This window comes from Salmo salar, chromosome 06 (assembly GCF_965601325.2).
Source record: "Salmo salar chromosome 06, fSalSal1, whole genome shotgun sequence".
Lineage (NCBI taxonomy): Eukaryota > Metazoa > Chordata > Actinopteri > Salmoniformes > Salmonidae > Salmo > Salmo salar.
In genome coordinates, this window is record NC_138296.1 from 9,099,878 (window position 1) to 9,242,500 (window position 142,623).

General features: G+C 44.2%; 5 protein-coding genes across 6 annotated transcripts in view; 2 read left to right on the plus strand and 3 right to left on the minus strand.

The window, feature by feature from the left end:
* LOC106606271 (enoyl-CoA delta isomerase 1, mitochondrial) overlaps positions 1 to 1,445 on the minus strand; it is a 19,847-nt gene extending 18,402 nt beyond the window's left edge. For both annotated transcript variants that reach the window (XM_045719683.2, XM_045719685.2), the window contains exon 1: positions 1,281 to 1,445. In XM_045719683.2, coding sequence (XP_045575639.1) covers positions 1,281 to 1,323 — 43 coding nt within the window. In that variant the 5' untranslated portion in view covers positions 1,324 to 1,445. The remainder of the gene's footprint in view (positions 1 to 1,280) is intronic.
* A 14,222-nt stretch (positions 1,446 to 15,667) lies between these two features.
* Positions 15,668 to 26,341, minus strand: LOC106606270 (HUWE1-associated protein modifying stress responses). Its single transcript, XM_014202415.3, has 4 exons — positions 25,978 to 26,341; positions 24,617 to 24,700; positions 22,883 to 23,173; positions 15,668 to 18,104 (listed from the first exon to the last, which is right to left on the minus strand). Exons 1-4 carry the CDS (start codon positions 26,171 to 26,173, stop codon positions 17,842 to 17,844), a joined length of 834 nt encoding a protein of 277 aa, XP_014057890.1. The 5' UTR covers positions 26,174 to 26,341; the 3' UTR covers positions 15,668 to 17,841.
* A 3,443-nt stretch (positions 26,342 to 29,784) lies between these two features.
* Positions 29,785 to 104,848, plus strand: LOC106606244 (ubiquitin carboxyl-terminal hydrolase 7). The gene is made up of 31 exons (XM_082976293.1): positions 29,785 to 30,939; positions 42,096 to 42,197; positions 42,436 to 42,634; positions 44,686 to 44,824; positions 44,912 to 45,000; positions 47,945 to 48,053; positions 48,980 to 49,110; positions 49,577 to 49,631; positions 55,964 to 56,044; positions 57,302 to 57,392; positions 65,344 to 65,426; positions 66,707 to 66,816; positions 69,429 to 69,606; positions 69,884 to 70,028; positions 71,689 to 71,819; positions 72,030 to 72,164; positions 72,331 to 72,432; positions 72,538 to 72,643; positions 74,022 to 74,114; positions 74,491 to 74,558; positions 82,941 to 83,041; positions 83,237 to 83,390; positions 84,018 to 84,097; positions 86,952 to 87,054; positions 89,176 to 89,253; positions 90,318 to 90,418; positions 91,626 to 91,725; positions 93,399 to 93,518; positions 96,373 to 96,444; positions 101,008 to 101,098; positions 102,908 to 104,848. Exons 1-31 carry the CDS (start codon positions 30,858 to 30,860, stop codon positions 103,012 to 103,014), a joined length of 3,336 nt encoding a protein of 1,111 aa, XP_082832419.1. The 5' UTR covers positions 29,785 to 30,857; the 3' UTR covers positions 103,015 to 104,848.
* A 2,300-nt stretch (positions 104,849 to 107,148) lies between these two features.
* On the minus strand, positions 107,149 to 121,046 carry litafd (LITAF domain containing). The gene is made up of 5 exons (XM_045719688.2): positions 120,945 to 121,046; positions 113,052 to 113,113; positions 110,867 to 110,995; positions 110,087 to 110,282; positions 107,149 to 109,629 (listed from the first exon to the last, which is right to left on the minus strand). Exons 2-5 carry the CDS (start codon positions 113,092 to 113,094, stop codon positions 109,515 to 109,517), a joined length of 483 nt encoding a protein of 160 aa, XP_045575644.1. The 5' UTR covers positions 113,095 to 113,113; positions 120,945 to 121,046; the 3' UTR covers positions 107,149 to 109,514.
* Positions 121,047 to 132,043: 10,997 nt separating this feature from the next.
* The window catches only part of LOC106591174 (uncharacterized), a 68,924-nt gene continuing 58,344 nt past the window's right edge, over positions 132,044 to 142,623 (plus strand). Inside the window, exons 1-5 of the mRNA XM_082976116.1 lie at positions 132,044 to 132,181; positions 133,803 to 133,958; positions 134,181 to 134,294; positions 135,741 to 136,457; positions 136,602 to 136,824. Coding sequence (XP_082832242.1) covers positions 132,044 to 132,181; positions 133,803 to 133,958; positions 134,181 to 134,294; positions 135,741 to 136,457; positions 136,602 to 136,824 — 1,348 coding nt within the window. The remainder of the gene's footprint in view (positions 132,182 to 133,802; positions 133,959 to 134,180; positions 134,295 to 135,740; positions 136,458 to 136,601; positions 136,825 to 142,623) is intronic.

The following is a 142,623-nucleotide window of genomic DNA, read 5'->3' on the forward strand; positions in this document are numbered from 1 at the left end:
ACTTTGGATTTGAAATGATATAATGACTATGAGGTTAAAGTGCAGACCGTTGGCTTTAATTTTGAGGGTATTGTCATCCATATCGGGTCAACTGTTAAGAAATTACTGCACTTCGTGTACATAGTCCTCCCATTTTAGGGGACCAAAAGTATTGTGACAAATTCACTTATGTCAATTAAAGAAGTAAAAAGTGTAGTATTTGGTCCCATAGTCATAGCATGCAATGACTACATCAAGCTTGCGACTACAAATTGGTTGGATACATTTGCTGTTTTTTTAGGTTGTGTTTCAGATTATTTGGTGCCCAATAGAAATGAAATGGTAAATAATGTATTGAGCCATTTTGGAGTCACTTTTATTGTAAATAAAAATAGATTGTTTCTGAACTCTTCAACATTAATGTGGATGCTACCATGATAATGATGAATGAATCATGAATAAATGATTAGTAAAGTTAGACACACAAATAGCATAACCCCGAAGCCCACCCCACGGAGGTGCTCTCCCCGCAGCCCACTACAATAACAGGATAGGTTAGCATTTTATATCATAACCCCAAGACATGCTCTCACCACTACAATAACAGGATAGGTTAGCATTTTATATCATAACCCCGAAGCCCACCCCACGGAGGTGCTCTCCCGACAGCCCACTTACAATAACAGGATAGGTTAGCATTTTATATCATAACCCCAAGAAATGCTCTCACCACTACAATAACAGGATAGGTTAGCATTTTATATCATAACCCCAAGACATGCTCTCACCATTACAATAACAGGATAGGTTAGCATTTTACATCATAACCCCAAGACATGCTCTCACCATTACAATAACAGGATAGGTTAGCATTTTATATCATAACCCCAAGACATGCTAACCTCTCACCATTACAAAACAGGGTAGGTTAGCATTTATGGGGGGGGGTATGATATGTGTGATTCTGTAATCATGTTAGATATGTTCTTATATGACAACAACTCGCTACGATATATTAGCTAGTTGATATAGTTAACTACTTGATAGTTCCTAGATAGCCCACGCAAACTGACATAATGTGACATTACGCGGCATAAGGACACAAGCGTTCTGTGAACTTTGCTCTAGTTTCTGAAAGTATTGACCAGCGAAGGGGAGGCTAGCTAGCTAGGTAACTACTTAGCCATGCAATCTAACCACTGATATTCTTGTTTGCTCTCGAAATGGCCCTCGAAACTCATGAGAAATAGCTATTAAACTCTTCCTGCTGTTCTTACTCAATGTCAGGTAAGTTCACATACCTGAAAACCCGAATTTAGCGGAATTTCTCAACACATTAGCCATCTCGACTCGTCAAGTTGACACAAGCAGGGATCACACACTGCGGCTGGGCTGCTCTGCCTTGGAGGAGGAAACTACAGCGGCGCCGCCAACATATCACTACTGGCATCTGATTGGATCTGAACGCCGTGACTGTAGGTGCATTGTGGGTGTTGACGTGATTCACCCTATCAGACTGCCGGACTATCAACCACACTGGGAAAGCGCGTTTAACAAGGCCCGGTGCCCAGGGTGCAGAGTTTCATTTTTTAAACCATTGCATTGTTCTTTAAAAATCTTCACCAAACCGGGGCATCGGGCCATGCAAAACGAACTCGCCCACTGACAACGTGTGGGTTGCTTGACAGGGATTGGTTACAGGTTACTTCGAGGGTCAAGGACTGATGACTTGAAGTTGTATGTTTTAAGGTCAGTCGTCGTACATAGTTAGATACTAATGTATGTTTTACTATTGGTTAAACTCTCGTACCTCATCAGAACCCCAAATATAAGCTTGTTATACTCAAATGTTTGTAAACAGAGTAAATGTAAACAAACACGGTATATATCCTAAAATCATAGTTAAAACTAGAATTTTGATATCATGGATGGTCAGTCCTTGCATACATATCTCTTGCTTTGAATTTATTAAGAGTGGTTACATTTCTCCAGGCCCATCCCTCAGCTTTTTACCAAAACACAGGTGGGGTGCCCGCTTAGTTATTGTTTCAATTAAGGATTCCAGCTTTTCAAGGGGAAATACAATTAAACCAACCATGGAAGATTCCAGCTTTAAAGAGAAAATACATTGAAACCAACCATGGAAGATTCCAGATTTAAAGAGGAGATACAATGAAACCAACCATGGAAGATTCCAGATTTAAAGAGGAGATACAATTAAACCAACCATGGAAGATTCCAGATTTAAAGGGGAGATACAATGAAACCAACCATGGAAGTATATTGTAGTGAATTCGGTGGGTAGCCCCAACCAAGATTAGAACCCGGGTTTAGCAACTATCAAGCCAACACCTTAACTGTTCCGCCAAGTTCAGTATTTACGCTATTGGTTATGGTGAGCAGTGGAGAGAATCTTCCTCTTAACGGACCATAAACCTAATCAATCGATCAGATGACTCTATCCCTGTTCCTCTGCAGCAGAGGTCCTCCCAGTCTATTGATCGATCAATCAATCAACCGATGGATCAGATGCCTCAATCTCCGTTTCTCTGTAAAAGAGGTCCTCCCAGTCCAGAGCTGCTGCTCTGCCGCCATCTGGTGGCGTGAAGTGGTGTTGCAACAAGATAAGTACAGTAATGCAGACCAGACAGAACCTATTGGTCCCAAATGACACCCTATTCCTTACATAGTGGAACTACATGCCCTGGTCAAAGTAGTGTACTATGTAGGGAATTCATTAGGGTTGGAACTAGGGTACTATGTAGGGAATTCATTTGGGTTGGAACTAGGGTACTATGTAGGGAATTCATTAGGGTTGGAACTAGGGCACTATGTAGGGAATTCATTAGGGTTGGAACTAGGGTACTATGTAAGGAATTAATTTGGGTTGGAACTAGGGTACTATGTAGGGAATTCATTTGGGTTGGAACTAGGGTACTATGTAGGGAATTCATTTGGGTTGGAACTAGGGTACTATGTAGGGAATTAATTTGGGTTGGAACTAGGGTACTATGTAGGGAATTCATTTGGGTTGGAACTAGTGCACTATGTAGGGAATTAATTTGGGTTGGAACTAGGGTACTATGTAGGGAATTCATTAGGGTTGGAACTAGGGCACTATGTAGGGAATTAATTTGGGTTGGAACTAGGGCACTAGGTAGGGAATTAATTTGGGTTGGAACTAGTGCACTATGTAGGGAATTAATTTGGGTTGGAACTAGGGCACTATATAGGGAATTCATTAGGGTTGGAACTAGTGCACTATGTAGGGAATTCATTAGGGTTGGAACTAGGGTACTATGTAGGGAATTCATTAGGGTTGGAACTAGGGCACTATGTAGAGAATTCATTAGGGTTGGAACTAGGGCACTATGTAGGGAATTCATTAGGGTTGGAACTAGTGCACTATGTAGGGAATTAATTTGGGTTGGAACTAGGGCACTATATAGGGAATTCATTAGGGTTGGAACTAGGGCACTATGTAGGGAATTAATTTGGGTTGGAACTAGGGTACTATGTAGGGAATTTATTAGGGTGGTATTTGGGTTGGAACTAGGGCACTATGTAGGGAATTCATTAGGGTTGGAACTAGTGCACTATGTAGGGAATTCATTAGGGTTGGAACTAGGGTACTATGTAGGGAATTCATTTGGGTTGGAACGAGGGCACTATTTAGGGAATTCACTAGGGTTGGAACGAGGGCACTATTTAGGGAATTCACTAGGGTTGGAACTAGTGCACTATGTAGGGAATTCATTTGGGTTGGAACTAGGGCACTATGTAGGGAATTAATTTGGGTTGGAACTAGGGCACTATGTAGGGAATTCATTAGGGTGGTATTTGGGTTGGAACTAGGGCACTATGTAGGGAATTCATTATGGTGGTATTTGCCTTGATGACAGCTTTGCACACTCAAGTGCAGTCGTGAAAACCATCAAGCACTATGATGAAACTGGCTCTCATGAGGACCACCACAGGAAAAGAGCCAGAGTTACCTCTGCTGCACAGGATACGTTTATTAGAGTTAACTGCACCTCAGACTGCAGTGCAAATAAATGCTTCACAGAGTTCAAGTAACAGACACATCTCAACATCAACTGTTCAGAGGAGACTGTGTGAATCAGGCCTTCATGGTCGAATTGCTGCAAAGAAACCACTACTAAAGGACACCAATAAGAAGAAGAGACTTGCTTGGGCCAAGAAACATGACCAATGGACATTAGATCGGTGGAAATCTGTCCTTAAGTCTGATGAGTTCAAGTTTGAGATTTTTGGTTCCAACCGCTGTGTCTTTGTGAGTTGCAGAATAGGTGAACGGATGATCTCTGTATGTGTGGTTCCCACCATGAAGCATGGAGGAGGAGGTGTGATGGTGTGGGGGTGGTTTGCTGGTGACACTGTCAGTGATTTATTTAGAATTCAAGGCACACTTAAACAGCATGGCTAATAAAATGTACATATCTTGCATTACTCATCTCATATGTATATACTGTATTCTATACTATTCTACTGTATCTTAGTCCGTTCCGCTCTTACATTGCTCATCCATATGTATATATTCATAATTAAATCCTACTTAGATGTGTGTGTATTGGGTATATGTTGTGTAATTTGTTATATATTACTTGTTAGATATTACTGCACTGTTGGAGTGAGAAGCACAAGCATTTCGCTACACCTGCAATAACATCTGCTAATCACATGTATGTGACCAATACAATTTGATTTGATTTACCACAGCATTCTGCAGCGATACGCCATCACATCTGGTTTGCGCTTAGTGGGACGATCATTTGTTTTTCAACAGGACAATGACCCAACACACCTCCAGGCTGTGTAAGGGCTATTTGACCAAGAAGGAGAGTGATAGAGTGCTGCATCAGATGACCTGCCTTCCACAATCCCCCGACCTCAACCAAATTGAGATGGTTTGGGGTGACTTGGACCGCGGAGTGAAGGAAAAGTAGCCAACAAGTGCTCAGCAAATGTGGGAACTCCTTCAAAACTGTTGGAAAAGCATTCCAGGGGAAGCTGCTTGAGATAAACCCAAGAGTGTGCAAAAGAATCAAGAAGAATCAAAAATATATTTTGATTTGTTTAACACTTTTTTGGTTACTACATGATTCCATTTGTGTTATTTCATAGTTTGTAGGTGTTTTAGAAAATAGTAAAAATAAAGAAAAACCCCTGAATGAGTAGGTGTGTCCAAACTTTTGACTGGTACTGTATATGTAACCTTTTCACAATTGAGCTAATCTAAAGACAAATGGGAAATACATTAAACTTGAACTTGAAAACCAGAAGGACAAAAAAAAGAGAGAATACCCCAAATGTAAAAGCATGGATTTTTATTTATTTTTATGAAACATAGGACATCAACATAATGTCACCTAACCCCAACATAATGTCACCTTATTCCCTACATAATGTCATCCTAACCCCTACATGATGTCAGCCCAACCCCTACATGATGTCACCCTAACCACTACATAATGTCACCCTATTCCCTAAATAATGTCACCCTATTCCCTACATAATGTCACCCTATTCCCTACATAATGTCCCCCTAACCCGTACATAATGTCTCCCTATTCCCAACATAATGTCACCCTATTCCCTACATAATGTCACCCTATTCCCTACATAATGTCCCCCTATTCCCTACATAATGTCACCCTATTCCCTAAATAATGTCACCCTATCCCCTACATAATGTCCCCCTAACCCGTACATAATGTCTCCCTATTCCCAACATAATGTCACCCTATTCCCTACATAATGTCCCCCTAACCCCTACATAATGTCTCCCTATTCCCAACATAATGTCACCCTATTCCCTACATAATGTCCCCCTAACCCCTACAAAATGTCACCCTCTTCCCTACATAATGTCACCCTATTCCCTACATAATGTCCCCCTATCCCCTAAATAATGTCTCCCTATTCCCTACATAATGTCACCCTATTCCCTACATAATGTCCCCCTAACCCCTACATAATGTCACCCTAACCCCTACATAATGTCACCCTAACACCTACATAATGTCACCTTAACCCCTACATAATGTCACCCTAACCCCTACATAATGTCACCCTATTCCCTACATAATGTCACCCTAACCCCTAAATAATGTCACCCTAACCCCAAACATAATGTCACCCTAACCCCTACATAATGTCACCCTATTCACTACATAATGTCACCCTATTCCCTTACATGTCACCCTATTCCCTACATAATGTCACCCTAACCCCTAAATAATGTCACCCTAACCCTGACATAATGTCACCCTAACCCCGACATAATGTCACCCTAACCCCGACATAATGTCACCCTAACCCCAACATAATGTCAACCTAACCCCGACATAATGTCACCCTAACCCCGACATAATGTTAGCCTAACCCCGACATAATGTCACCCAAACCCCTACATAATGTCACCTTCTTCCCTACATAATGTCACCCTAACCCCTACATAATGTCACCCTAACCCCTACATAATGTCACCTTAACCCGTTCATAATGTCACCCTAACCCCTACATAATGTCACCCTATTCCCTACATAATGTCACCCTAACCCCTACATAATGTCACCTTCTTCCCTACATAATGTCACCCTAACCCCTACATAATGTCCCCCTAACCCCTACATAATGTCACCCTAACCCCTACATAATGTCACCCTAACCCCGACATAATGTCACCCTAACCCCGACATAATGTCACCCTAACCCCAACATAATGTCAACCTAACCCCGACATAATGTAACCCTAACCCCGACATAATGTTAGCCTAACCCCGACATAATGTCACCCTAACACCTACATAATGTCACCTTAACCCCTACATAATGTCACCCTAACCCCTACATAATGTCACCCTATTCACTACATAATGTCACCCTATTCCCTTACATAATGTCACCCTAACCCCTAAATAATGTCACCCTAACCCCTACATAATGTCACCCTATTCACTACATAATGTCACCCTATTCCCTTACATAATGTCACCCTATTCCCTACATAATGTCACCCTAACCCCAACATAATGTCACCCTAACCCCTACATAATGTAACCCTATTCACTACATAATGTCACCCTATTCCCTTACATAATGTCACCCTATTCACTACATAATGTCACCCTAACCCCTAAATAATGTTACCCTAACCCCGACATAATGTCACCCTAACCCCGACATAATGTCACCGTAACCCTGACATGTCACCCTAACCACAACATAATGTCAACCTAACCCCAACATAATGTCACCCTAACCCCGACATAATGTTAGCCTAACCCCAACATAATGTCACCTTAACCCGTACATAATGTCACCCTAACCCCTACATAATGTCACCCTATTCCCTACATAATGTCACCCTAACCCCTACATAATGTCACCCTAACCCCTACATAATGTCACCCTATTCCCTACATAATGTCACGCTAACCCCTAGATAATGTCACCCTATTCCCTACATACTGTCACCCTAACCCCTACATAATGTCAGCCTATTCCCTACATAATGTCACGCTAACCCCTAATGTCACCCTATTTCCTAAATAATGTCACCCTAACCCCTTCATAATGTCACCCTAACCCCGACATAATGTCACCCTAACCCCAACATAATGTCACCCTATTCCCTAAATAATGTCACCCTAACCCCTACATAATGTCACCCTAACCCCAACATAATGTCACCTTATTCCCTACATGTCACCCTAACCCCTACATAATGTCAGCCCAACCCCTACATAATGTCACCCTAACCACGACATAATGTCACCCTATTCCCTACATGATGTCACCCTATTCCCTACATAATGTCACCCTATTCCCTACATAATGTCACCCTAACCCCTACATGTCACCCTAACCCCTACATAATGTCACCCTAACCCCTAAATAATGTCACCCTAACCCCGACATAATGTCACCCTAACCCCGACATAATGTCACCCTAACCCCGACATAATTTCAACCTAACCCCAACATAATGTCACCCTAACCCCGACATAATGTCACCCTCTTCCCTACATAATGTCACTCTAACCCCAACATAATGTCATCTTATTCCCTACATAATGTCACCCTAACCTCTACATAATGTCACCCAAACCCCTACATAATGTCACCCTAAACCCTACATAATGTCACCCTAACCCCTACATAATGTCACCCTAACCCCTAAATAATGTCACCCTAACCCCTACATAATGTCAGCCCAACCCCTACATAATGTTACCCTAACCACTACATAATGTCACTCTCTTCCCTACATAATGTCACCCTAACCCTTACATAATGTCACCCTTTTCCCTACATAATGTCACCCTAACCCCTAAATAATGTCACCCTAACCCCTACGTAATGTCACCCTAACCCCTACGTAATGTCACCCTAACCCCTACATAATGTCACCCTAACCCCTACATAATGTCACCCTAACCCCTACATAATGTCACCCTAACCCCTACATAATGTCAGCCTATTCCCTACATAATGTCACGCTAACCCTTAATGTCACCCTATTCCCTACATAATGTCACCCTAACCCCTTCAGAATGTCACCCTAACCCCTACATAATGTCACCCTAACCCCGACATAATGTCACCCTAACCCCGAGATAATGTCACCCTATTCCCTACATAATGTCAGCCTATCCCCTAGATAATGTCACCCTCTTCCCTACATAATGTCACTCTAACCCCAACATAATGTCATCTTTTTCCTACATAATGTCACCCTAACCCCTACATAATGTCACCCTATCCCCTACGTAATGTCACCCTAACCCCTACATAATGTCAGCCCAACCCCTACGTAATGTCACCCTAACCCCTACATAATGTCAGCCTAACCCCAACATAATGTCACGCTAACCCCTAATGTCACCCTATTCCCTACATAATGTCACCCTAACCCCTTCATAATGTCACCCTAACCCCTACATAATGTCACTCTATTTCCAACATAATGTCACCCTAACCCCTACATAATGTAACCCTATTCACTACATAATGTCACCCTATTCCCTTACATAATGTCACCCTATTCCCTACATAATGTCACCCTAACCCCTAAATAATGTCACCCTAACCCCGACATAATGTCACCCTAACCCCGACATAATGTCACCGTAACCCCGACATGTCACCCTAACCACAACATAATGTCAACCTAACCCCAACATAATGTCACCCTAACCCCAACATAATGTTAGCCTAACCCCGACATAATGTCACCTTAACCCGTACATAATGTCACCCTAACCCCTACATAATGTCACCCTATTCCCTACATAATGTCACCCTAACCCCTACATAATGTCACCCTAACCCCTACATAATGTCACCCTATTCCCTACATAATGTCACGCTAACCCCTAGATAATGTCACCCTATTCCCTACATACTGTCACCCTAACCCCTACATAATGTCAGCCTATTCCCTACATAATGTCACGCTAACCCCTAATGTCACCCTATTCCCTAAATAATGTCACCCTAACCCCTTCATAATGTCACCCTAACCCCGACATAATGTCACCCTAACCCCAACATAATGTCACCCTATTCCCTAAATAATGTCACCCTAACCCCTACATAATGTCACCCTAACCCCAACATAATGTCACCTTATTCCCTACATGTCACCCTAACCCCTACATAATGTCAGCCCAACCCCTACATAATGTCACCCTAACCACGACATAATGTCACCCTATTCCCTACATGATGTCACCCTATTCCCTACATAATGTCACCCTAACCCCTACATGTCACCCTAACCCCTACATAATGTCAACCTAAACCCAACATAATGTCACCCTAACCCCGACATAATGTTTGCCTAACCCCGACATAATGTCACCTTAACCCGTACATAATGTCACCCTAACCCCTACATAATGTCACCCTATTCCCTACATAATGTCACCCTAACCCCTACATAATGTCACCCTAACCCCTACATAATGTCACCCTATTCCCTACATAATGTCACGCTAACCCCTAGATAATGTCACCCTATTCCCTACATAATGTCACCCTAACCCCTACATGTCACCCTAACCCCTACATAATGTCACCCTAACCCCTAAATAATGTCACCCTAACCCCGACATAATGTCACCCTAACCCCGACATAATTTCAACCTAACCCCAACATAATGTCACCCTAACCCCGACATAATGTCACCCTCTTCCCTACATAATGTCACTCTAACCCCAACATAATGTTATCTTATTCCCTACATAATGTCACCCTAACCTCTACATAATGTCACCCAAACCCCTACATGTCACCCTAACCTCTACATAATGTCACCCAAACACCTACATAATGTCACCCTAACCCCTACATAATGTCACCCTAACCCCTACATAATGTCACCCTAACCCCTAAATAATGTCACCCTAACCCCTACATAATGTCAGCCCAACCCCTACATAATGTTACCCTAACCACTACATAATGTCACTCTCTTCCCTACATAATGTCACCCTAACCCTTACATAATGTCACCCTTTTCCCTACATAACGTCACCCTAACCCCTAAATAATGTCACCCTAACCCCGACATAATGTCACCCTAACCCCTACGTAATGTCACCCTAACCCCTACATAATGTCACCCTAACCCCTACATAATGTCACCCTAACCCCTACATAATGTCACCCTAACCCCTACATAATGTCACCCTAACCCCTAAATAATGTCACCCTAACCCCGACATAATGTCACCCTAACCCCGACATAATTTCAACCTAACCCCAACATAATGTCACCCTAACCCCGACATAATGTTACCCTCTTCCCTACATAATGTCACTCTAACCCCAACATAATGTTATCTTATTCCCTACATAATGTCACCCTAACCTCTACATAATGTCACCCAAACCCCTACATGTCACCCTAACCTCTACATAATGTCACCCAAACCCCTACATAATGTCACCCTAACCCCTACATAATGTCACCCTAACCCCTACATAATGTCACCCTAACCCCTACATAATGTCAGCCCAACCCCTACATAATGTTACCCTAACCACTACATAATGTCACTCTCTTCCCTACATAATGTCACCCTAACCCTTACATAATGTCACCCTTTTCCCTACATAACGTCACCCTAACCCCTAAATAATGTCACCCTAACCCCGACATAATGTCACCCTAACCCCTACGTAATGTCACCCTAACCCCTACATAATGTCACCCTAACCCCTACATAATGTCACCCTAACCCCTACATAATGTCACCCTAACCCCTACATAATGTCACCCTAACCCCTACATAATGTCAGCCTATTCCCTACATAATGTCACGCTAACCCCTAATGTCACCCTATTCCCTACATAATGTCACCCTAACCCCTTCAGAATGTCACCCTAACCCCTACATAATGTCACCCTAACCCCGACATGTCACCCTAACCCCGACATAATGTCACCCTAACCCCAACATAATGTCACCCTAACCCCAACATAATGTCACCCTATTCCCTACATAATGTCAGCCTATCCCCTAGATAATGTCACCCTCTTCCCTACATAATGTCACTCTAACCCCAACATAATGTCATCTTTTTCCTACATAATGTCACCCTAACCCCTACATAATGTCACCCTATCCCCTACGTAATGTCACCCTAACCCCTACATAATGTCAGCCCAACCCCTACGTAATGTCACCCTAACCCCTACATAATGTCAGCCTAACCCCAACATAATGTCACGCTAACCCCTAATGTCACCCTATTCCCTACATAATGTCACCCTAACCCCTTCATAATGTCACCCTAACCCCTACATAATGTCACCCTATTTCCTACATAATGTCACCCTATTCCCTACATAATGTCACCCTATTCCCTACATAATGTCACCCTCTTCCCTACATAATGTCACTCTAACCCTTACATAATGTCAACCTAACCCCTACATGTCACCCTAACCCCTACATAATGTCATCTTATTCCCTACATAATGTCACCCTAACCCCTACATAATGTCACCCTATTTCCTACATGATGTCACCCTATTCCCTACATAATGTCACCCTCTTCCCTACATAATGTCAACCTAACCCCTACATAATGTCACCCTAACCCCTACATAATGTCACCCTAACCCCTACATAATGTCACCCTAACCCCAACATAATGTCACCTTATTCCCTACAGAATGTCAGCCCAACCCCTACATAATGTCACCCTAACCAGTACATAATGTCACCCTATTCCCTACATGATGTCACCCTATTCTCTTCATAATGTCACCCTATTCCCTACATAATGTCACCCTAACCCCGACATAATGTCAGCCTAACCCCTACATAATGTCACCCTCTTCCCTACATAATGTCACTCTAACCCTTACATGTCACCCTATTCCCTACATAATGTCACCCTATTCCCTACATAATGTCCCCCTAACCCCTACATTATGTCTCCCTATTCCCAACATAATGTCACCCTATTCCCTACATAATGTCCCCCTAACCCCTACATAATGTCACCCTATTCCTCTACATAATGTCATCCTTTTCCCCACATAATGTCACCCTAACCCATACATGTCACCCTATTCCCTACATAATGTCACCCTAACCCCTACATGTCACCCTATTCCTTACATGTCACTTTAACCCATACATAATGTCACCCTGACCCCTACATAATGTCACCCTAACCCCTACATAATGCAATACACAGTGAACAGGGTTCCATTTGGGATGGAAAAATAGGGTTATCTAGTCATGTGATATGGGTGCAAGGATGGAGGCCGTTCACTGGTTGATTGACAGACAGACAGAACCTCAGCCCCGCCCAGACACCAGTTCAGGAGGATGATGATTCTGTCAGATAGAATAGGGAATCGTGTCAGTTCAGATAGAAATGATTCTGTCAGATAGAATAGGGAATCGTGTCAGTTCAAATAGAAATTATTCTGTCAGGGGAATAGGGAATCGTGTCATTTCAGATAAAAATGCTTCTGTCAAGTAGAATAGGGAATTGTGTCAGTTCAGATAGAAATGATTCTGTCAGGTAGAAATAGGGAATCGTGTCAGTTCAGATAGAAATGATTCTGTCAGATGGAGTCGGGAATCGTGTCAGTTCAGATAGAAATGATTCTGTCAGATGGAGTAGGGAATCATGTCAGTTCAGATAGAAATGATTCTGTCAGATGGAGTCGGGAATCGTGTCAGTTCAGATAGAAATGATTCTGTCAGATGGAGTCGGGAATCGTGTCAGTTCAGATAGAAATGATTCTGTCAGATGGAGTAGGGAATCATGTCAGTTCAGATAGAAATGATTCTGTCAGATGGAGTAGGGAATCGTGTCAGTTCAGATAGAAATGATTCTGTCAGATAGAATAGGGAATCGTGTCAGTTCAGATGGAAATGATTATGTCAGATGGAATCGTGTCATTTCTATTCATTCTATTTCTATCTAAACCATTTTAGAATACGTCAAAAAAAGTACAATAATAACTATAGCAGGTATTAAACCCCGGGCAAATAATCCCTAGTCAGATGCTCTAACCCAGGGTGGTGGGCAATTCCAGTCCTCGAGGGCCTGATTGGTGTCACAGTTTTGCCCCAGCTAACACACCTGACTCCAATAATCACCTAATCATCATTGTAGAATTCAATGTGATTAATCAGCTGTGTTTGCTAGGGATGGAGATAAAGTGTGACACCAATCAGGTCCTCAAGGGCCTGGAGTTGCCCACCCCTGGTTTAGAGCAGGGCTGTCCAACCCTCTTCCTGGAGTTGCCCACCCCTGGTTTAGAGCAGGGCTGTCCAACCCTCTTCCTGGAGTTACCCACCCCTGGTTTAGAGCAGGGCTGTCCAACCCTCTTCCTGGAGTTGCCCACCCCTGGTTTAGAGCAGGGCTGTCCAACCCTCTTCCCGGAGTTACCCACCCCTGGTTTAGAGTATTTCCCGTCACCAAACACTCATGTAGAGCTGAAGGGATTGGAAAGCTGTAAGCAATAGGCTGAAAATGTTTACCTATCACATTCTTTCAGCTCTACAAGAAGTGCCTCTGGGAATAAGATCTGTTCTGGACTCTGACCTGTCTATATTCTGAAAGTCAGAGGTCTACTCAGTGGGCTGAACACGGCAGAAAGGCATGGACCTCCTATTCTGCATGGCAGGAGAACATGGGGACAATCTCAATTGCATTTCCTTGATTTCTCATCCAATAGGGGTTCAGAAGGCGACAAGGAGAGAGAATACGAAGAATGGCTATGTCCCATTCCTCCCAGTGTGCACTTGTTCACTTCCTGTCACTGATTTAAAAGGAAATGACTGGAAACAGAAACATGGTGGGAAACTCCGCCTATGCTTTTAGATTTGTACGAAGTAGTGAACGAGTGTACACTTCAAGAGAAAGGAGCTATTATTGGGGCGCGGCCACCCCGTACCTACATCCTAAATGTTCTACAAACATATCTTCATCCCCATGTGCCCTGGTCAGAAATACTGCACCATGTAGAGAATAGGGTACCCGTTTGGCCCTAAGAACTGATCTCTGATCAGGTAACTGTGCTCCCTCTTGGTTTGAATAAGCAACCAGAATAGGACGAAGTGGCCCTAAGAACTGATCTCTGATCAGGTAACTGTGCTCCCTCTTGGTTTGAATAAGCAACCAGAATAGGATGAAGTGGCCCTAAGAACTGATCTCTGATCAGGTCCCATATTCATAACGTGTCTCAGAGTATGACCCCTCCCCCCTGTCTATATGACGGTACTCATTATGATCTGAAAGGTCAAACTGATCCTAGATCAGCACTCCTACTGGGATCAGCTTTGTGAATATGGGTCCTGCTTTCTGACCTATTGGTTAAGCCAGGGCTCTATGCTGATTTTAAATGTACTTATTTTTAATTTACAAGTTGAAAAATATAGGCCAACACAAAGAAATGTAGGAGCACAATCTACATTATTGTAGGTAATGAAGCTAGAATACTTAATTTTTCTAGGCTCACTGGTGCTCCTAAATAAACAATTCCAGGTGGCACAGCAAAATATTTCAGTGTATGAAAGTAAATTGGTGACACTGTAGAGCTCTGTATCAGGGTTAAAACGGGTTCATGTTAGCTGATCCTAGATCAGAGTTTAGGAACAACCTCAATCTGTCACATAAGGGATAGTTCACACAAATAACAAAATTTGTCTGACATGAAATGTGACAAAAAATGCTAATATCAGGGATAATGACTTGGTTGCATTGGGGTTGGACAATAATGCTACAAAGTTGGCATTTGGAGACCACGGCCAGGGGTGCGTTCAGTTCGCTTCAACGTTTTCTGAGAATGTGGAACGGTTTGTACTGTACGACGCGTTTTTCCAAAACGTTCTTTAACAGGCTGAGATGTGTTTACTGCGTTCGGCGAGTGTGCCGGGGTGTGGCTTAAGGCAGCGAGAGACCTATTTAAAGGGAAGCAGATTTTTTTTTACCCCCACAACCCAAATCCTCCCTGTTTACTTACCCCCACAACCCAAACCCTCCCTGTTTATCAACTGGAAACGGGTACAGCACCGGTTCCTTTCAATTATGTTTTTTTTGGTACTAAACGCAGCACATGTAAACAAAAATCAAAGCATGGATTGCTGTATTCCTCATCTATACAGGGCAAGGAAACCAACGGCATTTTCTAATAATTCAGGTAAACTATCCCTTTCAGCTTTAATAGTCAGGCAACTGCATCTTTTCACATCAACACAAGTCAATAATGAACACCCATTAGAAGACAGACTACGTCACAATATCACTTAGTATGGAGCGATGCACTGGATTGGCCATTCATACGGCATACTAAACAGTAGTGTGGACATTGGGATGTAGACCCCTCACTAAAAGAACAATTCTGTCAGTTTGTTTCTGGGGCCTCCACTTTAGCTCCAACCACATCTCTTAATCTGGGTGGTGTTCAGTATGGCACAGCATAGCAAAACGTTTTGCAACAGAAAAAACAAACAGGAGTTTCTCTTCTGGTTTGGGGCATGTTCATTACGGCACAGAGTAGAAAAACATTTCAGTTTGTTTCTCTTCCGTTTGGTGGCAGGTGAACCCCCACCAGTTCCAGAGGGTGGGGAGGTGAAGGTGGTGGTCTCTGATTGAATACCTTAGGTGGAGGATGGACTGCCTGGTTGGTTCTGATGGAAGATCAACTTGCATGAGTTTAGATGTGAAAGAAGCTTAAGTGCAAAATCATTATTCCAACTCTGGTAATATGGTGAACACAACCACACTGAACAGAATACTCAGAAAACATCTTCAACACACTCAGAAGGGGGCAGAGGTGTAGTGGAGTAGAAACACAGGTTATTTTGCGGGAGCGTTTACCTGTCCCATCTTTTACATTAAAAAAATGCATTGAAAGTTTAGGGAGCATTACATTTACTCACTGTGAACGGTGATCATAGTTTACCTTCCTATCTGTTTCCACACTACATCACTGACTGGAGGGTTAGTCTGGCAACAGTCAGATATTATCCAAGCATTAAGTAACACAGATAATTCCTGAACTTTGAAATACCCCTCAACAGAAAAAGCAAGGCGGTGTATAAATGAACCAACTGCAGCAGAGGGATACAAACCTGAACATGAACTCTGGGGTTAGTGTAGCAAATAGCATCCCTATTCCCTACATAGTGTACTACTTTGACCAGAGTGACCTATAGGCAAAAGTAGTTCACTTTATATAGGGAATAGGGTGCGATTTTGGGACGCTGACCCTGTGGGTCAGTTGCACTTGCAACTCAAAACTAACATGACTGCTGAAGCACAGTTGTCAGACAGAAAGGAAGCCTATACAATCAAATATCAACAGCCTGCTATTGGGAGAATCATCCCCAAGACCCCACAGCCATGAAACTAGACACAGGAGAGAGCAGGGCTGCTCCCAAACAACACCCTGTATAGTGCAACACATTTCAAAAGGGCCCTATGCTGTAATATAGTAGGGTACCATGTAGGGACTAGGGTGGTGTGTAGAGACTAGGGTGTAGGGGCTATGGTGTAGGGACTAGGGTGCTGTGTAGGGACAAGGGTGCCATTTGGGACACAGCCAGGAAATCTCAAGTGAGGGATGTCCTCCTCTTCATCATCACAGAGAGCATCAATGTCCACTGAGCAGGATGACTAACACAAAGCAATAAGTCCTAGCAAAGAAGGCATCTCTCCAACAGAACCACTTCTGGCATCAATCATTATCTAGTTCACTGAGTAACATGTTCTCCACGGCCCTCGTTTCCTTAGGAAGGGAGGAGGGGTGAGGATGGGGTGGGAGAGGGGGCAACAAGTGTAGAGGATCAAGTGGCTTCTTTTTATTTCAAATCAGCACAGTGCATTTCTCCTCTGAAAGGGGGCTGCATCCCAACCTCCTTGATGCCTTTCTGTCCTCGCTTCCGTTCCTCACAGTCACAAGCACTGATCACTAAGGCTGCATTTACAAAGACAGCCCAATTCTGGTCTGTTTCCCGATTATTGGGAAAAGAACTGATCTGATTGGTCAAAAGGCCCAATTAGTGGGAAAAGATCTGAATTAGGTTACCTGTGTAGACGCAGCCTAACGGGGTTAGGAAGGCTTGATGACAGGTTTCCAACAAGCATGCTTTCAGTTTAGACCAGTGCTCTCAACTAGGAAAGGAGACAAGGACAGGAGGACACCACCCACTCAACTAAATGGAAGGCCTCCTTAGTCCTCAACCCCAGTTCACTCCACAGCCATACATCCTTCAGTCTGTTTCAAGAACTCACCCCCCCCCCCCCCCTCCCACAAAGGTCACTTAACCCTCCCTGGGGCTGGGCTGCCAGCCCAATCAGATCATCCGGTTGCGTTTATGGGTGGGGGAGTCTGTTATGACATCATTGCACTGGGCGGAGCTGCGTTTCCTGGGGTTAGCGTCCAGGTGCAGGGCCATCTCCTCGGAGATGAAAGTGTTCAGGTCCACATCATGGAGACCGTTACGCCGACGCCCCACCGGAGTCGACCCACCCCCACCACCAGCAGCACCCCCCACGTGGGTGGGAGAGCCTGGGGTACCGGAACGAACACTGATGCTGGCCATAGCCCCACTTAGACCTGGAGAGAAGAGGAGAGGACAGATTGGAGAGGGGGAGGAGGGGAAGGATAAGGTAGGGAGGGGAGAAGGAAAGAAAAACACCACCACAAGGTCAAACTCAGTCATCGAAGCCTGACTCAGAGATGACATGAAATAACAAGGAAGTCTGTCTAGGATGCATTCAGGCCATGGGGCACAAAGGTACATCCCCAAATGGCATCATAGTCCCTATATAAGCACTACTTTGGAGCAGGGTCCATAGGGCTCTGGTCAACAAGGTAGTGAACTATGAAGGGCTGGGATGGGGAACTGGCGGCCCGCGGGCCACATGAGGTCCTCGGATCAAAAGTGTTAATTATTTAAAAAAATACTTTTGGAACTCAGTCGTGGTCACAACTTATAATAGTAGAATACACAACGTGCAATTTCAAAATGTGATTGCGCCTCAGCTGTTTCTCTCATTATGTAAGTCACTGATAGTAATGGCCCATGTCAGCAACACATTTTTTGTGATTGCAAAGCTAGTAATGCAGCCAGCTACCTAAAGTTATCATGGTCAAATTACTCATATTATGAAAGCCACATGGCAAAATGTGTAGAATTACAGTAAACTTGATCTAAAAACAGCAACATTTTCTCTACACCCCATGGCAAAGTCTAGAATTGCACAAAATTAACTCTAAAATGTAAACATTGTCTGCTGTCAAGAGCGGGGCCACAAGTGTTTTGCTCGCAATGTGTGTTAAGGGGTATTGATGTGGGTACGCAGACTCGCAAGAAACTGCAGCCCCTCGTGACTAGTTCAGATTCGTTTTGGCCCCCACCCCAATCGAAGTTGCCCCTCCCTGATGTAGGGAATAGGGTGCAGTTTAGGACTCTGCCTCTGAATGACCAACACTAATCCTCCAGAGATGTTCGATCGGGTTCAAGTCCGGGCTCTGGCTGGGCCACTCAAGGACAGTGACATTTTTCCCAAAGCCACTCCTACATTGGCTGTGTGCTTACAGTTGTTTTCCTGCTGGAAGGTGAACCGTCGCCCCAGTCTGAGGTCCTGAGCGCTCTGGAGCAGGTTTTCATTAAAGATCTCTGAACTTTGCTTCGTTCAGCTTTCCCCTCGATCCCGACTAGTCTCCCAGTCCCTGCTGCTGAAAGACATCTCCACAGCATGATGCTGCCACCACGCTTCACCGTGGGGATGGTGCCAGGTTTTCCCCAGACGGGACACTTGTCATTCAGGCCAAAGATTTCAATCTGGGTTTTAGCAGACCAGAGAATCTTGTTTCTCATGGTCAGAGTCTTTAGGTACATTTTGGCAAACTCCAAGCAGTTTTACTGAGGAGTGACTTCTGTCTGGTCATAAAGGCCTAATTGGTGGAGTGCTGCAGAGATGGTTGTCCTTCTCGAAGGTTCTCCCATCTCCACAGAGGAACTCTGTCAGAGTGACCATCAGGTTCTTGGTTACCTCCCTGACCAAAGCCCTTCTCCCCCGAATGCTCAGTTTGGCCGGGTGGCCAGCTCTAGGAAGAGAGTCTTGGTGGTTCCAAACTTAATCCATTTAAGAGGCCACTGTTCTTGGGGACCTTCAATGCTGCAGACATTTTTTTTGGTACCCTTAACCAGATCTGTGCCTTGACACAATCCTGTCTTGTAGCTCTAAGGACAATTCCTTCGACCTCATGGCTTGGTTTTTGCTCTGCTATGTTTCAAGCAGACCACCATAGTCCTTTTGCCCAAGAATGCCAAGGTAACCTGTCTAAATGACTATTGCGCTGCCTCATCACTACGCTATGGACCCTGGGACTAAATACCTCCCTCTGCAACTGGATCCTGCACTTCCTGATGGGTCATCCCCAGGTGGTGAGTGTAGCCAACACCATCTGCCACACTGACCCTCAACATGGGGCCCCTCAGGGGTGTGTGCTTTGTCCTCTCCTGTACTCCCTGTTAACCCACAACTGCGTGGCCTGGCACAACTCCAAAGCCATCATTAAGTTTGCCGACAACAGGACAGTGGTCCCTCAGGAGGCTGAAAAGATTTGGCATGAGCCCTCAGATTCTCAAACGCTTCTACAGCTGCACCGTTGAGAGCATCTTGACTGGCTGCGTCAACACTTGGTATGGCAACTGCTTGGCGTCCGACTGCAAGGCGCTACAGAGGGTAGCGCGTAGAGCCCAGTACGTCACTGGACCCGAGCTCCCTGCCATCCAGGACCTCTACACCAGGCGGTGTCAGAAGAAGGCCCTAAAAATTGTTAAAGGCTCCAGCCACCCAAGTCACTGTTCTCTCTGCTACTGCACGGCAAACGGTACCGATGCACCAAGTCTAGAACGAACAGGACCCTGAACAAGTTCTATCCCCAGGCCATAAGGCTGCTAAATAGTTAGTCCAGGTAGCTATTGGTTATCTGCATTGACCCATCACATACGTTGCCAATACTCTTTATAATCGGTCACTTTATTCCTAATTATATGTACATCTCTACCTCAATTACCTCGTACCCCTGCATATCCACTCTGTACTGGTGCCCAGTATACATAGCCAATTTATCGTTACTCATTGACAGGGATGTGGGTTAGATTCCCACAGGGACCAGTAACAAATAGTTTCAAATGTATGCACTCACTACTGTAAGTAGCTGTGGATAAGAACATCTACTAAATGACTAAAACGTGAAATGTGTATTTATTATTACGCATTTTATTTTTCTATTATTTCTCTATTTTCTTTCTCTGCATTGTTGGGAAGGGCTCGTAAGTCAACATCTCACTGTTAGTCTACACCGGTTGTTGACGAATAAAATTGTATTTGACTTGGAGCCAAGTTCCAGAATAAGCACACGTCAAAACCCACAAAGAAATCGTTGATTGGCCACAGCATCAACATTTAGTAATGGCCATCTCAGTCACCAGACATGAAACCCATTTAAACCTGTGGTTTAAATTGAAGAGGGCAGTCCATAATCGCAGACGAAGGATCTGGAAAGATTCTGTATGGCAGAATGGTCTAAGATCCCTCCCAACGGTTTCTCCAACTCAAAACATATCAGAAAAAGGCTTAGTGTCGTTACCCTTGCAAGGCATTGAAAGGTTCTGAAAACAGGGGCGTCAACAATTTTGATCCCTGAGAGAAAACAGTTGAACCAAATCTCTCTGCTCAATTGTATTAGAATAAAATGATACACTACCGGTCAAAAGTTACTATTTTTTACTATTTTCTACATTGTAGAATAGTGAAGACATCAAAACTATGAAATTACACATGGAATCATGTAGTAACCAAAAGTTTTATACAAATCAAAATATATTTTATATTTGAGATTCTTCAAATAGCCACCCTTTGCCTTGATGACAGCTTTTGCACGCGCTTGACAATATCTCAACCTGGAATGCTTTTCCAACAGTCTTGAAGGAGTTCCCACATATGCTGACCATTTGTTGGCTGCTTTTCCTTCACTCTGCGCTCCGACTCCTCCCAAACCATCTCAATTTGGTTGAGGTCGGGGGATTATGGAGGGCAGGTCATCTGACGCAGCACTCCGTCCCTCTCCTTATTGGTCAAATAGCCCTTACACAGCCTGGAGGTGTGTTGGGTGATTGTCCTGTTGAAAAACAAATGATAGTCCCACTAACCGCAAACCAGATGAGATGGCGTATCACTGCAGAATGCTGTGGAACCATGCTGGTTAAGTGTGCCTTGAAATCTAAATAAATCACAGACAATGTCACCAGCAAAGCACCCCCACACCATAACACCTCCTCCTCCATGCTTTACAGTGGGAAATACACATACGGAGATCATTCGTTCACCCACACAGCAAACAAAGACACGGCAGTTAGAACCAAGAATCTCCAATTTGGACTCCAGGCCAAAGGACACATTTCCACTAGTTTGATGTCCATTGCTCATGTTTCTTCGCCCAAGCAAGTCTCTTCTTATTGGTGTCCTTTAGTAGTGGTTTCTTTGCAGCAATTCGACCATGAAGGCTGATTTACAGTCTCCTCAGAACAGTTGATGTTGAGATGCGTCTGTTACTTGAACTCTGAAGCATTTATTTGGGCTGCAATGTCAAAGGCTGGTAACTAATGAACTTACCCTCTGCAGCAGAGGTAACTGGGTCTTCCATTCCTGTGGCGGTCCTCATGAGAGCCAGTTCCATCATAGAGCTTGATGGTTTTTGCAACTGCACTTGTGGAAACTTTCAAAGTTCTTGACATTTTCCATATTGACTGACCTTCTTGTCTTAAAGTAATGATGGACTGTCGTTTCTCTTTGCTTATTTGAGCTGTTCTTGACATAATATGGACTTGGTCTTTTACCAAATAGGGCTGCTATCTTCTGTATAACCCTACCTTGTCACAACACAAATGATTGGCTCAAATGCATTACGGGAAGAATTCCACAAAGTTAATTGAAATGCATTCCAGGTGACTACCTCATGAAGCTGGATGAGAGAATGCCAAGTGTGTGTAAAGCTGTCATCAAGGCAAAGGGTGGCTATTTCAAGAACCTCAAATATAAAATATATTTTGATTTGTTTAACACTTAATTACTTAATGTGTTATTTCATAGTTTTGATGTCTTCACTATTATTCTACAATGTAGAGAATAGTAAAAATAAAAGAAAAAAAACCTTGAAAGAGCAGGTATTCTAAAACTTTTGACCGGTAGTGTAACTTCCCCATTTTATTAACCATAAAATATAGCTCAGTACTCAAATTGTTGATTTTATACAGTCATTTTTGCTCACCTTTATCAAGGCTGTCAATTTTAGACCCCACTGTATATCTGTGTATTTACCATGCAGTGCGATGGCCTCTCTGAAGGGCTGAAGGTCAGCCTCCACAGAGGAGTCAGTCTCAGGGGCCGGGGGAGGCCGGTTAGGGGAGACCATGGTCAGTCTGTGTCCTGGGGTGAGGGTGGCTCTGGAACTCCGGGGGGGTGGGGCCCGGCCACACAGGAAGCTGATGAGGTCCTCTCGCCGAATGGTTCTCCTCCTTTTCTTCACCCAGGCCAGCACATCCTTGTTGCGACGCTGGTGGCCGATCTGTATACCTAGGTCATAGCTACGCTGGTGGGCCTCCACGGACTCTGTGGGGGGGGGGGGGGGGCAGAAAGAGAGAAAGGAGAGTGTGTGAGAGAAAGTGTGTGTGTGAGAAAGAGAGAACATGTGATGAGACTTGGCTGAAGGTTCCTTTATGTAGCCTGAGTGAAACGTGTGACTAACAGTTGACAGTTCACTATAGAGCAACATTTACATTTTTTTTTTTTTTGTCATTTAGCAAACGCTCTTATCCAGAGCGACTTACAGTAGTGAATGCATACATTTCATAATTTTTTTTCCCGTACTGGTCCCCCGCAGGCAGCCCCCCCTTCCAGAGGTTGCCAGTCAGACAGCAGATGCTGGAATCATGATCCTGGAGAGCCACAGGGTATGGAGGCTTTTGTCCTAGTCCAGCACTAACACACCTGATTCAACTATCTACAGGGACTCTTGATGATCAGCTGAATCAGATGTGTTAGTGCTGGACTGGAACTAGCCGTTAAACATGACTCTGTTCCAATACACATTAGTTATTGGACTAAGGGGTCTTCTGTAGGGGGAGGGTTGATAAGAGCCTCGGCACTCAGTCTGAACATTAACATGCATCACTTGAGGTAAGGTCTGTATGCTTCCAAAACTATATATCTTTCATATCAGCAAGAAATCATTTCCAATAAACAAAAAGGTATAATTGATACACACCTTTTTAGGGTTCCCACACGGCCATATCTCCATGTTACAGAGGCCATCACCTGTGCTAATTAGCTATGTGCTCCGAACACCTGTGTACACAACTCGGGAAGTGCAGCACAAGTGTAGTTTCATTTGATGAGGCACCCATAGCTGTGTGGATCTGTAACCGCTACAGTAAGTGTATAATTTTTCTCTCTCACTGATGAAAGATAAGGGCGTTTCGACAGCTGTATCCAAGCGATGATTATTGACTTTTCTAAACCTTAAAAATACAGCGTCGGGATTGTAGTTCACATGAGCCAGTCGTTGGCGAAGGTGGTGGCTAAAAACTGTAGGGAGAAGGCAGAATGCCGACTAGAGTCTGAGAGTTAGGCTGAACACCCTGCGGTGCTCTCCAGGACCAGAACTTGAGAGGACGGCTGTAAACTGTGAGATGGTCAATATTCAGGTGACTAGAACAGGCCCTTGATTGCTTACAAGTTTCTATCAATCTACTAATCAATACATGTGCTGTTTACAGCAGAATGACAAAGGAAAGCCTATGGACTTTTATTATGAGCCCTTGGCCCTCAACCTTTTTTTGGCTACTGTACATTCTGCTCTGTCCCGATTACCCTTTTTTGAGTCTTCTGAAGTACCCTACCCCCTGTGGTAGGCCAAGTACCTTGACAACTACTGTACAAATCAATACATGCTTAGAATACAGCAGAAAGATAATGAAAAGCCTATAGACTTATGATGATCCTATACTGTCGTGAAAGCAAATTAGAAGACAAGAAAGTGTCCCTGACACCTACCTTTGTACAGGTTGGTCACGGCGGTGGCAGCGTTCTGAAACGGCACCCACAAAGAAAGCCCCCCCTGTTGGTGACATACTCGGTCTGTCGAGACAACACACCACCAAATACATTACAGGTTTGTTGGAATTTCCTACTAACATAGATAGCCTGGTTGACAACAGTTTACATAAATAGCCTGGTTGACAACAATTTACATAAATAGCCTGGTTGACAACAATTGACATAAATAGCAAGTTAGGCCCCAATTATTGTACAGTATTCCCACTTTAGTAGTACATGATACAAGGCAACACATGAGACTGAAAGCGTCTTGATTACAGGACTGTTTTTATTCGCCATTTTGTCTTGCATGTAGAGTTGCAGGCGGGCTTTGGAATAAAAATAACTGTCAGCCAGCACTAGATGGCCAACTCGACAGGTTATGAGCACGAGTGCATAACGCACCAACTAAAGTTGCCCTTTCAGCAGGAAAGTTGCAGTCGTAAATTATAAATACCTTAGTAACTAAAGAATTTATGGTTACGATACTTCAGTATATCTATGAGAAGTATTACAGTAGCAGGTAAGAATTCTCAATAACCCCAAAGCCAATAGTAAATCTTCGCCATTTTGTTTAATTTTCAGTATGCATTGATAAAACAACTCGGGTTATTCGTTGATTGTAGACAAACCAAAACGGATAATATAACTTTCATGTATATCTATGGTAAGTAATATTAGCCCCACACACCTAACAAAAAGGCAACACTGAAAGACGCAATCTGTCACAAGGGAATGTCGCGTAGCGATGATTGTTGTTTCCATCGCCATTTTGTTTCTCTAATACATGCACTCAACAGCGTTTAACGTTAGTTACTTGTTCACTGACATTGTCGGACTCGCAGTTTCTCTAACCAGATGGTTAACTCAGTAACAGTACAAACTATATTAGTTCTACCGAAAGTGTGTTGGCTGGTTATGTTGTTTGGCAGTTATCGTTAACTAGCTAGACGATAACGTTAGTTAGATAGACGTTGGCGAACAACAGCCAGCTCAAACTACTGTAACGTTTAAGAAATAGTTTAGTTTCATAAAGATACATTTTATGTGTTCTGTTTTACTAACACAAAAAAACGAGCAAACTATAATTACGGGATGTCTTGACTTAAGACGGCAAACAGTTGCTACAGTACAGTAGCTAGCTAACCAGCTGATCAGCTGAGCTGGTAAACTAGCTAGTTGGCTACTAGCTAGGTAGCTAACATTAGCTAGTTCCCACCGCCACTAACAGTGACTGAGTAGCATAGCAAGCTCAGTAACAAGGCACAGGGGTGGCAGCCGACTAACGTTAGTTAGCTAGTTCTGGTCTTGTCTCGGACCTTTGTAGAGCTGAGCCACAGCAGTGGCGGAATTCTGGAAGAGATGCCATAATTTATCCTGGTCGTTATCGGCCTCCTCCTCGTTTGACTCCCTTTGCTCCGCTTCGGCCAAACACTGCCGCTCCCATTTTGAGAACCAATGTTCGGGTCCGTGTTCCTGAATCTCCGGGTCTCCGTCTTTCTTCTTCTCCTCCATTTACCACGCTAAAACCTCAGGTAGATTACAACTTAGTATGTCGATTAATAAATTACTTGGCGATGCGAATAAATGTCCGTTAGTGAATTCATTAATTTTGTTATTACTTAATAGCTGTTTCTCAAACCGACTACTCGGTCTGAAAAGACTCTTCAACTAGTTTGGACGTTGCCGACGTCCGCCTATATAAAAGTCATACTACCGTGTTGTCGTTTCTACTCCGCCTCTATTTCAAGCAGTGATTGGCTAGTATGGCTCTAGGTCGTGGCTTCAGATTTTTGCTGAAGATTTCAGTGGACCACAGAAACATCTGTCATAGAAATGACATAAAGGAACGCCACGAAAATTCTTAGCTACTTAAGCTTGTGTGAGAAGTAAAAAGCTGTGCTTTTAGGTTTCCACTCAAATTTATAGCATTCAAAATTTATGGAAGCCCATTCCCGCCACCAAAAACATTTTGAAATGTTAATACTATCGAAACATTTAGAGCTACTAGCTAAATTTTTTTAGGTACTATCTACATTTTTTTTATGCTATCTCAAAATGTAAAGACACTAAGTCAACATTTCGAAATAGTAAGTCAACATTTGGAGATGCTAACTAAAAATGTTGAAATACGTAAGTCAACATTTCAAGATGCTAACTCAAAATTTCAAGATACTAACTCGACATTTAGAGAAAGTAGAACATGCATATAGGATATGTTTCTTAATTTGTAGCATTATGTTTTGGTTTCCATCTACCCACATTGCAAAGATCAGCGCAGGGGGGCAATGCAAATAGTCTGTAGCCATTTGATTAAAAGTTACTCAAACTTTGTCTTGTAAACATAGCTGAGCTGCTAAATGTTTTAATTAATTAACTTAACACTCAGTCCATGTTGTTACACAAACTGGGGTTCCCTTTACTTGAGGACAGGTCCCCTAGATTCACACCTGTCTGCCTCCAGCCTTGAAGGTGTTCGATCAGCAATGGGCTCAGCCCTGGGTCGGGTTCATTACACACCACACAAAAGAAAACGCATTGAAACAGGGAGTACCGAGAAAAAGCTGGGGGGGTTGGTTTCCTGGGGTCCAGAGTTTTTCCAGTTCTGGTAGACTAACCTAACCAGGTAAAACTTGGGACCCTAGTTGTAGGGTATGACATAGTAATAAATCAGGTGTAAAATAGTTTTATATGGGCTATGATAGGACCAGAGTTGTTCGCATCATGGTTAAAAGAAAACTAGAGAACAACTGCGATTGGACAATAGAACTAACAGGGCTTTATGCAGGGTTGCATCATGTAGGTCTTTGCATCTGTAATTAAAAAGTTACTCACATTGTATGTCATCACTGTGTTGATTGATTAATTGATAAGGGACCACCCAAAGTTTGAATATAAACTTTTTTCTCTTAACACAAATAAATAGGCCTATTTTAGGCTATAAATACATGAAGTTACCGCTTCCTTTCCCCTGGCCAGAGGGGATCAGAGCTCATAGGCTTCTCTAGGCTACATGCAGCTGTGGTTGTTATCAGTAGGCTACAGTTGATCAGACAGAAGCACAGATTTATTGTGCACGAGTTGACAAATCATGAGGCAAATCAGTCTAAACAATAGTACTTTGTCCCTATTTTCAACACTTTTTTGTTAAATTTTTATCCCAAATTTTGGGGCAAATGCCAGCTCACTACACATTTGCCAGCGGCCCTCCCTCTCTTCCACGCTGTTGCTACTCTCTGTTATTATCTATGCATAGTCACTTTAATAACTCTACCTACATGTACATATTACCTCAATTATCTTGACTACCTGGTTCCCCCGCACATTGACTCTGTACCTGAACCCACTGTATATAGCCTCGCTATTGTTATTAAACTGCTCCTCTTTAATTATTTGTTACTTTTATTTGTTACTTTTTGGGGGAATTTTCTTAACTGCATTGTTGGTTAAGGGCTTGTAAGTAAGCATTTCACGGTAAGGCCTACACCTGTTGTATTCGGCGCATGTGACAAATACAATTTGATTTGATTTTGATTTGATTCTTCACAACGTAGCTATATAATTATTTAATAGGCCACTTTCCTTAAACAGCAGGACATTACAAGTGATGTGTCTGGTATGATATCTATGGTAATCATGGCAGCTTGTTGGTCAAGACTGGGTTAGGCCAGTGTGTGTGTGTTCCTGTGTGTGGGTGGAGGTAGATGAACAAGACATTCCAATAGCTTTGGATGAGTCAGCTGAAAAGCTGTTGTACCTCACTACAGCAACTTTCAGCACCCTTCCCCTATCTCTCCACTAGAGGGCGCTGTTCTCCTACAAACAGAACATCTCTCATCACTCAGTTCATATTGCTTCATCTATGATAGGAGGGAAGGATACTCTTCATATTATAGCTAATAGCTACAACAATAACAAACATACTAGCTATGTATTAAAAACGTACTAAACAAATTCAGTATGAGTGTGTGGGTCCACTATGAGGCTTGAGATATCATTTAATTCCTGTGAACCTTTCAAGTTTACTGCATTTTACAACAGTCCCATAACAATGTATGAGTGTGTGGGTCCACTACGAGGCTTGAGATATCATTTCATTCCTGTGAACCTTTCAAGTTTACTGCATTTTACAACAGTCCCATAACAATGCAGTAAATAGTGCAGCTAACACCAGTTTTATAGGATTTTAACATATTGTGCCATGTACAGTATCTAGCCTATGCATGGTCCATATTATCAGGTATGCTATTAGAAATAAACAATCAACTTTAGCCCAATTGATGCAGCAAAGTGAAAATAAATAGGCTGAAGCATGGGGTTGGCTGTCTGCATTCACCCCCTTTATTTAACTAGGCAAGTCAGTTATGAACAAATTCTTATTTACAATGACGGCCTACGCCGGACGATGCTGGGCCAATTGTGCGCAGCCCTATGGGACTCCCAATCACGGCCGGTTGTGATACAGCCTTATATCAGTGTATTGTGTCAAAATGTTGCAATGTTCAGTTGTCCAGAGAATTTATTTGGATTGGAAAATTGAAGCTTAGAGACAAAAAATTATGTTGGGCCCTTTCACTCAGTTTTTACACTGTGATATTGACTCATCATATATCCTTAAAACAGAATATACTTCAAAGCGGGAAAAATAATACAATTTATACAACTCATATCCATAGCATTGGAGAATAAAACTTATGTTATGTGTTTGCAGTGGCTTGTTGCAATTCTTTTAAAGAAAATGGGCCCTTTAAGTGCATCCAGTACACTCCTATTTCGGGTAAACGCTATAACCCAGGGGTGTCAAAATCCGGCCCAAGTGTGTTTTTTTTGGGGGGGGGGGGGGGAGACGAAGGAACATACTTAATATAGGCTTACGTTAAAATGACTACAACCAAATTGAAACTTTGTCAATTATAATTGACTTACATTCATACAGTGTCTTGACTGTGTCCAGCTTGCTAATAATCACCAACATTTAGGCTAGACAGTCAGGGAGCATCGAAAATTAAAAAAACGAGGGATAGAGAACAATTTTTGGCACATTTTGACGGCGTGGAAATATAACCAATTTTCAGTGCGGTCCTCCGGACCTCGTTGAAGACCGAATGCGGCCCCCGGAGCAAAATTATTTTGACACCTCTGCTATAACCCCTTATACCAACTAACCAAAATATTACCTAGGATTATATATTTTTTTAATGCCATGAGTTGTAACCTATGATTGCTGACCAGTATATTGGTTAATGAAAAATACACAGTCAGTCAGCGAGCGACCCAGCGATTGTGCTGTGTGCGGGAGTGTTTAGATCTCCATGCGGATGTGACATTTCAGAGAAGAGCGCGACCGCCATTTTGAGTTTTACCTCAAACTCAACATCACAAACCAAGGAAGCGGGTGAGAGGCTCTGGCTGTGACCGGGCACATTTCTTAATTGAACAGACGTTTGAAATGCGACAAGGTGCTGAATTTTGTTGCTAATAGTAATACGGTGGTTTAATGTGTGGGAAAGTCGATATCGGGCTGTGGCATCGCTATCACCCTAAACTTCTAAATTACTGCGATTCCAAATTAGAAGCAGGTTTGAATGGATAGCTTTTTTCTCTGCTCTCCCCCAGACGAGGGACAATCGGAGGAGCACACGGACTGGGAATATCGAAGGGAAAGTTGTATTTCAATGTGCATCGATCGTTTATGAACATTTGTTTTCCCTGTTTGACTCCTTTCGTTAGTTGGCTGCATTGTGCCAGTTGGCTTTAAAGCAGGGCAACAGTATTTGTTTCTCAGGCTGCAGGTCGTGAGTTGTCTTTCTCACTTCGCCAATTGCCCCATATTACCTGGGGTAAAGTCGGATTTATTTAATTCAACGGGTCTCCCTTTTTGGAGCCGTAGTCATCACTACCGTCGGCGACTTGCACCCATCAAGGCGCCGAGATTGGGCGAATAGCAAGCAAATACGTCCGCGTTTCTCTGCCTGCTCCCCCACCGACCTCCTCCCCTCAATCCCCGGCGCTGACGGGAGAAGAGGCCGAGGTTGTTTTAGAACAGGCCCAGCCGCCAAGGTTCGACCTGTCTATTCCACCTCCGCAACCTCCAACACCTCACCAACAACCCAGAAACCGGCTCCCCGCGGAACCAGCAACACACAAGTTCGAGGGGAACAAAGACAACAGGCATCATCCCTTCACAACAGTTGCCAACATGAACCACCACCACACTCAACAACAGCAGCAGAAAGCCGGCGAGCAACAACTTAGCGAGCCCGAGGATATGGAGATGGAAGGTAAAATGCCACGGGAAGGGACAAAACTAAAACAATTACATGAAAATGTAATGTAAAAAAGTGCATAGCTAGCGTGAACTGATGTATCGTTCCTGTAAACATCAAGGCCTGCCACAATGGTCATAACTCATTTTGCTGATGATGCGCCCATTGCAGCAGCATCTGACCTCGTTCGCTCGTTTAGTCAGTAGCCAACGTTAGCTAGCTAAGTTAGTGTTGTTGACATGTCAAATACCAGCGTCATGGATGTAACTAGTTAGTTAACGTTGGACAACCCGGTAACTAGCCGAGACTCGCTAACTACATCACACATGCAACTGGCAGGTTAGCACATTCACGGACTGATTTCTTGCACTCTCACTGTCTGACGTTACCTAGCTAGCCAAGTTGGCGTGATAAACGTGGCGCAGTCAACTTGGTAGCTAACGTTAGGTAGCTACCGATGGTCAAAACATCCGTTTGGGTTTAACGTAAGCCAACTTGAGTGAAACATTACATAAACCACATGTTTTACAGTATATTTACAACCGCCATATGTCACCTAACAAGCTAACTTAGATTGATTATATTTTGATCAGTTGGCTAGTTAGCAATAGCATGTAAAATTCATTCATCGCGGTTAGCTAGCCAACCTGCTAGTTGCCAAATAAACCGACTCAATAGCTCACTCACACTACCAAATAAATCGTTTGTGCGCGGTCACAGGGGTTATGTTAACACAATTTTAGTCTGAATGTAACACCCCCGTTCATGTTTGTAAACAGTAGCCCACTTAGCTAAAGTTAGCTCGTTTCACTTGACTCTTTGAGCCTACGCATGCAGTTTTAACAATGGCTATTAATGACCCAGCAGTATTAGGCAAATGTTGCTATTTACTTACACCTTTGACTGACCAATTGGTAGTTAGGTTTTTTACAGTGATCTCATGGCTACTGTGCGTTTACTATTTGTTTGTTAACTAGCCTGTGTAATGTATTTGTAATTAGCTAACTAACGCCAGCTCTGCTTAGCCGCGAATCCGCGAACGTTAGCCATGCTACAGTAACCAGGTAACAAGGTGCGATCACTCAGTGGTCCAAATTCATTGCGTCACTCAGTTTTGTTGTAAACAGTATATGTATAATTTAATAACGTGTATTTGTAATATAATTGTTTTGCTGTATTATGATTTGTTAACTGAAAATGGTTAGCCTTAGCTAGCGCTTAGTGACGTTATAGCAGGCCTCTCGGTGGACGGGGGTGTGTGGCGATTCCAAGATGGTGGTTACTTAGCTAGCATTTTAAAGCGATCAATTTGAAGCAAGGCCTTACCTGTTTGTTTACGTTTTTTATAAAGGAATGGTTTGCATCATCGTCATTGAGACTCGCATTTTCAAATGAGCTAGCTATACAGGAAATAATCATGTAGCTAGCTAGATGGCTAACTAATTTAGCAGTGGTGATATCTAGCTGAAAGACCTACTTCATTAGCTAGCAAAGAGGTACTAGCTAGCTTACAATTCAGTTAATCAACACAGATGCGTCAATTTGGTTTGCCATACATCAACGATAGTCTAAGCTAGCTGGCGAACTAACGTTACTGAAATATGCACTAGTGCCCAAAAGATGCCCAGAAATATTTAATGGAGCACAGCTAGATAGATGGCGTTTAGCCAAGTTTGGGATTCAGCCAACATAAGAACTCGAGGTGGGTGGCAGTGCGGGGTTTATGTTTCTGCGGCAAGGCCTGCATGTGGAGGTTGCATCGACACAGCCAGCGCGCGGGGATTTGCTGCTTCATTGTATGAAGACAACGCGTGTGGCTCGCCATTTTTAATGATCCCCATTTGTTGGGACAGTCAACAACATTTCTGACAGTTAAGAAATATTTTCGTCAATAGCATGCTCTTTAGCACTTTGATCAATTGTGATGCACATGATGAAGATTACATATCATTCATCATTACCACAGGGGCATTAGTCCAACTGATATAATCTCTGTTTGATTTATTTACACAACTGATGTTTGGATGAGCAGATTCAGGTCTAGCTGAGGTGGATGGACAAGAGGCCTTCCACTGTAATAGTCATACACATCAACCAGTTGGTTTACATTGGCACCTTGTCATTCTTATAACCATTTTAATTTAACGTCTTACTAAATGTACCTAACTTAACACCAGTAGTTATTTCTGGCCTGGCCCCTTTCCCATCCCAGCTGCTGAATACTAGCCTAATAGCCATGCACTACTCTTACTAAATGTACCTCATTTAGCACCAGTGGTAAGCACTCCTACTGATTCTAGAGCAGCACTCCTACTCTGAGATGCAGGACAAACTGATCCTAGAGCAGCACTCCTACTGAGATGCAGGACAAACTGATTCTAGAGCAGCACTCCTACTGAGATGCAGGACAAACTGATCCCAGAGCAGCACTCCTACTGAGATGCAGGAGAAACTGATCCCAGAGCAGCACTCCTACTGAGATGCAGGACAAACACTTCTGGGGACAAATAAAAACGTTTTTAAAGCGTTTTCTTTTGTTACATATACAGTACCAGTCAAAAGTTCGGAAACACCTACCAGTTCAAGGGTTTTTCTTTATTTTTTACTATTTTCTAAATTGTAGAATAATAGTGAAGACATCAACTATGAAATAACATATGGAATCATGTAATTACCAAAAAAGTGTTAAACAAATCAAAATATATTTTATGTTTGAGATACTTCAAAGTAGCCACCCTTTGGGTTGATGAGTCCATATTTTGATGTACTTATATTATACATTGTATTTTCAATCATAACTGTTATAGAAGGTGAGCTTTTAAACCCCGCCCCCAGCTACTCTCAGTCCGTCCCACCCAGGGCCTAAAATTAACACCTGCCAAATGTGGGTAGATTTTGGCATTGGTGGGTAAGATGTCTATTTCACCAGCCATATTGGCGGGTGGTCAAAGCTCCAGTGTGAGCATTTCACCTGCATTTGTGAGTAAAAAATTGTGAAGTTTTATCACATTTATTGCTAAATAAATGCTGCAGTAGGTTTTTTCAAAGTATTTCTGCTGTTTTTAAAAAAAAATGTATAGCAATTAAATGAATCGCAGATTTTTTTAATTATCTACCTGCTGCAGTGGCTGGTGGTCCAAAAAGAACATTTTATGCCCGATCCCACCTATCTCTGTAAACCGCCCTCTTGTGATTTCCAGGTGCCATATATTTTTCAACTGCTGTGATGTTTCATATAAATTCTGAACCTGAGGTTAATGATCATATAATACTTTTAGCAAAAATATTGCTTGATTTATGGTTTTCTGACTCTCCCAACAGCGCTATTTGTAGGGTTAATTTTAGATGAATGTTCAGATTTTTCAGCCATTATTCAACCTGTGGCCACAAACAAGCTACATGGAGGCAATACCAAAAGAAGTGATCTAATGCTTAACTTTTCATTGCAAAATCTTTTGGGCCATTCCCATAGGGTAGACCTAAAGGCAGTGCACTCACTATGTGACCTGGTCAAAGGTATTGCTCCAATGTTTCCGCTTCGCTCGTTTTGCTGTGGTGCTGTGCCACGGAAAAATCATTGCCACCACACAACAACAAAAAAATATGGAACATGAACAAATATTTCTGCGGAGGCGCATTTTGTAGATGCGATATCATTCCACATGTACTTTTCCTCTGCAAACAAAACAAGTAAATAATAAGAAAATCTAACAACCCCGTAGTAGAATAGTTTATCTATTTACCTTGTCAGCTTGTTTTTCTATGCTAGATAAATATTCCTTTCGTGGCTCATTCCTGTTCTCAGTGCCATAGGGAGGGAAACGTGCATTGACTTCTTGTCAGAATGCATAACAATTCTTGCAATCTCAAAAACAGCAGTTTTAATGGCTTTTGTTCAAAAGAGAGAAATCCTAGCTTTCCAGTCCTACTTTATTCATTTCTCAACTCCTAAATATGCGCGAACTGCGCCATTTTAAACCCAGGATTTTTAGCAGAAGCATGTTAACACTGGCATGTGCCTCGGGGAGAGTGGGGCTAAATGTAACGTCTGTCAATTGTAGGGTGACTTGGGGTACAACGTCTCTCTACCTCCAATTTAATTTCTTTGGAATGACTTACAATTTTTTGAGACAGATAATATTTTTTGTTGAGCAAGAGTAGTGGAAACCAGGGAAAGTTTTGGGGGGATAGTGACAAAGTGGTTCTGTGAGAAGTACACGCAGGGGGCTTATTACCCCGGGTGGCGATTTACCCCAAGTTACCCTACATGATATTCTGTGTTTATGCAAGTTTTTTTGGGACATAAAATGTGTCAATATGATAATAACTAGTTAAAAGATTACATATGAGATCTGGTAATGATAAGCTCCCGAGTGGCGCAGCCGTCTAAGGCACTGCATCTCAGTGCCTGGTTCGAATCCAGGTTGCATCACAACCGTCCGTGATTGGGAGTTCCATAGGGCGGCGCACAATTAGCCCAGCGTCGTCTGGGGTAGGCCGTCATTGTAAATAAGAATTTGTTCATAACTGACTTGCCTAGTTAAATAAAGGGGGGTGAATGCAGGTAGCCAACCCAATGCTTCAGCCTATTTATTTGCACTTTGCTGCATCAGTTGGGCTAAAGTTGTTTATTTCTAATAGCATACCTGATAATATGGACCATGCATAGGCTAGATTTTTTTAATATATTTTTTATTTAACCTTTATTTAACTAGGCAAGTCAGATAAGAACGTTCTTATTTTCAATGACGGCCTAGGAACAGTGGGTTAACTGCCTTGTTCAGGGGCAGAAGGACAGGTTTTTACCTTGTCAGCTCGGGGATTCGATCTTGCAACCCTCTGGTTACTAGTCCAATGCTATAAACACTAGACCTGCCCCCCATTTCATATACTGAACATGGTACAATCTGTTAATAATTTTAACAAATCATTTTACCAATGTGTTATTGGGCAAGTTTTTGGAGGTGGGCATTCCATTTTTAGATGGTGTCGGCATACTCATTTTCATTCATTTGAGTAGAATGTCCTTTTTTAAAAAGCCACTAGAACTGAGGGAATAGGGTGCCATTGGAGCTCTTCATCCTTCAACATAAGAATTATAGGAGGGACCCCCCCCCCCCTTTAATTTATTTTATTTGTTGGACTTAAAATACTGTAAAAACACCAGGAAATCAGCTCCGAGTAAATAACTATTTAAGAAATCTGTTCCCAGGTATTCCCACGCATAATAGAGACGTGATCGTTTACAAATCTAAGCAAGGTTTGAAATGGTTAAGTTTTAGTAAAACATCTGTTTGTGCTTCTTGCATTCAATTTGCAATCTAAAAATTATTTGTAAGTATATTTTTATTTTATTTAAAACCTCTTGGGGCTAGGTGGGACGCTAGCGTGCCACCCGTGGTGCACTCCATCAACAGCAGGTGCATTTCAAGAGCGGCAAATTTGAATCCAAATAAATGTCAAAATTCAAATTTTTTAAAAATACAACTATGTTACACCATTTGAAAGATAAACATCTCCTTAATCTAACCACGTTTTACGATTTCAAAAAGGTTTTACGGCGAAAGCATAAATTTAGAGTATGTTAGGACAGTACATTTACAAGAGTTGTGTGTAATGTTTTGTCAAGTCAAAGACAGGGTCACCAAAACCATAAAACCAGATAAAATGATACACTAACCTTTTACAATCTCCATCAGATGACACTCCTAGGACATTATGTTAGACAATGCATGCATTTTTAGTTCTATCAAGTTGATATTTATATCCAAAAACAGCGTTTTACTATGGCATTGATGTTGAGGAAATCGTTTCCCTCCAATAACCGGCAGTCAAGTCAGCGTCACAAATTAAATAATTAAAATTAGAAAACATTGGTAAAATATTATATTGTCATTTAAAGAATTATAGATTTACATCTTTTGAACGCAATCAACTTGCCAGATTTAAAAATAACCTTACTGGGAAATCACACTTTGCAATAATCTGAGCACTGTGCCCAGAAAAATACGCGTTGCGATACAGACTAGACGTCATGTTGGGGAGATCTAAAATCGAAAATACTATGTAAATAATCCATTACCTTTGATTCTCTTCATCAGATGTCACTTCCAGGTATCACAGGTCCATAACGAATGTAGTTTTGTTCAAAAAAGCTCATCATTTATGTCCAAAAATCTCCGTCTCGTTAGCACATGATGTAAGCCAGCCGGACTTCTCGTCATGAACGAGGGGAAAAAATATATTTCCGTTCGTTCAAACATGTCAAACGTTGTATAGCATAAATCATTAGGGCCTTTTTTAACCAGAACATGAATAATATTCAAGGTGGACGAATGCATAGTCTTTTATAACGTATTGGAACGAGGGTACCCAACATGAAGTAGCGCGCCAGGTGTCTAATGGGACATCACCGTTCCATGGCTCTTGTTCGGTCAGATCTCCCTCCAGAAGACTCAAAACACTTTGTAAAGGCTGGTGACATCTAGTGGAAGCAATAGGAAGTGCCAAAATATTCCTAAACCCCTGTGTTTTTCAATGGGATAGGTTTAAAGTCAATACAACACATCAGGTATCCACTTCCTGTCAGAAAATGTCTCAGGGTTTTGCCTGCCAAATGAGTTCTGTTATACTCACAGACACCATTCAAACAGTTTTGGAAACTTTAGTGTTTTCTATCCATATATAATAAGTATATGCATATTCTAGTTACTGGGTAGGATTAGTAACCAGATTAAATCGGGTACATTTTTTTTATCCAGACGTGCAAATGCTGCCCCCTAGACCCAACAGGTTAACTAGGCAAGTCAGTTAAGAACAAATTCTAAATTTATAGTGACGGCCAAACCCGGACGACGCTGGGCAAATTGTGCACCACCCTATGGGACTCCCAATCACGGCCGGTTGTGATCCAGCCCAGGATTGAACCAGGGTCTGTAGTGACGCCTCTAGCACTGAGATGAAGTGCCTTAGACCGCTACGCCACCTGGGAGCACACTCGGCAGCCTGGCCCCCTGAAAAGCCACGCAAGAAAAAAAATGGGCCCGCGGCTGAATCTAGTTGAGGATCCCTGGAATAGGGAGTCATCAGGGACGCAGGCTGAGGGGACGCAGGCTGAGGGACACATGTCGTTAGCTGCCTGTAATCCACTTGGAAAAATGAGGCCAGTCTCGTGAGCGTGGCTCACTGGGGCTCCGTATATATACATACACACAGACTCAGTACATGCAACCAGGCTCTCACACAGACACAGAAGGGCATGCATTGGGAAGAGATGACACGCATACTGCTAGGGTAGGTAAGGACACACTGTATATATATATATATATGTATGTATGAGATACTTTTCTGTCATTCAAACTGACTGTAGAATTGCTAACAGAGACAAGGTATACTTCACTGACTCTCACACTATTAGTCTGACTCTCAAATGACACCCTATTCTCTACACCTTCCCTAGGGGCCCTGGCTAAAAGTAGTCCACTATGTAGGGAATAGTGTGCCATTGGGCTCTGGTTAAAAGTAGTGCACTATATCGGGAATAGGGTGCCGTTTGAGATACAGACTTCCTGTGTTCTTCTTCAGTAGGCATCTTAGTTGTGATTGATGAGACTAGTCCCAGGCTCTTTGTCTGGGTAATTACCTGCCTGAGTTTCTCCTGTCCCCTTCCTAAAGCAGCTACACAGGCTTGTGTGTGTCAGAGGAGCTCACAGCTTAATCCTTCATTGTTACTAATTACCAGACTGCTGTAGTCGACTGCCACACACACTGCTGCTGCTGCTGCGACACTGCCTCAGCACTACAGTGTTCTTCCTGATGGTTAAAGATGACGAGACAGTGTCCGCATCCTAAATAGGGCCCTGGTCAGAAGTAGGGCACTATATAGGGAATTGGGCCCATAGTGCACTACTTTAGACCAGAGCCCTATGTAGGGAATAGGATGCTATTTTGGATGCGGAAAGCATGTTTAGATCGCAGGGAAATTAACTTCTGTTCTAAATATTAAACACAGACGTCACAAGGAAACCACAATACAGATCAGTGTTTTAAACTGACCCAGTCATCATAACTATAATACAGATCAGTGTTTTAAACTGACCCAGTCATCATAACTATAATACAGATCAGTGTTTTAAACTGACCCAGTCATCATAACTTCAATACAGATCTGTGTTTTAAACTGACCCAGTCATCATAACTATAATACAGATCAGTGTTTTAAACTGACCCAGTCATCATAACTATAATACAGATCTGTGTTTTAAACGGACCCAGTCATCATAACTATAATACAGATCAGTGTTTTAAACTGACCCAGTCATCATAACTATAATACAGATCAGTGTTTTAAACTGACCCAGTCATCATAACTTCAATACAGATCTGTGTTTTAAACTGACCCAGTCATCATAACTATAATACAGATCAGTGTTTTAAACTGACCCAGTCATCATAACTATAATACAGATCTGTGTTTTAAACGGACCCAGTCATCATAACTATAATACAGATCAGTGTTTTAAACGGACCCAGTCATCATAACTATAATACAGATCAGTGATTTTAACTGACCCAGTCATCAGAACTATAATACAGATCAGTGTTTTAAACTGACCCAGTCATCAGAACTATAATACAGATCAGTGTTTTAAACGGACCCAGTCATCAGAACTATAATACAGATCAGTGTTTTAACTGACCCAGTCATCATAACTATAATACAGATCAGTGTTTTAAACTGACCCAGTCATCAGAACTATAATACAGATCAGTGTTTTAAACTGACCCAGTCATCAGAACTATAATACAGATCAGTGTTTTAAACTGACCCAGTCATCAGAACTATAATACAGATCAGTGTTTTAAACTGACCCAGTCATCATAACTATAATACAGATCAGTGATTTTAACTGACCCAGTCATCATAACTAATACAGATCAGTGATTTTAACTGACCCAGTCATCAGAACTTTAAACAGATCAGTGATTTTAACTGACCCAGTCATCATAACTAATACAGATCAGTGATTTTAACTGACCCAGTCATCATAACTAATACAGATCAGTGATTTTAACTGACCCAGTCATCAGAACTAATACAGATCAGTGATTTTAACTGACCCAGTCATCAGAACTAATACAGATCAGTGATTTTAACTGACCCAGTCATCAGAACTAATACAGATCAGTGATTTTAACTGACCCAGTCATCAGAACTTTAAACAGATCAGTGATTTTAACTGACCCAGTCATCAGAACTTTAAACAGATCAGTGATTTTAACTGACCCAGTCATCATAACTATAATACAGATCAGTGATTTTAACTGACCCAGTCATCAGAACTATAATACAGATCAGTGATTTTAACTGACCCAGTCATCAGAACTTTAAACAGATCAGTGATTTTAACTGACCCAGTCATCAGAACTTTAAACAGATCAGTGATTTTAACTGACCCAGTCATCAGAACTTTAAACAGATCAGTGATTTTAACTGACCCAGTCATCAGAACTTTAAACAGATCAGTGATTTTAACTGACCCAGTCATCAGAACTTTAAACAGATCAGTGATTTTAACTGACCCAGTCATCAGAACTTTAAACAGATCAGTGATTTTAACGGACCCAGTCATCAGAACTTTAAACAGATCAGTGATTTTAACTGACCCAGTCATCATAACTAATACAGATCAGTGATTTTAACTGACCCAGTCATCATAACTAATACAGATCAGTGATTTTAACTGACCCAGTCATCAGAACTTTAAACAGATCAGTGATTTTAACTGACCCAGTCATCAGAACTTTAAACAGATCAGTGATTTTAACTGACCCAGTCATCAGAACTTTAAACAGATCAGTGATTTTAACGGACCCAGTCATCAGAACTTTAAACAGATCAGTGATTTTAACGGACCCAGTCATCAGAACTTTAAACAGATCAGTGATTTTAACTGACCCAGTCATCAGAACTTTAAACAGATCAGTGATTTTAACTGACCCAGTCATCAGAACTTTAAACAGATCAGTGATTTTAACTGACCCAGTCATCAGAACTTTAAACAGATCAGTGATTTTAACTGACCCAGTCATCAGAACTTTAAACAGATCAGTGATTTTAACGGACCCAGTCATCAGAACTTTAAACAGATCAGTGATTTTAACGGACCCAGTCATCAGAACTTTAAACAGATCAGTGATTTTAACTGACCCAGTCATCAGAACTTTAAACAGATCAGTGATTTTAACTGACCCAGTCATCAGAACTTTAAACAGATCAGTGATTTTAACTGACCCAGTCATCAGAACTTTAAACAGATCAGTGATTTTAACTGACCCAGTCATCAGAACTTTAAACAGATCAGTGATTTTAACGGACCCAGTCATCAGAACTTTAAACAGATCAGTGATTTAAACTGACCCAGTCATCAGAACTAATACAGATCAGTGATTTTAACTGACCCAGTCATCAGAACTAATACAGATCAGTGATTTTAACTGACCCAGTCATCAGAACTAATACAGATCAGTGATTTTAACTGACCCAGTCATCAGAACTAATACAGATCAGTGATTTTAACTGACCCAGTCATCAGAACTAATACAGATCAGTGATTTTAACTGACCCAGTCATCAGAACTTTAAACAGATCTGTGTTTTAAATGGACCCAGTCATCAGAACTATAAACAGAAGACACTGATGTTTCAGGAACCAAAATGTTTCTCTGCACCTTTTCTAGTTTTGGATGTTTGTATTGTGTCTGTTGGGCATCATGCTGAAATAACATGCTGGTAGATGTTGAGCCTCTATTTGAACAGGATCGTTCCTCGCTAGTGGACTGTGTGCATCTTCCCCTTCATCATAACAGTGAGAAACAACATATTTCTGTTAGGCCCGGGACGATGCCTGTATATGAAACCACGAACCAGACTACAGCAGGTTTTTAAAATGACAATGTGATGTAGCTTGGAAAATACATGACTCTGGATGACAACATAATGATGATTGTTTCTAACATCAGGGCTGTTTTCCTAAACAAGTTAAATCCACCTCGCGTTTTGTTTCCTTGACCTTGATACTAACGAGTATCTCCATGCTGGTGTCTTCCAGCCCTGATATCTCTGTCTGTTTATCTGACGATCGTCTTCCTCTCTGTGTGGTGTATGTGCAGCTGGGGACACAGACGATCCCCCGAGAATCCCAGCCAACCCGGTGATTAACGGCAACGTTGCCATGGCAGACGGACACAACACAGAGGAGGACATGGAGGATGGTGAGGAGGACTCACCTGCACACACACACACACACACACACACACACACACACACACACACACTGATACACACACACACTGATACACACACACACTGATACACACACACACACTGACACACACACACTGATACACACACACACACACACACTGATGGCCACACACACACACACACACACACACACACTGATGGCCACACACACACACACACACTGACCCTCCTCTCCTGTGTATCTAGATACCAGCTGGCGGTCGGAGGCGACATGTCGTTTTGTGGTGGAGAGGTTCAGCCGGCTGAGTGAGTCTGTTCTCAGCCCGTCCTGCTTCGTCAGGAACCTGCCCTGGAAGATCATGGTGATGCCTCGCTTCTACCCAGACCGGCCGCACCAGAAGAGTGTTGGCTTCTTCCTGCAGTGCAACGCAGACTCCGACTCCACGTAAGTCACATGATACACCCACACACACTCGGGGACCAACGCCTTAATCATTAGGCCCTTAGTGCACAGAGACTCTGATCGACACACACACAGCACGCAGGCAGAGACTCTGATCGACACACACACAGCACGCAGGCAGAGACTCTGATCGACACACACACAGCACGCAGGCAGAGACCCTGATCGACACACACACAGCACGCAGGCAGAGACCCTGATCGACACACACACACAGCACGCAGGCAGAGACCCTGATCGACACAGCACGCAGGCAGAGACCCTGATCGACACACACACACAGCACGCAGGCAGAGACCCTGATCGACACACACACACAGCACGCAGGCAGAGACCCTGATCGACACACACACACAGCACGCAGGCAGAGACCCTGATCGACACAGCACGCAGGCAGAGACCCTGATCGACACAGCACGCAGGCAGAGACCCTGATCGACACACACACACACACAGCACGCAGGCAGAGACCCTGATCGACACACACACACACAGCACGCAGGCAGAGACCCTGATCGACACACACACACACAGCACGCAGGCAGAGACCCTGATCGACACACACACACACAGCACGCAGGCAGAGACCCTGATCGACACACACACGCACACAGCATGCAGGCAGAGACCCTGATCGACACACACACACACAGCACGCAGGCAGAGACCCTGATCGACACACACGCACACAGCACGCAGGCAGAGACCCTGATCGACACACACACGCACACAGCACGCAGGCAGAGACCCTGATCGACACACACGCACACAGCACGCAGGCAGAGACCCTGATCGACACACACACGCACACAGCACGCAGGCAGAGACCCTGATCGACACACACACGCACACAGCACGCAGGCAGAGACCCTGATCGACACACACACGCACACAGCACGCAGGCAGAGACCCTGATCGACACACACACGCACACAGCACGCAGGCAGAGACCCTGATCGACACACACACGCACACAGCACGCAGGCAGAGACCCTGATCGACACACACACGCACACAGCACGCAGGCAGAGACCCTGATCGACACACACACGCACACAGCACGCAGGCAGAGACCCTGATCGACACACACACGCACACAGCACGCAGGCAGAGACCCTGATCGACACACACACGCACACAGCACGCAGGCAGAGACCCTGATCGACACACACACGCACACAGCACGCAGGCAGAGACCCTGATCGACACGCACACAGCACGCAGGCAGAGACCCTGATCGACACACACACACACACAGCACGCAGGCAGAGACCCTGATCGACACACACACGCACACAGCACGCAGGCAGAGACCCTGATCGACACACACACACACACAGCACGCAGGCAGAGACCCTGATCGACACACACACACACAGGCAGAGACCCTGATCCACACACACACAGAGAAACACAGCATTGCTTCATTTCTCTTAGGCCCTGTTTCTAGCGACTACCTCATGTAGCCTGGTGACTCCATGGACATGATACAGACAGACGTCATGGGTGGGATCTGAACCCCGGCCTCCTGCTGGGGAAACCAACTTAACCGTTCATTAGGACAAGACATTTCATCTTGGGTCCAGGGTGGCGCTGTTTTTGAAGTTGTAGGCTGGGTGACGTGAACTCATCACGAGAGCATGAGTCCGACTCACCCCCGCTACGCACACACACACACGCACGCACGCACGCACGCGCGCACGATTACTTTATTTAGACTTTTTAAGTGGAAACACCGCCTTAGCTCGTGTGGTGTAACATTTAAATGCGTCCCCCTGCTAGGTCCTGGTCATGCCATGCTGAAGTAGTTCCTGGTGTAACGTGTAAATATGTCCCCCTGCTAGGTCCTGGTCATGCCATGCTGAAGTAGTTTCCTGGTGTAACGTGTAAATGTGTCCCCCTGCTAGGTCCTGGTCATGCCATGCTGAAGTAGTTTCCTGGTGTAACGTGTAAATATGTCCCCCTGCTAGGTCCTGGTCATGCCATGCTGAAGTAGTTTCCTGGTGTAACGTGTAAATATGTCCCCCTGCTAGGTCCTGGTCGTGCCATGCTCAGGCCATGCTGAAGATCATTAACTATAAGGACGATGAGAAGTCGTTCAGCCGCAGAATCAGCCACCTCTTCTTCCACAAGGAAAACGACTGGGGCTTCTCTAACTTTATGTCCTGGAGCGTGAGTACCACACACACCGGGATACACTGGTGTATATACACACACGACAGACACAGCCAACATAATTTTCCTCCGGTGTGTTTTCAGGATGTGACTGATCCAGAGAGAGGCTTTGTGGAGGATGATAAAGTCTCCTTTGAAGTCTACGTGCAGGCGGACGCTCCTCACGGAGTGGCGTGAGTCTTGATTCCTCACTTCTCTCCTTCCCTCTTCTCTCTGCTCTTTTTCTCTCTCCTTCTCTTTTCTGTCTCACCTGCTCTTTTTTTCTCTCTCCTTCTCTCTCCTGTCTCACCTGCTCTCTTTCTCTCCTGTCTCACCTGCTCTCTTTCTCTTCTGTCTCACCTGCTCTTTTTTTCTCTCTCTTTCTCTCTCCTGTCTCACCTGCTCTCTTTCTCTTCTGTCTCACCTGCTCTTTTTTTCTCTCTTTCTCTCTCCTGTCTCACCTGCTCTCTTTCTCTTCTGTCTCACCTGCTCTTTTTTTCTCCTGTCTCACCTGCTCTCTTTCTCTCCTGTCTCACCTGCTCTCTTTCTCTCCTGTCTCACCTGCTCTCTTTCTCTCCTGTCTCACCTGCTCTCTTTCTCTCCTGTCTCACCTGCTCTCTTTCTCTCCTGTCTCACCTGCTCTCTTTCTCTCCTGTCTCACCTGCTCTCTTTCTCTCCTGTCTCACCTGCTCTCTTTCTCTCCTGTCTCACCTGCTCTCTTTCTCTCCTGTCTCACCTGCTCTCTTTCTCTCCTGTCTCACCTGCTCTCTTTCTCTCCTGTCTCACCTGCTCTCTTTCTCTCCTGTCTCACCTGCTCTCTTTCTCTCCTGTCTCACCTGCTCTCTTTCTCTCCTGTCTCACCTGCTCTCTTTCTCTCCTGTCTCACCTGCTCTCTTTCTCTCCTGTCTCACCTGCTCTCTTTCTCTCCTGTCTCACCTGCTCTCTTTCTCTCCTGTCTCACCTGCTCTCTTTCTCTCCTGTCTCACCTGCTCTCTTTCTCTCCTGTCTCACCTGCTCTCTTTCTCTCTCCTGTCTCACCTGCTCTCTTTCTCTCTCCTGTCTCACCTGCTCTCTTTCTCTCTCCTGTCTCACCTGCTCTCTTTCTCTCTCCTGTCTCACCAGCTCTCTTTCTCTCTCCTGTCTCACCTGCTCTCTTTCTCTCTCCTGTCTCACCTGCTCTCTTTCTCTCTCCTGTCTCACCAGCTCTCTTTCTCTCTCCTGTCTCACCAGCTCTCTTTCTCTCTCCTGTCTCACCTGCTCTCTTTCTCTCTCCTGTCTCACCTGCTCTCTTTCTCTCTCCTGTCTCACCTGCTCTCTTTCTCTCTCCTGTCTCACCTGCTCTCTTTCTCTCTCCTGTCTCACCTGCTCTCTTTCTCTCTCCTGTCTCACCTGCTCTCTTTCTCTCTCCTGTCTCACCTGCTCTCTTTCTCTCTCCTGTCTCACCTGCTCTCTTTCTCTCTCCTGTCTCACCTGCTCTCTTTCTCTCTCCTGTCTCACCTGCTCTCTTTCTCTCTCCTGTCTCACCTGCTCTCTTTCTCTCTCCTGTCTCACCTGCTCTCTTTCTCTCTCCTGTCTCACCTGCTCTCTTTCTCTCTCCTGTCTCACCTGCTCTCTTTCTCTCTCCTGTCTCACCTGCTCTCTTTCTCTCTCCTGTCTCACCTGCTCTTTTTTTCTCTCTCCTTCTCATTCACTCTTTGCTGTCCTCTCTCCTTCTCATTCACTCTTTGCTGTCCTCTCTCACCTCTGTGTTTTGGGACCATTGGCCAGTTCACCAGATGTTTGAAATAACGACAACACAATACCTTGAACCAGTTCTATTTAGCAGTGTCTTGAATTAAAACTATCTTATTAAAAGCTTGATTTTAAGAATATTTAATTTCTAGTGACCTGACCATAGATCCTGTGATCCTGACATCAATGTGTGGTTGTAAACTTAACCCAACTACACTGGGACACAGGGTTAACCCAGGGTGGTGGGCAATTCCAGTCCTCGAGGGCCTGATTGGTGTCACAGTTTTGCCCCAGCTAACACACCTGACTCCAATAATCACCTAATCATCATTGTAGAATTCAATGTGATTAATCAGCTGTGTTTGCTAGGGATGGAGATAAAGTGTGACACCAATCAGGTCCTCAAGGGCCTGGAGTTGCCCACCCCTGGTTTAGAGCAGGGCTGTCCAACCCTCTTCCTGGAGTTGCCCACCCCTGGTTTAGAGCAGGGCTGTCCAACCCTCTTCCTGGAGTTACCCACCCCTGGTTTAGAGCAGGGCTGTCCAACCCTCTTCCTGGAGTTGCCCACCCCTGGTTTAGAGCAGGGCTGTCCAACCCTCTTCCTGGAGTTACCCACCCCTGGTTTAGAGCAGGGCTGTCCAACCCTCTTCCTGGAGTTACCCACCCCTGGTTTAGAGCAGGGCTGTCCAACCCTCTTCCTGGAGTTACCCACCCCTGGTTTAGAGCAGGGCTGTCCAACCCTCTTCCTGGAGTTACCCACCCCTGGTTTAGAGCAGGGCTGTCCAACCCTCTTCCTGGAGTTACCCACCCCTGGTTTAGAGCAGGGCTGTCCAACCCTCTTCCTGGAGTTACCCACCCCTGGTTTAGAGCAGGGCTGTCCAACCCTCTTCCTGGAGTTACCCACCCCTGGTTTAGAGCAGGGCTGTCCAACCCTCTTCCTGGAGTTACCCACCCCTGGTTTAGAGCAGGGCTGTCCAACCCTCTTCCTGGAGTTACCCACCCCTGGTTTAGAGCAGGGCTGTCCAACCCTCTTCCTGGAGTTACCACCCCTGGTTTAGAGCAGGGCTGTCCAACCCTCTTCCTGGAGTTACCCACCCCTGGTTTAGAGCAGGGCTGTCCAACCCTCTTCCTGGAGTTACCCACCCCTGGTTTAGAGCAGGGCTGTCCAACCCTCTTCCTGGAGTTACCACCCCTGGTTTAGAGCAGGGCTGTCCAACCCTCTTCCTGGAGTTACCCACCCCTGGTTTAGAGCAGGGCTGTCCAACCCTCTTCCTGGAGTTACCCACCCCTGGTTTAGAGCAGGGCTGTGTGTGTGTGTGTGTGTGTGTGTGTGTGTGTGTGTGTGTGTGTGTGTGTGTGTGTGTGTGTGTAGTTGAGTTAACCCATTGCTGTCCTGTCTGTGTGCAGGTGGGACTCAAAGAAACACACCGGCTACGTGGGTCTGAAGAACCAGGGAGCGACATGTTATATGAACAGCCTCCTACAGACCCTGTTCTTCACCAACCAGCTACGGAGGGTCAGTAAGACAACTAACTACCACTCTGTTATTCTACGCTCAAGTGTGTGTAACACCCCTCTCCTCTGTGCCTACCAGGTGGTGTATATGATATCTGTACAGGGAGGCGACTCTTTTGAGAGAGTGTGTGAATGTTTGTTTGTCTAACCCCACCTCTCTCCTCTACCAGGCGGTGTACATGATGCCTACAGAGGGAGAGGACTCTTCTGAGAGAGAGTGTTTCTGTGTCTAACCCCACCTCTCCTCTACCAGGCGGTGTACATGATGCCTACAGAGGGAGAGGACTCTTCTGAGAGAGAGTGTTTGTGTGTCTAACCCCACCTCTCTCCTCTACCAGGCGGTGTACATGATGCCTACAGAGGGAGAGGACTCTTCTGAGAGAGAGTGTTTCTGTGTCTAACCCCACCTCTCTCCTCTACCAGGCGGTGTACATGATGCCTACAGAGGGAGAGGACTCTTCTGAGAGAGAGTGTTTCTGTGTCTAACCCCACCTCTCCTCTACCAGGCGGTGTACATGATGCCTACAGAGGGAGAGGACTCTTCTGAGAGAGAGTGTTTCTGTGTCTAACCCCACCTCTCCTCTACCAGGCGGTGTACATGATGCCTACAGAGGGAGAGGACTCTTCTGAGAGAGAGTGTTTGTGTGTCTAACCCCACCTCTCTCCTCTACCAGGCGGTGTACATGATGCCTACAGAGGGAGAGGACTCTTCTGAGAGAGAGTGTTTCTGTGTCTAACCCCACCTCTCTCCTCTACCAGGCGGTGTACATGATGCCTACAGAGGGAGAGGACTCTTCTGAGAGAGAGTGTTTCTGTGTCTAACCCCACCTCTCCTCTACCAGGCGGTGTACATGATGCCTACAGAGGGAGAGGACTCTTCTGAGAGAGAGTGTTTGTGTGTCTAACCCCACCTCTCTCCTCTACCAGGCGGTGTACATGATGCCTACAGAGGGAGATGACTCGTCTAAGAGTGTTCCGCTGGCTCTACAGAGGGTTTTCTATGAGCTGCAGCACAGCGACAAGCCCGTCGGCACCAAGAAACTCACCAAGTCCTTTGGGTAGGTGCCAGGACCCCTCAGCTAGCAACGCTGCAGGAGGAAAGAGATGATTGATTGATTAATCAATGAGACTGGAAGGGACTACCTGATTTTGTCTGAGAAACGATTGTTTTCATTTTCCATTGCTAAATGTTTTGCATCGGTGTGCACTAATGAATAGTGACTACAGTGATGGACCCTGGTAATAAGTCACATTGTCCTGATCAAGTGACGCTTTGCATCATGTTCCACTATGGGTCAGTGATTAAACATGGTGGTATTGTGACCGTAGTTGACAGATTGTGAATGTGTTTAAAACATGGTGGTTTTGTGACCGTAGTTGACAGATTGTGAATGTGTTGTTTAAAACATGGTGGTTTTGTGACCGTAGTTGACAGATTGTGAATGTGTTGTTTAAAACATGGTGGTTTTGTGACCGTAGTTGACAGATTGTGAATGTGTTGTTTAAAACGTGTTTTCTGTGTAGGTGGGAGACATTAGACAGCTTCATGCAACACGACGTTCAGGAGCTCTGCAGAGTGGTGAGTAGTTGTTCTGTGTTCGTTCAGTAGTGTGTGTATTCAGGGCTCTAAATTAAAACATGTTGGTTGCACCACATGAAATTTAGGAGCACCAGACCAGATCTTAAGTTTTGTTTGTGTGTATTTTTCTTTAGGTTTTGTATACCGGCTGAAAATACAATATTTTTGGTTATTGAAGAGAGATTTCACAGCGGTTTAGATGGTACAATGATTCTCTACACTATACATTGCTTGTTTGGTCACAAACTGAAATTAGGCGAGCTATTTGAATTTTAGCCACCGGGAAATGATGGAGCGATTTCTGCATATTGGACCTTCAAATTGATTGAGATACAGCCTATGTTGGGCCTATATGAATTCTAGCTAGTTTTGAAGCACATGTTGAGACCTAGAAACTAATATTTAACACTGTAAATACATTAGTTTATTATAAAAACAAAAAATGTGATGAAAAATACATGCCATTGCAATTACAAAATCATTTGTGGAAAATGAGGTTTCTACGTTGTGTAAAAGCACAATTTTCCTATTGAGAAGCGTTACATTGTAAATGGTACACTGTCTCTTTAAAAATAAGTCTGGTTTGATGATGACATGCAAAATGTCTGTCCTTACTATGATCCTTGATGTCCTGACAAAGCTTTACCTGTCTATCTGTGTCCCCAGATGTCTGGATATACTAAAGTTACCAGGTTATTAACTAGCTAGCCAATGACCTAACATGACTGAACATCGTGTAAACAGATGGTTAACGATGTCGATGCGCAAGTCGTTTTAGAATGGTCTGTGACGTGGTTTATTCCCGGCAATCCGCTATAGGAAGATTCAAATGCTTTTAGTCAGATATTTTGACCTGGTTGGGTTAGAATCAAGCCATTTTCTCTGTAGTAATGGGTCAGATCTTTTGACCTGGTTGGGTTAGAACCAAGATGTTTTCTCTGTAGTAATGGGTCAGATCTTTTGACCTGGTTGGGTTAGAACCAAGATGTTTTCTCTGTAGTAATGGGTCAGATCTTTTGACCTGGTTGGGTTAGAACCAAGATGTTTTCTCTGTAGTAATGGGTCAGATCTTTTGACCTGGTTGGGTTAGAACCAAGATGTTTTCTCTGTAGTAATGGGTCAGATCTTTTGACCTGGTTGGGTTAGAACCAATATGTTTTCTCTAGTAATGGGTCAGATCTTTTGACCTGGTTGGGTTAGAACCAAGATGTTTTCTCTAGTAATGGGTCAGATCTTTTGACCTGGTTGGGTTAGAACCAAGATGTTTTCTCTGTAGTAATGGGTCAGATCTTTTGACCTGGTTGGGTTAGAACCAAGATGTTTTCTCTGTAGTAATGGGTCAGATCTTTTGACCTGGTTGGGTTAGAACCAAGATGTTTTCTCTGTAGTAATGGTGCCACCATGACGCTGATGAATCTGAATTGTTTCTGTAAGGCATCAGAAACACTGGTACAGCCAAGCCTTATTACTACTACAACTATTATCAGGAAGATCATTTTCATAGTCACACAGTGCTCCCAAAATAAAACTGCTGCTCACACAGCAAAATATTGTCACATATGTGACCGAGTTGGTCGCACTTTAGAGCCCTGTGTGTTTGTGTTCTTTCCAGAGTGTGTGTCTGTGTGTGTTCAAATCTAATTTTATTTGTCACGTACCGAGTACCACAGGTGTCGAGGTTAGGGTAAAATGGTTACTTCCAAAGCCTTAACCAACAAGGCAGAGTTGTAAAAAAGGTATGAAATTATCTAAAGGAAAGATGGTAACAAGACTATATACAAGGACTACCAGTACTGAGTCAATGTGCAGGGGTACCAGGTAGTTGAGGTAATATGTAGGTATTGGTAAAGGTGACAAGGCCATCAGGATGGATAAGAGTAGCAGCAGTGTATGTGAAGGAATGCGTTTGTTTGTGTGTGTGGCGTCAATGTGTGTGTTGGAGTGTCAGTGTAGTATGTGGTTAGAGTCCAGTGAGTGTACATCGAGCCTGTGTAAGAGAGGCAAGGTAGCCATTTGATTAGATGGTCAGGAGTCTTATGGCTTGGGGGTAGAAGCTGTTTAGGAGCCTTTTGGTCACAGACTCCTAGATAGATTTTAGGGCCTTCTGACATCGCCTGGTATAGAGGTCCTGGATGGCAGGGAGTACGCACTACCCTACCCTCTGTAGCACTTTGCGGTCAGATGTCGAGCAATTGCCGTACCAAGCGGTGATGAAACCAGTCTGGATGCTCTCGATGGTGCAGCTGTCGAACTTTTGAGGATCTGTGGTCCCATGCCATGTTCGTTAAATAACGTGTCTGTGTTCCTTCCAGTGTGTGTGTGTGTGTGTGTGTGTGTGTGTGTGTGTGTGTGTGTGTGTGTGTGTGTGTGTGTGTGTGTGTGTGTGTGTGTGTGTGTGTGTGTGTGTGTGTGTGTGTGTGTGTGTGTGTGTGTGTGTGTGTGTGTGTGTGTGTGTGTGTGTGTGTGTGTGTGTGTGTGTGTGTTCCCAGAGTATGTGAGGGGAGTTGAATGGTGGTCCACGGTCCTTTCCTCACAGGAAAAAAAAACTGTCGCTCCAAATTCGCTCCATTCATTAAAATCACAATTTAACCAGCAGCCATCTATTTTTGTGTATACCTGAACCTACCATTTTGGTTTTGAAGTATTGAAACCAAACCATATGGATTTGAATGATAAGAATTATAATAAACATGAAAAGGTGATTGTAATAAGCGCTCATCATTTCAAATAGGATACGTCATATTAAACACCATATAAACACTCTGAATAGGATACATGTCATATTAAACACCATATAAACACTCTGAATAGGATACATGTCATATTAAACACCATATAAACACTCTGAATAGGATACATGTCATATTAAACACCATATAAACACTCTGAATAGGCTACATGTCATATTAAACACCATATAAACACTCTGAATAGGCTACTTGTCATATTAAACATATAAACACTCTGAATAGACTACATGTCATATTAAACAGTATATAAACACTCTGAATAGGCTACATGTCATATTAAACACCATATAAACACTCTGAATAGGATACATGTCATATTAAACACCATATAAACACTCTGAATAGGATACATGTCATATTAAACAGCATATAAACACTCTGAATAGGATACATGTCATATTAAACAGCATATAAACACTCTGAATAGGCTACATGTCATATTAAACACCATATAAACACTCTGAATAGGCTACATGTCATATTAAACACCATATAAACACTCTGAATAGGATACATGTCATATTAAACACCATATAAACACTCTGAATAGACTACATGTCATATTAAACACCATATAAACACTGAATAGGATACATGTCATATTAAACAGCATATAAACACTCTGAATAGACTACATGTCATATTAAACACCATATAAACACTCTGAATAGGATACATGTCATATTAAACACCATATAAACACTCTGAATAGGATACATGTCATATTAAACACCATATAAACACTCTGAATAGGATACATGTCATATTAAACACCATATAAACACTCTGAATAGGATACATGTCATATTAAACACCATATAAACACTCTGAATAGGATACATGTCATATTAAACACCATATAAACACTCTGAATAGGATACATGTCATATTAAACACCATATAAACACTCTGAATAGGATACATGTCATATTAAACACCATATAAACACTCTGAATAGGATACATGTCATATTAAACACCATATAAACACTCTGAATAGGATACATGTCATATTAAACACCATATAAACACTCTGAATAGGATACATGTCATATTAAACACCATATAAACACTCTGAATAGGATACATGTCATATTAAACACCATATAAACACTCTGAATAGGATACATGTCATATTAAACACCATATAAACACTCTGAATAGGATACATGTCATATTAAACACCATATAAACACTCTGAATAGGATACATGTCATATTAAACACCATATAAACACTCTGAATAGGCTACATGTCATATTAAACACCATATAAACACTCTGAATAGGCTACATGTCATATTAAACACCATATAAACACTCTGAATAGACTACATGTCATATTAAACACCATATAAACACTCTGAATAGGACTACATGTCATATTAAACAGCATATAAACACTCTGAATAGACTACATGTCATATTAAACAACATATAAACACTCTGAATAGGATACATGTCATATTAAACAACATATAAACACTGAATAGGATACATGTCATATTAAACACCATATAAACACTCTGAATAGGCTACATGTCATATTAAACATCATATAAACACTCTGAATAGACTACATGTCATATTAAACAGCATGTAAACACTCTGAATAGACTACATGTCATATTAAACAGCATGTAAACACTCTGAATAGGATACATGTCATATTAAACACCATATAAACACTCTGAATAGGCTACATGTCATATTAAACACCATATAAACACTCTGAATAGACTACTTGTCATATTAAACAGCATATAAACACTCTGAATAGACTACACGTCATATTAAACACCATATAAACACTCTGAATAGACTACACGTCATATTAAACAGCATATAAACACTGAATAGGATACATGTCATATTAAACACCATATAAACACTCTGAATAGACTACACGTCATATTAAACAGCATATAAACACTGAATAGGATACATGTCATATTAAACACCATATAAACACTCTGAATAGGCTACATGTCATATTAAACACCATATAAACACTCGGAATCGGTTAAGAGCCAGACAGGAAGACTAAGAAGGAACGAAAATGAATTATTTAGGCTATATTATTTCAAGGCTATAGTGTACAAAGAAAGACATTGTGAAGCATTTGGGAGTGCGACGCAATAGGCTGGTAGGGACATAAAGCATTTGAACAACATTTAGTTGTATTAAATCATTATGGTCTATAAATTACACATATAGTCTTTGACTTACTTAGAATTAAATACAAGTAACATGAAAATGTATTTTCAGAATTCATTCTTAGAACCAGGATTTTGGCCAGTCTGTCTGCAGGCTCATGTGATGGTGACTGGAGAGCAGGACAGCAGTGGAGAAGGTCCTCTCCTCACTTTCAGAGCCACTGGGGATGATAAACACCCTTTTGGCCACTCTATCCAGGCTGGGCAGAGATGCAGAGTTATTTTATCTATAGGCAGGCCTAAAGGCTTTTAGGCAAAATAACCCAATCAAAACAGAAAGCTCCTTGAACATGGGAATATGCCAGGTCTATTGGGCTAAAATCAATTATGCCCTATCGTATAGATAATAGAATGTAAATGAACAAAACTTTTAAGCGATCAGATTTTTTGTTAACTAACTGTGTTATTGTAGAAAATTATTTTTATCTACCCACCTCGTTCCTTTCTGTTGGCATGTACACAGTAAGTACACCATCATACTTTCAGGATAGGTGTCTTTTCAGATTCCACAATGGTTCTTTAGTTGTGGACACTACATCACCACACTCCCCTCTTCTTTAGTGTGGCACACTCACCACACTCCCTCCTTCTTTAGTTGTGGACACTACATCACCACACTCCCTCTCTTCTTTAGTTGTGGACACTACATCACCACACTCCCTCTCTTCTTTAGTTGTGGACACTACATCACCACACTCCCTCTCTTCTTTAGTTGTGGACACTACATCACCACACTCCCTCTCTTCTTTAGTTGTGGACACTACATCACCACACTCCCTCTCTTCTTTAGTTGTGGACACTACATCACCACACTCCCTCTCTTCTTTAGTTGTGGACACTACATCACCACACTCCCTCTCTTCTTTAGTTGTGGACACTACATCACCACACTGCCTCTCCCCCTCCTCTCTTCAGTTGTGGACACTACATCACCACACTCCCTCTCTTCTTTAGTTGTGGACACTACATCACCACACTCCCTCTCTTCTTTAGTTGTGGACACTACATCACCACACTGCCTCTCTTCTTTAGTTGTGGACACTACATCACCACACTCCCTCTCTTGCTCTTGGTCCTCATCTTTGTAAGTCACCTTGATTTAGCACCTGTGTGTTTTATCAGTTTCTTGATGAAAATATTTAGTGAACTCCATGACAGTAGATAAAGCAAGGGGCTATAGCAGTACACTAGTAGACTACAGATGCATGCTGGGCTAGTGAAGTGAGAGCTACTAGAGCCAAATTGTAGCGGGCGAGAAGGCCGATGCTCCAGCCTTTTGGGGAATCTCACTCTGCGCTCCAGTCAAATCGGGCACGCTCCATCTCTGCTCCACTCACACACTGTTCCTTCCATAATGTGTGTATTCCAGCTCCTGGACAATGTTGAGAACAAAATGAAAGGCACCTGCGTGGAGGGAACCATCCCCAAACTGTTCAGAGGAAAGATGGTGGTACGTTCACGTCCTCTATTCTCTCTCCCCCTCTCTCCCCGTTGAGGTCTGTCGCGCTCTCCAGTCCTATATCCAGTGTAACTATGTGTTGTATCTCTCTCTCTCCAGTCCTATATCCAGTGTAACTATGTGTTGTATCTCTCTCTCTCTCTCCAGTCCTATATCCAGTGTAACTATGTGTTGTGTCTCTCTCTCTCTCTCCAGTCCTATATCCAGTGTAACTGTGTTGTATCTCTCTCTCTCTCTCTCTCTCCAGTCCTATATCCAGTATAACTATGTGTTGTATCTCTCTCTCTCTCTCTCTTTAGGCCTATATCCAGTGTAACTGTGTGTTGTATCTCTCTCTCTTCCCCCCCCCCCAGGCCTATATCCAGTGTCACTGTGTGTTGTATCTCTCTCTCCAGGCCTATATCCAGTGTCACTGTGTGTTGTATCTCTCTCTCTCTCTCTCTCTCTCTCTCTCTCTCTCTCTCTCTCTCTCTCTCTCGCCTATATCCAGTGTCACTGTGTGTTGTACTCTCTCTCTCTCTCTCGCCTATATCCACGTGTCACTGTGTGTTGTATCTCTCTCTCTCTCTCGCCTATATCCAGTGTCACTGTGTGTTGTATCTCTCTCTCTCTCTCTCGCCTATATCCAGTGTCACTGTGTGTTGTATCTCTCTCTCTCTCTCTCTCGCCTATATCCAGTGTCACTGTGTGTTGTATCTCTCTCTCTCTCTCTCTCGCCTATATCCAGTGTCACTGTGTGTTGTATCTCTCTCTCTCTCTCTCTCTCGCCTATATCCAGTGTCACTGTGTGTTGTATCTCTCTCTCTCTCTCTCTCTCGCCTATATCCAGTGTCACTGTGTGTTGTATCTCTCTCTCTCTCTCGCCTATATCCAGTGTCACTGTGTGTTGTATCTCTCTCTCTCTCTCGCCTATATCCAGTGTCACTGTGTGTTGTATCTCTCTCTCTCTCTCTCTCTCTCTCTCTCGCCTATATCCAGTGTCACTGTGTGTTGTATCTCTCTCTCTCTCTCTCGCCTATATCCAGTGTCACTGTGTGTTGTATCTCTCTCTCTCTCTCTCTCTCGCCTATATCCAGTGTCACTGTGTGTTGTATCTCTCTCTCTCTCTCTCTCGCCTATATCCAGTGTCACTGTGTGTTGTATCTCTCTCCCCCCCTCCCTCCCCCAGGCCTATATCCAGTGTCACTGTGTGTTGTATCTCTCTCCAGTCCTATATCCAGTGTAACTATGTGTTGTATCTCTCTCCAGTCCTATATCCAGTGTAAGCACGTTGACTACCGGTCAGAGCGGATAGAGGATTACTACGACATCCAGCTCAGTATCAAAGGAAAGAAAAACAGTGAGTATCAATCCCTTTTCTTCTCTGGGTTATTGGATGTGTGTCATATCGCTCCAGTCTCCGTCCTTATACAAGGGGTTTTCTGCTTTGAAAAGGGGCTTATGTGGTGGGCGCAGTCGTCCTGTCAGTGCGGCTGGATTTTAGAGACATTTAGAGGCCCCCATCTTGATGGTGTAGACAAATGTTCAAATTTTTTTTTTTAACCAATTACATGCAATTCTACTTTTTTTTTTAAATATTTTTTTATTCCGAAGCTTGTTTCCTGTGTTTCCAGATATTCTGCTGTGGAGCTGAGAGAAAATGTTGCAAATTTTTGCACATTTTGTGCATTTTTATAACAAAATTATTACTGCTAAATTCATTGTTTTTGGAACTTTCAATTCTCCCTGACTATCTAGCTTTTATTTTGGGGATTTAGTTCAAAAAATATTATTTCCAAAATATGGATTTAGTCTTAATTTTACACTGAAAGTATTTCTCCATCCTGAAATGTTTGGACTTACTGTAACAACGCATTAGTTGGCCCATATAGTATGACTACGTTTTGGATGTCAAAACATCTGAGTTGGATGTCAAATTACTAAGATCTCCTCGCCAAAACGTCAACGTTTATGACAGATTTGTTGAGTCATCTTATTTTGAGGAAGTGTATACTGGCAACAGCATCTTTAAGTGGACAAACGGTACTATTGCATCTTTTTCAAGCGAAGGTCTTTTAACACTAGAACAGGCCAATGGCCACTGAAGTTTGATTTTTATAAATAAACAATAATCAGCCAAAAGAAAAGCTATGTCCTGCTTCTTCCCTGACTTTTCCTAAATGTTTGTGTTTTACGCTGCTCATTTGTCACAATTTTGAAATCACAAACAGAGAAGTATTCATAGCCTTTTTACCAGTTTTCACACCGACTCCTAACTTAACCCGCGAAGACGTTGTGCTGTAGGACGTTGTGCTGTAGGACGATGTGCTGTAGGACGATGTGCTGTAGGACGATGTGCTGTAGGACGATGTGCTGTAGGACGATGTGCTGTAGGACGATGTGCTGTAGGACGATGTGCTGTAGGACGATGTGCTGTAGGACGATGTGCTGTAGGACGATGTGCTGTAGGACCATGTGCTGTAGGACCATGTGCTGTAGGACCATGTGCTGTAGGACGTTGTTACCCAGCCAGGCGCTAACGCGTCTCTCTCTCCTCACTGAATGAATGACAAATGGATGAATGGGTGGTAATTGTGTGCCTTCACAATTTCATTTTAAATCCTAACTGAATAATAAGAAGGGTGAAGAAGTTGATTTTAATTTAGTAAGACAATAGTGTAATGAGTTTTATGTCTATTTATAAGCGGCAAATAATCTGACCGCACTCGTTGCTGGTTGATACCTTTTCTTTTTTAAGTTTTACTTTGTACAAATAAGCTGTTATGGGACTTTTATTGACTATATTACTAATGAAATGTATTGTAAGGGAAACGACAACATGCTATGAATCATGCAAAACATATCCTGTACCCTATCCAAGTTGATGAGCGGGAAACAAACTGATGCCAGTCAACCTTTACAGCCGGCCCATCGACTCTACTCCATAACACATTATAAGAGTTAGCCTATAGACCAGATTAAATTGACAATCTGAGTGACACAATTTTTTTCATTTTTTCCCTTCATGTTACCTTTATTTAATTAGGCAAGTCAGTTAAGAACAAATTCTTATTTTCAATGACGGCCTAGGAACAGTGGGTTAACTGCCTTGTTCAGAAAGAATGACAGATTTTTACCTTGTCAGCTCGAGGATTTGATTTTGCAACCTTTGGGTTACTAGTCCAACGCTCTAACCACTAGGCTACCTGCCGCCCCATATTATGCCTATTAGTTGTAAATGCTGTGAAAGGAGCATCTCTTTATCATCCTCCTTCAGAGTCACGTGCAGGTAAAACAGTGTGGTTTCTATATAGTATCAGGTAGAGAACAGTGTGGTTTCTATATAGTATCAGAGGAGATTCTACAGGTAGAGAACAGTGTGGTTTCTATATAGTATCAGGAAGAGCAGATTCTGCAGGTAGAGAACAGTGGTTTCTATATGGTATCAGAGCAGATTCTGCAGGTAGAGAACAGTGTGGTTTCTATATGATATCAGGAAGAGCAGGTTCTGCAGGTAGAGAACAGTGTGGTTTCTATATAGTATCAGGAAGAGCAGATTCTGCAGGTAGAGAACACTGTGGTTTCTATATAGTATCAGGAAGAGCAGGTTCTGCAGGTAGAGAACAGTGTGGTTTCTATATAGTATCAGGAAGAGCAGATTCTGCAGGTAGAGAACAGTGTGGTTTCTATATAGTATCAGGTAGAGAACAGTGTGGTTTCTATATGATATCAGGAAGAGCAGAATCTGCAGGTAGAGAACAGTGTGGTTTCTATATGATATCAGGTAAAACAGTGTGGTTTCTATATAGTATCAGGTAGAGAACAGTGTGGTTTCTATATAGTATCAGGAAGAGCAGATTCTGCAGGTAGAGAACAGTGTGGTTTCTATATGAGTATCAGGTAGAGAACAGTGTGGTTTCTATATAGTATCAGGTAGAGAACAGTGTGGTTTCTATATAGTATCAGGTAGAGAGCAGAGTGTTTTCTATATAGTATCAGGTAGAGAACAGTGTGGTTTCTATATAGTATCAGGTAGAGAACAGTGTGGTTTCTATATAGTATCAGGTAGAGAACAGTGTGGTTTCTATATAGTATCAGGTAGAGAACAGTGTGGTTTCTATATAGTATCAGGAAGAGCAGATTCTACAGGTAGAGAACAGTGTGGTTTCTATATAGTATCAGAGGAGATTCTACAGGTAGAGAACAGTGTGGTTTCTATATAGTATCAGGAAGAGCAGGTTCTGCAGGTAGAGAACAGTGTGGTTTCTATATAGTATCAGGTAGAGAACAGTGTGGTTTCTATATAGTATCAGGTAGAGAACAGTGTGGTTTCTATATAGTATCAGGAAGAGCGGGCGCGGGAGCAGGGGTTCGTCGGGGCCAGGTAGAGAACAGTGTGGTTTCTATATAGTATCAGGAGAGCAGCCGGGAGCAGGGGTTCGTACAGGTAGAGAACAGTGTGGTTTCTATATAGTCAGGTGGCAGGGGCGTCAGGAGAGACAGTGTGGTTTCTATATGATATCAGGTAGAGAACAGTGTGGTTTCTATATAGTATCAGGTAGAGAACAGTGTGGTTTCTATATAGTATCAGAGCAGATTCTGCAGGTAGAGAACAGTGTGGTTTCTATATAGTATCAGGAAGAGCAGGTTCTGCAGGTAGAGAACAGTGTGGTTTCTATATAGTATCAGGTAGAGAACAGTGTGGTTTCTATATAGTATCAGGTAGAGAACAGTGTGGTTTCTATATAGTATCAGGTAGAGAACAGTGTGGTTTCTATATAGTATCAGGAAGAGCAGGTTCTGTAGGTAGAGAACAGTGGTTTCTATATGATATCAGGAAGAGCAGGTTCTGTAGTAGAGAACAGTGTGGTTTCTATATGATATCAGGAAGAGCAGGTTCTGTAGGTAGAGAACAGTGTGGTTTCTATATAGTATCAGGTAGAGAACAGTGTGGTTCTATATAGTATCAGGAAGAGCAGGTTCTGCAGGTAGAGAACAGTGTGGTTTCTATATAGTATCAGGAAGAGCAGATTCTGCAGGTAGAGAACAGTGTGGTTTCTATATAGTATCAGAGGAGATTCTACAGGTAGAGAACAGTGTGGTTTCTATATAGTATCAGGAAGAGCAGGTTCTGCAGGTAGAGAACAGTGGTTTCTATATAGTATCAGGTAGAGAACAGTGTGGTTTCTATATAGTATCAGGAAGAGCAGGTTCTGCAGGTAGAGAACAGTGTGGTTTCTATATAGGATCAGGAGAGCAGTCTGCAGGTAGAGAACAGTGTGGTTTCTATATAGTATCAGGGAGCAGGTCTGCAGGTAGAGACAGGTTCTGCAGGTAGAGAACAGTGGTTTCTATATAGTATCAGGTAGAGAACAGTGTGGTTTCTATATAGTATCAGGGAGCACGGTAGGCAGAGACAGGGGTTCTACAGGGAGACACAGGTAGAGAACAGTGTGGTTTCTATATAGTATCAGGAAGAGCAGGTTCTGTAGGAGAGAACAGTGGTTTCTATATGTATCAGGAAGAGCGGTTCTGAGTAGAGAACAGTGTGGTTTCTATATAGTATCAGAGGAGATTCTACAGGTAGAGAACAGTGTGGTTTCTATATAGTATCAGGAAGAGCAGATTCTGCAGGTAGAGAACAGTGTGGTTTCTATATAGTATCAGGTAGAGAACAGTGTGGTTTCTATATGATATCAGGAAGAGCAGGTTCTGCAGGTAGAGAACAGTGTGGTTTCTATATGATATCAGGAAGAGCAGGTTCTGCAGGTAGAGAACAGTGTGGTTTCTATATAGTATCAGAGGAGATTCTACAGGTAGAGAACAGTGTGGTTTCTATATAGTATCAGGAAGAGCAGGTTCTGCAGGTAGAGAACAGTGGTTTCTATATAGTATCAGGTAGAGAACAGTGTGGTTTCTATATAGTATCAGGAAGAGCAGATTCTGTAGGTAGAGAACAGTGTGGTTTCTATATAGTATCAGAGGAGATTCTACAGGTAGAGAACAGTGTGGTTTCTATATAGTATCAGAGGAGATTCTACAGGTAGAGAACAGTGTGGTTTCTATATAGTATCAGGAAGAGCAGATTCTACAGGTAGAGAACAGTGTGGTTTCTATATAGTATCAGGAAGAGCAGATTCTACAGGTAGAGAACAGTGTGGTTTCTATATAGTATCAGAGGAGAGAACAGTGTGGTTTCTATATAGTATCAGGTAGAGAACAGTGTGGTTTCTATATAGTATCAGGAAGAGCAGGTTCTGCAGGTAGAGAACAGTGTGGTTTCTATATAGTATCAGGTAGAGAACAGTGTGGTTTCTATATAGTATCAGGTAGAGAACAGTGTGGTTTCTATATAGTATCAGGAAGAGCGGGTTCTGCAGGTAGAGAACAGTGTGGTTTCTATATAGTATCAGAGGAGATTCTACAGGTAGAGAACAGTGTGGTTTCTATATGGTATCAGGAAGAGCAGATTCTACAGGTAGAGAACAGTGTGGTTTCTATATAGTATCAGGTAGAGAACAGTGTGGTTTCTATATAGTATCAGGTAGAGAACAGTGTGGTTTCTATATAGTATCAGGTAGAGAACAGTGTGGTTTCTATATGATATCAGGTAGAGAACAGTGTGGTTTCTATATAGTATCAGAGCAGATTCTGCAGGTAGAGAACAGTGTGGTTTCTATATAGTATCAGGAAGAGCAGGTTCTGCAGGTAGAGAACAGTGTGGTTTTCTATATAGTATCAGGTAGAGAACAGTGTGGTTTCTATATAGTATCAGGTAGAGAACAGTGTGGTTTCTATATGTATCAGGTAGAGATATCAGGTAGAGAACAGTGTGGTTTCTATATAGTATCAGGTAGAGAACAGTGTGGTTTCTATATAGTATCAGGAAGAGCAGGTTCTGCCGTTTCTGTGATTTATCTTTGTCAAATATCTCCCATAACTCGAGGTGCAACTTGATTTCCAAATGTCACTTTTTCCAACAATATCCTTGCTGTCCATGCATTCAGCTCATGATCACTCATTTTAAAAATGTTTTTATTTAACCTTTATTTAACTAGGCAAGTCATGACGCAGCGTTGCTCTGGCTACTATAAGCAAAAAACTAGTAACATAATAAACGTAACATTCAAATATCGTCAGTGGCTGAATGGCCAATAGAAACGAGATGGAAGCTGATAATGGAACATGTGACTTCAGTTTTGGTTAGCCGCTGATGTCCCAACCAGGTACTGGCTCAATGACTTTCCCCATCTGGGGAAAGATGAAACCAGGCCAGCGGGTGGGAAACCAGGCCAGCGGGTGGGAAACCAGGCCAGCGGGTGGGAAACCAGGCCAGCGGGTGGGAAACCAGGCCAGCGGGTGGGAAACCAGGCCAGCAGGTGAGCGACTGTTTGACGGTGTCGTTTAGAGACTCTTGGAGCCTTACATGGGCAAAGGAGACCATGGACAACTTCTTCATCAATTTCCCTGGCAGACAAGTTGATTGCAAAGAAGACTAGCCTGCTAGAAACAGTGGACAAACAAATGCAGAAGCTGCCCCCCTCTGAGCAGAACAACATATCAGCGGAGCTGTACTCTTTATCAGTGATGGCGAGTGGTAAAGCAACACTCACGGTGTACAGATGTAAAAGAAATACAAGTGTTTACATCCTCAGCACCATGCATCCCACTGGATCTGGCATGTGAGCTTCATGAGAACCACATGAACGCCAAGAAAGAAGCTACATCTCCAAGCAGGCAGCGGTTCCTGCTCTTCCCCAAGCACCACATCTCCAAGCAGGCAGGGGGTCCTGCTCTCCCTCTTCCCCAAGCACCACATCTCCAAGCAGGCAGGGGGTCCTGCTCTCCCTCTTCCCCAAGCACCACATCTCCAAGCAGGCAGCGGGTCCTGCTCTCCCTCTTCCCCAAGCACCACATCTCCAAGCAGGCAGGGGGTCCTGCTCTCCCTCTTCCCCAAGCACCACATCTCCAAGCAGGCAGCGGGTCCTGCTCTCCCTCTTCCCCAAGCACCACATCTCCAAGCAGGCAGGGGGTCCTGCTCTCCCTCTTCCCCAAGCACCACATCTCCAAGCAGGCAGGGGGTCCTGCTCTCCCTCTTCCCCAAGCACCACATCTCCAAGCAGGCAGCGGGTCCTGCTCTCCCTCTTCCCCAAGCACCACATCTCCAAGCAGGCAGGGGGTCCTGCTCTCCCTCTTCCCCAAGCACCACATCTCCAAGCAGGCAGGGGGTCCTGCTCTCCCTCTTCCCCAAGCACCACATCTCCAAGCAGGCAGGGGGTCCTGCTCTCCCTCTTCCCCAAGCACCACATCTCCAAGCAGGCAGCGGGTCCTGCTCTCCCTCTTCCCCAAGCACCACATCTCCAAGCAGGCAGCGGGTCCTGCTCTCCCTCTTCCCCAAGCACCACATCTCCAAGCAGGCAGCGGGTCCTGCTCTCCCTCTTCTCCAAGCACCACAGCTCCCACTGGGGAAAAATAACACACAATGTCAAGTGTGCAGGTGCACAGGAAACAAGGCCCATGAAAACTGTGTACAGTGCAACTGATTTGCAACTGACATACAGTATCTGATACAATCAACAAATGACTGTTTTTATGTCTTGTCATGAATGTTTTCCCACTAATATTTCTTTACTTCATCCTTTACAATTGTTTGCTGGTGCTTCTGTTCAGGAATAAGTCAAATCATTTAACCTGTCACCTGGCTGGTTTTATTATTATTATTTTAGTTTCTACTTTGTCAAAAGAAGCTGGACTTTATGAATTACTGTGACAGTATTAATGATCAACTCTACAATAAACTGTTTTTATTGTATGAGAATCTAAAATAGACTGTAGGTCTGTTTTCTAGGACTGTAGAATTATACGAAACAGATCCTTGACTCTAAACATTACTATTGTTTATTTTTATTGATATATTCCCCTGAATATTATTTAATGCAATTAATAATTTACACGCATTTACTCACTATTTATCAGGCATGTTTGTGCACTTTGCAGGTTGATATGCATCTGATGCTAAAGGGGATGCCAGGCAACATTCTCTAGCGTGTACTGATGGGCTGAAAGGCCAGGCTGTTCTAGTGTTAAGGGTTTATCGGAGTTTGACATGCAGAAGGCCTTTACTTCCAGTGTCCTTAATGCTGAGTGCCAAGCAGAGATGCTTCAAATCGCATTTGTACAGTCTTTGGTATGACTAGGACGGGGATAGAACTCCTAACCTTTCAATCTCAGGGCAGACACTCTAACCACAAGGCTAGTGTGTGCGTGCGTGCGCGTGTGTGCGTGGCTAACTGTTTCTGTTCTCTCTCTAGTCTTTGAGTCCTTTAAGGACTATGTCGCTGTGGAGCAGCTTGACGGAGACAACAAATACGACGCAGGAGAACATGGCCTACAGGTGAGGCCTTATTCAGGCTTTATAAAGGCCTTATGTATGGTTAAAAGATGCTTTATATCACTACGGGTGGCCTTATTCAGGCTTTATAAAGGGTGTGTACAGGATTTATAGATGCTTTATAAACACTCAGGCTACATAACATCTTGATAATGGGTTTATATAGTTAATGATGAGTGTAAATGTGCTTTATGGACATGGCCTATAGGTGAGGCTGTAGAACAGGTTAATGATGAGTGTAAATGTGCTTTATGGACATGGCCTATAGGTGAGGCTGTAGAACAGGTTAATGATGAGTGTAAATGTGCTTTATGAACATGGCCTATAGGTGAGGCTGTAGAACAGGTTAATGATGAGTGTAAATGTGCTTTATGGACATGGCCTATAGGTGAGGCTGTAGAACAGGTTAATGATGAGTGTAAATGTGCTTTATGAACATGGCCTATAGGTGAGGCTGTAGAACAGGTTAATGATGAGTGTAAATGTGCTTTATGAACATGGCCTATAGGTGAGGCTGTAGAACAGGTTAATGATGAGTGTAAATGTGCTTTATGAACATGGCCTATAGGTGAGGCTGTAGAACAGGTTAATGATGAGTGTAAATGTGCTTTATGGACATGGCCTATAGGTGCGGCTGTAGAACAGGTTAATGATGAGTGTAAATGTGCTTTATGAACATGGCCTATAGGTGAGGCTGTAGAACAGGTTAATGATGAGTGTAAATGTGCTTTATGAACATGGCCTATAGGTGAGGCTGTAGAACAGGTTAATGATGAGTGTAAATGTGCTTTATGAACATGGCCTATAGGTGAGGCTGTAGAACAGGTTAATGATGAGTGTAAATGTGCTTTATGAACATGGCCTATAGGTGAGGCTGTCCACCTGTTCTACAATCATTTTTGGTTTGAGGGCCACAACGGGATTTCAAAATTCTTAGGATGGATTTGTTGGTCAAAATCAATTCTTTGGACCAGAGAAGGGTCAGTTAGTTGAACATCTCTGGTCCTGTATAATCTACACATACTTTCTGTCTAGATTCAGACCTGGAGGGTTTCTGGTCCTGTATAATCTAGATTTAGACCTGGAGGGTTTCTGGTCCTGTATAATCTAGATTCAGACCTGGAGGGTTTCTGGTCCTGTATAATCTAGATTTAGACCTGGAGGGTTTCTGGTCCTGTATAATCTAGATTCAGACCTGGAGGGTTTCTGGTCCTGTATAATCTACTGGAGGTAGGACACATGGATGATGAGTCAGTAAACTTACCGGCCGTGTGTGTTTCCAGGAAGCGGAGAAGGGGGTGAAGTTCTTGACTTTCCCTCCCATACTGCACCTGCAGCTGATGAGGTTCATGTACGACCCTCAGACCGACCAAAACATCAAGATCAACGACAGGTAACACACACATACCTGTCTAAACATGTTAATTCCACAGGTTCACTGACTATACCAAACATTAAGAACACCTTCCTAATATTGAGTTGCCCCCCGTTTTGCCCTCAGAACAGTCTATTCATCAGGGCATCAACTCTACAAGGTGTTGAAAGCGTTCCACAGGGATGCTGGCCCATATTGACCCCAATGCTTCCCGCAGTTGTCAAGTTGGCTGGATGTCCTTTGGGTGGTGGACCAATATTGATACACACAGGAAACTGTTGAGCATGAAAAACCCAGCAGGGTTACAGTTCTTGACACAATCCGGTGCGCCTGGCATCCACTGCCATATACCGTTCAAAGGCACTAAATATTTTGTCTTGCCCTCTGAATGGCACACAGACAATCCATGTCTCAATTGTCTGAAGGCTTAGAAACACTTCTTTAACCCTCCCCTTCATCTACACTGATTGAAGTGGATTTAACAAGTGACATCAATAAGGGATCATAGCTTTCACCTGGATTCACCTGTCATGGAAAGAGCAGGTGTTCCTAATGTTTTGTACACTCGGTGTAGGTCATGGTAACTTACCCCCCAGTAAACAGTGGGGGAAAAAAGTATTTAGTCAGCCACCAATTGTGCAAGTTCTCCCACTTAAAAAGATGAGAGGCCTGTAATTTTCATCATAGGTACACTTCAACGATGACAGACAAAATGAGAAAAAAAATCCAGAAAATCACATTGTAGGATTTTTAATGAATTTATTTGCAAATTATGGTGGAAAATAAGTATTTGGTCAATAACAAAAGTCGATCTCAATACTTTGTTATATACCCTTTGTTGGCAATGACACAGATCAAACGTTTTCTGTAAGTCTTCACACACTGTTGCTGGTATTTTGGCCCATTCCGCCATGCAGATCTCCTCTAGAGCAGTGATGTTTTGGGGCTGTCGCTGGGCAACACTGACTTTCAACTCCCTCCAAAGATTTTCTATGGGGTTGAGATCTGGAGACTGGCTAGGCCACTCCAGGACCTTGAAATGCTTCTTACGAAGCCACTCCTTTGTTTCCCGGGCGGTGTGTTTGGGATCATTGTCATGCTGAAAGACCCAGCCATGTTTCATCTTCAATGCCCTTGCTGATGGAAGGAGGTTTTCACTCAAAATCTCACGATACATGGCCCCATTCATTCTTTCCTTTACACGGATCAGTCGTCCTGGTCCCTTTGCAGAAAAACAGCCACAAAGCATGATGTTTCCACCCCCATGCTTCACAGTAGATATGGTGTTCTTTGGATGCAACTCAGCATTCTTTGTCCTCCAAACACGACGAGTTGAGTTTTTACCAAAAAGTTATATTTTGGTTTCATCTGACCATATGACATTCTCCCAATCCTCTTCTGGATCATCCAAATGCTCTCTAGCAAACTTCAGACGGGCCTGGATATGTACTGGCTTAAGCAGGGGGACACGTCTGGCCCTGCAGGATTTGAGTCCCTGGCGGCGTAGTGTGTTACTGATGGTAGGCTTTGTTACTTTGGACCCAGCTCTCTGCAGGTCATTCACTAGGTCCCCCCGTGTGGTTCTGGGATTTTTGCTCACCATTCTTGTGATAATTTTGACCCCACGGGGTGAGATCTTGCGTGGAGCCCCAGATCGAGGGAGATTATCAGTGGTCTTGTATGTCTTCCATTTCCTAATAATTGCTCCCACAGTTGATTTCTTCTAACCCAGCTGCTTGCCTATTGCAGATACAGTCTTCCCAGCCTGGTGCAGGTCTACAATTTTGTTTCTGGTGTCCTTTGACAGCTCTTTGGTCTTGGCCATAGTGGAGTTTGGAGTGTGACTGTTTGAGGTTGTGGACAGGTGTCTTTTATACTGATAACAAGTTCAAACAGGTGCCATTAATACAGGTAATGAGTGGAGGACAGAGGAGCCTCTTAAAGAAGAAGTTACAGGTCTGTGAGAGCCAGAAATGTTGCTTGTTTGTAGGTGACCAAATACTTATTTTCCACCATAATTTGCAAATAAATTCATTAAAAATCCTTCAATGTGATTTTCTTTTTTCTCATTTTGTCTGTCATAGTTGACGTGTACCTATGATGAAAATTACAGGCCTCTCTCATCTTTTTAAGTGGGAGAACTTGCACAATTGGTGGCTGACTAAATACTTTTTTCCCCCACTGTAGGTCATGGTAACTTACCCCCCAGTATAGGTCATGGTAACTTACCCCCCAGTATAGGTCATGGTAACTTACCCCCCAGTATAGGTCATGGTAACTTACACCCCCCAGTATAGGTCATGGTAACTTACACCCCCCCAGTATAGGTCATGGTAACTAACACACCCCCAGTATAGGTCATGGTAACTTTATAGGCCATGGTAACCTACACCCCCCCCCCCCCCAGTATAGGTCATGGTGTCTTGGCCCCCAGTGTAGGTCAAAGCCCCACTGGGGTAACACAGCACATACCTGTCTGCTTCACCAGGGAGTCTGATGTCCTGAATGGAGCTCACATTGAAGATATAACACAGGAAGAACATGGACACGATAATACTCATCACAGAAACACCTTTTCTTCCTCTCGCCCCCTCTCCGTCTCGCCCCCTCTCCGTCTCGCCCCCTCCCAGGTTTGAGTTTCCGGAGCAGCTTCCCCTGGATGAGTTCCTCCAGAAGACTGACTCCAAGGACCCGGCCAACTACATCCTGCATGCCGTGCTGGTGCACAGCGGAGACAACCACGGAGGACACTACGTTGTCTACCTTAACCCCAAAGGAGACGGAAAAGTCAGCGTCAAGGAGCCCATCGTGAGTCCCCCAACCCACCAATCAGTTAAATGCACTAGTATATCTGATCATTAATGTGGCGTAAGAACTAGTTTTGTATTGTCAACCTGAAAGGTGTTTTATCATGTTATTAACCTAGTAAGAGGAAATGATGTCATAATATGCAGCCAACATTCTGCTCATGTGTGTCCTGAGAAATTATACAATGATGGAACATCAACTGTTTTCTTTATAACGTACATCTGTTCCTCTCTCCCTCTCCGTTCCTGTCTCCTCTCTGTCTCTCCTCCTCCTCCAGTGGTGTAAGTTTGATGATGACGTGGTGTCACGGTGCACCAAGGAGGAAGCCATTGAACACAACTACGGTGGCCATGACGACGACCTATCAGTACGTCACTGCACCAACGCTTACATGCTGGTGTACATCCGCGAGTCCAAACTCAGTAAGTCACCTTATGGCGCTTTACAACTCAGTAGCTTAACTTCTTGGGGCTATGTGGGACGCTAGCGTGCCACCCGTGGTGCACCCTATCAACAGCAGGTGCATTTCAAGAGCGGCAAATTTGAAACCAAATAAATGTCAAAATTCAAATTTTTCAAACATACAACTATCTTACACCCTTTGAAAGATAAACATCTCCTTAATCTAACCACGTTGTCCGATTTCAAAAAGGTTTTACGGCGAAAGCATAAAGTTAGATTATGTTAGGAGAGTACATTGACAATAGCTGTGTGTAATGTTTTGTCAATTCAAAGACAGGGTCACCAAAACCATAAAACCAGCTAAAATGATGCACTAACCTTTTACAATCGCCATCAGATGACACTCCTAGGACATTATGTTAGACAATGCATGCATTTTTAGTTCTATCAAGTTCATATTTATATCCAAAAACAGCATTTTACTATGGCATTGATGTTGAGGAAATCGTTTCCCTCCAATAACCGGCAGTCAAGTCAGCACCACAAATTAAATAATTAAAATTAGAAAACATTGGTAAAATATTATATTGTCATTTAAAGAATTATAGATTTACATCTCTTGAACGCAATCAACTTGCCAGATTTAAAAATAACCTTACTGGGAAATCACACTTTGCAATAATCTGAGCATTGCGCCCAGAAAAATATGCTTTGCTATACAGACAAACGGCCATGTTGGAGAGATCTAAAATCGAAAATACTATGTAAATAATCCATTACCTTTGATTCTCTTCATCAGATGTCACTTCCCGGAATCCCAGGTCCATAACGAATGTAGTTTTGTTCAAAAAAGCTCATCATTTATATCCAAAAAGATCCGTGTTGTTAGCACATGATCTAAGCCAGCCGGACTTCTCGTCATGAACGAGGGGAAAAAATATATTTACGTTCTTTCAAACGTTGTATAGCATAAATCATTAGTGCCTTTTTTAACCAGAACATTAATAATATTCAAGGTGGACGAATGCATTCTCTTTTATAACGTATTGGAACGAGGGTACCCAACATGAACTCGCGCGCCAGAGTCTAATCGGCCATCACCGTTCCATGGCTCTTGTTCGGTCAGATCTCACAGTAAAAGACTCAAAACACTTTGTAAAGGCTGGTGACATCTAGTGGAAGCAATAGGAAGTGCCAAAACATTAATCAACCCCTGTGTGTTTCAATGGCATAGGCTTAAAGGTAATTCAACACATCAGGTATCCACTTCCTGTCAGAAAATGTCTCAGGGTTTTGCCTGCCAAATGAGTTCTGTTATACTCACAGACACCATTCAAACAGTTTTAGAAACTTTAGGGTGTTTTCTATCCATATATAATAAGTATATGCATATTCTAGTTACTGGGTAGGATTAGTAACCAGATTAAATCGGGTACGTTTTTTTATCCAGCCGTGAAAATACTGCCCCCTAGCCCCAACAGGTTAAGTCAGGATATTACTTTTATAACTCTATGAAGCCTTATAACTCACTAAGTCAATGCTATGAAGCCTTATACTACCTTTTGTAGCACATGGTAGTCAACACTTCAGGTGAGGTATTGTTAGGTAACCCTGTGTTTACCCGTCTCCCCCCAGGTGAGGTATTGTTAGGTAACCCTGTGTTTACCCGTCTCCCCCCAGGTGAGGTGCTGCTGGCGGTAAACGACGTGGACATCCCCCAGCAGCTGGTGGAGAGGCTTCAGGAGGAGAAGAGGGTTGAGGCTCAGAAGAGGAAGGAGCGGCAGGAGGCCCATCTCTACATGCAGGTCCAGGTAAGGCTTGGAGCTCTCTCCTCCTCCCCCCAGTCACAGGTCCAGCTAATAACAGAATGGCTTTAGGAGAATGTTGGTGTTATGAATCACTTGTCTCTATTTCTCCATGTCTCTTCCCCTCCCTCTGTCTCCCCCCTCGCCCTCTCTCTCCTCTCTCCTTCTCCTTCTCCTCTCCTCCTCTCTTCTCCACCTCGCTCTCTCTCCTCCCAGATTGTGACAGAGGACCAGTTCTGTGGTCACCAGGGTAATGACATGTATGATGAGGAGAAGGTGAAGTACACTGTGTTCAAGGTCCTGAAGAGCTCCACGCTGCAGGAGTTTGTCCAGAATCTCTCCCAGACCATGGTGAGACTCTCTTCTCTCTCTGTGTGTTGCTGTCCTCTCCGTTAACCTTTAACCTGCCGTTCGACCACTGTTCTTCTTCTCCCAGAGGACGCCAAAGTAAGAAACCTTGAGAGGAACCATGCTTGTGTGTAGCCCCAGTCTGACAGTGTGTATTGATGTGCTGCAGGGTTTCCCACAGGACCAGATGAGGCTGTGGCCCATGCAGGCCCGGAGCAACGGCACCAAGAGACCTGCCATGCTGGACTATGAGGCAGACTGCAGCAAGTCTGTGAGTAACACAACCATCAGGCTGACCTGGAAACGGTCCTGTAGTCTCTTGGAAGACAGTATAGGGACTGGTGTGTGTGTAACCCTGTGTGTATTTCCTCCCCAGATGATAGACTTGAGCGACAATGAGAATCCCTGGACTATATTTTTGGAGACGGTGGATCCTGAGATGGCTGCCAGTGGAGCAACGTTACCCAAGTTCGACAAAGACCGTGAGTTTAGACATTTATTTTACAGATTATTACCGATTATCAAAGACTGTTATTCTGATATTCCTTTATTCTCAGGTTGTTTAGGGCACTGGGCGTTACGCCCTCTGACTGGGGGGGGGGGGGTTACGCCCTCTGACTGGGGGGGCGTTACGCCCTCTGACTGGGGGGGGGGGTTGCCGCCCTCTGACTGGGGGGGGGGGGGGTTGCCGCCCTCTGACTGGGGTGGGGGCGTTACGCCCTCTGACTGGGGGGGGGGGGGGGGGGGTTGCCGCCCTCTGACTGGGGGGCGTTACGCCCTCTGACTGGGGGGGGTTGCCGCCCTCTGACTGGGGGGGGGCGTTACGCCCTCTGACTGGGGGGGTTGACGCCCTCTGACTGGGGGGGGGGGGGGGGGGGTTGCCGCCCTCTGACTGGGGGGGGGGGGCGTTACGCCCTCTGACTGGGGGGGGGGTTGCCGCCCTCTGACTGGGGGGGTTGACGCCCTCTGACTGGGGGGGGGGGTTGCCGCCCTCTGACTGGGGGGGTTGACGCCCTCTGACTGGGGGGGGGGGGGGGTTGCCGCCCTCTGACTGGGGGGCGTTACGCCCTCTGACTGGGGGGGTTGCCGCCCTCTGACTGGGGGGGGGGGTTGCCGCCCTCTGACTGGGGGGGGGGGGGGCGTTACGCCCTCTGACTGGGGGGGTTGACGCCCTCTGAGTGGGGGGGGGGGGGGGGTTGCCGCCCTCTGACTGGGGGGGGGGGGGGGGGGCGTTACGCCCTCTGACTGGGGGGGTTGACGCCCTCTGACTGGGGGGGTTGACGCCCTCTGACTGGGGGGGGGGTTGCCGCCCTCTGACTGGGGTGGTTGACGCCCTCTGACTGGGGGGGTTGACGCCCTCTGACTGGGGGGGGGGGGTTGCCGCCCTCTGACTGGGGGGGGACGGGGTTGCCGCCCTCTGACTGGGGGGGGGGGCGTTACGCCCTCTGACTGGGGGGGTTGACGCCCTCTGAGTGGGGGGGGGGGGGGGTTGACGCCCTCTGACTGGGGGGGGGGGGGTTGACGCCCTCTGACTGGGGGGGTTGACGCCCTCTGACTGGGGGGGGACGGGGTTGCCGCCCTCTGACTGGGGGGGGACGGGGTTGCCGCCCTCTGACTGGGGGGGGGGGCGTTACGCCCTCTGACTGGGGGGGTTGACGCCCTCTGACTGGGGGGGGGGGGGTTGACGCCCTCTGACTAATGACCACTAAGTACAAAGCAGCTAGTTAAAGCCATTTTACTATTCTAGATGAAATCACAAGTCGTTTCAAAGAAATGGAAATGTTTTTTCATGTAACGGGTCAAGTAAAAATAGATTGTCCTTTTTTTAATGATCGTTCTCAAACTCTCTTCTCTTTTCAGACGACGTCATGTTGTTCCTGAAGATGTATGATCCAAAAAGCAGAAGCTTAAATTATTGTGGACATATCTACACAGCTATATCCTGTAAAATACGTAAGTATCCTGCTGTGTCTGGGCTGTGTGGTACAGACTCCTCTCCTAACAATACGTAAGGGGGGGGGGTGATGTGCCACCTTGTGGACTGATTGCGTCACTGTCATTTTAATTTAATTGTTTTACTTTGATCATTTAAGCCTCTAAAGTGCAGGAAATGGCAGAGGGGAGTTCAGTTAGGGAGGAGGGGGGGGGGGGGGGGGAGTTCAGTTAGGGAGGAGGGGGGGGGGGGTTCAGTTACCCCTCCCCCTCCTTACTCAGCAGCACCACCTTGTTAAATCCTGAGGAGAACCCTGTGGTGGATGTGGAGTAGTATTAGAGTTGAAAAGTGTGTGTGTGTAAAGCAGTGTTAAATGTATGCTGTTTTCTCTACCAGGAGACCTGCTGCCCGTCATGTGTGAGAGAGCAGGCTTTCAACAGGAGACCAGCCTTATCCTCTATGAGGTGAGAACACACACACACACACACACACTAGCCTTCTCTGAGGTGAGAACACAGGTCTAACACGTATCCACATACTAAGGGTGTAACAGTACACATATTTGTACCGACCCATTTGATACGGGGACCTCTATTGGATCCGCACTGTGAACCAGAATTAATACTTCATAAAATACAAACCACTAGTCCTCTACACTGGGTGGTAAACCTTCAGTAAATCTGATCTGATCATCAAACCACTAGTCCTCTACACTGGGTGGTAAACCTTCAGTAAATCTGATCATCAAACCACTAGTCCTCTACACTGGGTGGTAAACCTTCAGTAAATCTGATCTGATCATCAAACCACTAGTCCTCTACACTGGGTGGTAAACCTTCAATAAATCTGATCTGATCATCAAACCACTAGTCTTCTACACTGGGTGGTAAACCTTCAGTAAATCTGATCTGATCATCAAACCACTAGTCTTCTACACTGGGTGGTAAACCTTCAGTAAATCTGATCATCACACTACTAGTCCTCTACACTGGGTGGTAAACCTTCAGTAAATCTGATCATCACACCACTAGTCCTCTACACTGGGTGGTAAACCTTCAGTAAATCTGATCATCACACCACTAGTCCTCTACACTGGGTGGTAAACCTTCAGTAAATCTGATCATCACACCACTAGTCCTCTACACTGGGTGGTAAACCTTCAGTAAATCTGATCATCAAACCACTAGTCTTCTACACTGGGTGGTAAACCTTCAGTAAATCTGATCTGATCATCACACCACTAGTGTTCTACACTGGGTGGTAAACCTTCAGTAAATCTGATCATCACACCACTAGTCCTCTACACTGGGTGGTAAACCTTCAGTAAATCTGATCATCACACCACTAGTCCTCTACACTGGGTGGTAAACCTTCAGTAAATCTGATCATCAAACCACTAGTCCTCTACACTGGGTGGTAAACCTTCAGTAAATCTGATCTGACATCAAACCACTAGTCCTCTACACTGGGTGGTAAACCTTCAGTAAATCTGATCTGGACATCAAACCACTAGTCCTCTACACTGGGTGGTAAACCTTCAGTAAATCTGATCATCAAACCACTAGTCCTCTACACTGGGTGGTAAACCTTCAGTAAATCTGATCATCAAACCACTAGTCCTCTACACTGGGTGGTAAACCTTCAGTAAATCTGATCTGGAAATCAAACCACTAGTCCTCTACACTGGGTGGTAAACCTTCAGTAAATCTGATCTGGAAATCAAACCACTAGTCCTCTACACTGGGTGGTAAACCTTCAGTAAATCTGATCTGAACATCACACCACTAGTCCTCTACACTGGGTGGTAAACCTTCAGTAAATCTGATCTGATCATCACACCACTAGTCCTCTACACTGGGTGGTAAACCTTCAGTAAATCTGATCTGGAAATCACACCACTAGTCCTCTACACTGGGTGGTAAACCTTCAGTAAATCTGATCTGGAACATCAAACCACTAGTCCCTCTACACTGGGTGGTAAACCTTCAGTAAATCTGATCTGATCATCAAACCACTAGTCCTCTACACTGGGTGGTAAACCTTCAGTAAATCTGATCTGATCATCAAACCACTAGTCCTCTACACTGGGTGGTAAACCTTCAGTAAATCTGATCTGGAAATCAAACCACTAGTCCTCTACACTGGGTGGTAAACCTTCAGTAAATCTGATCTGAAAATCAAACCACTAGTCCTCTACACTGGGTGGTAAACCTTCAGTAAATCTGATCTGATCATCACACCACTAGTCCTCTACACTGGGTGGTAAACCTTCAGTAAATCTGATCATCACACCACTAGTCCTCTACACTGGGTGGTAAACCTTCAGTAAATCTGATCTGATCAAACCACTAGTCCTCTACACTGGGTGGAAAACCTTCTGTAAATCTGATCATCACACCACTAGTCCTCTACACTGGGTGGTAAACCTTCAGTAAATCTGATCTGGATCATCACACCACTAGTCCTCTACACTGGGTGGTAAACCTTCAGTAAATCTGATCTGATCATCAACCACTAGTCCTCTACACTGGGTGGTAAACCTTCAGTAAATCTGATCATCAAACCACTAGTCCTCTACACTGGGTGGTAAACCTTCAGTAAATCTGATCTGGACATCAAACCACTAGTCCTCTACACTGGGTGGTAAACCTTCAGTAAATCTGATCTGGAAATCAAACCACTAGTCCTCTACACTGGGTGGTAAACCTTCAGTAAATCTGATCATCACACCACTAGTCCTCTACACTGGGTGGTAAACCTTCAGTAAATCTGATCATCACACCACTAGTCCTCTACACTGGGTGGTAAACCTTCAGTAAATCTGATCTGGAAATCAAACCACTAGTCCTCTACACTGGGTGGTAAACCTTCAGTAAATCTGATCTGGAAATCAAACCACTAGTCCTCTACACTGGGTGGTAAACCTTCAGTAAATCTGATCATCACACCACTAGTCCTCTACACTGGGTGGTAAACCTTCAGTAAATCTGATCATCACACCACTAGTCCTCTACACTGGGTGGTAAACCTTCAGTAAATCTGATCATCAAACCACTAGTCCTCTACACTGGGTGGTAAACCTTCAGTAAATCTGATCATCAAACCACTAGTCCTCTACATTGGGTGGTAAACCTTCAGTAAATCTGATCATCACACCACTAGTCCTCTACACTGGGTGGTAAACCTTCAGTAAATCTGATCATCAAACCACTAGTCTTCTACACTGGGTGGTAAACCTTTAGTAAATCTGATCTGATCATCACACCACTAGTCCTCTACACTGGGTGGTAAACCTTCAGTAAATCTGATCATCAAACCACTAGTCCTCTACACTGGGTGGTAAACCTTCAGTAAATCTGATCATCACACCACTAGTCCTCTACACTGGGTGGTATACCTTCAGTAAATCTGATCTGGAAATCAAACCACTAGTCCTCTACACTGGGTGGTAAACCTTCAGTAAATCTGATCTGATCATCAAACCACTAGTCCTCTACACTGGGTGGTAAACCTTCAATAAATCTGATCTGATCATCAAACCACTAGTCTTCTACACTGGGTGGTAAACCTTCAGTAAATCTGATCTGATCATCAAACCACTAGTCCTCTACACTGGGTGGTAAACCTTCAGTAAATCTGATCTGGACATCAAACCACTAGTCCTCTACACTGGGTGGTAAACCTTCAATAAATCTGATCATCACACCACTAGTCCTCTACACTGGGTGGTAAACCTTCAGTAAATCTGATCTGGAAATCAAACCACTAGTCCTCTACACTGGGTGGTAAACCTTCAGTAAATCTGATCTGAAAATCAAACCACTAGTCCTCTACACTGGGTGGTAAACCTTCAGTAAATCTGATCTGATCATCACACCACTAGTCCTCTACACTGGGTGGTAAACCTTCAGTAAATCTGATCATCACACCACTAGTCCTCTACACTGGGTGGTAAACCTTCAGTAAATCTGATCTGGACATCAAACCACTAGTCCTCTACACTGGGTGGTAAACCTTCAGTAAATCTGATCATCACACCACTAGTCCTCTACACTGGGTGGTAAACCTTCAGTAAATCTGATCTGACATCAAACCACTAGTCCTCTACCTTCGTAAATCTGATCTGATCATCAACCACTAGTCCTCTACACTGGGTGGTAAACCTTCAGTAAATCTGATCTGGAAATCAAACCACTAGTCCTCTACACTGGGTGGTAAACCTTCAGTAAATCTGATCTGATCATCACACCACTAGTCCTCTACACTGGGTGGTAAACCTTCAGTAAATCTGATCATCACACCACTAGTCCTCTACACTGGGTGGTAAACCTTCAGTAAATCTGATCTGGAAATCAAACCACTAGTCCTCTACACTGGGTGGTAAACCTTCAGTAAATCTGATCTGATCATCAAACCACTAGTCCTCTACACTGGGTGGTAAACCTTCAGTAAATCTGATCATCACACCACTAGTCCTCTACACTGGGTGGTAAACCTTCAGTAAATCTGATCATCAAACCACTAGTCCTCTACACTGGGTGGAAAACCTTCTGTAAATCTGATCATCAAACCACTAGTCTTCTACACTGGGTGGTAAACCTTCAGTAAATCTGATCTGATCATCACACCACTAGTCCTCTACACTGGGTGGTAAACCTTCAGTAAATCTGATCATCAAACCACTAGTCCTCTACACTGGGTGGTAAACCTTCAGTAAATCTGATCATCAAACCACTAGTCCTCTACACTGGGTGGTAAACCTTCAGTAAATCTGATCTGGACATCAAACCACTAGTCCTCTACACTGGGTGGTAAACCTTCAGTAAATCTGATCTGGAAATCAAACCACTAGTCCTCTACACTGGGTGGTAAACCTTCAGTAAATCTGATCATCACACCACTAGTCCTCTACACTGGGTGGTAAACCTTCAGTAAATCTGATCATCACACCACTAGTCCTCTACACTGGGTGGTAAACCTTCAGTAAATCTGATCTGGAAATCAAACCACTAGTCCTCTACACTGGGTGGTAAACCTTCAGTAAATCTGATCTGGAAATCAAACCACTAGTCCTCTACACTGGGTGGTAAACCTTCAGTAAATCTGATCATCACACCACTAGTCCTCTACACTGGGTGGTAAACCTTCAGTAAATCTGATCATCACACCACTAGTCCTCTACACTGGGTGGTAAACCTTCAGTAAATCTGATCATCAAACCACTAGTCCTCTACACTGGGTGGTAAACCTTCAGTAAATCTGATCATCAAACCACTAGTCCTCTACATTGGGTGGTAAACCTTCAGTAAATCTGATCATCACACCACTAGTCCTCTACACTGGGTGGTAAACCTTCAGTAAATCTGATCATCAAACCACTAGTCTTCTACACTGGGTGGTAAACCTTTAGTAAATCTGATCTGATCATCACACCACTAGTCCTCTACACTGGGTGGTAAACCTTCAGTAAATCTGATCATCAAACCACTAGTCCTCTACACTGGGTGGTAAACCTTCAGTAAATCTGATCATCACACCACTAGTCCTCTACACTGGGTGGTAAACCTTCAGTAAATCTGATCTGGAAATCAAACCACTAGTCCTCTACACTGGGTGGTAAACCTTCAGTAAATCTGATCTGATCATCAAACCACTAGTCCTCTACACTGGGTGGTAAACCTTCAATAAATCTGATCTGATCATCAAACCACTAGTCTTCTACACTGGGTGGGTAAACCTTCAGTAAATCTGATCTGATCATCAAACCACTAGTCCTCTACACTGGGTGGTAAACCTTCAGTAAATCTGATCTGGACATCAAACCACTAGTCCTCTACACTGGGTGGTAAACCTTCAATAAATCTGATCATCACACCACTAGTCCTCTACACTGGGTGGTAAACCTTCAGTAAATCTGATCTGGAAATCAAACCACTAGTCCTCTACACTGGGTGGTAAACCTTCAGTAAATCTGATCTGAAAAATCAAACCACTAGTCCTCTACACTGGGTGGTAAACCTTCAGTAAATCTGATCTGATCATCACACCACTAGTCCTCTACACTGGGTGGTAAACCTTCAGTAAATCTGATCATCACACCACTAGTCCTCTACACTGGGTGGTAAACCTTCAGTAAATCTGATCTGGAAATCAAACCACTAGTCCTCTACACTGGGTGGTAAACTTCAGTAAATCTGATCTGATCATCAAACCACTAGTCCTCTACACTGGGTGGTAAACCTTCAGTAAATCTGATCATCACACCACTAGTCCTCTACACTGGGTGGTAAACCTTCAGTAAATCTGATCATCAAACCACTAGTCCTCTACACTGGGTGGAAAACCTTCTGTAAATCTGATCATCAAACCACTAGTCTTCTACACTGGGTGGTAAACCTTCAGTAAATCTGATCTGATCATCACACCACTAGTCCTCTACACTGGGTGGTAAACCTTCAGTAAATCTGATCATCAAACCACTAGTCCTCTACACTGGGTGGTAAACCTTCAGTAAATCTGATCATCACACCACTAGTCCTCTACACTGGGTGGTAAACCTTCAGTAAATCTGATCTGGAAATCAAACCACTAGTCCTCTACACTGGGTGGTAAACCTTCAGTAAATCTGATCTGATCATCAAACCACTAGTCCTCTACACTGGGTGGTAAACCTTCAATAAATCTGATCTGATCATCAAACCACTAGTCTTCTACACTGGGTGGTAAACCTTCAGTAAATCTGATCTGATCATCAAACCACTAGTCCTCTACACTGGGTGGTAAACCTTCAGTAAATCTGATCTGGACATCAAACCACTAGTCCTCTACACTGGGTGGTAAACCTTCAATAAATCTGATCATCACACCACTAGTCCTCTACACTGGGTGGTAAACCTTCAGTAAATCTGATCTGGAAATCAAACCACTAGTCCTCTACACTGGGTGGTAAACCTTCAGTAAATCTGATCTGAAAATCAAACCACTAGTCCTCTACACTGGGTGGTAAACCTCAGTAAATCTGATCTGATCATCACACCACTAGTCCTCTACACTGGGTGGTAAACCTTCAGTAAATCTGATCATCACACCACTAGTCCTCTACACTGGGTGGTAAACCTTCAGTAAATCTGATCTGGAAATCAAACCACTAGTCCTCTACACTGGGTGGTAAACCTTCAGTAAATCTGATCTGATCATCAAACCACTAGTCCTCTACACTGGGTGGTAAACCTTCAGTAAATCTGATCATCACACCACTAGTCCTCTACACTGGGTGGTAAACCTTCAGTAAATCTGATCATCAAACCACTAGTCCTCTACACTGGGTGGAAAACCTTCTGTAAATCTGATCATCAAACCACTAGTCTTCTACACTGGGTGGTAAACCTTCAGTAAATCTGATCTGATCATCACACCACTAGTCCTCTACACTGGGTGGTAAACCTTCAGTAAATCTGATCATCAAACCACTAGTCCTCTACACTGGGTGGTAAACCTTCAGTAAATCTGATCATCAAACCACTAGTCCTCTACACTGGGTGGTAAACCTTCAGTAAATCTGATCTGGACATCAAACCACTAGTCCTCTACACTGGGTGGTAAACCTTCAGTAAATCTGATCTGGAAATCAAACCACTAGTCCTCTACACTGGGTGGTAAACCTTCAGTAAATCTGATCATCACACCACTAGTCCTCTACACTGGGTGGTAAACCTTCAGTAAATCTGATCATCACACCACTAGTCCTCTACACTGGGTGGTAAACCTTCAGTAAATCTGATCTGGAAATCAAACCACTAGTCCTCTACACTGGGTGGTAAACCTTCAGTAAATCTGATCTGGAAATCAAACCACTAGTCCTCTACACTGGGTGGTAAACCTTCAGTAAATCTGATCATCACACCACTAGTCCTCTACACTGGGTGGTAAACCTTCAGTAAATCTGATCATCACACCACTAGTCCTCTACACTGGGTGGTAAACCTTCAGTAAATCTGATCATCAAACCACTAGTCCTCTACACTGGGTGGTAAACCTTCAGTAAATCTGATCATCAAACCACTAGTCCTCTACATTGGGTGGTAAACCTTCAGTAAATCTGATCATCACACCACTAGTCCTCTACACTGGGTGGTAAACCTTCAGTAAATCTGATCATCAAACCACTAGTCTTCTACACTGGGTGGTAAACCTTTAGTAAATCTGATCTGATCATCACACCACTAGTCCTATTCACTGGGTGGTAAACCTTCAGTAAATCTGATCATCAAACCACTAGTCCTCTACACTGGGTGGTAAACCTTCAGTAAATCTGATCATCAAACCACTAGTCCTCTACACTGGGTGGTAAACCTTCAGTAAATCTGATCATCACACCACTAGTCCTCTACACTGGGTGGTAAACCTTCAGTAAATCTGATCATCACACCACTAGTCCTCTACACTGGGTGGTAAACCTTCAGTAAATCTGATCATCACACCACTAGTCCTCTACACTGGGTGGTAAACCTTCAGTAAATCTGATCTGGAAATCAAACCACTAGTGTTCTACACTGGGTGGTAAACCTTCAGTAAATCTGATCTGATCATCAAACCACTAGTCCTCTACACTGGGTGGTAAACCTTTTTAAAGGGTAATTACACCCCTTTTTTTTTTTTATATATGACCCCCTAAACCGCAATGCGCACTGAACCTTGAGTTTGGTGAACGGGCTTGGTGAACCGCAAGCTGTACCACACACACACACACACTAGCCTTATCCTCTATTAGTTGAGAACACATACCCAACTCCAGGTCTGACACATCTACACAAACAGCCTCCATCTCCCATGTGTCTGTGTTCCAGGAAGTGAAGCCTAATTTAACGGAGCGGATACAGGACTATGACGTGTCACTGGACAAGGCCCTGGATGAACTCATGGACGGAGACATCATCGTCTTCCAGAAGTAAGTCATCCCTACATGGTCCCGGGAATCTAACATAAACCTACAGGAGGGTACAGAGTTGGAGAGCCCTGTTGTAGAGAATGTTATGCTCTTCCCAACACATCAATTGTGTTTGGAGAATTCAGTAACACATTGACTAGCCTCTCCCAGCTAATGTCTGTCTGTTTTCTATCTCTCTCCCTCCCCTCTCTACAGAGACGACCCAGAGAACGACAGCAGTGAGCTGCCCACAGCCAAGGACTACTTCCGGGACCTCTACCACCGAGTGGACGTTATCTTCTGTGACAAGACCATCCACAACGACCCCGGCTTTGTTGTCACACTCTCCAACAGGATGAACTACTTCCAGGTAACACACACACTCCCAACAGGATGAACTACTTCCAGGTAACACACACACATACTCCCAACAGGATGAACTACTTCCAGGTAACACACACACATACTCCCAACAGGATGAACTACTTCCAGGTAACACACACACACATACTCCCAACAGGATGAACTACTTCCAGGTAACACACACACACACACTCCCAACAGGATGAACTGCTTCCAGGTAACACACACACACACACTCCCAACAGGATGAACTGCTTCCAGGTAACACACACACACACACACACACTCCCAACAGGATGAACTACTTCCAGGTCAGCAAGAGGTCACACTGTCTTGCATTGTGACTGTTCCTTCAACATTTGGGTATTGTTCAACAAAGCTGGTGTGTTTGTTAAAGACATGCTCCGGTACTTTAGTCACTAAGAAAGTATTTTTTAACCTACCGCTTTGGGCTGGATGTGTCAAGGTGTTTGTTGTTCATACATGTATAATCTATCAGCAGAATTACTGTCTTACCTCAATTTGCCATGAAATCCGTAGTTTGAAAGCAACTGTTTTCTTGAAGCTGTGCTGCACCCCAACAAAAGTGGGCTGGAGAATCTCTTTAACCTGTCTGTCTCTGTCTGTCTGTCAGGTGGCGAAGACGGTGGCTCAGAGGTTGAACACAGATCCCATGCTCCTCCAGTTCTTCAAATCCCGAGGGGTAGGACTGCCGTCACACACATGGACACACTCCGGTTTCACGCACCACACTGAGTCAGTACAAAAAGTTTGAAGCCCCAAGTTGACTTGTTGAGTAACCTGTCCCTCTCTCTCTCGTCCTACTCCCTCTCTCCCTCCTCCTTTCCTCTCTCTTGTCCTACTCTCTCTCTCCTCCTCCTTCCCTCTCTCTCCTCCTCCTTCCCTCTCTCTCCTCCTCCTTCCCTCTCTCTCTCCCTCCTCCTTCCCTCTCTCTCTCATCCTACTCCCTCTCTCCTCGTCCTTCCCTCTCTCTCTCGTCCTACTCCCTCTCTCCTCCTCCTTCCCTCTCTCTCTCATCCTACTCCTCTCTCCTCCTCCTCCCTCTCTCTCATCCTACTCCCTCTCTCCTCCTCCTTCCCTCTCTCTCTCATCCTACTCCCTCTCTCCCTCCTCCTTCCCTCTCTCTCTCGTCCTACTCCCTCTCTCCTCCTCCTTCCCTCTCTCTCTCGTCCTACTCCCTCTCTCCCTCCTCCTTCCCTCTCTCTCTCCTCCTCCTTCCCTCTCTCTCTCTCTCTCGTCCTACTCCCTCTCCCTCTCTCCTCCTCCTTCCCTCTCTCTCTCTTCTCTCCACCCCTCTCCTCCTCCTTCCCTCTCTCTCTCGTCCTACTCCCTCTCTCCTCCTCCTTCCCTCTCTTTCTCCTCCTTCTTCCCTCTCTCTCGTCCTACTCCCTCTCTCCTCCTCCTTCCCTCCCTCTCTCCTCTCCTCTCCCTCTCTCTCTCCTCCTCCTTCCCTCTCTCTCTCCTCCTCCTTCCCTCCCTCTCTCCTCCTCCTTCCCTCTCTCTCTCTCCTCCTCCTTCCCTCTCTCTCTCTCTCCTCCCTTCCCTCTCTCTCTCTCTCTCTCCTCCTTCCCTCTCTCCTCCTCCTTCCCCGTCTCTCCTCCTCCTTCCCCTCTCTCCTCCTCCTTCCCTCTCTCCTCCTCCTTCCCTCTCTCCTCCTCCTTCCCTCTCTCCTCCTCCTTCCCTCCTTCCCTCCCTCTCCCCTCCTTCCCTCCCTCTCCCCTCCTTCCCTCCCTCTCTCCTCCTTCCCTCCCTCTCTCCTCCTTCCCTCCCTCTCTCGTCCTACTCACTTCCCTCTCTCTCTCTCGTCCTACTCACTCCCTCTCTCTCTCTCGTCCTACTCACTCCCCTCTCTCCTCCTTCCCTCTCTCTCTCGTCCTACTTCCCTCTCTCCTCCTCCTTCCTCTCTCCTCCTCCTTCCCTCTCTCCTCCTCCTTCCCTCTCTCCTCCTCCTTCCCTCTCTCGTCCTACTCCCTCTCTCCTCCTCCTTCCCTCTCTCCTCTTCCTACTCCCTCTCTCTCTCGTCCTACTTCCCTCTCTCTCTCGTCCTCCTTCCCTCTCTCTCTCGTCCTACTCCCTCTCTCTCTCGCTCCTCCTTCCCTCTCTCTCTCCTCCTCCTTCCCTCTCTCTCTCCTCCTCCTTCCCTCTCTCTCTCCTCCTCCTTCCCTCTCTCTCTCATCCTACTCCCTCTCTCCTCCTCCTTCCCCTCTCCTCCTCCTTCCCTCTCTCTCTCGTCCTACTCCCTCTCTCTCGTCCTACTCCCTCTCTCTCGTCCTACTCCCTCTCTCTCTCGTCCTACTCCCTCTCTCCTCCTCCTTCCCTCCTTCCCTCCTTCCCTCCCTCTCTCCCTCCTTCCCTCCCTCTCCCCTCCTTCCCTCCCTCTCTCCTCCTTCCCTCCCTCTCTCCTCCTTCCCTCCCTCTCTCGTCCTACTCACTCCCTCTCTCTCTCTCGTCCTACTCACTCCCTCTCTCACTCTCGTCCTACTCACTCCCTCTCTCCTCCTTCCCTCTCTCTCTCGTCCTACTCCCTCTCTCCTCCTCCTTCCTCTCTCCTCCTCCTTCCCTCTCTCCTCCTCCTTCCCTCTCTCCTCCTCCTTCCCTCTCTCGTCCTACTCCCTCTCTCCTCCTCCTTCCCTCTCTCTCTCTTCCTACTCCCTCTCTCTCTCGTCCTACTCCCTCTCTCCTCCTCCCTTCCCTCTCTCCTCTTCCTACTCCCTCTCTCTCTCGTCCTCCTTCCCTCTCTCTCTCGTCCTCCTTCCCTCTCTCTCTCGTCCTACTCCCTCTCTCTCTCCTCCTCCTTCCCTCTCTCTCTCCTCCTCCTTCCCTCTCTCTCTCCTCCTCCTTCCCTCTCTCTCTCCTCCTCCTTCCCTCTCTCTCTCATCCTACTCCCTCTCTCCTCCTCCTTCCCCTCTTCCTCCTCCTTCCCCTCTCCTCCTCCTTCCCTCTCTCTCTCGTCCTACTCCCTCTCTCTCGTCCTACTCCCTCTCTCTCGTCCTACTCCCTCTCTCTCTCGTCCTACTCCCTCTCTCTCTCGTCCTACTCCCTCTCTCTCTCGTCCTACTCCCTCTCTCTCTCGTCCTACTCCCTCTCTCCTCCTCCTACCCTCTCTCTCTCGTCCTACTCCCTCTCTCCTCCTCCTACCCTCTCTCTCTCGTCCTACTCCCTCTCTCCTCCTCCTACTCCCTCTCTCTCTCGTCCCTACTCCCTCTCCTCCTCCTACCCTCTCCTCTCTCGTCCTACCCTCTCTCTCTCGTCCTCCTTCCCTCTCTCTCTCCTCCTCCTTCCCTCTCTCCTCCTCCTACCCTCTCTCTCTCGTCCTACTCCCTCTCTCCTCCTCCTACCCTCTCTCTCTCGTCCTACCCTCTCTCTCTCGTCCTCCTTCCCTCTCTCTCTCCTCCTCCTTCCCTCTCTCTCTCGTCCTCTTTCCCTCTCTCTCTCGTCCTACTCTCTCTCTCCTCCTCTTTCCCTCTCTCTCTCGTCCTACTTCCTCTCTCCTCCCTCCCTCTCTCCTCCTCCCTCCCTCTCTCCTCTCCTCTCTGGGCAGGTACAGAGACGGACCTGGGAATCCTCTCAGACACAACTATGAAGGAACTCTCCGAGATTTGCTGCAGTTCTTCAAACCACGTCAGCCCAAGAAACTCTACTACCAACAGGTAGGGGTGTGTGATATGATTGACAGTCATCATTGATGGTGATGTGACAGCAGTTGGCTGAGTATTTGAACTTGACTGGCGCATCCCAGTGAAGTGCTTCGAAGGAAGCATTTCCTCGATGGCTGATGGCCGGGCGCCCGACGTCTATAATGTAGCAGGGCCATAAGACAGCCTGTTCCTCACCAGTCACTGCTCCATCAGTGTCTCTCTCTCACACACACACACACACACACACACACACACACCTGCTTCATGCTGAAGCTCCTCCACCAGAAAGGAATATTATGTAAGGTTTGCCTGCTCTTAGCCTCTGCCCAGGCTTTCTGTTAACTCGAAATGACACAACGACAAGGTTCCAGTTGAACAAAGTTTACTATACTGTATGAACACACTACAAGGTAGCCATTACACTCACGGCTAGGTCCATCCACGAACTAACTTCCTGCGCAGGCGCACTCTTGACTGAGTGATAGCCCCGTAATAACAGGAATATAGGGATACTTAAAACATGAACTTAACATGTGTGACGGGTCTGTGTACCAGGGTGTGTGTGTGACGGGTCTGTGTACCAGGGTGTGTGTGTGACGGGTCTGTGTACCAGGGTGTGTGTGTGACGGGTCTGTGTACCAGGGTGTGTGTGTGACGGGTCTGTGTACCAGGGTGTGTGTGTGTGACGGGTCTGTGTACCAGGGTGTGTGTGTGTGTGACGGGTCTGTGTACCAGGGTGTGTGTGTGTGTGACGGGTCTGTGTACCAGGGTGTGTGTGTGTGTGACGGGTCTGTGTACCAGGGTGTGTGTGTGTGTGACGGGTCTGTGTACCAGGGTGTGTGTGTGTGTGACGGGTCTGTGTACCAGGGTGTGTGTGTGACGGGTCTGTGTACCAGGGTGTGTGTGTGACGGGTCTGTGTACCAGGGTGTGTGTGTGACGGGTCTGTGTACCAGGGTGTGTGTGTGACGGGTCTGTGTACCAGGGTGTGTGTGTGACGGGTCTGTGTACCAGGGTGTGTGTGTGTGACGGGTCTGTGTACCAGGGTGTGTGTGTGTGTGACGGGTCTGTGTACCAGGGTGTGTGTGTGTGTGACGGGTCTGTGTACCAGGGTGTGTGTGTGTGTGACGGGTCTGTGTACCAGGGTGTGTGTGTGTGTGACGGGTCTGTGTACCAGGGTGTGTGTGTGTGTGACGGGTCTGTGTACCAGGGTGTGTGTGTGTGTGACGGGTCTGTGTACCAGGGTGTGTGTGTGTGTGACGGGTCTGTGTACCAGGGTGTGTGTGTGTGTGACGGGTCTGTGTACCAGGGTGTGTGTGTGTGTGTGACGGGTCTGTGTACCAGGGTGTGTGTGTGTGTGACGGGTCTGTGTACCAGGGTGTGTGTGTGTGTGACGGGTCTGTGTACCAGGGTGTGTGTGTGTGTGACGGGTCTGTGTACCAGGGTGTGTGTGTGTGTGACGGGTCTGTGTACCAGGGTGTGTGTGTGTGTGTGTGACGGGTCTGTGTACCAGGGTGTGTGTGTGTGTGTGTGACGGGTCTGTGTACCAGGGTGTGTGTGTGTGTGTGTGACGGGTCTGTGTACCAGGGTGTGTGTGTGTGTGTGTGACGGGTCTGTGTACCAGGGTGTGTGTGTGTGTGTGTGTGACGGGTCTGTGTACCAGGGTGTGTGTGTGTGTGTGTGTGACGGGTCTGTGTACCAGGGTGTGTGTGTGTGTGTGTGACGGGTCTGTGTACCAGGGTGTGTGTGTGTGACGGGTCTGTGTACCGGGTGTGTGTGTGTGACGGGTCTGTGTACCGGGTGTGTGTGTGTGACGGGTCTGTGTACCGGGGTGTGTGTGTGTGTGTACCAGGGGGTGTGTGTACCAGGGTGTGTGTGTGTACCAGGGGGTGTGTACCGGGTGTGTGTGTGTGACGGGTCTGTGTACCGGGTGTGTGTGTGTGACGGGTCTGTGTACCGGGGTGTGTGTGTGTGACGGGTCTGTGTACCGGGGGGGGTGTGTGAGACGGGTCTGTGTACCGGGGGGGGTGTGTGAGACGGGTCTGTGTACCGGGGGGTGGGTGTGTGTGACGGGTCTGTGTACCGGGGGGTGTGTGTGTGAGAGTGAACTGACTGTTAATGTTGTCTCCTCTCAGTTAAAGATGAAGATCACAGACTTTGAGAACAGGAGGAGCTTCAAGTCCATATGGCTCAACAGCCAATACAGAGAAGAGGTAACATACACACTGTTTATATTACACACAGTAAAGATACAACTTTTCATTTGACTTTATACTCCAGCTTTTTGGATTTGAAATGTTTTCTGAGGCAACAGGACAGAATGTCACATTTTTATTTGAGGGTATTTTCATATCTGTTTTACTGTTTTATAAATTAAAGCGCTCTATGCATCTAGTCCCCCATTTTTGAAAGTATAATGTATTTGGTGTATTAAAATAGTCAAAGGTTTATTATTTTGTCGCATATTCTTAGCATGCAATGACTACATCAAGCTTGTGACTACCAACTAGTTGGATGAATTTGCGGTATGTTGTGCCCAATAGAAATGAATGTTAAGTAATGTTTTGTCATTGGATTCACTTTTATTGTAAATAGAATGTTTCTAAACACATGAAAGTGGATGCTACCATGGTTACAGATAATCCTGAATGAGCCATGAATAATAATGATCACTCATACCCCCAAAATCATGAATAAGGATCATACTGCCCAAAGTTGCTCTCCTGTTATTGGTTATGGTGGGGGGCGGGGCACGATCAGACTGCCCTGTTATTGGTGCAGGGCGTGGCACGATCAGACTGCCCTGTTATTGGTGGGGGGGGGGCATGATCAGACTGCCCTGTTATTGGGGGGGGGGGGGGGGGGGGGGGCACGATCAAACTGCCCTGTTATTGGTGGGGGGCGGGGCACGATCTTTAATTTTCTTTTAATGTTTTACCTTTTACAAGCTGCAAATTCATCTGACAAGTTTGTATTCACAAGCTTGATATATTCATTGCGTGCTAGGAATATGGGCCCAAACACTAAATTTTTTACTATTTTAATACACAAGTGAATTTGTCCAAATACTTCTGACTTCTTGAAATGGGGGAAACTAGATGTATAAAATGCATTAATAAAATACAAAAAACATCTGTATGAAAGTACCCTCAAATAAAAGGTAACATTCTGTACGGTCACCTCGTTTGAAAAATGTGATCTCACACACAGGCTTTCTAACCTTTGACCCTGATGATGAATAAATTATTTTCATAACTATCTCCCTCTCTCCCTCCAGGAGATCACTCTCTACCCAGATAAACACGGCTGTGTCAGGGACCTGCTGGAGGAATGTAAAAAAGCTGTGGAGCTCTCCGACAAAGGCTCAGAGAAGCTCCGGTAAGCAGAGACTGTGATAGACAGTCACCACAGTGCTGCCCTCTGCTGGTCAGGCCTGTATTACATCCAGTGGTTCTTCAATGCTATTATTATACCTCTGGTGGTCAGGCCTGTATTACATCCAGTGGTTCTTCAATGCTATTATTATACCTCTGGTGGTCAGGCCTGTATTACATCCAGTGGTTCTTCAATGCTATTATTATACCTCTGCTGGTCAGGCCTGTATTACATCCAGTGGTTCTTCAATGCTATTATTATACCTCTGGTGGTCAGGCCTGTATTACATCCAGTGGTTCTTCAATGCTATTATTATACCTCTGGTGGTCAGGCCTGTATTACATCCAGGGGTTCTTCAATGCTATTATTATACTTCTGGTGGTCAGGCCTGTATTACATCCAGGGGTTCTTCAATGCTATTATTATACCTCTGGTGGTCAGGCCTGTATTACATCCAGGGGTTCTTCAATGCTATTATTATACTTCTGGTGGTCAGGCCTGTATTACATCCAGGGGTTCTTCAATGCTATTATTATACCTCTGGTGGTCAGGCCTGTATTACATCCAGGGGTTCTTCAATGCTATTATTATACCTCTGGTGGTCAGGCCTGTATTACATCCAGGGGTTCTTCAATGCTATTATTATACTTCTGGTGGTCAGGCCTGTAATACATACAGGGGTTCTTCAATGCTATTATTATACCTCTGGTGGTCAGGCCTGTATTACATCCAGGGGTTCTTCAATGCTTTTGTTATACCTCTGCTGGTCAGGCCTGTATTACATCCAGGGGTTCTTCAATGCTATTATTATACCTCTGGTGGTCAGGCCTGTATTACATCCAGGGGTTCTTCAATGCTATTATTATACCTCTGGTAGTCAGGCCTGTATTACATCCAGGGGTTCTTCAATGCTATTATTATACCTCTGGTGGTCAGGCCTGTATTACATCCAGGGGTTCTTCAATGCTATTGTTATACCTCTGCTGGTCAGGCCTGTATTACATCCAGGGGTTCTTTTAATGCTATTATTATACTTCTGGTGGTCAGGCCTGTATTACATCCAGGGGTTCTTTAATGCTATTATTATACTTGACTGCTGCTGTTCTCTATTTTTCTACACCCTGCCTCTAACCTCTCGCTCTCCCTCACGCCCTCTCTCTCCCCCCTCCCACACTCCTCCCATCCCTCCCTCTCACTTCCCTCTCTCCAGACTGTTGGAGATAGTAAGCTATAAGATCATCGGGGTTCACCAGGAGGATGAGCTGTTAGAATGTTTATCTCCCGCCGCCAGCCGTACCTTCAGAATAGAGGTGTGTTCTTTCTCCTCTTGTTCTCTCTCTGCTCACTCCTCTCTCTCTCTCCACACCTTCAGAATAGAGGTGTGTTCTTTCTCCTCTTGTTCTCTCTCTGCTCACTCCTCTCTCTCTCTCCACACCTTCAGAATAGAGGTGCGTTCCTCCTCTCCTCCTAACCTCTCTCTCTCTCTCCACACCTTCAGAATAGAGGTACATTCCTCCTCTCCTGCTAACCTCTCTCTCTCTCTCCACACCTTCAGAATAGAGGTGTGTTCTTTCTCCTCTTGTTCTCTCTCTGCTCACTCCTCTCTCTCTCTCTCCACACCTTCAGAATAGAGGTATGTTCTTTCTCCTCTTGTTCTCTCTCTGCTCACTCCTCTCTCTCTCTCCACACCTTCAGAATAGAGGTACATTCCTCCTCTCCTGCTAACCTATCTCTCTCTCCACACCTTCAGAATAGAGGTGCGTTCCTCCTCTCCTCCTAACCTCTCTCTCTCTCTCCACACCTTCAGAATAGAGGTACATTCCTCCTCTCCTGCTAACCTATCTCTCTCTCCACACCTTCAGAATAGAGGTGCGTTCCTCCTCTCCTCCTAACCTCTCTTTCTCTCTCTCCACACCTTCAGAATAGAGGTACATTCCTCCTCTCCTGCTAACCTCTCTCTCTCTCTCCACACCTTCAGAATAGAGGTACATTCCTCCTCTCCTGCTAACCTCTCTCGCTCTCCACACCTTCAGAATAGAGGTACATTCCTCCTCTCCTGCTAACCTCTCTCTCTCTCCACACCTTCAGAATAGAGTACATTCCTCCTCTCCTGCTAACCTCTCTCTCTCTCCACACCTTCAGAATAGAGTACATTCCTCCTCTCCTGCTAACCTCTCTCTCTCTCCACACCTTCAGAATAGAGGTGCGTTCCTCCTCTCCTCCTAACCTCTCTCTCTCCACACCTTCAGAATAGAGGTACATTCCTCCTCTCCTGCTAACCTCTCTCGCTCTCCACACCTTCAGAATAGAGGTACATTCCTCCTCTCCTGCTAACCTCTCTCTCTCTCCACACCTTCAGAATAGAGTACATTCCTCCTCTCCTGCTAACCTCTCTCTCTCTCCACACCTTCAGAATAGAGTACATTCCTCCTCTCCTCCTAACCTCTCTCGCTCTCCACACCTTCAGAATAGAGGTACATTCCTCCTCTCCTGCTAACCTCTCTCGCTCTCCACACCTTCAGAATAGAGGTACATTCCTCCTCTCCTGCTAACCTCTCTCTCTCTCTCTCTCCACACCTTCAGAATAGAGGTACATTCCTCCTCTCCTGCTAACCTCTCTCTCTCTCTCTCTCCACACCTTCAGAATAGAGGTGCGTTCCTCCTCTCCTCCTAACCTCTCTCTCTCTCTCCACACCTTCAGAATAGAGGTGCGTTCCTCCTCTCCTCCTAACCTCTCTCTCTCTCCACACCTTCAGAATAGAGGTACATTCCTCCTCTCCTCCTAACCTCTCTCTCTCTCTCTCTCCACACCTTCAGAATAGAGGTGCGTCCTCCTCTCCTCCTAACCTCTCTCTCTCTCTCCACACCTTCAGAATAGAGGTACATTCCTCCTCTCCTCCTAACCTCTCTCTCTCTCTCTCTCCACACCTTCAGAATAGAGGTGCGTTCCTCCTCTCCTCCTAACCTCTCTCTCTCGCTCTAGGAACTTCCTCTGGACCAGGTAGACCTGGATAAGGACACTGAGATGTTGATTCCCGTGGCACATTTCCACAAGGAGGTCTTTGGAACGTTTGGAATCCCTTTCCTGCTGAAGATCAGACAGGTGTGTGTTGTCTTACTCCGTTTCATGTCTGTTCTCACTGACTGACTGGATCTGGTGTGACTGACTGTATCTGGTGTGACTGACTGTTCTCACTGACTGACTTGATCTGGTGTGACTGACTGGATCAGTCACACCAGTCTCCTCTGTCTCAGACAGAGGAGTGTAGGCCACTGTGTGGTGTTGACTGACAGCCTAATGCTGAAGCATGTCTGTTCTACTGTCTCAGACAGAGGAGTGTAGGCCACTGTGTGGTGTTGACTGACAGCCTAATGCTGAAGCATGTCTTTTCTACTGTCTCAGACAGAGGAGTGTAGGCCACTGTGTGGTGTTGACTGACAGCCTAATGCTGAAGCATGTCTGTTCTACTGTCTCAGACAGAGGAGTGTAGGCCACTGTGTGGTGTTGACTGACAGCCTAATGCTGAAGCATGTCTGTTCTACTGTCTCAGACAGAGGAGTGTAGGCCACTGTGTGGTGTTGACTGACAGCCTAATGCTGAAGCATGTCTGTTCTACTGTCTCAGACAGAGGAGTGTAGGCCACTGTGTGGTGTTGACTGACAGCCTAATGCTGAAGCATGTCTGTTCTACTGTCTCAGACAGAGGAGTGTAGGCCACTGTGCGGTGTTGACTGACAGCCTAATGCTGAAGCATGTCTGTTCTACTGTCTCAGACAGAGGAGTGTAGGCCACTGTGCGGTGTTGACTGACAGCCTAATGCTGAAGCATGTCTGTTCTACTGTCTCAGACAGAGGAGTGTAGGCCACTGTGTGGTGTTGACTGACAGCCTAATGCTGAAGCATGTCTGTTCTACTGTCTCAGACAGAGGAGTGTAGGCCACTGTGTGGTGTTGACTGACAGCCTAATGCTGAAGCATGTCTGTTCTACTGTCTCAGACAGAGGAGTGTAGGCCACTGTGTGGTGTTGACTGACAGCCTAATGCTGAAGCATGTCTGTTCTACTGTCTCAGACAGAGGAGTGTAGGCCACTGTGTGGTGTTGACTGACAGCCTAATGCTGAAGCATGTCTGTTCTACTGTCTCAGACAGAGGAGTGTAGGCCACTGTGTGGTGTTGACTGACAGCCTAATGCTGAAGCATGTCTGTTCTACTGTCTCAGACAGAGGAGTGTAGGCCACTGTGTGGTGTTGACTGACAGCCTAATGCTGAAGCATGTCTGTTCTACTGTCTCAGACAGAGGAGTGTAGGCCACTGTGTGGTGTTGACTGACAGCCTAATGCTGAAGCATGTCTGTTCTACTGTCTCAGACAGAGGAGTGTAGGCCACTGTGTGGTGTTGACTGACAGCCTAATGCTGAAGCATGTCTGTTCTACTGTCTCAGACAGAGGAGTGTAGGCCACTGTGTGGTGTTGACTGACAGCCTAATGCTGAAGCATGTCTGTTCTACTGTCTCAGACAGAGGAGTGTAGGCCACTGTGTGGTGTTGACTGACAGCCTAATGCTGAAGCATGTCTGTTCTACTGTCTCAGACAGAGGAGTGTAGGCCACTGTAGCTGCTGGTAAAGTCATTCATAGCCTCTACTTTATCACTCAGGATGGAACTTTCCGCTGCTACTATTTTTGCCATGTAATGTTAAAACAAAATGACATTTAACAAAAATGTAATTGCTTTGCCACATTTTTTGCAGTATTACTTTAGTGCCTTGTTGCAAACAGGATGCATGTTTTGGAATATTCATATTGTGTACAGGCTTCCTTCTTTTCACTCTGTCAATTAGATTAGTATTGTGGATTAACTACAAATGTTGCTACTGTGGAACCATTTTGGGTTTCAGTTTAACTTTTGTATGAGTGAAGCTTTTAGTGAGATCTTTTAATTAATGCTTTAATATTTACATTTCAGTCCCCCAAACATATTCATTATATAAATAAGCATGTTTACTTTTGTCTGGGTTACCATTCCAAATACATGTAAATATTATTTGCTCATATAATTTGAACCATGAGTAGTCTGGAGTAGACAGCGCCGTTAGTAGTAAATACATAAACTGTGATGTGATGAGTTAATCAGTGTGATATTTTAATCTCTTCATAAATAGTTAAACATTTGCGTATATTAACACTTGTTTTTAGTCTATGATTTTGTAAACCCTTGATGTTATTGTTTGATCTGATCTTAAGAGAGCATTTCAATGGCCAGAACAAATACATTTGGAGACAATAGACAACCTTGTTTAACTCCTCTTGGCAGTTCAATACTTTCTGAGAAGTAACCATTATTTTACGATTTTAAACCTGGTGTTGCTGTACATGACTTTAACCTATTATACAAGAGATTCCCCAAGATTTATCAAAGGTCTTTTTCGAAGTCGGCTGTTCTATGCATTTTGTCAGGATTTTTGCATCGCAGCAAGAAGTGTAAGGAGCCTCCCAGTTTTTTTTCTTTTCGGATTGGATCTTTATATTTACCACCTCGGTCCTGTTTCAGTAATAATGAAATCAGACCTTCTTGTTGAGTGTCTGATAATCTACAGTTTTTATAGGAGTGGTTAAAACATGCTAATAATGGATCTTTGAGTAGATCAAAGGTTTGATATACAGTTGAAGTTGGAAGTTTACATGCACTTAGGTTGGAGTTTCAACCATTCCACAAACTATAGTTAGTTAACAAACTATAGTTTTGGCAAGTCAGTTAGGACATCTACTGTGTGCGTGACACAAGTCATTTTTCCAACAATTGTTTACAGACAGATTATTTCACTTATAATTCACTGTATCACAATTCCAGTGGGTCAGAAGTTTACATGCACTAAGTTGACTGTGCCTTTAAACAACTTGGAGAATTGTAACGCTGCTGGGTTTTTCCTGTGCGTTTGACTAACTCTGTGTGTGTTCTCAGGGTGAGCCTTTCAGAGATGTGATGAGGAGGATTCAGAGCATGCTGGAAATCCAGGAGAAAGAGTTTGAGAAGGTCAGTACTTTGTTCCTCCTCTCTTCACTCCCTCCCTTCCCTCTCTCGCCTTCTCTCCTCCTCCCTCGCCATTGCTCTCTTTCCAGGGTGTCCACTAACTAAAGCTGTGATGATAAACAGAAAATTACTAACGACATTGCCCTCTTACCGAAGCAATTTTGATAATGTCGGTAATTTCGATGATTAGGCTACACAACTGAAGATTGTTTGTGTTCTAAAACCATTATTTGGTCAACAGTAATGTACAATTAACCTGCTTCCTGCAATGACAGTATTTGCCCAGTCCTTGGCTGCATTCCAAACACTTAAGACACACCCTCTCCCCTCAGCCCTCAAATGAAGTGCATACTTAATGATTCAGATTTTTAAATGGACCGCCCTTGCCCGGAAATTCGTCTCATCCCGCAATTGTGTTTTCAGCCACCGGTAGCTTGTGGTTGCTTTATATGTGTTAGTCAATTATTATTGCATGTCTACTTATATTAACTATATAATTATTAATAGACACCTACTGTAGGATACCTAGCAAATTAATTACCTAGCTAACTTTAGCCTGCTTAGCTGGAACTTCTGAATAAGGAAAATGTTTATTTCTACAATTTCCAAAAGGTAACCAAACAAAAACATCATTACTTTTACGAGAAGTGTTTGTACCGTCATGTGCTTTAGTAGCACAGTTTCTAACTTATTTACATTCGTTTTTACTTACACTTGTATGTTGACTTCTCCGTATTGACGTTGAGGTTAAGTTTCGGCTGACTTCTCTTAGCGGATGTACAATCATCGCGAATTGAATTATGGGGCGTTTCAGGCCCCGACGTGAACATAATTGTACACTCGCAAACGGGGATTCCCCCAAGGGCATAGGGCGAGGGTAAGTAGACAAGGGTGTGTCTTTTATGAGTCTGAAACCTAGCCCTTGTTTCTCTGTGGGCTCTCACTCTTCCCCCCCCACTTAGCACACAGAGTGAAGGGAGCGTTTTGATACAAACAAGCATTCTGACAGTTGAGCAACGTTTTGAAATGTAATTGCGGCGAAGACAGTTGTTAAAACGCCTACTGTTACTGTTAAAAAACATGTGCTTTCAGCTTTGTGAGTATAACAATTATTTGTCAACTGTCAATATAGAGGAAATAACATTACTTTACTGGCGGAGTATGTCATTGAGATATCATATTTACAATTAGCAATATAGCTCATGTGTTTTGAGTTGCCAGTTCCTCAGGTGGTGAATTATCTAGCATATAGGCTAGGACAATATTCACTGAAAACATGCAGGCACATTAATCTCTAAAGAGCCCAAAATATCTGATTTATTTTGATATGTTGCACATTAAAAATATCCATCATGCATTCCCAGAACATGTTAGACAAAATGGCTAACTTGTTTCATGTCTTACTTGGCACTGGTAGGTCAGTCTAGAGGCCTCCTGCTGCTAAGTAAAGCCATTTCATACCGGATTCACTGAATGAGGGAGTTATTTTATTATACTTTTTGGTTGTAAGATCATGTTTTAATGTAATAGTATAACACCCCCAGGAGTGTTACTGGGTGTGTAGACTTTAGTTCCAGCCCTTCTCTAACACCAGATTCTACAAATCAACAGCTCAGCAAATCGGAGGGCCTGTTGTCCGGGCCTCTGGCAGTCTCTATGGGGGTGCCACAGGGTTCAATTCTCTGGCCGACTCTCTTCCCTGTATACATCAATGATGTCGCTCTTGCTGCTGGTGATTCTCTGATCCACCTCTACGCAGACGACACCATTCTGTATACTTCTGGCCCTTCTTTGGACACTCTAACTAACCTCCAGACGAGCTTCAATGCCATATAACACTCCTTCCGTGGCCTCCAACTGCTCTTAAACGCCAGTAAAACTAAATGCATGCTATTCAATCGATCACTGCCTGCACCTGCTCGCCCGTCCAGCATCACTACTCTGGACGGATCTGACTTAGAATACATGGACAACTACAAATACCTGGGTGTCTGGTTAGACTGTAAACTCTCCTTCCAGACTCACATTAAGCATCTCCAATCCAAAATCAAATCTAGACTCGGCTTCCTATATCGCAACAAAGCATCCTTCACTCATGCTGCCAAACACACCCTCGTAAAACTGACCATCCTACCGATCCTCGACTTCGGTGATGTCATCTATAAAATAGCCTCCAACACTCTACTCAACAAACTGGATGCAGTCTATCACAGTGCCATCCGTTTTGTCACCAAAGCCCCATATACTACCCACCATTGCGACCTGTACGCTCTCGTTGGTTGGCCCTTGCTTCATACTCGTCGCCAAACCCACTGGCTACAGGTTATCTACAAGTCTCTGCTAGGTAAAGCCCCGCCTTATCTCAGCTCACTGGCCACCATAGCAGCACCCACTCGTAGCACGCGCTCCAGCAGGTATCTCTCACTGGTCACCCCCAAAGCCAATTCTTCCTTTAGTCGTCTTTCCTTCCAGTTCTCTGCTGCTAATGACTGGAACGAACTACAGAAATCTCTGAAGCTGGAGACTCATATCTCCCTCACTAGCTTTAAGCACCAGCTGTCAGAGCAGCTCACAGATCACTGCACCTGTACATAGCCCATCTGTAAACAGCCCATCTATCTACCTACCTCATCCCCATACTGTATTTATTTATTTATCTTGCTCCTTTGCACCCCAGTATCTCTACTTGCACATTCATCTTCTGCACATCTACCATTCCAGTGTTTAATTGCTATATTGTAATTACTTCACCACCATGGCCTATTTATTGCCTTAACTTACCTCATTTGCACTCACTGTATATAGACTTTTTGTTTTCTTTTGTTCTACTGTATTATTGATTGTATGTTTTGTTTATTCCATGTGTAACTCTGTGTTGTATGTGTCGAATTGCTACGCTTTATCTTGGCCAGGTCGCAGTTGCAAATGAGAACTAGCCTACCTGGTTAAATAAAGGTGAAATAATTTTTTAAATAAAAAACCAGGACCTTGTTAAGCTGACTCAGGTGTGTTTTTGGCGCAGTGCTGGACCAAAAGCCTGCACACCCAGTGACCTGTCTCTCCAGATGGACCGTTGACCATGTGTTTTATACAGTAACAGTGCTGTACATTTGACTTTAAGTTATTTTCTTCACAGTGATATCGTTATGGTATTAAGTATCATTATATTAAGCTGGTGTAGGTATCTAAGCCAAAATGCTGAACACTTAGTGATCTAGCTAATGATTAGCCCATTGGGGTAGCCTAAACAAAAGCAGATGGGCAACCCCATGCTTCAGCCATTTATAGCCTAGCCACTATGCTACTGCATCCATCAGCCATCTATAGCCTAGCCACTACGCCGCTACAGCCATCTATAGCCTAGCCGCTATGCTGCTACATCTATCAGCCTTCTGTAGTCTAGCCACTATGCTGCTACAGTCATCAGCCATTTATAGCCTAGCCACTATACTACTACATCTATAGCCTAGCCACTATACTACTACATCTATAGCCTAGCCACTATACTACTACATCTATAGCCTAGCCGCTATACTACTACATCTATAGCCTAGCCGCTATACTACTACATCTATAGCCTAGCCGCTATACTACTACATCTATAGCCTAGCCGCTATACTACTACATCTATAGCCTAGCCGCTATACTACTACATCTATAGCCTAGCCGCTATACTACTACATCTATAGCCTAGCCGCTATACTACTACATCTATAGCCTAGCCGCTATACTACTACATCTATAGCCTAGCCGCTATACTACTACATCTATAGCCTAGCCGCTATACTACTACATCTATAGCCTAGCCGCTATACTACTACATCTATAGCCTAGCCGCTATACTACTACATCTATAGCCTAGCCGCTATACTACTACATCTATAGCCTAGCCGCTATACTACTACATCTATAGCCTAGCCGCTATACTACTACATCTATAGCCTAGCCGCTATACTACTACATCTATAGCCTAGCCGCTATACTACTACATCTATAGCCTAGCCGCTATGCTACTACATCTATAGCCTAGCCGCTATGCTACTACATCTATAGCCTAGCCGCTATGCTGCTACATCCGTCAGCCATCTATAGCCTAGCCGCTATGCTGCTACATCCGTCAGCCATCTATAGCCTAGCCGCTATGCTGCTACATCCGTCAGCCATCTATAGCCTAGCCGCTATGCTGCTACATCCGTCAGCCATCTATAGCCTAGCCGCTATGCTGCTACATCCGTCAGCCATCTATAGCCTAGCCGCTATGCTGCTACATCCGTCAGCCATCTATAGCCTAGCCGCTATGCTGCTACATCCGTCAGCCATCTATAGCCTAGCCGCTATGCTGCTACATCCGTCAGCCATCTATAGCCTAGCCGCTATGCTGCTACATCCGTCAGCCATCTATAGCCTAGCCACTATGCTGCTACAGCCATCTATAGCCTAGCCACTATGCTACTACATCCATCAGCCATTTATAGCCTACTACATCCATCAGCCGTCTATAGCCTATAACCAGAAGGGTTGAGTATAAACTGATTTATGAATACTGTGTTCTTTGTTTGTCTGCAGTTCAAGTTTGCGATAGTGATGATGGGCCGGCATCAGTACATCACTGAGGATGAGTACGAGGTCAACCTGAAAGACTTCCAGCCACAGCCAGGTACACTACTACTAACTTATATTAATTACTACTACTAGTTTTGCACAGTATACCAAAACTTTGGCACTCTTTTGAGACTAGAACATGAAAAACGGTTGGGTACTACACTTTCTGTTACTTTCGGTACTTCTGCCAGAGAGGATCCAGTCTGTCTCGTAATTTGTCTGAATCTTCTCTTTGGGGCAGTAGCTAGCCAGGCTACTTGTCTTCTCTGGGGGGGGGCAGTAGCTAGCCAGGCTACTTGTCTTCTCTAGGGGGGGGCGGCAGTAGCTAGCCAGGCTACTTGTCTTCTCTAGGGGGGGGGGCAGTAGCTAGCCAGGATGTGCTTGCGCATGTAGCTGTCACAGCGTGAGTCATTTTGGAGTAGTAAGCAAGAGAAAATGCAGTCAGCATGGCGTGTTGAAATAAAAACCACCTCCGCCCGCGGCTTGTTGACCAAACTGTCTGCAGAAGTCAACTATGGGAATACTTCGCTTACAGAGCAGATGACGAGGGCCAGCCCACCTAAACAACTAAGCAAATGGTGGAACAAAACAGTGCAGTGCAAGAGGTTTAGTTCCAAAATGACAACACACAAATACTTTACACATCACATTGTAACGTCATCATTGTTCTACTAAATGTGAATAATTTGTGTGTGACAATGACATGACAATATATTCAGCATGACATGTGAGCATTATAATATGGTTACACAACCCAAAAGTAAGGTCAAATGCACTCATAATACTTTTAGACTACTTCATAATACTTTTAGACTACTGTGTGGACTAGCCAGCCAGCAGTCCTGGACAGAGCGTTGCACCCTGGGATATGAAGTGCACTCTGGGAATCTTAGTATGCTGTGTAAATTAGATTGTGTTTCTATGTCATGTAGACTATTGCAATATAGAAGCTTCAGAAATGAGTTTCAATGTGTGTTTTGTCATTTTGGAACTAAACTATTCATGTAATGCATTCAGTTATTTAGCTGTTATGAATTATAGGTCTGATGTGATTTGACCCATAATTATGGCCATAGATAATGAAATGAACCCTGTCTCAAATTACATGTAGTTGTATAATTATTTTGTCTGCTGAGTTTCTGATATGGGTTTGGATCAGGAACATGGTGTTCTATTTTTGTAAGAAATGGAATATAGAGGAGAAGATATTGTGTTGATAACTGGTAGAAAGAACCAAATATCAGCCCAGTGGTTATTCTGGGACTTTAGCTAATACACTTTATTATGTTGTTGTTGCTGTGGTATTGTGACACTACTACTGCTACTACTAACTACTGCCACTACTAACGACTACTAATACTAACTATTGCTGCCACTACTAACGACTAATACTAATTACTACCACTAGTAACTACTACTACCACTACTAACGACTACTACTAATACTAACTGCTACTGCTCCTAACTACTACCACTACTAACTACTACTAATAATACTAACTGCTACTGCTCCTAACTACTACCACTACTAACTACTAATACTAACTGCTACTGCTTCTAACTACTACCACTACTAACTACTACTACTAATACTAACTGCTACTAACTACTGCTACCACCACTAACAGCTACTAATACTATCACTGCTACTAACTACTACCACTGTTACTACTACTACTGCTAATACTGCTACCAACTACCACCACTCTCTCTCTCTCTCTCTCTCTCTCTCTCTCTCTCCTCTCTCTCTCTCTCTCTCTCTCTCTCTCTCTCTCTCTCTCCTCTCTCTCTCTCTCTCTCTCTCTCTCTCTCAGAATATTAACTATGTGCTATAGTTGTGTAACATCCCTCCTCTCCCCTCTAGGTAACATGTCCCACCCTCGACCCTGGTTAGGCCTGGACCACTTCAACAAAGCCCCGAAGAGAGGTCGCTATACCTACCTGGAGAAAGCTATCAAGATCCACAACTGAGCAACCCTCCTCTCGCCTCTTCCTCCTCTCTCCTCTTCCTCCTCCTTACCCCACCATAACCACAGACTGTAACCAACCAAGTGTCTGTGCCCCACCTCTAACACCTTCCACAGACACCGTGATGTCTCCTGATGTCTCCTGTCTCTGTCACACGGATCCATCCATTAGCAGGCTGCTGATGATCATGATGATGATGATGATACTATACCACCCCTTCTTCCCAACCCCCCTCTTCCTCCCAAACCTCCTCTCCCCCTTCCCTCCCCCACCACCACCCTTCTACTGTTTTTGAGGCTGTTAGGTTTTTGGCTTCTCTAACTCCGACTGCCTATTTTTGTCTGGATGAAATTGGAGAAAGGACAGGATGATGAACTTTTTCCCGGTTAATTTTTTTTGTTTTTAATAATAAGAGTTGTTTCGAAACGTAAAGAGCGCTGCTGCATATAGTGGGGGGTGAAGAGGCAGAGAAAAGAGATAGACATCATCATTAGCAGAAACCAAGAAGGATGATTTGGTCTTTTAAAGAAGAGAACCAGTTGCAGAAGGGTTGAAGCTTGAGACTAGTATTCCTGATGTGATCCCCTTCATATTCCCCCTCCCCTTTAGTCAACTAGTCAGTGTTTCCATCTTTAAAAAAAATTCAGTTTTGTCTTTTTTCTGCAATATCTTCTTGTATAATAAAATAAAAATCCACAGCATCTGTTTAAAATAAATGTAAAAAGAGAAGAAGTGGTCTGTACTTTCATCTTGCACGTTGCCACTTCATATCAAAGCCGTTTCTCAGGACTGGTAAATGGCAACTTTGGTCGTACTTATGATTTTAATGTTGCCCTTCCTCTCCTGTTATGTTCCCTCCGTCCCTCTCTCCCTGAGGGTTTGTGATGGGGTGTATCTCCTCTGGTGTTTGTGCTGGGGGAGTTTGACTGAGCAGTGCTGCTTTAGTAGGAAGCCTCGGCCATTAGTGAGCCCTCTGGTTTCACCATATATACACAGAACCAGTGTTACTATAATTATTATTAGAACAACAAACACACTGACCTTTTTTCTTAAGCACAGATGGAATGCCCCCCCTAAAAGCCCATCATAGTTGGCTTTGTGAAGAGATTTGAAATTGTGTGTGTGTGTATATATATTAAAAAACAAAAAAAAACGTGAGATGAGAGAAACAGAACTTTGTTATTGGTTGGCTACAAACTGAAAAGATTCAGGTGTTCATATTCCTTGTGTAGTTTTTTTGTTTAGGGTTCCTTGATTCTTTAGATTCTTATTGTTTTTGGTTCTGTTTTCTCATTTTTGTTTTAACTAACGGCACCCGTTGGTTCTGATAGTGATGTTAAGGTAACGAGCTGCGGTACTGACCGGTGGGATTAGGGTTCAGAAATGATGCTAACTTTTCCCAAAAACTCCCAGCTTTTCCACAAATCCCAGTTGGAGGATTCCAGACTACCTGCGTATACCCCTCTGATTCCGAGGAATCTTCCAACAGGGATTTCTGGAAAACCCAGGGAATTCTGGGAAAGTTACTGGAGTTTTGTCACCCTAGATGAGATCAGGGCCCGTTATCCACAGAGTCTCTGATTAGGAGTGCTGATCTAGGATCTGTCCGTACAAGCTCATTCCTTTATGATCTAAAAGGCCAAACTGCTGCTAGACCAGCACTACTATCCTGAGACTCTTGGTGGATACGGGCCCTGATCAACACCCTTGTTCCTCCTTGATTTGGTATTTTTCCAGTTGAAGCTCGTCCCTGTAGCAGCAGTGTACCACAACTACTCCTGTATATTGCCTTTTTTTGCTGGAAAATGTATGTTGAATAAAATTTTCTATAAAAACATGTCCGCTCGCTGCTAGTCCCATCTGAGCAAAGTTAAAACCAGGCCTGTTTTATATGGAGCGAGTATATAGACAGAGTGGACAAAACATTAAGAACACCTCTTTCCATGATGTTGCCTGACTAGGTGAAATGCTTTGATCCCTTATTGATGTCACTTGTTTAAAAAAAAAAAAAAAAAAACACTTCAATCAGTGTAGCTGAAGGGGAGGAGACGGGTTAAAGAAGGATTTTTAAGCCTACGAACAATTGAGACATGGATTGTGTCTGTGTGTCATTCAGAGGGTGAATGGACAAGACAACAGATATAAGTGTGTTTGAACGGGGTATGGTAGTAGGTGCCAGGTGTACCAGTTTGTGTCAAGAACTGCAACGCTGTTGGGTTTTTCACCCTCAACAGTTTCCTGTGTGTATCAAAAATGGTCCACCACCCAAAGGACATCCAGACAACTTGACACAACTGTGGGAAGCATTGGAGTAACATGGGCCAGCATCACTGTGGAACGCTTTCAACACCTTGTAGAATCCAATGCCCTGACCAATTGAGGCTGTTCTGAGGGGAAAAGGAGGTGCAACTCAATATTAGGAAGGTGTTCCTAATGTTTTGTACACTGTATGTGTGTATATACTGTATGTATGTGTTAAGACAATGCTGAGAAGGACAGCACCAGGACTAGCAAGTTGTCTTGTAGGCCTACTTCCAGAAATATACCAATTTATGTTTAAAGAAAATATAGTGGAGGTGTGTGTATGTACGGTGCGTTCGGAAAGTATTCAGACCCCTTGACTTGTTCCACATTTTGTTAAGTTACAGCCTTATTCTAAAATGGATTAAATATTTGTTTTTCCTAAGCAATCTACACACTACCCCATAATAACAAAGTGAAAAAGGTTTTTAGAAATGTTTGCAAATGTATTAAAAACAGATATCTTCTCTCGAAATTGAGCTCAGCTGCATCATGTTTCCATTGATTTAATTGATTGGACATGATTTGGAAAGGCACACACCTGTCTATATAAGGTCCCACAGTATACAGTGTATGTCAGAGCAAAAAACAAGCCATGAGGTTGAAGGAATTGTCCGTAGAGCGCCAAGACAGGATTGTGTCGAGGCACAGAGCTGGGGAAAGGTACCAAAAAATTGTTGCCACATTGAAGGTTCCCAAGAACACAGTGGCCTCCATCATTATTAAATGATGGAGGCCTCTTCCTAGAGCTGGCCGCCTGGCCAAACTGAGCAATCGGGGGGTGACCAAGAACTCGATGGTCACTCGTGACAGAGCTCCAGAGGTCCTCTGTGGAGATGGCAGAACCTTCCAGAAGAACAACCATCTCTGCAGCACTCCACCAATCAGGCCTTTATGGTAGAGTGGCCAGACGGAAGCCACTCCTCAGTAAAAGGCACATGACAGCCCACTAGGAGTTTGTCAAAAGGCACCGAAAGACACTCAGACCATGAGAAACAAGATTCTCTGGTCTGATGAAACCAAGATTGAACTCTTTGGCCTGAATGCCAAGTGTCACGTCTAGAGGAATCCTGGCACCATCCCTATGGTGAAGCATCATGCTGTGGGGATGTTTTTCACCGGCAGGGACTGGGAAAATAGTCAGGATCGAGGGAAAGATGAACAGAGCAAAGTACAGAGAGATCCTAGATGAAAACCTGCTCCAGAGCACTCGGCCTCAGACTGGGGCGACGGTTCACCTTCCAACAGGACAACGAACCTAAGAACACAGCTAAGACAACACAGGAGTGGCTTCGGGACAAGTCTCTGAATGTCCTTGAGTGGCCCAGCCAGAGCCCGGACTGAGACCCAATCAAACATCTCTGGAGAGACCTGAAAATAGCTGTGCAACGACGCTCCCCATCCAACCTGACAGAGCTTGAGAGGATCTGCAGAGAAGAATAGGAGAAACTCCCCAAATACCGGTGTGCCAAGCTTGTAGCATCATACCCAAGAAGACTCCATGCTGTAGTCGCTGCCAAAGGTGCTTCAACAAAGTACTGAGTAAAGGGTCTGAAAACTTATTTAAATGTGATATTTCCGTTTTTATTTTTTTGTTGTGATGGGGTATTGTGTGTAGATTGATATGGGGGGACGATTTAATAGATGTTAGAGTAAGGCTGTAACGTAACAAAATGTGGAAAAACTCAAAGGGTCTGAATACTTTCTGAAGGCACTGTATGTGATAAACCTTGTCTTTAGCTCAAATAACTTGTTTATTTTAACCAGGGGGTCAGTTAAGAACCAACTCTCATTTTACTCTCAACTTCCTGTCTAATGCAACAACCTAACCACAACAAAAGTGATATATTTTATTATAGGCATATAATCTATATAAGCAATATAACAGAACTCCATGTCTAGTCAGCTGTGTGGTGTTACACATCAATATAACAGAACTCCATGTCTAGTCAGCTGTGTGGTGTTACACATCAATATAACAGAATTCCATGTCTAGTCAGCTGTGTGGTGTTACACATCAATATAACAGAATTCCATGTATAATCAGCTGTGTGGTGTTACACATCAATATAACAGAACTCCATGTCTAGTCAGCTGTGTGGTGTTACACATCAATATAACAGAACTCAATGTCTAGTCAGCTGTGTGGTGTTACACATCAATATAACAGAACTCCATGTCTAGTCAGCTGTGTGGTGTTACACATCAATATAACAGAATTCCATGTATAATCAGCTGTGTGGTGTTACACATCAATATAACAGAACTCCATGTCTAGTCAGCTGTGTGGTGTTACACATCAATATAACAGAATTCCATGTCTAGTCAGCTGTGTGGTGTTACACATCAATATAACAGAACTCCATGTCTAGTCAGCTGTGTGGTGTTACACATCAATATAACAGAACTCCATGTCTAGTCAGCTGTGTGGTGTTACACATCAATATAACAGAACTCCATGTCTAGTCAGCTGTGTGGTGTTACACATCAATATAACAGAACTCCATGTCTAGTCAGCTGTGTGGTGTTACACATCAATATAACAGAACTCCATGTCTAGTCAGCTGTGTGGTGTTACACATCAATATAACAGAATTCCATGTCTAGTCAGCTGTGTGGTGTTACACATCAATATAACAGAACTCCATGCCAGCTGTATGATGTTGTTACAGGTCATTGTAGTTGACAGTTACACTGAGTTTTCTCAATAAAATCATATTTGGTTTATTCTAAAATAAGGTAAAACACCCAGTTCAGTCCTTTATGTACATAACAGCTTTCTGAAAGGGGGGGAAACCTGGGGAGAGCCCTAAATGACCCCCAATTGTAGGAATCATAGTGAAAATTATAATTATCTGAATATTGGGCTCGTCTGTCGGTTGGTCAACCCAGGGCCTTATTCAAGGTAATATAGATAGTAATGTATACATTTCCCAGGGAATCATGTCTGTTCTACACAACACATTTCTATCTGAAGGTTCTGTAAAAGGTTACTCAACGGGTTGCAATAGTCCGGTAACCAACCAGACATCCCGGTTGGCGTATTCCCGTATTTTCTGCCTCTTCCTAGCCTGGAGAAATCCAGTCTGTGTGTTAACATTCCACTCTTTGTCAAGCCATGTTTTCCAAGACAAAGAGTGGAATGATATCTTAACAGACTGGTACCCAGGCTACCCTCTTCCCTCCGGATTCCAGTCTTCCAACCTGGGTTTGTGGAAAACCTGGGGAAGTTACTAGAATTGTGCAACCCTACTCCCTTTGTGAACAAGGCCCAGGTTGAGCTCGACCACGTCTTTATCTGCTAGCTTGTTTTTTAATTTTACAAAAATAGTTCAGATTCGTACTATTTACAACCCTCTGGTACAGTAAGTTAGGTCAGCATTTAAACTAATGTGCGCCCCAAATTGTACCCTATTCCCTATGTAGTGCACTACTTTTGTACTAGCTCCCTCTCGAACGTAGTGCACTATAGAGGGAGTAGGGTGTCATTTTGGGATTCAGCCTATGACTGTGTAATCCTGTAGGTTTCTGTGGGGCTGCTGCTAGGCTCCCTTCGGTTGGATTCCATTCTGAAAGCATCCCCCCTTTTCCTCTCCCTCGCTGTTCTGAAAGAGTGTAGATAAGATCAGTATTGAAACCGAAATTTAAAAGGGCAATCTGCAATTCAAAGAACTACCAAACGGTCACCCTGACCCCGCCACTGCATTGGTAAACAGCTGAGGGATGGGGCTGGATAAATATAACCACTCTCAAATTCCTACACAGAGCTGTGGATGCATGAGGGAAAGGGAGCATGTTTTCTGTGAGAAAGGCATTTCACTGTGCTGGTGCACTTCTAATGGAATCCAGACCGAGAGATTGGCCAGTGGTCAGACTGAGAGCAGAGCCACAGCTCCCCTGCTGGTAGTTAAACATATTGGCCACAGCACACGCTCCCCTAGTGGTGGGTGGTGGTATGGCGGTCCGCAGCAGCTCCCCTAGTGGTGGGTGGTGGTATGGCGGTCAGCAGCAGCTCCCCTAGTGGTGGGTGGTGGTATGGCAGTCAGCAGCAGCTCCCCTAGTGGTGGGTGGTGGTATGGCGGTCAGCAGCAGCTCCCCTAGTGGTGGGTGGTGGTATGGCGGTCAGCAGCAGCTCCTCTAGTGGTGGGTGGTGGTATAGCGGTCAGCAGCAGCTCCCCTAGTGGTGGGTGGGGTTAAGGCGGTCAGCAGCAGCGTTTCTTGTCCACGTGGAGAATGCGGTTACAGCGAGGACAGGAGTGGTACGCATCCTTAAAGTGTTTCATGAAGAACGGGATCAGGCAGCAGCCCACTACCAACCTGGGAGAGAGAGGGAGGATAGGAGGGGATGGGAGATGGGGAGAGTAGAAGTGGTGGGGGAGAGAGGGGTGGGAGATTGAGGGGGAGAAGGGTGGGAGAGAGACAAGGTGTTCAGTTGATTTTAGACATGTCTAATTCCCTCAAAAGTATCAAAACATTCTATAACTCCTCCACCTCCCCTTCTTTACTGCCCCTCAGACGATGAAGACCACTTTATAGGTCCCTCTGTTCCCCTCTGTCCCTCCCACCCTCCCTCTCTTCCCTCCTCTTCTTTACTCCCCCTCAGAGGATGAAGACCACTTTACAGGTCCCTCTGTTCCCCTCTGTCCCTCCCACCCTCCCTCTCTTCCCTCCTCTTCTTTACTCACCCACAGAGGATGGAGACCACTTTACAGGTCCCTCTGTTCCCCTCTATCCCTCCCACCCTCCCTCTCTCCCCCTCCTCTTCTTTACTCACCCACAGAGGATGAAGAGGATGCACATGAGCCAGGCGTAGGCTCCGACTTTATAGGTGACGTTAGTCATCACCTGTTGTTGACAGGAAGTACAGGTGGTCATGCCCTCTGAACGGCCCAGTTCTGTCTCATAACTCACAAACTTCTGAGTAGGAGCTCCACCACCTCCTCCAATACCACCTCCTCCACTGGTGTACACTAGCGAAAGAGAGAGAGAGAGAAAGAGGACAAGTTATATTTTGTCTGGCTCCAACACTGCTGGTATAGAGGGAACAAGGGAGAGAAAGATGGTATAATGGGTAGAGACAAGCGAGAGACTTATGCTGCCTTCAAAATGCCTCCCTTGGAACCTGGGAATTTACCAGTTATAAGTACGCCATGATTGTGTTCAAGTTTCTTTTGAAGTCAGAACAATTCTTCAGTAGAAAATAAAGGAAAGCCGCACACTCTAAGAGCTCAGATGCAAAAATGTAATCAACGTTTCGACAGCGAAGCTGTCTTCATCAGGGTATCATCAAACACTGCGAGATGAGTCATTCATATAGTGTCAAGAGACACACAGGTGTTTGTAATCATGGCCAAGTATGGCCTAATATCATTGGTTAACTCAAATATTTAAAAAAACGCCATGATTGTGTTCAAGTTTCTTTTGAAGTCAGAACAATTCTTCAACCAATGAGATTTAATTTTAGCTAGCTAGATGAGCTAGCTGATGTTGCTACAGTTCTGGTGTTGTGTGCTTGCATAAAGTATAAATTAGGCTTAAGACAGGAAGTGCTTACCTGGCTTGCTCTGAGACTGAGACTGAGACTGAGACATAGAGTAGTTATCGGAGGGGATGGTGGAGGAAGGAGGGTTGAAGGGGGTATGGACATGATATACCTTCACCCCATCATCACCTTGTCCTTCAACTGGAAGAGAGGGAGACAAAGGGAGGGAGGGAGAGAGAGGGAGAGGGGAGATGAGGAAGAGAAGGAGAGAGTTGCGGGGGGGTTCATAGAGAGTTAGGAAAAGAGAAAGAGAGAGGTTGATTAGATGGCTCCAATATGTAAAATAGACTGAGTACAGTCTATAGCAAGTGACACCTGGAACTTATGATACACAGGTACAGTATAGTTACAACCTGGTACGTAACCTATATGATACACAGGTACAGTATAGTTACAACCTGGGATGTAACCTATATGATACACAGGTACAGTATAGTTACAACCTGGTACGTAACCTATATGATACACAGGTACAGTATAGTTACAACCTGGGACGTAACCTATATGATACACAGGTACAGTATAGTTACAACCTGGTACGTAACCTATATGATACACAGGTACAGTATAGTTACAACCTGGTACGTAACCTATATGATACACAGGTACAGTATAGTTACAACCTGGGACGTAACCTATATGATACACAGGTACAGTATAGTTACAACCTGGGACATAACCTATATGATACACAGGTACAGTTACAACCTGGGACGTAACCTATATGATACACAGGTACAGTATAGTTACAACCTGGGACGTAACCTATATGATACACAGGTACAGTTACAACCTGGGACGTAACCTATATGATACACAGTTACAGTATAGTTACAACCTGGGACATAACCTATATGATACACAGGTACAGTTACAACCTGGGACGTAACCTATATGATACACAGGTACAGTATAGTTACAACCTGGGACGTAACCTATATGATACACAGGTACAGTAGAGCTACAACCTGGGACGTAACCTATATGATACACAGGTACAGTAGAGCTACAACCTGGGACGTAACCTATATGATACACAGGTACAGTATAGTTACAACCTGGGACGTAACCTATATGATACACAGGTACAGTTACAACCTGGGACGTAACCTATATGATACACAGTTACAGTATAGTTACAACCTGGGACATAACCTATATGATACACAGGTACAGTTACAACCTGGGACGTAACCTATATGATACACAGGTACAGTTACAACCTGGGACGTAACCTATATGATACACAGGTACAGTAGAGCTACAACCTGGGACGTAACCTATATGATACACAGGTACAGTAGAGCTACAACCTGGGACGTAACCTATATGATACACAGGTACAGTATAGTTACAACCTGGGACGTAACCTATATGATACACAGGTACAGTATAGTTACAACCTGGGATGTAACCTATATGATACACAGGTACAGTATAGTTACAACCTGGTACGTAACCTATATGATACACAGGTACAGTATAGTTACAACCTGGTACGTAACCTATATGATACACAGGTACAGTATAGTTACAACCTGGTACGTAACCTATATGATACACAGGTACAGTATAGTTACAACCTGGTACGTAACCTATATGATACACAGGTACAGTATAGTTACAACCTGGGACGTAACCTATATGATACACAGGTACAGTATAGTTACAACCTGGGACGTAACCTATATGATACACAGGTACAGTATAGATACAACCTGGGACGTAACCTATATGATACACAGGTACAGTATAGTTACAACCTGGGACGTAACCTATATGATACACAGGTACAGTATAGATACAACCTGGGACGTGACCTATATGATACACAGGTACAGTATAGTTACAACCTGGTACGTAACCTATATGATACACAGGTACAGTATAGATACAACCTGGGACGTAACCTATATGATACACAGGTACAGTATAGTTACAACCTGGGACGTGACCTATATGATACACAGGTACAGTATAGTTACAACCTGGTACGTAACCTATATGATACACAGGTACAGTATAGTTACAACCTGGGACGTAACCTATATGATACACAGGTACAGTATAGATACAACCTGGGACATGACCTATATGATACACAGGTACAGCATAGTTACAACCTGGTATGTAATAGTACAGTACAATACAACTTTATAATCCGCATGTTACAGCGAACAGCAGAATGTTGACGTACCTGGTATGATGTAGGGGGGAGGTTCTTTTCCATTTACGCTCATTGTCTTCTGCCTGGGCTTTCTGTGAGAGGGGTCAGAGGTTAGGTGTATCTACCATTAGCACTGTAACATCAGCATCGTCCTCTGCCTGGGCTTTCTGTGAGAGGGGTCAGAGGTTAGGTGTATCTACCATTAGCACAGTAACATCAGCATCGTCCTCTGCCTGGGCTTTCTGTGAGAGGGGTCAGAGGTTAGGTGTATCTACCATTAGCAACATCATGTAACATCAGCATCGTCCTCTGGAGCAAGCCAGGCTCATAAGGACTGAATCAACCAATCATAATCTCCGATAAAGACTTGAATCAGGTGTGTTACAGGCAGGGCTGGAGTGAGAGGCTTCATAAGCGCTACAAAAAACAATTATTTCACAAATCATCTAAGCACTTGTGAACCTCTATAATCAGTGTATAAAGAGTGACAATTACCATTATAGGTTGAATTGCCAAATGTGACAAAGCACTTAAAAAGCACAAAAGCACAAAGCACAACCCAGGCTGACACTATGCAAGTCCAACCCAGGCTGACACTATGCAAGTCCAACCCAGGCTGACACTATGCAAGTCCAACCCAGGCTGACACTATGCAAGTCCAACCCAGGCTGACACTATGCAAGTCCAACCCAGGCTGACACTATGCAAGTCCAACCCAGGCTGACACAATGCAAGTCCAACCCAGGCTGACACTATGCAAGTCCAACCCAGGCTGACACAATGCAAGTCCAACCCAAGCTGACATAATGCAAGTCCAACCCAGGCTGACATAATGCAAGTCCAACCCAGGCTGACACTATGCAAGTCCAACCCAAGCTGACACTATGCAAGTCCAACCCAGGCTGACACAATGCAAGTCCAACCCAGGCTGACATAATGCAAGTCCAACCCAAGCTGACATAATGCAAGTCCAACCCAGGCTGACATAATGCAAGTCCAACCCAAGCTGACATAATGCAAGTCCAACCCAAGCTGACATAATGCAAGTCCAACCCAGGCTGACATAATGCAAGTCCAACCCAAGCTGACATAATGCAAGTCCAACCCAAGCTGACATAATGCAAGTCCAACCCAAGCTGACATAATGCAAGTCCAACCCAGGCTGACACAATGCAAGTCCAACCCAGGCTGACATAATGCAAGTCCAACCCAAGCTGACATAATGCAAGTCCAACCCAGGCTGACATAATGCAAGTCCAACCCAAGCTGACATAATGCAAGTCCAACCCAAGCTGACATAATGCAAGTCCAACCCAAGCTGACATAATGCAAGTCCAACCCAAGCTGACATAATGCAAGTCCAACCCAAGCTGACATAATGCAAGTCCAACCCAAGCTGACATAATGCAAGTCCAACCCAGGCTGACACAATGCAAGTCCAACCCAGGCTGACATAATGCTCTATTCAGTCACTAGGTGGTGATATAACATTACAGGCGGGGCTTCACCAGTCTCAGAACCAGTCTGTTTAGCTAACATTCCACTCCTTGTACTCCATGTCAGATGTTCAGCATGGGTGGAATGACGGCTAAACAGACTGGTACCCAAACTAGTGCTCCACTGTTTTGATCATGGGTCACTGTAATTTAGAGAGCTATCTATTGGGTTTCCATTAGCTGTTACTATGGCAAACTCTACTCTTCCTGAATTCCACAAAGAAGAAACATTTCAAAACAACCACAGGCAACTAATTGCGTCCCAGGAATATGGGACCAAATACGAAACGTTGGACTATTTTAATACACACAAGGGAATTTGTTCAAATCATTTTGGTCCCCTAAAATGAGGGGGGGACCAAAATCCACAAACGGCAGAACATTTATATAGGGAGATGATCTCATTCTACAGCGAACAAATCTCATCTCATTACTGGATCAGTGTTGTGTTGCTGCTAAATCTGGAATCCTGCAACCAGGACTTCTGCAAAGCAGGGAATTCTGAGACAAAATGTTCAGAATGTTGTGAACCCCCTAAGGATTCCATTTGGAAGTCAGAAGACGGACTATCTGTACCTGTTAAACCTGACCTGAGATGGAACTATCTACCTGACCCAAATCTAACTCTACCCCAGGCTCAGACATACAGACCAGCTCCTTTACTAGAGCTGAGTTACGCCTTCACTGTAACCTGCCTGTAGCCTTTCATATACCTACACACACACACACACACACACACACACACACACACACACACACACCCTGCCCACCCATCCATCAGACAAGAAACAGACAAAGAGCTTTGACTGTCTGTCACTCAGTCCTCTGCTGGCAGTGTGATTATACACTATGCAACATGAAGGATGGCTACCTTAACTAGGGTGGGGACCAAAGGCTACAGACACACACACACACACACACACACACACACACACACACACACACACACACACACACACACACACACACACACACACACACACACACACACACACACACACACACAACACACACACACACACACACACACACACACACACACACACACACACACACACACACACACAACACACACACACACACACACACACACACACACATGGAATAGACACACACATAGACACGAAAACACACACACACCTTGGTGGAAGCAGTCATACACCCGTAGAACAGAAGAGGAGAAATGCAGCCCTACAGGATGCTTCCCTTCCCTGTCTGTCTGCTCTGGTGCCCTACAGGATGCTTCCCTTCCCTGTCTGCCTCTGGTGCCCTACAGGATGCTTCCCTTCCCTGTCTGTCTGCTCTGGTGCCCTGCAGGATGCTTCCCTTCCCTGTCTGCCTCTGGTGCCCTACAGGATGCTTCCCTTCCCTGTCTGTCTGCTCTGGTGCTCTGCTGGCTGCTTCCCCTTATTTGAAGGGATGTCTTAAGATAAATGTCCTGAAAAACCTACTGAATGAAGACTCCAAGTGGGAGGGGAGGGTGGGAGGGTTTTCAGTGGTTGAATGAAATGTATTCAGAGGGCATTACACGACTGAAAAGGTGAAGTTTGAATGCCAAATACTGAGAAGTGCGTAGGAAAGACGTTCTTAGGAAAGGTATAAAATCCTAAGTCGGGATCAGGCTCTAAACGAGGAAATACAAGGTAAATATATACTGTACATCTCTACAGCTTTGCCTTAGCGGAGACTTGCTTCCATTCAGCCACAAGAGCATTAGTGAGGTCTGGCACTGATGTTGGGCAATTAGGTCTGGCTCGCAGTAGGCATTCCAATTCATCCCAAAGGTGTTCGATGGGGTTGAGATCAGGGCTCTGTGAAGGCCATTCAAGTTCTTCCACACCAAACTCAACAAACCATTTCTGTATGGACCTCGCTTTGTGCACAGGGGGGCGAAACAGGAAAGGGCCTTCCCCAAACTGTTGCCACAAAGTTGGAAGCACATAATCGTCTAAAATGTCATTTTTTGCTGTAGCGTTAAGATTTCTCTTCACCAGAACTAGGGGGCCTATGCCTGAACCATAAAAAAATAGCCCCAGACCATTATTCCTCCTCCACCAAACTTTACAGTTGGCACTATGCATTCAGGCAGGTAGCGTTTTCCTGGCATCCACCAAACCCAGATTCGTCCATCGGACAGCCAGATGTTGAAAAATGGTTCATAACTCCAAAGAACACATTTCCACTGCTCCAGAGTCCAATGGGGGCGAGTTTTACACCACTCCACCCAACGCTTAGCGTTGTGCATTGTGATCTTAGGCTTGTGTGCTGCTGCTCGGCCATGGAAACCCATTTCATGAAGCTCCCGACAAACAGTTCTTGTGCCAATGTTGCTTCCAGAGGCAGTTTGGAACTCAGTAGAGAGTGTTTTGCTACCAAGGACAGACGATTGTTACGCGCTTCAACACTCGACAGTTCCGTTCTGTGAGCTTGTGTGGCCTACCACTTCATGGCTGAGCCGTTGTTGCTCCTAGACATTTCTACTTCACAAAAACAGCACTTCCAGTTGACCGGGGAAGCTCTAGCAGGGCAGAAATTTGACGAACTGACATTGAAAGTCACTGAGGTCTTCAGTAAGGCCATTCTACTGCTAATGTTTGTCTATGGAGATTGCATGGCTGTGTGCTCGATTTTATACACCTGTCAGCAACAGGTGTGGCTGAAATAGCTGAATCCACACATTTTTTCCACTTTCGGCCAAGTCGTGTATATGCATATTCCTCTCCATTTCAGTACCACTTGGTAGATTTAAAAAAAGTCTTATCTTGTTGATTATTTAGGGTTAGGAAAGTATTTACGAATCATGAAAACAGGTTTGGAGAGCCTTTACGCACAAAAAAAAGAAAACAGTTTGTGGTTTGATTCATTCAGTTCTTCAACCCTGTAGTAATGTTGGAAGATTAGTGTACATAGAATTATAATATGGAGAATAGTGTACAGTAGTAGTAGTAGTAGTCTGTTGCCTGTACTAACCATGGAACTGTGTGATGACAGCAACACAATTTCACACTCAATTTGTGCAAATATGTACAAGAAGTATTTCAGCAGATGTTATGCGTTTTTGTGTTTCTTAATTCGTGTGAAATGACCAAAAAAATGTGTGTGATGTAATTCGTAGGAAAATACCACATTTTTCTTTGCGACTTCATTTATAGGAGAATACATTTTTGTGATGCAAACTTTGGAACAATCTTTTGAAAGTTCTTAGACCAATGCATGATGGGCAATGGTGTTCTACACCAGATTTCTTTTGTGTCCCACATTTATTTATATATAAAAAAACAAATGTCTTAACAATCCAATATTGTTAATCAACCTGGTTATCACAGAAATAATTATAATAGTAGCCTTACGTTGTTTTATTATTATTATTATTATTATTAATGCCAATACTGTTTTCTATGATTGTTTTCACTTACACTTTGGGTGATTTTGTAGTCAGAAAGGCCCTTTTTTCGTGTAGGCAACGGTAGTCCTACATGATTTTCTTCACAATGCATTTCATCTTTCGTGAAGTCTACATTACACCATTTTCTTCATAATGCATTTAATACAAGGCTCCACTTTTTCGTGTACATTACATCATTTTCGTCAAAATACAAGGCATCACTTTCTTTTCATAATGCATTTTATACCATTTTTTGAGGGTTGCAAGATTGGAGAAAAAATACAGATTCATTGTTTACAAAATTTGGTATCGGTGAAGGTATTTGATTGGGGAATGTGGATACGTTTTTATGATGGGAAATATAATACACAGCATAATACACACATAAACACTTACACACATATACACACACTCACTTTGTTTGTACTTATGCTGTATGAGTACAAACAAACTCTTGACTTTTGTATTCATTATTTTTTATAATATATTTGTATCTAATGTATTCATCATCTTTAACTGGTTAAATGTTTGTAGTTTGAATGTTGCAGTAATGATTACATGGTTAAAGAGTTGTAAATCTCTGCTTGATTTAGCTTTTGGTATATTTGGTATTTTTATACATATTCTGTATTTCCAATGAAGAAAGCAATAATTAATCAACACCTATATACTTCACTAATAAAATAATACCATGGTTTTATTTAACCTTTATTTAACTAGGCAAGTCAGTTAAGAACAAAATCTTATTTACAATGACGGCCAAACCCGGACAATGCTGGGCCAATTGTGCACCGCCCTATGGCACTCCCAATCACGGCCGGATGTGATACAGACTGGAATTGAACCAGGGACTGTAGTGAAGCCTCTTGCACTGAGATGCAGCGCTGTGCCACTCGGGAGCCCTGGTTTTATAACACTTTAAACAGGTAGTTTGTAAATGTGTATAATGTGTTTGTTTTGGGTCCACGCTGGTAAGTTAACTTATGAAAATTAGACAGTCACAGAGGATGTTCTTCTGAATAACTGGTCAGAGCATAACACTTTCCATTCAGCTTCTGGCAACTTGGATGTAAGGCTTGATCACACCTGTAGTGGCTACTTCTATCTGTCACGCCTATTGTTGGTTATCCATTGTTCACTAGTTACATCAACGTAATGACATCCAACACAATGTTGAAAAACAGAATGCTTCCCACCACTAGATCGCATATCTAGACGTGAGCTGGATGTGATCCCAACTCTGCCACCAATGTAGCGGAAGAAAGTGAAAGCTGCAACATGGACTCTAACCAGGGCTCATACGTGGCAAAGTGAGCTCTAACGGCCGTTGCCATGAAAGTCCTATAGGCCTCTGGGCAGAGGCAGTAGTCCAACAATGCTGGCATATGCCTTGTTACAACAGCCTAATTATATAACATGATTGACAGGACCGTAATCATCATGAAACGGCCTTGGAAGTGCCATAAGTGTAAGCCAACATAATTCATTATTTTACATGAACCTGTTTAACTGCATTGATATTGTCACGAATCCCACCGAAGGTGGCTCCCCTGCCTGTTCGGGCGGCGCTTGGCGGTCGTTGTCGCCGGCCTACTAGCCACCGCTGATCCCTTTTTCCTTTTCGGTTTGTATGGTCTTATTGGTTGCACCTGTTCCCTGTTGTGTTTCTTGATTTTATGGTTAATATATCACACACCGCCGAGGTGCCTTATTTCTATTATAAACTGGTTACCAACGTAATTAGAGCAATAAAAATAAATGCTTTGTCATACCCGTGGTATACGGCCTGATATACCACGGCTTTCAGCCAATCAGAATTCAGGGCTCAAACCACCCAGTTTATAATGAACCCTTATAGAGTCACTGAACACGCCGATTGGCACGTGTGTTTTTCTGTTCCTCATTAGAAAAACTTGATTCTGTGTTTGGTTAGTGATGTTTGTCCCTCATGAGACACCGTAGCCTATTTCGCAAGGATTTTTTAGTTGCGCAATTTTACATCTAACTAAGGTGTTTGGTGCAGTATTTCTGGAGTAAAGAAATGTGTTGTCTCCGTGTTGTCTCATGTAAACAGGCGGAGCTGCTGAACAGGTCTGTTGCACTGTCTGTGCTATTGGATAGAGAGTGATCACGGCAGCTGTTCAACCCATGTTAGTGGGCAAAACATCATCAAATCAAAACCCAACCTTCATTTACCCATTGTGTTGCATGGATGTTCCAAACTCCATTTTAGACTAGACTGACTTTATCACCAAAATTATCCTATTTCCACTTTGTTGTCAATTGTGACACTAGAATAAGTGTTTCTGACTCATATGGACACCCCATAGGCCGTTTTCAAAGGGATTTGTTGCTTTTTAAAGGCAGTTGCTCTTTAACTCAGACCAGACACCTACTCCATATGACAGAGAGACAACTCCCAAGCACCTAACCCCTTAATGACATCACACACTTTGACACCTCATCTCTATCTTGCTAAGTCTCACAGGTGGATAGTGAATGATTAGTATTTCAACAGCTTGGTTTAGTTTCTGTTCACCTGGTTTTGTAGCCTGTCTCAGATCTGTTTCAGTGTAATCTATTGAAACTACCCACTGGGTACAGACGTCAGTTCAACATCTAGTTGTGATTTACATTTGGTTGAGTTGTCAACTAATGTGAAATCAACAATAAATGTCACCATGTCAGTGGATTTAGGTTCCGAGTTGGGTGAAAAAATAATAATAATTCCATTACGTTGATGACTTTATACAAATCCAATCATTCTTCCATGTTGATTCAACGTCATCACATAGATTTTTGGGGGTTGAAAGGATGTGGAAACAACATTGATTCAACCAGTTTTTGCCCAGTGGGTTCTAAGTTATCAGGTCGTCTGAACCTCACACCTGAAATCACCTGAAAGCAGCAGGTCAACCCTGACGACAATAAAAATGAATGTCATTCAGTATAGATTCTTACCTTTTATAATTTTTTGATTTAACCTTTATTTAACTTGTCTAACAACAATAATAATGAATGTAATTCAGTAGAGAGTCTTACCTGTCTAGCTGTGTAGATAGATATGTGTTGAAGCTGTTGATAGGACGGAGAACTCTCTCTCTGCTTCCCTCTTTCCCTTATCCACTCCCAGGCCCCGCCCCCTTATCCAAGTCCCACCCCCTCATTAACCTAGTCCTAAATATGTCATAGGAATCTTCCTGGGTGGATGATACTGTACAGGGCCTGTCTCATTGTGCGTTCCAAGTCGCACCCTATTCCCTATATAGTGCACTACTTTTGACCAGGGACCATCCCTTTTCCATCCAGGGCCCTGGTCCAAAGTAGTGCACTATATAGATAATAGGGTACCATTTGGGATACATCCTGAGTGTGTTTTCTCTGTGTTTTCTCTGTGTGTTCTTTGTTTCCGTGGGTTTTGTGTTTGTTGGCATGCAGTAGGGCTGGGCCTGTTTCTCAGCAGTGCTCTACTCTCACTATAACCTGTTTCTAGCCACCCGTACTCTTACCTGACTGTCCAAACTTAGAGGGACTTCTCACGCGCACACACACTTCCTGTGTCTTCAGAAAGTATTCAGACACCTTGACTTTTTCCCAAAAATTTTACGTTACAGCCTTATTCTAAAATGGATTCGATTGCTGTTTTTCTCTCATCAATCTACACACAATACCCCATAATGACAAAGCAAAAACAGGTTTTAGAACATTTTTGCACATTTATATATATATAAAAAAATGAAATATTACATTTACATAAGTATTCTGACCCTTTACTCAGTACTCAGTACTTTGTAGCGTCATACCCAAGAAGACTCGAGACAGCGATTACTGCCTCGAGTCTTCTTGGGTATGACGCTACAAGTTTGGCACACCTGTATTTGGGGAGTTTCTACCATTCTTCTCTGCAGATCCTCTCAAGCTCTGTCAGGTTGGATGGGGAGTGTCGTTGCACAGCTATTTTCAGGTCTCTCCAGAGATGTTTGATTGGGTTCAAGTCCGGGCTTTGGCTGGGCCACTCAAGGACATTCAGAGACTTGTCTCGAAGCCACTCCTGTGTTGTCTTGGCTGTGTGCTTACATTCGTTGTCCTGTTGGAAGGTGAACCTTCGCCCCAGTCTGAGGTCCTGAGTGCTCTGGAGTAGGTTTTCATCAAGGATCTCTCTGTACGTTGCTCCGTTCATCTTTCCCTCGATCCTGACTAGTCTCCCAGTCCCTGCCACTGAAAAACCTCCCCACAGCATGATGCTGCCACCACCATGCTTCACCGTAGGGATGGTGCCAGGTTTCCTCCAGACGTGACGCTTGGCATTCAGGCCAATCTTGGTTTCATCAGACCAGAGAATCTTGTTTCTCATGGTCTGAGAGACTTTTGGGTGCCTTTTGGCAAACTCCAAGCGGGCTGTCATGTGCCTTTTACTGAGGAGTGACTTCCGTCTGGCCTCTCTACCATAAAGCCTGATTGGTGGAGTGCTGCAGAGATTGTTGTCCTTTTGGAAGGTTCACCCATCTCCACAGAGGAACTCTGGAGCTCTCTCAGAGTGATCATTGGGTTCTTGGTCACCTCCCTGACGAAGGCCCTTCTCCGCCGATTGCTAAGTTTGGCCGGGTGGCAAGCCCTTGGAAGACTCTTGGTGGTTCCAAACTTCTTCCATTTAAGAATGATGGAGGCCACTGTGTTCTTGGGGACCTTCAATGCTGCAGAAATGATTTGGTACCCTTCCCCAGATCTGTTCCTCGACACAATCCTATCTCAGAGCTCTTCGGACAATTCCTAATATAGACAGGTGTGTGTCTTTCCAAATCATGTCTAATCAATTAAATTTACCACAGGTGGACTCCAATCAAGTTGTAGAAACATCTCAAGGATGATCAATGGAAACAGGATGCACCTGAGCTCAATTTCGAGTCACATAGCAAAGGGTCTGAATACTTATGTAAATAAGGTATTTCTGTTATTGATTTGTAATACATTTCTAAAAACCTGTTTTCACATTTCTAAAAACCTGTTTTCACTTCGCTTTATCTTGGAATGTGACAGGAGGACATTTTTTTCATGCAGTGGAACGTTGTGTCCAGGAAGTTGTCTAAAAGGGATTGAATTTGTTGCCTAATTGTTTTTTGTTAGGTTTCTACACTACTTTCCTTCCATCTACAGCATTTCTTAATATTACTCAGTTCCTTTGGCTTTGATGCCTCATGATTGAGTATTGCTCTGTTCAAGTAGACTGTGATTTTGCTGTGATCTGATTGGGGTGTCAGTGGGCTGACTGTGAACGCTCTAAGAGACTCTGGGTTGAGGTCAGTGATAAAGTAGTCTACAGTACTACTGCCAAGAGATGAGCTATAGGTGTACCTACCATAGGAGTCCCCTTGAAGCCTACTGTACCATTGACTATGTACCTACCCAGCGTGCGACAGAGTTGCAGGAGTTGTGACTCGTTTCAGTTGGTTATGTTGTCGTAGTTGTGCTTTGGGGGGCATATGGGGGAGGGATGCTGTCACCTCCAGGTAGGTGTTTGTCCCCCTGTGTGCTGAGGGTGTCAGGTTCTTGTCCGGTTCTGGCATTTAGGTCGTCACAGACTAGTACATGTCCCTGGGCCTGGAAATGATTGATTTCCCCCTCCAGGATGGAGAAGCTGTCTTCATTAAAGAATGGGGATTCTAGTGGGGGGGATATAGGTAGCACACAGGAGGAGATTTTTCTCTGTTAAGAGACCCCTGGGTCCCTTCCCTGTTTCACACCTGGTAGTTTGGTGGATGGGACTACCCGATCTCTGTAACTTAGAGCGCAACCAGTGGGTGCATCTCCTCTATACCATGTTTCTTGTAGGATGACAATGTCTGATCTGAGGGGGCCTAAATGGGGTGTGGGCATGGTTGACTTGGGGTGGTGTTGATTGGTAGGGGTGAGGGTGTGGATGTGGCTGGTGGTGTTGTGGTCTGGATGTAGGTCCTCTCAGCGTGGGTCCTCTATGTGTAGGTCCGGCCGGGGGGGGGGGGGGGGGGGGGGTCTGGGAGAGTGTCTATTGATCTGTTGCTCCTATGTGAAGTGTTGGGGCTGTGTTTGAGAGCAATGTCCTTTAGGGTCCGGGCGAAGATGGGCACTGCTGCCTTGTATAGGTGGACCTGGTCATAAAGGCTGTTCAAGTCCAGGGTGGAGTGGTGGGCCACGGAAACATTTAGTTTTGAGGTGTAGTCATGGTAGCAGGGTGGAAGTCTTTTCGTAGTAGCAGGGTGGAGATAACCACTTGTGTGTTGGGGAAAATAGTAAAAGCTTTTTCTCTCTCTCTCTCTCTCTCTCTCTCTCTCTCTCTCTCTCTCTCTCTCTCTCTCTCTCTCTCTCTCTCTCTCTCAATTCAATTCAATTCAATTCAATTCAATTCAATTCAATTTGCTTTATTGGCATGATGTAACAATTTTGACGTCCTGACCCTTGTAAGAGGTCATTTTCCATAGTAGAGTGGTCAGGGCGTGACAGGTGGTTGTTTTGGGTGGTTTTGGGTTTTCTGTTTCTATGTGGGGGTTTTCTAGATTTCTATTTCTATGTTTTGTTTTCTATGTTTTGGCCGGGTATGGTTTCCAATCAGAGGCAGCTGTCTAGCATTGTCTCTGATTGGAAGCCACACTCAGGCAGCTTGTTTCATGTGTGGGTAGTTGTTTTCCGTTTTGTCAAGTGTCCTGACGGAACTGTTTTGCTGTCGTTTTGTTGTTTTTTGATTAAGTGTTTCATTAATCAAATTAATCTGAGCATTATACACGCTGCGCCTTGGTCCCCTTTCGATGACTGTTGTGACAACAATGTACATATTGAAAAAGCTTTCTTTGGAGATTTACAATATTAACATAATAAAAATAATAATTATCAATATTGTCAACGGGACAACAGTAAAAACAATAATCAAGGGTTAAAATAACCATACATTCAACAATAAGCATAGAGGACATGTGCAGGTTGGTTGGACTGTCAGACACTGTCCCTCAACTTATGGCAGGCAGCAATGTAGTGTGCTGCCTACCCACAGCTCTCTGCGTCCTCCCCCAACAGGACGGGTAGCCTACTCTCATCAGAGAGGTCTTTGAAACCTTTAATAAGGGTTTCAAATTTGGGGAAATGACACTCTCAAATTGTTTTATATTGTTGACATTTTGTCGGGAAATGCAGCTCCATCTCAGGTTCTACTGTGGTACTAAGACATTCTAGAATGGAGCTCTGTCTCAGGTTCTACTGTGGTACTAAGACATTCTAGAATGCAGCTCTGTCTCAGGTTCTACTGTGGTACTAAGACATTCTAGAATGGAGCTCTGTCTCAGGTTCTACTGTGGTACTAAGACATTCTAGAATGGAGTTCTGTCTCAGGTTATACTGTGGTACTAAGACATTCTAGAATGGAGCTCTGTCTCAGGTTCTACTGTGGTACTAAGACATTCTAGAATGAAGCTCTGTCTCAGGTTCTACTGTGGTACTAAGACATTCTAGAATGGAGCTCTGTCTCAGGTTCTACTGTGGTACTAAGACATTCTAGAATGCAGCTCTGGTTTAGAAGTCATTTAGAGTGATTTAAAGTCCAGGATGGAAAAGCATCTTTCACTGTTTGTGTCAGTCACTCCCTCCTCCCCCTCCTCTTCTCCCACCAGCCCCCAACCACTCCCAGGGAACAGGGTGAGGTCCATCAGAAGGTGTGTGTGTATCTCTCTCTGTGTGTGTGTGTGTGTGTGTGTGTGTGTGTGTGTGTGTGTGTGTGTGTGTGTGTGTGTGTGTGTGTGTGTGTGTGTGTGTGTGTGTGTGTGTGTGTGTGTGTGTGTGTGTGTGTGTGTGTGTGTGTGTGTGTGTGTGTGTGTGTGTGTGTGTGTGTGTGACTGAGTGACGTGGAGGGTGTTGGCTCTGACTAGGTTGTCATTGCAGGTGTGGTCCAATACTCAGTCAAGGTGTGTGTGTGTGTGTGTGTGTGTGTTTGTGTTGCCGTTCGGCCAGATCAACTACATTCCTAAGCCCAGACCAAACCTTTTTTTTGTTCTCTGCATTCCACAACAGGGCTATGAACATTCTTTGTGTGTGTGTGTGTGTGTGTGTGTGTGTGTGTGTTTGCATATGTGTGTCCATGCTTGTGTGAGTGTGTATGTGTTTGCATGCGTGTCTGTGTGTGTGTATGCATGTGTGTTTGTGTGTGTGTTCTGAGGTTTTTTCCAATGACGAAGCAAGTTCAGGAAATCTAGCCATTATCAGAGCAACCTGTCCCACTCAGACAACATTACTACAACATACAACCTGTACCACTCAGACAACATTACTACAACATTAATACATCATACAACCTGTACAACTCAGACATTACTACAACATACAACTTGTACCACTCAGACAACATTACTACAACATACAACCTGTACCACTCAGACAACATTACATTACTACAACATTACTACATCATACAACCTGTACCACTCAGACAACATTACTACAACATTACTACATCATACAACCTGTACCACTCAGACAACATTACTACAACATTACTACATCATACAACCTGTACCACTCAGACAACATTACCACAACATTACTACATCATACAACCTGTACCACTCAGACAACATTACTACAACATTACTACATCATACAACCTGTACCACTCAGACAACATTACTACAACATTACTACATCATACAACCTGTACCACTCAGACAACATTACTACAACATACAACCTGTACCACTCAGACAACATTACTACAACATTACTACATCATACAACCTGTACCACTCAGACAACATTACTACAACATTACTACATCATACAACCTGTACCACTCAGACAACATTACTACAACATACAACCTGTACCACTCAGACAACATTACTACAACATTACTACATCATACAACCTGTACCACTCAGACAACATTACTACAACATTACTACATCATACAACCTGTACCACTCAGACAACATTACTACAACATTCCTACATCTTACACTCTGTACCACTCAGACAACATTACTACAACATTACTACATCATACAACCTGTACCACTCAGACAACATTACTACAACATACAACCTGTACCACTCAGACAACATTACTACAACATTACTACATCATACAACCTGTACCACTCAGACAACATTACTACAACATTACTACATCATATAACCTGTACCACTCAGACAACATTACTACAACATTACTACATCTTACACCCTGTACCACTCAGACAACATTACTACAACATTACTACATCATACAACCTGTACCACTCAGACAACATTACTACAACATACAACCTGTACCACTCAGACAACATTACTACAACATTACTACATCATACAACCTGTACCACTCAGACAACATTACTACAACATTCCTACATCTTACACCCTGTACCACTCAGACAACATTACTACAACATTACTACATCATACAACCTGTACCACTCAGACAACATTACTACAACATACAACCTGTACCACTCAGACAACATTACTACAACATTACTACATCATACAACCTGTACCACTCAGACAACATTACTACAACATTACTACATCATATAACCTGTACCACTCAGACAACATTACTACAACATTACTACATCTTACACCCTGTACCACTCAGACAACATTACTACAACATTACTACATCATACAACCTGTACCACTCAGACAACATTACTACAACATACAACCTGTACCACTCAGACAACATTACTACAACATTACTACATCATACAACCTGTACCACTCAGACAACATTACTACAACATTACTACATCATACAACCTGTACCACTCAGACAACATTACTACAACATTACTACAACATTACTACATCATACAACCTGCACCACACAGACAACATTACTACAACATTACTATAACACAATACTGTCTCTGGGCAGTCTGTTATCATTATAACACAATACTGTCTCTGGGCAGTCTGTTTTTACTATAACACAATACTGAAGCTATGAAGTCTATTTTTTCATCATAAAATACTGAAGCTGTGAAATCTATTGTTTTCATCATAACACAATACTAAAATAAAAAGATTGGAAAAGTGGTTTGTCCATACATCTCCCTTTTGAATAGATAACTCTTTGTGTTGTTGTTTGTTTAGTTTTTTCTAATTTTCCCAGAAGTGGTTAGAGTCTATAGATTCTTCAATTACATTGAGTTGATTTCTGACGTGCTGTTCCTTCTTTTTCTGTAGTGTATTTCTGTATTGTTTTAGTGATTCACCATAGTGAAGGCGTAGACTCAGGTTTTCTGGGTTTCTATGTTTTTGGTTGGATAGGTTTATCAATTTCTTTCTTAAGTTTTTGCATCCTCTCTCCCTCTCAATTCAATTTCAATTTCAATTTAAGGGGCTTTATTGGCATGGGAATCATATGTTAACATTGCCAAAGCAAGTCAAATAGATAATTGTCACGTTCGTTGTATGAAGGAGACCAAGGCGTTGCGTGAGTATCGTTCCACATCTTTATTAATATGTGAAACTATGCCAGACATACACTAAACTATGAAGAAAACAACAAACCGTGACGACAGCGGTGCAACATGCACTAACTCAAAATATTCTCCCACAAACACAGGTGGGAAAAACAACTACTTAAATATGATCCCCAATTAGAGACAACGATGACCAGCTGCCTCTAATTGGGAATCATACAAAAACTATAACATAGCAAAATGAAACAAGAACACAACATAGAAAAATAAACTAGATAAAACCCCCCAGTCACGCCCTGACCTACTCTACCATAGAAAATAAGAGCACCCTATCGTCAGGACGTGACAATAATAAACAAAAGTGAAATAAACAATAGAAAATGACCAGTAAACATTACACTCATCGAAGTTCCAAAAGAATAAAGACATTTCAAATGTCATATTATGTATATATACAGTGTTGTAACTATGTGCAAATGGTTAAAATACAAAAGGGAAAATAAATAAAGATGAATATGGGTTGTATTTACAATGTTGTTTGTTTGCTCTCTCTCTCTCTCTCTCTCTCTCTCTCTCTCTCTCTCTCTCTCTCTCTCAAACACTAACAACTAATATATATCCATACAACTACAGTCACCTGACTAATATATATCCATACAACTATACAGCCACCTGACTAATATATAGCCATACAACTATACAGCCACCTGACTAATATATATCTATACAGCCACCTGACTAATATATATCTATACAACTATACAGCCACCTGACTAATATATATCTATACAACTATACAGCCAACTGACTAATATATATCTATACAACTATACAGCCACCTGACAAATATATATCTATACAGCCACCTGACTAATATATATCTATACAACTATACAGCCACCTGACTAATATATATCCATGCAACTTTACAGCCACCTGACTAATATATATCTATACAACTATACAGCCACCTGACTAATATATAGCTATACAACTATACAGCCACCTGACTAATATATATCTATACAACTATACAGCCACCTGACTAATATATATCTATACAACTACAGCCACCTGACTAATATATATCCATGCAACTATACAGCCACCTGACTAATATATATCCATACAACTATACAGCCACCCGACTAATATATATCTATACAACTATACAGCCACCTGACTAATATATATCTATACAACTATACAGCCACCTGACTAATATATATCTATACAACTATACAGCTACCTGACTAATATATATCTATACAACTATACAGCCACCTGACTAATATATATCTATACAACTACAGCCACCTGACTAATATATATCTATACAACTATACAGCCACCTGACTAATATATATCCATACAACTATACAGCCACCTGACTAATATATATCCATACAACTATACAGCCATCTGACTAATATATATCTATACAACTATACAGCCACCTGACTAATATATCCGTACAACTATACAGCCACCTGACTAATATATATCTATACAACTATACAGCCACCTGACTAATATATATCCATACAACTATACAGCCACCTGACTAATATATATCTATACAACTATACAGCCACCTGACTAATATATATCTATACACCTATTCAGCCATCTGACTAATATATATCTATACAACTATACAGCCACCTGACTAATAAATATCTATACAACTATACAGCCACCTGACTAATATAGATCCATACAACTATACAGCCACCTGACTAATATTTATCCATACAACAATACAGCCACCTGACTAATATATATCTATACAACTATACAGCCACCTGACTAATATATATCCATACAACTATACAGCCACCTGACTAATATATATCTATACAACTATACAGCCACCTGACTAATATATATCTATACAACTATACAGCCACCTGACTAATATATATCCATACAACTATACAGCCACCTGACTAATAAATATCTATACAACTATACAGCCACCTGACTAATATATCCATACAACTAGACAGCCACCTGACTAATATATATCTATACAACTATACAGCCACCTGACTAATAAATATCTATACAACTATACAGCCACCTGACTAATATACAACTATACAGCCACCTGACTAATATATATCCATACAACTATACAGCCACCTGACTAATATATATCCATACAACTATACAGCCATCTGACTAATATATATCCATACAACTTTACAGCCACCTGACTAATATATATCTATACAACTATACAGCCACCTGACTAATATATCCATACAACTATACAGCCACCTGACTAATATATATCTATACAACTATACAGCCACCTGACTAATATATATCTATACAACTATACAGCCACCTGACTAATATATATCCATACAACTATACAGCCACCTGACTAATATATATCTATACAACTATACAGCCACCTGACTAATATATATCTATACAACTATACAGCCACCTGACTAATATATATCCATACAACTATACAGCCACCTGACTAATATATATCCATACAACTATACAGCCACCTGACTAATATATATCCATACAACTATACAGCCACCTGACTAATATATATCTATACAACTATACAGCCACCTGACTAATATATATCTATACAACTATACAGCCACCTGACTAATATATATCCATACAACTATACAGCCACCTGACTAATATATATCTATACAACTATACAGCCACCTGACTAATATATCCATACAACTAGACAGCCACCTGACTAATATATATCTATACAACTATACAGCCACCTGACTAATAAATATCTATACAACTATACAGCCACCTGACTAATATACAACTATACAGCCACCTGACTAATATATATCCATACAACTATACAGCCACCTGACTAATATATATCCATACAACTATACAGCCACCTGACTAATATATATCCATACAACTTTACAGCCACCTGACTAATATATATCTATACAACTATACAGCCACCTGACTAATATATCCATACAACTATACAGCCACCTGACTAATATGTATCTATACAACTATACAGCCACCTGACTAATATATATCTATACAACTATACAGCCACCTGACTAATATATATCCATACAACTATACAGCCACCTGACTAATATATATCCATACAACTATACAGCCACCTGACTAATATATATCCATACAACTATACAGCCACCTGACTAATATATATCCATACAACTATACAGCCACCTGACTAATATATATCCATACGACTACACTGCAAAAAGAGAAAATCTGACCTAGATTTGTAAAATAGAATACATTTATTACTTAATACTTTTGTTGTTTTGAGTTTATTTCACTTACCTATTTGTTAATGGTGTGCGTGTGTGTGTGTGTGTGTGTGTGTGTGTGTGTGTGTGTGTGTGTGTGTGTGTCTGTGTGTGTGTGTGTGTGTGTGTGAGAGAGGTCTCTGTTAAAGCCATCATGTTCTGACTCTGCTTCCCTGCCAGTGATGCATTGTGGGAAAAAAACAGATGTGTGTGTGTGCGTCAGTGTGGTGCGTTCGTGTGTGTGTGAGGGGGCTTCCCATCCCTGCACTGCCCCATCCCTCTTCTCTCTCCTTTACCTCTATTACTTAGCCTCGGTAGCTCTCAGAGCTAACAACCTCCGCACCTCTAGACACCCAGACCCCGGCCCTGCCCTGCCCTAACCCAGCCACGCTGCACTATGACCAGCCTCAGAGCCGGACGGAGGGCCCTGGCCCTGGTTCTCCTGGTTGTCCTCCAGCTTCAGGCCTGTAGGGGTCAGGGTGCTGCTGAGCTCAGGAAGCCCATCTACCAGAGACTCAGACGACTAGACGATCAGGTCAGTGTGTATGGTTTGTGTGTGTGTCTGTGGGTGTGTGTCAGTGTGTGTGTGTGTTCATGTGTGTGTTTGTAAGTCTGTTCATGTGTGTGTCACCCTTGATGTGTTATTGTTTCATTTCAAGAAAATTCAAAAATTAGAATCTTATTATCCATAAGTAGGATACACTACATGACCAAAAGTATGTGGACACCTGATCGTCCAACATGAGATAATCATGGGTATTAATATGGAGTTGGTACCCCCCTTTGCTGCTATAACAGCCTCCATTCTTCTGGGAAGGCTTTCCACTAGATGTTGGAACATTTCTGCGGGGACTTCCTTTCAGCAACAAGAGAATTAGGGAGGTCGTGCACTGATGTTGGGCAATTAGGCGTGGCTTGCAGTCGGTGTTCCAATTCATTCCAAAGGTGTTCGATGCGGTTGAGGTCAGGGCTCTGTGCAGGCCAGTCATGTTCTTCCGCACCAATCTAGACAAACCATGTATGTATGGACCTGGCTTTGTGCACGGAGACATTGTCATGCTGAAACAGGAAAAGGCCTTCCCCAAACTGTTGCCACAAAGTTGGAAGCACAGAATCGTCTAGAATATAATTTTATGCTGCAGCATTAAGATTTCTCTTTACTAGAGCTAGGGGTTCTAGCCCGAACCATGAAAAACAGGCCCAGACCATTATTCCTCCTCCACCAAACTTTACAGTTGGCACTACACTATGCATTGGGGCAGGTAGAGTTCTCCTGGCATTCGCCTAACCCAGATTTGTTCGTCAGACTGCCAGATGGGGAAGTGTGATTCATCACTCCAGAGAATGCGTTTCCACTGCTTCAGTCCAATGGCGGTGAGCTTTACACCACTCCAGCCGACGCTTTGCATTGCACATTGTGATCTTAGACATGTGTGCGGCTGCTTGGCCATGGAAACCAATTTCATGAAGATCCCGACGAAGAGTTCTTGTACCGATGTTGCTTCCAGAGGTAGTTTGGAACTCGGTAGTGAGTGTTAAAACCAATGACAGACGATTTTTACAGGCTACGCTCTTTACCACTCAGCGGTCCTGTTCTGTGAGCTTGTGTGGTCCACCTCTTTGAAGCTGTGCCGTTGTTGCTCCGAGACTTTTCCACTTCACATTTTAGTCATTTAGCAGACGCTCTTATCCAGAGCGACTAACAGTAGCCAATGCATACATTTCATTTCATGCATTTTTTTGTTTTGTTTTTGTATTGGCCCCCCGTGGGAATCGAACCCACAACCCTGGCGTTGCACACACCATGCTGGCGTTGCAAACACCATGCTCTACCAACTGAGCCACAGGGAAGGCTACACAATAACAGCACTTACAGTTGACCGGGGCAGCTCTAGCAGGGCAGAAATTTGACGAACTGATTTGTTGGAAAGGTGGCATCCTATGACGGTGCCACGTTGGAAGTCACAGCTCTTCAGTAAGGTCATTCTACTGCCAATGTTTTCTATGAAGATTGCATGGCGGTGTGCTCGATTTTATACACCTATCAGCAACGGGTGAAGCTGAAGTAGCCACTCATTTGAATGGGTTTCCACGTACTGCTGTATATGTAGTGTGTGTATAAGAACTTGAGATTATGTTGTGTGTTTGTTTCTCAGTTCCATCGATTCCAGGAACAGACCCTGAGCCGGTTAGAGCTTCTGTCCCATATGTCTAATGTGTCGACCTCCCTAGAGGTCAGAGTTCAGACCCTGTCTGACCAACACAGAAACCTCACCCAGGAACTAACACAACTCAGAGACACCACCACACAGGTTACTGTTTATATCATTTTAGTTATATTATTACTATAATATTATGTTATATTTTAAATTAAAATATATAAATACATGTGTATATATATTATATTATTACGTTAAAATTATTGTTATGGTTATATTTCGTTTTAATTTGGATCCTGTCATTGTTTTATCTTGTTTCTGTCCTGTTTTGTTTTTGTGGGGGGAAACGTATACAAAATCTTACCAAAAAAACAGGATCTGGACGGCCTGAAAGACTGGAGCAGGAAACTACAGAAGAAGAACAAGAGGATGGAGGGAAGATTGGCCTCGCTGGAGAGAGGACTGAGAGAGAGACACAGACAGGGACAGGTACTCTAAACAACAGACAGGGACAGGTATTCTAAACAACAACAGACAACAGACAGGTACTCTAAGCAACAACAGACAACAGACAGGTACTCTAAGCAACAACAGACAGGGACAGGTACTCTAAGCAACAGACAGGGCCAGGTACTCTAAGCAACAACAGACAGGGACAGGTACTCTAAGCAACAACAGACAGGGACAGGTACTCTAAGCAACAACAGACAGGGACAGGTACTCTAAGCAACAACAGACAGGGACAGGATCTCTAAGCAACAACAGACAGGGACAGGTACTCTAAGCAACAACAGACATGGACAGGTACTCTAAGCAACAACAGACAGGGGCAGGTACTCTAAGCAACAACAGACAGGGACAGGTACTCTAAGCAACAACAGACAGGGACAGGTACTCTAAGCAACAACAGACAGGGACAGGTACTCTAAGCAACAGACAGGGACAGGTACTCTAAGCAACAACAGACAGGGACAGGTACTCTAAGCAACAGACAGGGACAGGATCTCTAAGCAACAACAGACAGGGACAGGTACTCTAAGCAACAACAGACAGGGGCAGGTACTCTCAGCAACAACAGACAGGGACAGGTACTCTAAGCAACAACAGACATGGACAGGTACTCTAAGCAACAACAGACAGGGACAGGTACTCTAAGCAACAACAGACAGGGACAGGATCTCTAAGCAACAACAGACAGGGACAGGATCTCTAAGCAACAACAGACAGGGACAGGTACTCTAAGCAACAACAGACATGGACAGGTACTCTAAGCAACAACAGACAGGGACAGGTACTCTAAGCAACAACAGACAGGGACAAGTACTCTAAGCAACAACAGACAGGGACAGGTAATCTAAGCAACAACAGACAGGGACAGGTATTCTAAGCAACAACAGACAGGGACAGGTATTCTAAGCAACAACAGACAGGGACAGGTATTCTAAGCAACAACAGACAGGGACAGGTACTCTAAGCAACAGACAGGGACAGTTTGGGAAACACTGAGGCAGGGCCACAGTCCTAGGGCCTCCCTGGCTGCACATTTTAGTTCTTGCCCTAGCACTACACAGCTGATTCAAAGTTGGTTATTTGGTTATTTGTGTAGTGCTAGGGCAAAAACCAAAATGTGCACCCAAGGAGGTTCCCAGGGTTGAGTTTGGATGACCCTGCCCAAATAAAAATGTCTCACTCTTCCCTATAGTGAATATTATAATGCCAGTTAGCCAAATGTGGTGGCTAGAATCTGTTCTGCTATAACTCTCCTCTCCTCTCCTCTCCTCTCCTCTCCTCTCCTCTCCTCTCCTCTCCTCTCCTCTCCTCTCCTCTCCTCTCCTCTCCTCTCCTCTCCTCTCCTCTCCTCTCCTCTCCTCTCCTCTCCTCTCCTATCCTATCCTATCCTATCCTATCCTCTCCTCTCCACAGGGCAGCAGGCAGACCCAGAGACCGAGTCAGGAGCAGGGAGAGTCTCTCTCCAGCCTCACCCTGGAGCTCCACAGCCAGGAGAGGCGTCTCGACTCCCTGGAAGCCCAGCGAGAGGAGCTTCTGGTTGGGCTGAGAGGTCTCCAGGAGTCCCTGAGGGAACAGGATCTCCAGATGAGCCGGCTCGAAGGGAGGCTGGGGGAGCTTTTACAGGGGAATGTAGTCTCTTCCAGGGGATCAGAGAGGACAGGAGACCCCCTCACCTCCAACCTCACCCCCCAGGACACAGCACACCCACGGAGGACCCAGGCCTCCAGAGGACAGAGCCCAAGACAGGACACCCAGACCCAGCCCGGACACACCCAGACATATTACCAGCCCCAGCCTCAGGCTAACATTCAGCCTCAGCCCTACTCTCAGCCCCATCCCCAACCCCAACCCCAACCCCATTCCCATTCCCAGCCCAAACCCCAACCCCAACCCCATTCCCAGCCCAAACCCCAACCCCATTCCCAGCCAAAACACACCAAAGACAGGAGGATGAGGACAAGACTACAGCCTCCACCTCCCCACCCCACACAGCCTCCTTCTCAGTCCCAGGAGGAGAGGAAGAGGCTGGGGGAGAGAGGACAGGAGAGCCCCCGGCCTGGTCGTCCTCAACAGGGGCCAAAACCACAGTCTGTAGAGGAGACGAGAGAGGAGGGAGAGATGGAGAGGAGGAGGGGGGACGAGGTGTGGAGGAGGAGTGAAGTCAAGAGGACAGAGAGGAGGAGGGGAGAGGAAGAGCGGACAGAGAGGAGGAGGGGAGAGGAAGAGCGGACAGAGAGGAGGAGGGGAGAGGAAGAGCGGACAGAGAGGAGGAGGGGAGAGGAAGAGCGGACAGAGAGGAGGAGGGGAGAGGAAGAGCGGACAGAGAGGAGGAGGGGAGAGGAAGAGCGGACAGAGAGGAGGAGGGGAGAGGAAGAGCGGACAGAGAGGAGGGAGGGAGAGGAGGCAGAGGAGGAGATGAAAGGAGAGGAATCACAAATCCAGAACCTTCTCCAGCTTCCAGTGAGACATAAGATCCCTCTGCAGCACATCCCCAGGAGAGAAGCTACCAGTAAGTAACTTCAGATCAACCTCTGTCAGGTGTCAATAACAAGAAAGCAAAACTCCAGTAACTTTACAACAATTCCCAGGTTTTCCATCCTTTCTGGTTTTAAGATTCCAGATGTCCTGCTTGTTCCATTGTGGTTCCAGGAATTTTCAAACTGGGATTTCTGGAAACCCTCTGTCAGCACACAACACAGCATCCAGTGATGTAATGCCAATTAAACAACTATAAAATAGAGAGGTGTAATCTGGTGTGACATCACATAGTATCCCATAATGAGGCGTAATGTGGTGTGACATCACATAGTATCCCATAGAGAGGTGTAATGTGGTGTGACATCCCATAGTATCCCATAGAGAGGTGTAATGTGGTGTGACATCACATAGTATCCCATAGAGAGGTGTAATGTGGTGTGACATTACATAGTATCCCATAGAGAGGTGTAATGTGGTGTGACATCACATAGTATCCCATAGAGAGGTGTAATGTGGTGTGACATTACATAGTATCCCATAATGAGGCGTAATGTGGTGTGACATCCCATAGTATCCCATAGAGAAGTGTAATGTGGTGTGACATTACATAGTATCCCATAGAGAGGTGTAATGTGGTGTGACATTACATAGTATCCCTTAGAGAGGTGTAATGTGGTGTGACATCACATAGTATCCCATAGAGAGGTGTAATGTGGTGTGACATTACATAGTATCCCATTATGAGGTGTAATGTGGTGTGACATTACATAGTATCCCATAGAGAGCTGTAATGTGGTGTGACATCACATACCATCCCATAGAATAGTTAGACATTTCAGACCCTTAACTCAGTACTTTGTTGAAGCACCTTTGACAGCGATTACAGCCTCGAGTCTTCTTGGGCTTGACGCTACAAGTTTGGCACACCTGTATTTGGGGAGTTTCTCCCATTCTTCTCTGCAGATCCTTTCAAGCTCTGTCAGGTTCGATGGGGAGTGTTGCTACACAGCTATTTTCAGGTCTCTCCAGAGATGTTCGATCGGGTTCAAGTCCGGGCTCTGGCTGGGCCACTCAAGGACATTCAGAGAGACTTGTTCCGAAGCCACTCCTTCATTGTCTTGGCTGTGTGCTTAGGGTCATTGTCCTGAAGGTGAACCTTCGCCCCAGTCTGTGGTCCTGGAGCAGGTTTTCATCAAGGATCTCTGTGTACTTTGCTTCGTTCACCTTTCCCTGGGTCTTGACTAGTCTCCCAGTCCCTGCCGCTGAAAAACAGCCCCGCAGCATGATGCTGCCACCACCATGCTTCACCGTAGGGATGGTGCCAGGTTTCCTCCAGAAGTGACGCTTGGCATTCAGGCCAAAGAGTTCAATATTGGTTTCATCAGACCAGAGAATCTTGTTTCTCATGGTCTGAGAGTCTTTCGGTGCCTTTTGACAAACTCTTAGCAGGCTGTCATGTGCTTTTTACTGAGGAGTTGCTTCCGTCTGGCCACTCTACCATAAAGGCCTGATTGGTGAAGTGCTGCAGAGATGGTTGTTCTTCTGGAAGGTTCTGCCATCTCCACAGAGGAACTCTAAAGCTCTGTCAGAGTGACCATCGGGTTCTTGGTCACCTCCCTGACCAAGGCCCCTCTCCCACGATTGCTCAGTTTGACTGGGCGGTCAGCTCTAGGAAGAGTCTTGGTGGTTCCAAACTTCTTCCATTTAAGAATGATGGAGGCCACCGTGTTCTTGGGGACCCTCAATGCTGCAGAATTCATTTTTTTTTTACCCTTCCCCAGATCTGTGCCTCAACACAATCCTGTCTCGGAGCTCTACGGACAATTCTTTTGACCTCATGGCTTGGTTTTTGCTCTGACATGCACTGTCAACTCTGGGACCTTATATAGACAGGTGTGTGCCTTTCCAAATCATGTTCAATCATTTGAATTTGCCACATCTGGACTCCAATCAAGTTGTAGAAACATCTCAAGGATGATCAATGGAAACAGGATGCATCTGAGCTCAATTTCGAGTCTCATAGCAAAGGGTCTGAATACTTATTGTGACACTCGTATAAGGATCGGGAGACAGGCACAGGAATGCGTAATAGTTTTTTTTATTATACCCATATTACAGCGTGCTATGTAAATGCACGGGGACGAAGACCAAACAAACACGTATACAAAAAACAGGGTTGAACCCCAAACAAAAGAGCGAGGAGTACCTCTAATAAATACACAGGATGAGACCCGTAACATACACACACACAATGATACAACACGGGACGAGACCCATAACATACACACACACAATGATACAACACGGGACGAGACCCGTAACATACACACACACAATGATACAACACGGGACGAGACCCGTAACATACACACACAATGATACAACACGGGACGAGACCCGTAACATACACACACACAATGATACAACACGGGACTAGACCCGTAACATACACACACAATGATACAACACGGGACGAGACCCATAACATACACACACACACAATGATACAACACGGGACGAGACCCGTAACATACACACACACACACACACACAATGATACAACACGGGACGAGACCCGTAACATACACACACAATGATACAACACGGGACGAGACCCATAACATACACACACACAATGATACAACACGGGACGAGACCCGTAACATACACACACAATGATACAACACGGGACGAGACCCATAACACACACACACACAATGATACAACACGGGACGAGACCCGTAACGTACACACACACAATGATACAACACGGGACGAGACCCGTAACATACACACACACAATGATACAACACGGGACTAGACCCGTAACATACACACACACACACACAATGATACAATCAAATCAAATCAAATTTATTTTTATATAGCCCTTCGTACATCAGCTGATATTCTCAAAGTGCTGTACAGAAACCCAGCCTAAAACCCCAAACAGCAAGCAAAGCATGTGAAAGAAGCACGGTGGCTAGGAAAAACTCCCTAGGAAAAACTCCCTAGAAAGGCCAAAAACCTAGGAAGAAACCTAGAGAGGAACCAGGCTATGAGGGGTGGCCAGTCCTCTTCTGGCTGTGCAGGGTGGATATTATAACAGAACATGGTCAAGATGTTAAAATGTTAAAATGTTCATAAATGACCAGCATGGTCAAATAATAATAATCATAGTAGTTGTCGAGGGTGCAACAAGCACGTCCGGTGAACAGGTCAGGGTTCCATAGCCGCAGGCAGAACAGTTGAAACTGGAGCAGCAGCACGGCCAGGTGGACTGGGGACAGCAAGGAGTCATCATACCAGGTAGTCCTGAGGCATGGTCCTAGGGCTCAGGTCCTCCAAGAGAAAGACAGAAAGAGAGAAAGAGAGAATTAGAGAGAGCATATTTAAATACACACAGGACACCGGATAAGACAAGAGAAATACTCCAGATGTAACAGACTGACCCTAGCCCCCCGACACATAAACTACTGCAGCATAAATACTGGAGGCTGAGACAGGAGGGATCAGAAGACACTGTGGCCCCATCCGATGATACCCCCGGACAGGGCCAAACAGGCAGGATATAACCCCACCCACTTTGCCAAAGCACAGCCCCCACACCACTAGAGGGATGTCTCCAACCACCAACTTACCGTCCTAAGACAAGGCCGAGTATAGCCCACAACGATCTCCGCCATGGCACAACCCAAGGGGGGGGGCGCCAACCCAGACAGGAAGACCACGTCAGTGACTCAACCCACTCAAGTGACGCACCCCTCCCATGGACGGCATGGAAGAACACCAGTAGGCCAGTGACTCAGCCCCTGTAAAAGGGTTAGAGGCAGAGAATCCCAGTGGAAAGAGGGGAACCGGCAAGGCAGAGACAGCAAGGGCGGTTCGTTGCTCCAGCCTTTCCGTTCACCTTCACACTCCTGGGCCAGACTATACTTAATCATAGGACCTACTGAAGAGATAAGTCTTCAGTAAAGACTTAAAGGTTGAGACTGAGTCTGCGTCTCTCACATTGGTAGGCAGACCATTCCATAAAAATGGAGCTCTATAGGAGAAAGCCCTACCTCCAGCCGTTTGCTTAGAAATTCTAGGGACAATTAGGAGGCCTGCGTCTTGTGACTGTAGCGTACGTGTAGGTATGTACGGCAGGACCAAATCGGAAAGATAGGTAGGAGCAAGCCCATGTAATGCTTTGTAGGTTAGCAGTAAAACCTTGAAATCAGCCCTTGCCTTAACAGGAAGCCAGTGTAGGGAGGCTAGCACTGGAGTAATATGATCAAATTTTTTGGTTCTAGTCAGGATTCTAGCAGCCGTATTTAGCACTAACTGAAGTTTATTTAGTGCTTTATCCGGGTAGCCGGAAAGTAGAGCATTGCAGTAGTCCAGAAGTCTAGAAGTAACAAAAGCATGGATTAATTTTTCTGCGTCATTTTTGGACAGAAAATTTCTGATTTTTGCAATGTTACGTAGATGGAAAAAAGCTGTCCTTGAAACAGTCTTGATATGTTCTTCAAAAGAGAGATCAGGGTCCAGAGTAACGCCGAGGTCCTTCACAGTTTTATTTGAGACGACTGTACAACCATCCAGATTAATTGTCAGATTCAACAGAAGATCTCTTTGTTTCTTGGGACCTAGAACAAGCATCTCTGTTTTGTCCGAGTTTAAAAGTAGAAAGTTTGCAGCCATCCACTTCTTTATGTCTGAAACACAGGCGAGGGCAATTTTGGGGCTTCACCATGTTTCATTGAAATGTACAGCTGTGTGTCGTCCGCATAGCAGTGAAATTTAACATTATGTTTTCGAATGACATCCCCAAGAGGTAAAATATATAGTGAAAACAATAGTGGTCCTAAAACGGAACCTTGAGGAACACTGAAATTTACAATTGATTTGTCAGAGGACAAACCATTCACAGAGACAAACTGATATCTTTCCGACAGATAAGATCTAAACCAGGCCAGAACTTGGGTTTCCAATCTCTCCAAAAGAATGTGGTGATCGATGGTATCAAAAGCGGCACTACAACACAGGACAAGACCTGTAACATACACACACACAATGATACAACACGGGACAAGACCCGTAACACACACACACAATGATACAACACGGGACGAGACCCGTAACACACACACACACAATGATACAACACGGGACGAGACCCGTAACATACACACACACAATGATACAACACGGGACGAGACCCGAACACACACACAATGATACAACACGGGACGAGACCTGTAACATACACACACACAATGATACAACACGGGACGAGACCTGTAACATACACACACACACAATGATACAACACGGGACGAGACCCATAACATACACACACAATGATACAACACGGGACGAGACCCATAATATACACACACACAATGATACAACACGGGACGAGACCCGTAATATACACACACACACAATGATACAACACGGGACGAGACCCATAATCATCTGCGCAATACAAGCGGCATGAAAGTCAAAACAACACAGCACAGGTACTCACACGACCAACGGACATTGTAACAATAATGGACAAGACCGTTGTGAACAAGGGATCCACTATAGAAATTACTACTCAATGGGAATAGCCTTCCCTGTAGCTCAGTTGGTAGAGCATGGTGTTTGCAACGCCAGGGTTGTGGGTTCGATTCCCACGGGGGGCCAGCACAGAAAAAAAATGTATGAAATGTATGCATTCACTACTGTAAGTCGCTCTGGATAAGAGCGTCTGCTAAATGACTAAAATGTAAAAAATGGAATAGGGACCAGGTGTGCGTAATGACAGTTCCGGAGGGATCCGTGACACTTACATAAATAA

Bases quoted from the DNA above. Each gene is read 5' to 3' on its own strand.
- LOC106606244 (XM_082976293.1), top strand. From the start codon at position 30,858: ATGAACCACCACCACACTCAACAACAGCAGCAGAAAGCCGGCGAGCAA. The intron at 49,632-55,963 runs GTGAGTAGTTGT...TGTGTATTCCAG, and splicing joins TTCAGGAGCTCTGCAGAGTG to CTCCTGGACAATGTTGAGAA. The intron at 70,029-71,688 runs GTAAGTCACCTT...GTCTCCCCCCAG, and splicing joins CATCCGCGAGTCCAAACTCA to GTGAGGTGCTGCTGGCGGTA.
- litafd (XM_045719688.2), bottom strand. From the start codon at position 113,094: ATGAGCGTAAATGGAAAAGAACCTCCCCCCTACATCATACCAG. The intron at 110,996-113,051 runs GTACGTCAACAT...CCTCTCTTCCAG, and splicing joins TCCCCCCTACATCATACCAG to TTGAAGGACAAGGTGATGAT. The intron at 110,283-110,866 runs GTAAGCACTTCC...CTCTTTCGCTAG, and splicing joins TCAGTCTCAGAGCAAGCCAG to TGTACACCAGTGGAGGAGGT.
- LOC106606270 (XM_014202415.3), bottom strand. From the start codon at position 26,173: ATGGAGGAGAAGAAGAAAGACGGAGACCCGGAGATTCAGGAACACGGA. The intron at 24,701-25,977 runs GTCCGAGACAAG...TTGTCTCGACAG, and splicing joins TGTGGCTCAGCTCTACAAAG to ACCGAGTATGTCACCAACAG. The intron at 23,174-24,616 runs GTAGGTGTCAGG...CCCCCCCCACAG, and splicing joins CGTGACCAACCTGTACAAAG to AGTCCGTGGAGGCCCACCAG.